Source organism: Hyperolius riggenbachi, chromosome 12 (genome assembly GCF_040937935.1).
Source record: "Hyperolius riggenbachi isolate aHypRig1 chromosome 12, aHypRig1.pri, whole genome shotgun sequence".
NCBI lineage: Eukaryota > Metazoa > Chordata > Amphibia > Anura > Hyperoliidae > Hyperolius > Hyperolius riggenbachi.
The window spans coordinates 71,943,180-72,087,358 of NC_090657.1; the positions used below are offsets into that span (position 1 = coordinate 71,943,180).

Genomic DNA, 144,179 nt, shown 5'->3' on the forward strand with positions numbered 1-144,179 from the left:
AAATGTAGCTGCATGCATGTATTGCTGTGTTCTTTTGCTTGTGTGTGTCGAATTTAGCATTCAGTATGGAGGCAGTGTTGGTGGGTTTTCTGGATGTGAGAGGTCCAGAGCCTGGGTGTGAGAGGTCCAGGCCCACCTACACTCCCCTCCAGGTATCGCGCATTGGCCTTGGGGCCCCGGCCAGTGAGAGAGGTCCGGGGCCCCTGGCCATTGTGCGAACCAATCGTGTGTTTTTAAACGTTTTTTTTTTCAGCTCTAGGACATGGCAGACAGGTGAGCGGTTAGGGAGGGACCCCTGTGGGAGGGATGCCTGCACGGGGCGGTCCTGCTAGCGACGCAATCTTGCGATTTGCGTCCAACTGAAGCCTCCCACCTGAATGCTAATGGCTGCTAGATGTGGTATGGCAGGTAAAGGGTGTATGACAGTGCATCCTGAGTGGCTGACGAGCACCTGCTGACGACTTAAATGTAGCTGCATGCATGTATTGCTCTGTTCTATTGCTTGTGTGTGTCGAATTTAGCATTCAGTATGGAGGCAGTGTTGGTGGGTTTTCTGGATGTGAGAGGTCCAGAGCCTGGGTGTGAGAGGTCCAGGCCCACCTACACTCCCCTCCAGGTATCGCGCATTGGCCTTGGGGCCCCGGCCAGTGAGAGAGGTCCGGGGCCCCTGGCCATCGTGCGAACCAATCGTGTGTTTTTAAACGTTTTTTTTTCAGCTCTAGGACATGGCAGACAGGTGAGCGGTTAGGGAGGGACCTCTGTGGGAGGGATGCCTGCACGGGGCGGTCCTGCTAGCGACGCAATCTTGCGATTTGCGTCCAACTGAAGCCTCCCACCTGAATGCTAATGGCTGCTAGATGTGGTATGGCAGGTAAAGGGTGTATGACAGTGCATCCTGATTGGCTGACGAGCACCTGCTGACGACTTAAATGTAGCTGCATGCATGTATTGCTGTGTTCTTTTGCTTGTGTGTGTCGAATTTAGCATTCAGTATGGAGGCAGTGTTGGTGGGTTTTCTGGATGTGAGAGGTCCAGAGCCTGGGTGTGAGAGGTCCAGGCCCACCTACACTCCCCTCCAGGTATCGCGCATTGGCCTTGGGGCCCCGGCCAGTGAGAGAGGTCCGGGGCCCCTGGCCATTGTGCGAACCAATCGTGTGTTTTTAAACGTTTTTTTTTTCAGCTCTAGGACATGGCAGACAGGTGAGCGGTTAGGGAGGGACCCCTGTGGGAGGGATGCCTGCACGGGGCGGTCCTGCTAGCGACGCAATCTTGCGATTTGCGTCCAACTGAAGCCTCCCACCTGAATGCTAATGGCTGCTAGATGTGGTATGGCAGGTAAAGGGTGTATGACAGTGCATCCTGAGTGGCTGACGAGCACCTGCTGACGACTTAAATGTAGCTGCATGCATGTATTGCTCTGTTCTATTGCTTGTGTGTGTCGAATTTAGCATTCAGTATGGAGGCAGTGTTGGTGGGTTTTCTGGATGTGAGAGGTCCAGAGCCTGGGTGTGAGAGGTCCAGGCCCACCTACACTCCCCTCCAGGTATCGCGCATTGGCCTTGGGGCCCCGGCCAGTGAGAGAGGTCCGGGGCCCCTGGCCATCGTGCGAACCAATCGTGTGTTTTTAAACGTTTTTTTTTCAGCTCTAGGACATGGCAGACAGGTGAGCGGTTAGGGAGGGACCTCTGTGGGAGGGATGCCTGCACGGGGCGGTCCTGCTAGCGACGCAATCTTGCGATTTGCGTCCAACTGAAGCCTCCCACCTGAATGCTAATGGCTGCTAGATGTGGTATGGCAGGTAAAGGGTGTATGACAGTGCATCCTGATTGGCTGACGAGCACCTGCTGACGACTTAAATGTAGCTGCATGCATGTATTGCTGTGTTCTATTGCTTGTGTGTGTCGAATTTAGCATTCAGTATGGAGGCAGTGTTGGTGGGTTTTCTGGATGTGAGAGGTCCAGAGCCTGGGTGTGAGAGGTCCAGGCCCACCTACACTCCCCTCCAGGTATCGCGCATTGGCCTTGGGGCCCCGGCCAGTGAGAGAGGTCCGGGGCCCCTGGCCATCGTGCGAACCAATCGTGTGTTTTTAAACGTTTTTTTTTTTCAGCTCTAGGACATGGCAGACAGGTGAGCGGTTAGGGAGGGACCCCTGTGGGAGGGATGCCTGCACGGGGCGGTCCTGCTAGCGACGCAATCTTGCGATTTGCGTCCAACTGAAGCCTCCCACCTGAATGCTAATGGCTGCTAGATGTGGTATGGCAGGTAAAGGGTGTATGACAGTGCATCCTGATTGGCTGACGAGCACCTGCTGACGACTTAAATGTAGCTGTATGCATGTATTGCTGTGTTCTATTGCTTGTGTGTGTCGAATTTAGCATTCAGTATGGAGGCAGTGTTGGTGGGTTTTCTGGATGTGAGAGGTCCAGAGCCTGGGTGTGAGAGGTCCAGGCCCACCTACACTCCCCTCCAGGTATCGCGCATCGGCCTTGGGGCCCCGGCCAGTGAGAGAGGTCCGGGGCCCCTGGCCATCGTGCGAACCAATCGTGTGTTTTTAAACGTTTTTTTTTTTCAGCTCTAGGACATGGCAGACAGGTGAGCGGTTAGGGAGGGACCCCTGTGGGAGGGATGCCTGCACGGGGCGGTCCTGCTAGCGACGCAATCTTGCGATTTGCGTCCAACTGAAGCCTCCCACCTGAATGCTAATGGCTGCTAGATGTGGTATGGCAGGTAAAGGGTGTATGACAGTGCATCCTGAGTGGCTGACGAGCACCTGCTGACGACTTAAATGTAGCTGCATGCATGTATTGCTGTGTTCTATTGCTTGTGTGTGTCGAATTTAGCATTCAGTATGGAGGCAGTGTTGGTGGGTTTTCTGGATGTGAGAGGTCCAGAGCCTGGGTGTGAGAGGTCCAGGCCCACCTACACTCCCCTCCAGGTATCGCGCATTGGCCTTGGGGCCCCGGCCAGTGAGAGAGGTCCGGGGCCCCTGGCCATCGTGCGAACCAATCGTGTGTTTTTAAACGTTTTTTTTTCAGCTCTAGGACATGGCAGACAGGTGAGCGGTTAGGGAGGGACCCCTGTGGGAGGGATGCCTGCACGGGGAGGTCCTGCTAGCGACGCAATCTTGCGATTTGCGTCCAACTGAAGCCTCCCACCTGAATGCTAATGGCTGCTAGATGTGGTATGGCAGGTAAAGGGTGTATGACAGTGCATCCTGAGTGGCTGACGAGCACCTGCTGACGACTTAAATGTAGCTGCATGCATGTATTGCTGTGTTCTATTGCTTGTGTGTGTCGAATTTAGCATTCAGTATGGAGGCAGTGTTGGTGGGTTTTCTGGATGTGAGAGGTCCAGAGCCTGGGTGTGAGAGGTCCAGGCCCACCTACACTCCCCTCCAGGTATCGCGCATTGGCCTTGGGGCCCCGGCCAGTGAGAGAGGTCCGGGGCCCCTGGCCATTGTGCGAACCAATCGTGTGTTTTTAAACGTTTTTTTTCAGCTCTAGGACATGGCAGACAGGTGAGCGGTTAGGGAGGGACCCCTGTGGGAGGGATGCCTGCACGGGGCGGTCCTGCTAGCGACGCAATCTTGCGATTTGCGTCCAACTGAAGCCTCCCACCTGAATGCTAATGGCTGCTAGATGTGGTATGGCAGGTAAAGGGTGTATGACAGTGCATCCTGAGTGGCTGACGAGCACCTGCTGACGACTTAAATGTAGCTGCATGCATGTATTGCTGTGTTCTATTGCTTGTGTGTGTCGAATTTAGCATTCAGTATGGAGGCAGTGTTGGTGGGTTTTCTGGATGTGAGAGGTCCAGAGCCTGGGTGTGAGAGGTCCAGGCCCACCTACACTCCCCTCCAGGTATCGCGCATTGGCCAGGGGCCCCGGCCAGTGAGAGAGGTCCGGGGCCCCTGGCCATCGTGCGAACCAATCGTGTGTTTTTAAACGTTTTTTTTTCAGCTCTAGGACATGGCAGACAGGTGAGCGGTTAGGGAGGGACCCCTGTGGGAGGGATGCCTGCACGGGGCGGTCCTGCTAGCGACGCAATCTTGCGATTTGCGTCCAACTGAAGCCTCCCACCTGAATGCTAATGGCTGCTAGATGTGGTATGGCAGGTAAAGGGTGTATGACAGTGCATCCTGAGTGGCTGACGAGCACCTGCTGACGACTTAAATGTAGCTGCATGCATGTATTGCTGTGTTCTATTGCTTGTGTGTGTCGAATTTAGCATTCAGTATGGAGGCAGTGTTGGTGGGTTTTCTGGATGTGAGAGGTCCAGAGCCTGGGTGTGAGAGGTCCAGGCCCACCTACACTCCCCTCCAGGTATCGCGCATTGGCCAGGGGCCCCGGCCAGTGAGAGAGGTCCGGGGCCCCTGGCCATCGTGCGAACCAATCGTGTGTTTTTAAACGTTTTTTTTTTCAGCTCTAGGACATGGCAGACAGGTGAGCGGTTAGGGAGGGACCCCTGTGGGAGGGATGCCTGCACGGGGCGGTCCTGCTAGCGACGCAATCTTGCGATTTGCGTCCAACTGAAGCCTCCCACCTGAATGCTAATGGCTGCTAGATGTGGTATGGCAGGTAAAGGGTGTATGACAGTGCATCCTGATTGGCTGACGAGCACCTGCTGACGACTTAAATGTAGCTGCATGCATGTATTGCTGTGTTCTATTGCTTGTGTGTGTCGAATTTAGCATTCAGTATGGAGGCAGTGTTGGTGGGTTTTCTGGATGTGAGAGTTCCAGAGCCTGGGTGTGAGAGGTCCAGGCCCACCTACACTCCCCTCCAGGTATCGCGCATTGGCCTTGGGGCCCCGGCCAGTGAGAGAGGTCCGGGGCCCCTGGCCATCGTGCGAACCAATCGTGTGTTTTTAAACGTTTTTTTTTCAGCTCTAGGACATGGCAGACAGGTGAGCGGTTAGGGAGGGACCCCTGTGGGAGGGATGCCTGCACGGGGCGGTCCTGCTAGCGACGCAATCTTGCGATTTGCGTCCAACTGAAGCCTCCCACCTGAATGCTAATGGCTGCTAGATGTGGTATGGCAGGTAAAGGGTGTATGACAGTGCATCCTGATTGGCTGACGAGCACCTGCTGACGACTTAAATGTAGCTGCATGCATGTATTGCTGTGTTCTATTGCTTGTGTGTGTCGAATTTAGCATTCAGTATGGAGGCAGTGTTGGTGGGTTTTCTGGATGTGAGAGGTCCAGAGCCTGGGTGTGAGAGGTCCAGGCCCACCTACACTCCCCTCCAGGTATCGCGCATTGGCCTTGGGGCCCCGGCCAGTGAGAGAGGTCCGGGGCCCCTGGCCATCGTGCGAACCAATCGTGTGTTTTTAAACGTTTTTTTTTCAGCTCTAGGACATGGCAGACAGGTGAGCGGTTAGGGAGGGACCCCTGTGGGAGGGATGCCTGCACGGGGCGGTCCTGCTAGTGACGCAATCTTGCGATTTGCGTCCAACTGAAGCCTCCCACCTGAATGCTAATGGCTGCTAGATGTGGTATGGCAGGTAAAGGGTGTATGACAGTGCATCCTGATTGGCTGACGAGCACCTGCTGACGACTTAAATGTAGCTGCATGCATGTATTGCTGTGTTCTTTTGCTTGTGTGTGTCGAATTTAGCATTCAGTATGGAGGCAGTGTTGGTGGGTTTTCTGGATGTGAGAGGTCCAGAGCCTGGGTGTGAGAGGTCCAGGCCCACCTACACTCCCCTCCAGGTATCGCGCATTGGCCTTGGGGCCCCGGCCAGTGAGAGAGGTCCGGGGCCCCTGGCCATTGTGCGAACCAATCGTGTGTTTTTAAACGTTTTTTTTTTCAGCTCTAGGACATGGCAGACAGGTGAGCGGTTAGGGAGGGACCCCTGTGGGAGGGATGCCTGCACGGGGCGGTCCTGCTAGCGACGCAATCTTGCGATTTGCGTCCAACTGAAGCCTCCCACCTGAATGCTAATGGCTGCTAGATGTGGTATGGCAGGTAAAGGGTGTATGACAGTGCATCCTGAGTGGCTGACGAGCACCTGCTGACGACTTAAATGTAGCTGCATGCATGTATTGCTCTGTTCTATTGCTTGTGTGTGTCGAATTTAGCATTCAGTATGGAGGCAGTGTTGGTGGGTTTTCTGGATGTGAGAGGTCCAGAGCCTGGGTGTGAGAGGTCCAGGCCCACCTACACTCCCCTCCAGGTATCGCGCATTGGCCTTGGGGCCCCGGCCAGTGAGAGAGGTCCGGGGCCCCTGGCCATCGTGCGAACCAATCGTGTGTTTTTAAACGTTTTTTTTTCAGCTCTAGGACATGGCAGACAGGTGAGCGGTTAGGGAGGGACCTCTGTGGGAGGGATGCCTGCACGGGGCGGTCCTGCTAGCGACGCAATCTTGCGATTTGCGTCCAACTGAAGCCTCCCACCTGAATGCTAATGGCTGCTAGATGTGGTATGGCAGGTAAAGGGTGTATGACAGTGCATCCTGATTGGCTGACGAGCACCTGCTGACGACTTAAATGTAGCTGCATGCATGTATTGCTGTGTTCTTTTGCTTGTGTGTGTCGAATTTAGCATTCAGTATGGAGGCAGTGTTGGTGGGTTTTCTGGATGTGAGAGGTCCAGAGCCTGGGTGTGAGAGGTCCAGGCCCACCTACACTCCCCTCCAGGTATCGCGCATTGGCCTTGGGGCCCCGGCCAGTGAGAGAGGTCCGGGGCCCCTGGCCATTGTGCGAACCAATCGTGTGTTTTTAAACGTTTTTTTTTTCAGCTCTAGGACATGGCAGACAGGTGAGCGGTTAGGGAGGGACCCCTGTGGGAGGGATGCCTGCACGGGGCGGTCCTGCTAGCGACGCAATCTTGCGATTTGCGTCCAACTGAAGCCTCCCACCTGAATGCTAATGGCTGCTAGATGTGGTATGGCAGGTAAAGGGTGTATGACAGTGCATCCTGAGTGGCTGACGAGCACCTGCTGACGACTTAAATGTAGCTGCATGCATGTATTGCTCTGTTCTATTGCTTGTGTGTGTCGAATTTAGCATTCAGTATGGAGGCAGTGTTGGTGGGTTTTCTGGATGTGAGAGGTCCAGAGCCTGGGTGTGAGAGGTCCAGGCCCACCTACACTCCCCTCCAGGTATCGCGCATTGGCCTTGGGGCCCCGGCCAGTGAGAGAGGTCCGGGGCCCCTGGCCATCGTGCGAACCAATCGTGTGTTTTTAAACGTTTTTTTTTCAGCTCTAGGACATGGCAGACAGGTGAGCGGTTAGGGAGGGACCTCTGTGGGAGGGATGCCTGCACGGGGCGGTCCTGCTAGCGACGCAATCTTGCGATTTGCGTCCAACTGAAGCCTCCCACCTGAATGCTAATGGCTGCTAGATGTGGTATGGCAGGTAAAGGGTGTATGACAGTGCATCCTGATTGGCTGACGAGCACCTGCTGACGACTTAAATGTAGCTGCATGCATGTATTGCTGTGTTCTATTGCTTGTGTGTGTCGAATTTAGCATTCAGTATGGAGGCAGTGTTGGTGGGTTTTCTGGATGTGAGAGGTCCAGAGCCTGGGTGTGAGAGGTCCAGGCCCACCTACACTCCCCTCCAGGTATCGCGCATTGGCCTTGGGGCCCCGGCCAGTGAGAGAGGTCCGGGGCCCCTGGCCATCGTGCGAACCAATCGTGTGTTTTTAAACGTTTTTTTTTTTCAGCTCTAGGACATGGCAGACAGGTGAGCGGTTAGGGAGGGACCCCTGTGGGAGGGATGCCTGCACGGGGCGGTCCTGCTAGCGACGCAATCTTGCGATTTGCGTCCAACTGAAGCCTCCCACCTGAATGCTAATGGCTGCTAGATGTGGTATGGCAGGTAAAGGGTGTATGACAGTGCATCCTGATTGGCTGACGAGCACCTGCTGACGACTTAAATGTAGCTGTATGCATGTATTGCTGTGTTCTATTGCTTGTGTGTGTCGAATTTAGCATTCAGTATGGAGGCAGTGTTGGTGGGTTTTCTGGATGTGAGAGGTCCAGAGCCTGGGTGTGAGAGGTCCAGGCCCACCTACACTCCCCTCCAGGTATCGCGCATCGGCCTTGGGGCCCCGGCCAGTGAGAGAGGTCCGGGGCCCCTGGCCATCGTGCGAACCAATCGTGTGTTTTTAAACGTTTTTTTTTTTCAGCTCTAGGACATGGCAGACAGGTGAGCGGTTAGGGAGGGACCCCTGTGGGAGGGATGCCTGCACGGGGCGGTCCTGCTAGCGACGCAATCTTGCGATTTGCGTCCAACTGAAGCCTCCCACCTGAATGCTAATGGCTGCTAGATGTGGTATGGCAGGTAAAGGGTGTATGACAGTGCATCCTGATTGGCTGACGAGCACCTGCTGACGACTTAAATGTAGCTGCATGCATGTATTGCTGTGTTCTATTGCTTGTGTGTGTCGAATTTAGCATTCAGTATGGAGGCAGTGTTGGTGGGTTTTCTGGATGTGAGAGGTCCAGAGCCTGGGTGTGAGAGGTCCAGGCCCACCTACACTCCCCTCCAGGTATCGCGCATTGGCCTTGGGGCCCCGGCCAGTGAGAGAGGTCCGGGGCCTATGGCCATCGTGCGAACCAATCGTGTGTTTTTAAACGGTTTTTTTTCAGCTCTAGGACATGGCAGACAGGTGAGCGGTTAGGGAGGGACCCCTGTGGGAGGGATGCCTGCACGGGGCGGTCCTGCTAGCGACGCAATCTTGCGATTTGCGTCCAACTGAAGCCTCCCACCTGAATGCTAATGGCTGCTAGATGTGGTATGGCAGGTAAAGGGTGTATGACAGTGCATCCTGATTGGCTGACGAGCACCTGCTGACGACTTAAATGTAGCTGCATGCATGTATTGCTGTGTTCTATTGCTTGTGTGTGTCGAATTTAGCATTCAGTATGGAGGCAGTGTTGGTGGGTTTTCTGGATGTGAGAGGTCCAGAGCCTGGGTGTGAGAGGTCCAGAGCCTGGGTGTGAGAGGTCCAGGCCCACCTACACTCCCCTCCAGGTATCGCGCATTGGCCTTGGGGCCCCGGCCAGTGAGAGAGGTCCGGGGCCCCTGGCCATCGTGCGAACCAATCGTGTGTTTTTAAACTTTTTTTTTTCAGCTCTAGGACATGGCAGACAGGTGAGCGGTTAGGGAGGGACCCCTGTGGGAGGGATGCCTGCACGGGGCGGTCCTGCTAGCGACGCAATCTTGCGATTTGCGTCCAACTGAAGCCTCCCACCTGAATGCTAATGGCTGCTAGATGTGGTATGGCAGGTAAAGGGTGTATGACAGTGCATCCTGATTGGCTGACGAGCACCTGCTGACGACTTAAATGTAGCTGCATGCATGTATTGCTGTGTTCTATTGCTTGTGTGTGTCGAATTTAGCATTCAGTATGGAGGCAGTGTTGGTGGGTTTTCTGGATGTGAGAGGTCCAGAGCCTGGGTGTGAGAGGTCCAGGCCCACCTACACTCCCCTCCAGGTATCGCGCATTGGCCTTGGGGCCCCGGCCAGTGAGAGAGGTCCGGGGCCCCTGGCCATCGTGCGAACCAATCGTGTGTTTTTAAACGGTTTTTTTCAGCTCTAGGACATGGCAGACAGGTGAGCGGTTAGGGAGGGACCCCTGTGGGAGGGATGCCTGCACGGGGCGGTCCTGCTAGCGACGCAATCTTGCGATTTGCGTCCAACTGAAGCCTCCCACCTGAATGCTAATGGCTGCTAAATGTGGTATGGCAGGTAAAGGGTGTATGACAGTGCATCCTGATTGGCTGACGAGCACCTGCCGATGACTTAAAATGTAGCTGCATGCATGTATTGCTGTGTTCTATTGCTTGTGTGTGTCAAATTTAGCATTCAGTATGGAGGCAGTGTTGGTGGGTTTTCTGGATGTGAGAGGTCCAGAGCCTGGGTGTGAGAGGTCCAGGCCCACCTACACTCCCCTCCAGGTATCGCGCATTGGCCTTGGGGCCCCGGCCAGTGAGAGAGGTCCGGGGCCCCTGGCCATCGTGCGAACCAATCGTGTGTTTTTAAACGTTTTTTTTTCAGCTCTAGGACATGGCAGACAGGTGAGCGGTTAGGGAGGGACCCCTGTGGGAGGGATGCCTGCACGGGGCGGTCCTGCTAGCGACGCAATCTTGCGATTTGCGTCCAACTGAAGCCTCCCACCTGAATGCTAATGGCTGCTAGATGTGGTATGGCAGGTAAAGGGTGTATGACAGTGCATCCTGATTGGCTGACGAGCACCTGCTGACGACTTAAATGTAGCTGCATGCATGTATTGCTGTGTTCTATTGCTTGTGTGTGTCGAATTTAGCATTCAGTATGGAGGCAGTGTTGGTGGGTTTTCTGGATGTGAGAGGTCCAGAGCCTGGGTGTGAGAGGTCCAGGCCCACCTACACTCCCCTCCAGGTATCGCGCATTGGCCTTGGGGCCCCGGCCAGTGAGAGAGGTCCGGGGCCCCTGGCCATCGTGCGAACCAATCGTGTGTTTTTAAACGTTTTTTTTTTTCAGCTCTAGGACATGGCAGACAGGTGAGCGGTTAGGGAGGGACCCCTGTGGGAGGGATGCCTGCACGGGGCGGTCCTGCTAGCGACGCAATCTTGCGATTTGCGTCCAACTGAAGCCTCCCACCTGAATGCTAATGGCTGCTAAATGTGGTATGGCAGGTAAAGGGTGTATGACAGTGCATCCTGATTGGCTGACGAGCACCTGCTGACGACTTAAATGTAGCTGCATGCATGTATTGCTGTGTTCTATTGCTTGTGTGTGTCAAATTTAGCATTCAGTATGGAGGCAGTGTTGGTGGGTTTTCTGGATGTGAGAGGTCCAGAGCCTGGGTGTGAGAGGTCCAGGCCCACCTACACTCCCCTCCAGGTATCGCGCATTGGCCTTGGGGCCCCGGCCAGTGAGAGAGGTCCGGGGCCCCTGGCCATCGTGCGAACCAATCGTGTGTTTTTAAACGTTTTTTTTTTTCAGCTCTAGGACATGGCAGACAGGTGAGCGGTTAGGGAGGGACCCCTGTGGGAGGGATGCCTGCACGGGGCGGTCCTGCTAGTGACGCAATCTTGCGATTTGCGTCCAACTAAAGCCTCCCACCTGAATGCTAATGGCTGCTAGATGTGGTATGGCAGGTAAAGGGTGTATGACAGTGCATCCTGATTGGCTGACGAGCACCTGCTGACGACTTAAATGTAGCTGCATGCATGTATTGCTGTGTTCTATTGCTTGTGTGTGTCGAATTTAGCATTCAGTATGGAGGCAGTGTTGGTGGGTTTTCTGGATGTGAGAGGTCCAGAGCCTGGGTGTGAGAGCTCCAGGCCCACCTACACTCCCCTCCAGGTATCGCGCATTGGCCTTGGGGCCCCGGCCAGTGAGAGAGGTCCGGGGCCCCTGGCCATTGTGCGAACCAATCGTGTGTTTTTAAACGTTTTTTTTTCAGCTCTAGGACATGGCAGACAGGTGAGCGGTTAGGGAGGGACCCCTGTGGGAGGGATGCCTGCACGGGGCGGTCCTGCTAGCGACGCAATCTTGCGATTTGCGTCCAACTGAAGCCTCCCACCTGAATGCTAATGGCTGCTAGATGTGGTATGGCAGGTAAAGGGTGTATGACAGTGCATCCTGATTGGCTGACGAGCACCTGCTGACGACTTAAATGTAGCTGCATGCATGTATTGCTGTGTTCTATTGCTTGTGTGTGTCGAATTTAGCATTCAGTATGGAGGCAGTGTTGGTGGGTTTTCTGGATGTGAGAGGTCCAGAGCCTGGGTGTGAGAGGTCCAGGCCCACCTACACTCCCCTCCAGGTATCGCGCATTGGCCTTGGGGCCCCGGCCAGTGAGAGAGGTCCGGGGCCCCTGGCCATTGTGCGAACCAATCGTGTGTTTTTAAACGTTTTTTTTTCAGCTCTAGGACATGGCAGACAGGTGAGCGGTTAGGGAGGGACCCCTGTGGGAGGGATGCCTGCACGGGGCGGTCCTGCTAGCGACGCAATCTTGCGATTTGCGTCCAACTGAAGCCTCCCACCTGAATGCTAATGGCTGCTAGATGTGGTATGGCAGGTAAAGGGTGTATGACAGTGCATCCTGATTGGCTGACGAGCACCTGCTGACGACTTAAATGTAGCTGCATGCATGTATTGCTGTGTTCTATTGCTTGTGTGTGTCGAATTTAGCATTCAGTATGGAGGCAGTGTTGGTGGGTTTTCTGGATGTGAGAGGTCCAGAGCCTGGGTGTGAGAGGTCCAGGCCCACCTACACTCCCCTCCAGGTATCGCGCATTGGCCTTGGGGCCCCGGCCAGTGAGAGAGGTCCGGGGCCCCTGGCCATCGTGCGAACCAATCGTGTGTTTTTAAACGTTTTTTTTTTTCAGCTCTAGGACATGGCAGACAGGTGAGCGGTTAGGGAGGGACCCCTGTGGGAGGGATGCCTGCACGGGGCGGTCCTGCTAGCGACGCAATCTTGCGATTTGCGTCCAACTGAAGCCTCCCACCTGAATGCTAATGGCTGCTAGATGTGGTATGGCAGGTAAAGGGTGTATGACAGTGCATCCTGATTGGCTGACGAGCACCTGCTGACGACTTAAATGTAGCTGCATGCATGTATTGCTGTGTTCTATTGCTTGTGTGTGTCGAATTTAGCATTCAGTATGGAGGCAGTGTTGGTGGGTTTTCTGGATGTGAGAGGTCCAGAGCCTGGGTGTGAGAGGTCCAGGCCCACCTACACTCCCCTCCAGGTATCGCGCATTGGCCTTGGGGCCCCGGCCAGTGAGAGAGGTCCGGGGCCCCTGGCCATCGTGCGAACCAATCGTGTGTTTTTAAACATTTTTTTTTTCAGCTCTAGGACATGGCAGACAGGTGAGCGGTTAGGGAGGGACCCCTGTGGGAGGGATGCCTGCACGGGGCGGTCCTGCTAGCGACGCAATCTTGCGATTTGCGTCCAACTGAAGCCTCCCACCTGAATGCTAATGGCTGCTAGATGTGGTATGGCAGGTAAAGGGTGTATGACAGTGCATCCTGATTGGCTGACGAGCACCTGCTGACGACTTAAATGTAGCTGCATGCATGTATTGCTGTGTTCTATTGCTTGTGTGTGTCGAATTTAGCATTCAGTATGGAGGCAGTGTTGGTGGGTTTTCTGGATGTGAGAGGTCCAGAGCCTGGGTGTGAGAGGTCCAGGCCCACCTACACTCCCCTCCAGGTATCGCGCATTGGCCTTGGGGCCCCGGCCAGTGAGAGAGGTCCGGGGCCCCTGGCCATCGTGCGAACCAATCGTGTGTTTTTAAAGGTAGACTCTTAGGGCAGGTTGGGGGAAGGGAGTGAGTGAGGCATAGGGGATGGCAGTTTTGAAGGGGGATAAGAGGGATAGGTGGTCATTATGAGTACCACTCTTACACCCTCAAGTGTAAAGTATGGAAACACAACGACCACCTGATAAATAATTCGGACCCAGGTGATCCCCCTTAGGCCTGGTTTAACATTGGGATCTCAAAAGGCAAATCACAATCGCCTATGGAGTGTGATTGAGTTTTTACCAAGCAATTGTGGCTCCATGTTGCAGTGATTGCGTTTTTTGAGTCTCATTCCAGAGAATGAGAATGGCATTCTAACTGCCACCGAAATGTTGCACGCAGTACACCTTTGCGACATATGCACACCGCAGGCACTGCAAGGATTTACCACATTTATTTGCTGAATACCGGCTATCAGCAAAGAGCAGAAATGCTCCCCACCAAAAGCACACCAAGTGTGAACTGGCCCTTAAGAGAATTTTATTGGTGATTACAAATTGTTGCAGCCTGCAGTGTAGAACTCAGGGGCATATTTAAAATGATTTAAATATACCCCCAAGTTCTACGTATGGCCTCCTCCTTCCCACAGCCATACCAACCCTCACCAAAAAGTTATAAAGCATAGAAGCGCAAACAAAACAAAAAAGATGCAGGCCGACAATCGTAGTTATTGAAAATTCCAATTGCACTAGCAAAAACCAGGCAATGCAATTTACATGTTCATCGCCGTGCTGTTGCTATTGGCAAAATGGGCACGATACCATTTTTTAATTGTAACGTGCCTAATACAAAAGGGCTCTAATTAGTTGATCTCCCTCTCAGATGGTTTATTATATTCTTTTTGGCAGAGTACTTTGGCTAATCCAATTGGCTAAAAGTAAATCACATTTTGGCCAATAGGATTGTAAGCCGGCCCACCATGGCAAGGTAGACTCTTAGGGCAGGTTGGGGGAAGGGAGTGAGTGAGGCATAAGGGATGGCAGTTTTGAAGGGGGATAAGGGGGATAGGTGGTCATCATGAGTACCACTCTTACAACCTCAAGTGTAAAGTCTGGAACCCATGACAACCACCTGATAAATAATTGGGACCCAGTTGGTCCCCCTTAGGCCTGGTTTAACATTGAGATCGCAAAAGGAAAATCACAATCGCCTATGGAGTGTGATTGCGTTTTTACCAAGCAATTGTGGCTCCATGTTGCAGTGATTGCGTTTTTCGAGTCTCATTCCAGAGAATGAGAATGGCATTCTAACTGCCACCGAAATGTTGCACGCAGTGCACCTTTGTGACATATGCACACCGCAGGCACTGCAAGGATTTACCACATTGCTTTGCTGAAAAACGGCTATCAGCAAAGAGCAGAAATGCTCCCCACCAAAAGCACACCAAGTGTGAACTGGCCCTTAAGAGAATTTGATTGGTGATTACAAATTGTTGCAGCCTGCAGTGTAGAACTCAGGGGCATATTTAAAATGATTTAAATATACCCCCAAGTTCTACGTATGGCCTCCTCCTCCCCACAGCCATACCAACCTTCACCAAAAAGTTACAAAGCATAGAAGCGCAAACAAAACAAAAAAGATGCAGGCCGTCAATTGTAATTATTGAAAATACCAATTGCACTAGCAAAAACCAGGCAATGCAATTTACATGTTCATCGCCGTGCTGTTGCTATTGGCAAAATGGGCACGATACCATTTTTTTATTGTAACGTGCCTAATACAAAAGGGCTCTAATTAGTTGATCTCCCTCTCAGATGGTTTATTATATTCTTTTTTGGCAGAGTACTTTGGCTAATCCAATTGGCTAAAAGTAAATCACATTATGGCCAATAGGATTGTAAGCCGGCCCACCATGGCAAGGTAGACTCTTAGGGCAGGATGGGGGAAGGGAGTGAGTGAGGCATAGGGGATGGCAGTTTTGAAGGGGGATAAGGGGGATAGGTGGTCATCATGGGTACCACTCTTACACCTTCAAGTGTAAAGTCTGGAACCCATGACAACCACCTGATAAATAATTGGGACCCAGTTGGTCCCCCTTAGGCCTGGTTCAACATTGGGATCGCAAAAGGAAAATCACAATCGCCTATGGAGTGTGATTGCGTTTTTACCAAGCAATTGTGGCTCCATGTTGCAGTGATTGCGTTTTTCGAGTCTCATTCCAGAGAATGAGAATGGCATTCTAACTGCCACCAAAATGTTGCACGCAGTGCACCTTTGTGACATATGCACACCGCAGGCACTGCAAGGATTTACCACATTGCTTTGCTGAATACCGGCTATCAGCAAAGAGCAGAAATGCTCCCCACCAAAACCACACCAAGTGTGAACTGGCTCTTAAGAGAATTTGATTGGCGATTACAAATTGTTGCAGCCTGCAGTGTAGAACTCAGGGCATATTTAAAATGATTTAAATATACCCCCAAGTTCTACGTATGGCCTCCTCCTCCCCACAGCCATACCAACCCTCACCAAAAAGTTACAAAGCATAGAAGCGCAAACAAAACAAAAAAGATGCAGGCCGACAATCGTAATTATTGTTAATATTAATTGCACTAGCAAAAACCAGGCAATGCAATTTACATGTTCATCGCCGTGCTGTTGCTATTGGCAAAATGGGCACGATACCATTTTTTAATTGTAACGTGCCTAATACAAAAGGGCTCTAATTAGTTGATCTCCCTCTCAGATGGTTTATTATATTCTTTTTTGGCAGAGTACTTTGGCTAATCCAATTGGCTAAAAGTAAATCACATTATGGCCAATAGGATTGTAAGCCGGCCCACCATGGCAAGGTAGACTCTTAGGGCAGGTTGGGGGAAGGGAGTGAGTGAGGCATAGGGGATGACAGTTTTGAAGGGGGATAAGGGGGATAGGTGGTCATCATGGGTACCACTCTTACACCCTCAAGTGTAAAGTCTGGAACCCATGACAACCACCTGATAAATAATTGGGACCCAGTTGGTCCCCCTTAGGCCTGGTTTAACATTGGGATCGCAAAAGGAAAATCACAATCGCCTATGGAGTGTGATTGCGTTTTTACCAAGCAATTGTGGCTCCATGTTGCAGTGATTGCGTTTTTCGAGTCTCATTCCAGAGAATGAGAATGGCATTCTAACTGCCACCGAAATGTTGCACGCAGTGCACCTGTGCGACATATGCACACCGCAGGCACTGCAAGGATTTACCACATTGCTTTGCTGAATACCGGCTATCAGCAAAGAGCAGAAACGCTCCCCACCAAAAGCACTCCAAACACCAATAAATTACTGTGCGCGGTACAAAGTAAGTAAAAATATGGGGTGTACTGTAATATAGAAAAATTTATATGTTACGGCCAGAACCCGAAGTTTCAGGTTCTGGTCGGCCAATGTGCGAAGTGGCCACTGCGCTGCGGCCAGTGTTAGAAATGAAATGTTTCCTGATAGATGAATGTATTTTCTGGCCGTCTCGCTGCGGCCGAATGTATGAAAAGTTAATTAATTTAATGAAATTAAGACGGCAGCAATGTAGCCGCCGGCTTCCTCTCTGCCTCTCTCTCCTCCCCCCTGCCTCTCTCTCTCTCCTACTGGCAGCCGGGGGGGGACACGCGTGTCCCCGAGAGTCGTTCGTCGCAGCAGGGAATCCTGCCGTTCTTGCAGAGCGGGTGTTGGCACAAGCAATGTCTGCAGCCTTCCCCGCTATGCTTCCCTGGTGTGACGAACGACTCTCGGGGACACGCGTGTCCCCCCCGGCTGCCAGTAGGAGAGAGAGGCAGGGGAAGGAGAGAGAGGCAGAGCTGAAGCCAGCGGCTTCATCTGCTACATTTGCCGCCGGCTTAATTTCATTAACATTAACTAACTTTTCATACATTCAGCGAGACAGCCAGAAAATACATTCATCTTTCAGGAATCATTTCATTTCTAACACTGGCCGCAGCGCAGCAGCCACATTGGCCGGCCAGAACCCGAAGTGGCCAGCCAGAACGCGAAGTGGCCAAACTTCAGGTTCTGGCCGTAACATATACACCAAATATAAACACACTGGCTCAAAATTCAGACTTGGTAGAAAAAGTAATTACAGTGACAAATGTTACATGATGAATAAAATGTATAACACATTTCAAGACACAACATGTTGAGAGAGCCTTGTCCTTGTGAGTTTACTATCTATGGGAATTCGGGGGATGGGGTAGTAAACAACATGTATACCAAGAGGTGATGTGTTTTTAGGTTTGCTAGTGAGGAGCACAACTTGGCCAGAGGCTGATGTGGGAGTGGCGTAAGTTGTAGTGTGTATACTTGTTGGAAAATGTAGCTATCAAGTGTGATGCTTTTTTCAGGACCATATACTAGCACAGAGTAATAATTCATAGCAGCAATTCATAGCTGTTGCATGAAATAACTGGAGAATTGTTGCCACCCTGTCATCCTATAAATTGTAACACCAGATTACTATCAAGTGTGACCATGTTTCAGGGCCGTATACAGTCACGCTCTGTCAGTCAGTTGTAAATGGTGGTGAGAAATGACTTTGCGGTACCTCTCCCATTTGTAGAGCTGCAGGACTGTCTTACAGGATGTATACTCTGCAGAATCTGGCACCTGGCCTCCAGTACTGCAGAGTGACCAGGATCTGCTTTCCTTTCCGTCCTCTTCCCCAATGTGCATGCATACTAGAACAGCAGTGAAAAGCACCACCTGAGAGGGCGTGGACCAGAGGTTCCCAGCATCCTCTATCTATACCCAGCTGAGTATTGTGAGGTCATCAGGTAATCCTGACCAGGGCAGTTTCTAGGCAAAAATACACTCAGGGCGAGGGTGTGAAAAGTGCACCCCCTCCACGTGGAGCCAGGTATAGGGGCCTGCAGTATAGGTTAGCAAGGTCTAGTTGCACTAAGTATAGGTAGCCAACTATAAGTCCCCTCAGTATAGGTAGCTAGGCATAGGTGCCCCAGTATAGGTAGCCAGCTATAGGTCCCCACAGTATAGGTTAGCCAGGTAGGTGCCTCCAGTATAGGTATGCAGTATTGTTGTCCCGGCATAGGTTAGATAGGCAGGTGTCACCGCTATAGGTTAGATAGGTAGGTGCCCCCAGTACAGGTTAGCTAGGTGGGTGTCTCCAATATAAGTAGCCAGAATAGTTGCCCCAGTATAGGCTAGCTAGGTAGGTGCCCCCAGTATAGGCTAGCTAGGTAGGTGCCCGCAGTATAGGCTAGATAGGTAGGTTCCCCCAGTATAGGTTAGATAGGTAGATGCCCCCAATATAGGTTAGATAGGTAGCTGCCCCCAGTAAAGGCTAGATAGGTAGGTGCCCCCAGTACAGGTTAGATAGGTAGGTGCCCCCAGTATAGGCTAGATAGGTAGGTGCCTCCAGTATAGGCTAGATAGGTAGGTGCCTCCAGTATAGGCTAGATAGGTAGGTGCCTCCAGTATAGGATAGATAGGTAGCTGCCCCCCGTATAGGTTAGATAGGTAGGTATGACAAAAAAGGGAGCCTCATATACAACGTATCAAAAATATTTTTTATTCAAAAAGCATAGTGTGAATAACCCCCCCTGCCCAATTTAAAACCATAAAAATGGCTGCGGTTCCCATAGAGGATGGTAGGCCTAGCGCTAGATGAATTTGGAGTGCACTTCTATTATTCAAGCATAAGCAACAGTTACCAATAGCGTATTTCTTCTGGATCCCCTTTATGTACACTCAGGATGCTAACAATCCTTGTGATGTTCTCTATAGGTATCCAGGTCATGTGCCATATGTCATGGATAGCATATGATGAATAGACTTCAGCCTCTTACTTTAGCTCCCCTTTTTATATGCAGAACATCCACAGCAATTTTTCTAAGCAGACCGGCACTTGCCGGGACTCACCTGTCCTTTTGTATAAGTGTATTACGCTATAATGGCGGGTACTTCCGGCACTAGCAACGTCCATATGCCAGGTTCCCTTGCGTGCCACTCGTCTGCCGCCGTCCGTTTATGTGCACCGGCTACTTCAGCTGTTCGGGCGTTTTGAAGCAGGAACCAGGATGCTGGGAGGAGAGAGCGAGGCCGTACACCGAGATCCGTCACATGACCGTAGCCTCACGTGACGCATTTCACCCGGCGTCGGGTTTCTTCAGACAGGTAGGTACCTGCAATATAGGTTAGATAGGCAGCTGCCCCCAGTATAGGTTAGATAGGTAGGTACCAGCAATATAGGTTAGATAGGTAGCTGCCCCCAGTATAGGTTAGATAGGTAGGTACCAGCAATATAGGTTAGATAGGCAGCTGCCCCCAGTATAGGTTAGATAGGCAGGTACTTCCAGTATAGGTTAGATAGGTAGGTGCCCCCCAGTATAGGCTAGACGGGTAGGTGCCCCTAGTATAGGTTAGATAGGTAGGTACCCCTGTATTGGTTAGATAGGTAGGTGCCCCCAGTATAGGTTAGATAGGTAGGTACCTGCAATATAGGTTAGATAGGTAGGTGCCCCCAGTATAGGTTAGATAGGTAGGTACCTGCAATATAGGTTAGATAGGTAGCTGCCCCCAGTATAGGTTAGATAGGTAGGTACCAGCAATATAGGTTAGATAGGCAGCTGCCCCCAGTATAGGTTAGATAGGCAGCTGCCCCCAGTATAGGTTAGATAGGTAGGTACCTGCAATATAGGTTAGATAGGTAGGTGCCCCCAGTATAGGTTAGATAGGTAGGTACCTGCAATATAGGTTAGATAGGTAGCTGCCCCCAGTATAGGTTAGATAGGTAGCTGCCCCCAGTATAGGTTAGATAGGTAGATGCCCCACAGTATAGGCTAGATAGGTAGGTGCCCCCAGTATAGGTTAGATAGGTAGGTGCCCCCAGTATAGGTTAGATAGGTAGGTACCCCCAGTATAGGCTAGATAGGAGGCTGCCCCCGTATAGGTTAGATAGGTAGTTTTTCCCCGGATAGGCTAGATAGGTAGGTGCCCCCAGTATAAGTTAGATAGGTAGGTACCTCCAGTATAGGCTAGATAGGTAGGTGCCCCCAGTATTGGTTAGATAGGTAGGTGCCCCCAGTATAGGTTAGATAGGTAGCTACCCCCAGTATAGGCTAGATAGGAGGCTGCCCCCGTATAGGTTAGATAGGTAGTTTTTCCCCGGATAGGCTAGATAGGTAGGTGCCCCCAGTATAAGTTAGATAGGTAGGTACCTCCAGTATAGGCTCGATAGGTAGGTGCCCCCAGTATAGGTTAGATAGGTAGGTACCCCCAGTATAGGTTAGATAGGTAGCTGCCCCTAGTATCAGCTAGATAGGTAGGTACCCTCCTCCCCATCATGGAGGGGGGAGTCAGCCGAGGGGAGAGCGACCCAACCTCTCCCTTCCTTCCTCTCCCGGGCTGCCCTCCGTGCTCCCCCTTTGATGCAGAGTAAAGCGCAGCAGGAAGCAATGTAGAGAGCAACAGGAAGCAATGTAGAGCGCATCTGCCTGTGTTCCAATCGCCGGTCACTAGCCGCTGGTCTCCTCCTCTGCATAGCCGCTTATACACACACTATACTTCCTGCTAAACCAGTACCCCCAAACAAGAAGTATAGTGTGTATAAGCAGCTATGCAGAGGAGGAGACCAGCGGCTAGTTACCGGCGATTGGAACTCAGGCAGGTGAGTTGCTCTCTACATTTTCAATTTCACCGTGATGTTGCGCTCAGTCCTCAAGCTCCTGTGTGGCTGCTGACTATGCACAGAGACAAGTCCCAGTGAAACAAATCCAATCAATTAGACGTGCCAATGGTCCACACACGCCCAATTCAGATTGTGTTTTTATTTTTAAGGTCTCACAGACAAGAGGGTCTCCTCATAGTGAGTATTGCCTCAATACAGTACACCCTAGTGCCAACACACACTGCGTGAGGGTAATAGCTATCACCAAAAGGCAGGAGATCACCCCCCCTCTCAATCCCCACTCACCGGATGGCTTCTTTTAATAATTACACATCAAACATTTCATTCCGGCTGCACATGAAGATCTGAAGAGATGCACACCCCGCTGAAGGTCTAATGAAGATGTGCCCAGGCTGCTCGATCACCACTCGAGTACATATAGCAAAGAAGTAAAGCCGGCACCATCAAAGCTCTTTTACTTTTTATTAAAGACTGTCATACATAACAGCGACGTTTCGGAGCAGATGTTATGCTCCTTTATCAAGCTATGGCAGTCTCAAAGTGTAAGTTTTCAACAGTAGTTTATATAACACACCCACATTTTAAATTCACCAATTGTAGGCTATCAAAACATAATAGACCAATCCCCTGTCTCCACACAAGGGAGGACCTGATGGGGAACTATGCACGAAAATGTAGGAGCCAATGGAGAAAAGGAGAACTCACCTGCGTCATATGCAATCACACTCCACATCCGCATCACGCCAGGTCTGCCCCACAGCTCGGCGTCACAGTGATGGAACCACTCCCACCAGTCGCACGGACCAGATGGGAAACTGAGCGTCGAGTAGGCGGTGCTACAACGTCACATGGACGTTGTCAGGGGAACAGTGAAGACGCCACGGAGAGAGCCCCGTGCGTCTATCAAACCAGTGGATGACGTCACTGTGGTCCTGGCCAATCAGGTGGCTCCATGGTCCACCAATTGGCCGGCACGCTGTTACACCACATGGCTACGTGTAGACCAGCTTACACGTTGCCATAGCGATGTACACGCCGGGGCAGAGATGCGGATGTAGAGAGGAACACACAGAGCATAAACAGCCCAGAATAGCCACCGCGCAGCAGCAGTCACCGGGTCTCATCCAAACACAGCACATCACTTGATCTCTATAGTCCAGATTAGGAATAAAAATCAAACCACAGACATTAAGGGGAAGAATGCCCAGAAAAAATAAAAGAAAAAAGATAAAAAAGGATATGATCTTAAGATGAGATCAGTTGTAAAAAAATCTATTGTTGCAAAAAATTACAAGGAATCACAAAAGGGGCAATAGATCGTATTCACGATTCATGCCCCGTGGTTCCAAAGTGTCAAGAACACGTATCCAGTGAGCCTCGCGGCGTAACAGTAGCCTGTGTCTATCGCCACCCCGTTTTAAAGGAGGCACGCTGTCAATAATTTGACAGCGTAACTGACTAACAGAATGGTTAACTTGGGCGAAGTGACAGGCCACTGGTTGCTCCACCAGGCGTTCCCGGATAGCATGTTTATGAGCAGACAGTCTAATCTTGAATTTTTGAGTAGTCTCCCCCACATAGAGAAGGCCACAAGGGCACTTCAATATGTATATCACATATTGGGAATCACAGTTATAGATACTCCTAATCTCAAACTTGGTACCCAATCTAGGATGAGTGAAAAAGTTGCTCCTGATAACTGAGTTGCAGTGCACACAATTAAGGCACGGATACATGCCTCTCCTAGAGCCCCCACATTTTTTGTCAGAAGGTTTAATTTCAGCGTGTACAAGTTTATCCCTGAGTGTAGGGGCCCTTTTGTAAGAGAATAAAGGCGGATTCTGGAACTCAGGGACAGCGGGGAGCGACTGCGAAAGAGCACCCCAATGTTGCTTAATAATTCTCCCAACTCTTCCGGCTGCACATAAAATAAACTGGTATGTTTGCATATCACAATACCCATCCGCCGACACCGGTCACCTCACACATGCCCAGGCCGCGTCTGGTTCAGTATTCAGTTTGTGTGCGTCCTCCAAGCTCCGCCCTACGCATTTCGTCAGGATTGTGACTCAGTCAGGAGGACGCACGCAAACTGAATACTGAACCAGACGCGGCCTGGGCATGTGAGAGGTGACCGGTGTCGGCGGACGGGTGTTGTGATATGTAAACATACCAGTGTATTTTATGTGCAGCCGGAATGAAATGTTTGATGTGTAATTATTGAAAGAAGCCATCCGGTGAGCGGCGATTGAGGGGGGGGTGATCCCCTGCCTTTTGGTGATAGCTATTACCCTCACGCAATGTGTGTTGGCAGTAGGGTGTACTGTATTGAGGCAATACTCACTATGAGGAGACCCGCTTGTCTGTGTTTTTATTTTTAAGGTATCACAATCTTAATTGGGCATGTGTGGACCATTGGCGCCACTAATTGATTGGATTTGCTCTCTACATTGCTTCCTGTTACTCTCTACATTGCTTCCTGCTGCGCTTTACTCTGCATCAGAGAGGGAGCATGGAGGGCGGCCCGGGAGAGGAAGGGAGAGAGAGGTCGGGCCACTCTCCCCACAGCTGCAGCTCCCCCTCCATCACTGCGCCCCCCTCAGGGTGGCCACACGGCCCTACAAAACGGGCCTGATCCTGACTCTATGGAAGGAGTTAATAAGCCTGAGGTAGAGAATATAACCTTGTGAGCCAATCATAACCATAAAGAAAAAGTAATATTAATAAGCAGAGATAAGATGGAACTGTGCCCCATTGTAGAATGGAATCTCCACTTTCACACATATCATACTTGATCAGATATCAGATACTTGACTCAGATGCTTCCAGCTAGTTGTTATGCCTGGTACATACACACCATGCAATTTCCCATCTGATAGACGGGTCCAGTGGCGTAGCTAAGGAGCTGTGGGCCCCGATGCAAGTTTTACAATGGGGCCCCCCAAGCACTCTATACATAACAATTGATACGGCGGGACAAAACCTGCCAATGGCAACTACAGTGTCAGAGATGCAAGAAGAGGATGGGGAATAGCTTGTTAATGATCACCACTGTTCAAAGTATCTATAGAAGTGATTATTATGAGCACAGGACCAATAGAGAGCTAATACTGTAATTGAGGGTGGGCCCTTCGGGGCCCCTCTGCCCCAAGGGCCCCGATGCGGTCGCTACCTCTGCACCCCCTATTGCTACGCCCCTGGACGGGTCCAAACGATGATTTCTGACAGGTCCAATCTGATCTGATTTCTGATCATGTTTCTGATGCATTTTTTGTAGAAGTTTTTGGAAAGTTTAATTGGAAAAACGATCTGAAATCAGATCTAATCTGTTGGAAATTATCAATTCGATCCGTCCATCTGAAGGAAATTGCATGGTGTGACCCAGGCATAACACCTATAGGATGTAGTCTTCCCAGTGAGTAAATCCTGGTACACACTTTCAATTATGATTGGCCAATCACTAACTAACCTTACCAAAATGCACTATGGGAGCCAACAGATATTGGATTTAATGAGCAGATTGTGCAGGTAAACAATCACACTACATATAGCTAGGTTCACACTTGGTCCGTTAACATATCTGTGGCTCTGTTTTTCAGGCCGGATCAAAACTGGAGCTACGGATACCAGTGTTAAAGATGGCAGTTCTCTTCACCCATAAAAAAAAACGGATCTGTCTGCGTTCAGGGGGACCCGTTTTTAAAACCTGAACGTATTTGCAACATTTTCAAGGACCCCAACTAGCTGGAGGGAGAGCGGGGACGGGGGACCCAGGTGAGGGGGGAATGACCCCCCTCCCCACTGACGTTTCCACGGACTGGAAACGTCACCTGTGGCTTTACCCTAGCCTCCGTTTTGTTTAGAGAAAAAAATAAAAAAGGACCCTTTTAAAACGGATTTGATCCTGAACTGACAAGTGTGGACCTAGCCATAGGTGGTAATTGGTAAGTTATTGGCCAATCATAATTGAAAGTGTGTACCAGGCTACTAAACATGTCAAACGTTCCATCGTTCTGCCATGATTGGCCTGCTTGGTGTTAGTAGTTTTCAGATCATCAAATCATTATATTTGTGATCTGTTTATATAACTTTCTATTTGGCTACTAATTACCATAATTTCTGTGAACAGATCACAAATATGATTTGATGATCTGAAAACTACTAACACCAAACTGGCCAATCAGGAATCCACAGTTATGGTTTCTAATGCACTTAAGGGGCCCATACAGTGGTTGATTTCAGCGATCGATCGATCAGAAATCGATTCTATCAAATTCCCCATTCGATCGATTTGCGGCCAAGTTCGATCGATTTGATCTATCTGACAGGATCGACCTAAATTTTCCATCCTGTCAGATAGATCAAATCGATCGAAAATTGGCCGACAAATCGATCGAATGGGGAATTTGATAGAATCAATTTCTGATCGATGACCCATAGAGTTGCATTGGCTCTAATGGTCCAATAATGAGTGAGTTTACTATCTATGGGAATTCGGGGGATGGGGTAGTAAACAACATGTATACCAAGAGGTGATGTGTTTTTAGGTTTGCTAGTGAGGAGCACAACTTGGCCAGAGGCTGATGTGGGAGTGGCGTAAGTTGTAGTGTGTATACCTTGCATTGGATTTAATGGTTCAATAATGCATTTAGATTGATTTTCAATAGATTTCAGGAAATCTGTTCCTATTGTGTGGCACATCAGATAGATTCCTGTCAGATTGGACTTGACAGGCATCTGCCATAAATCTATCTGATGGTCAAATCTGCTGCAAATCTATAAGTGTATGGCAACCTTTACACTCAGCTCATACTCAGTGCTTAAAACTGACTGAGGCTGGGTGCACACATAACAGAGTGTGAAAGGTTGCGTTTTCTGTCATGTGTGGGGTTTTTTGTGTGTGTTTTTAGTACGTTTGCGGTTTTTCCTTGCAGATGCGTTTTTCAAGCGTTTGTGTGCATTTTTATGCATTTGTGTTTGGTATATACAAAACCCATATGTGTTTTGTATGCGCTTTTCAATTGCGTTTTATGCTAATCCCTAGGAAGACAACAGGAAGCGGAAATACATAAGAAAACAATTTTTTAAAATAAAAACGCATATAAAAGCGCATGTAAAATGCAAACATAAAACATAAAAAATGCATACCATTGCGTTCCCATTGACTTTCATTATGTGTGTTTTTTAATATTATGCAACAAAACCTGAATTTTAAAAACGCATGTTTGAAAACGCATATGCGTTTTTATATGCATTTTTCCTGCGGCCCATTGACTTCCGTTCTGCAACGTTAGCGTTTCTGCTAAGTGTGCACCTAGCCTGTATGTTCTCTATTCCATATACTTATTCTTCCTACATGCATCCTCTATGTATAACCAGCTGAGTACTGTGAGGTCATCAGGTAATCCCAGCATTCTCTATACCCAGCCGAGTTTATTGTGAGGTCATCAGGTAATCCCAGCATCCTCTATACCCAGCCGAGTATTGTGAGGTCATCAGGTAATCCCAGCATCCTCTATACCCAGCCGAGTATTGTGAGGTCATCAGGTAATCCCAGCATCCTCTATACCCAGCTGAGTATTGTGAGGCCATCACGTAATCCCAGCATCCTCTATACCCAGCTGAGTATTGTGAGGTCATCAGGTAATCCAAGCATCCTCTATCTGTACCCAGCTGAGTATTGTGAGGTCATCAGGTGGGAAAAAACAGCTATAACTGATCAGTCAAGTTTTCATCTGGAAAGACAATTTACAGCATGTCAGGACTGTTTGCATGTAAATGATAATGTATTCTGTACTAGGGATTTGATTATATTTTCTTTTCATAATTCACGCTGATGTAATGCTTCCTGAGTGAGGTTTGTTGACTTTTTTGTATATATGGACTTTGCTTACCTTTTCAATAAAACGTTTAAACAAAAAATACACACACATATATACATATATATATATATATATATATATATATATATATATATATATATATATATATATATATATATATATATATATAGCCATCATTTCTTATGTCATTTGGTATATCTGCTTACATCGCTTTTTCTCTGGCTGCTATATATATATATATATATATAACGCTTTCATTAATATATTTGCTGTATTAAAATCCTTATGTGACTCTATGATTGATGTTTAAATAATAAAAAGAATAATTACTAAAACATTCCTTCCTTCCGTTGCAGCATTGGAGCTGCGATCAGCGGCAGAGGTGCCCCTCGGCTCGGCGGTCTCTAGGCGAATGCCTCGCTCCCGCAGCGGAGCTTTATACAGCCACAGAGCGGACCACGTTGAGAACACACACAGCCACCGCGTGCCGCTGCGCCACATTTGTGTTTCTTCTCCCGCCTCTTCGCGCGGTTTTCAGGCGATCGGTGACCCCCAAACCCGGGACCACCCGCATGTCTCCATCTCCGGACTCCGCCCCGAAGACCCGAACAGGAATCCCGGAGGAATGCCGCCGCTTTCATGTGGAAATCATACGATCCATGGGCGCCCCCTGGCGGTCACAGCGCCAGCGGTGTGAAGACGGCTGTTCGGGGGCAGATTGCGGGGGTGAGAGGGGGCAGAGAGGAGAGATCGCTGCTGGGGGTGGAGGAGGGCTCTCTGATAGACAGGTGTAATGCTGTTTGGGGCCTCCAGGGGGCGGTGATGGGGAGTTATGAGCAGTTTAGTGTGATTGGAGAAGCACAAAGCCTGTCACGTGACCCCGGAGCTGTCGGCACTGGAAGCACAGATGCGGCTCCGTCACGTGCAGAGGGGAGGGGCTCTGGCACATCCCCCCCGACCCCCACATGCCTTTTTTTACATACAACAAAGGTGGCTGCAAGAAGCCACGCCCCCGCCGCGAGAAGCTCCGCCCCCCGCCGCGAGAAGCTCCGCCCCCCTATCCAGGACACTTTGGAGAGGCAGGCAGCCCTGACAGGAATTTGGGATCAGGTGAGAATGTGCATCCCCCATTGCAGCACCCTCACTGAGCTCCACCCCCTTCCAACTAACTTCTCCTTTATCCACACACCGACACTGACCCCTCCCCCCACCTGCACCCACAGTACTTTCTCCCTCAAGAACCCCCCCCCCCACACACACACACACACACTGACCCCTCCTTCCACCAATCAACACCCACTGATCCCTCACACCCCACCCCACCCCACCCCCAAAACCCACAGTAACTTCTTCCTCATCCAACACACACACCCCCTACACCCACACTGGCCTCTCCCTCCACCAATCACCTACACTGACCCATCACCCCCCCCTAGAACCCACAGTAACTTCATACCCCCCACACACACACACACACTGACCTCACCCTCCACCCACACTAACCTCTCCATCATCCACACTGACCTCTCCCACCCCCCACAATCCACTCTAACTTCTCCCTTCCCTGACAATCATACTGACCTCTCCCTTCCCCGACAATCACAATGACCTCTACCTTCCCCCACCCCCTACACTAACCTGTCCCAACCCCCGGAACCCACACTAACCTCTCCCTTTCCCGACAACCACACTGACCTCTCCCTTCCTCGACAATCACACTGACCTCTCCCTTCCCCCACCCCCTACACTAACCTCTCCCACCCCCCAGAACCCACACTAACTTCTCCCTTCCCCAACAACCACACTGACCTGTCCCTCCCCCGACACCCACACTGACCCCCGCCCAGCACCCATCCTGACCTCTTCCTCCTCCCAGCACCTACACTGAGTTCTCCCTCCTCCAGCACAAGTGGCATAGGAATCTCCATAGGAGCCATAGTAGCTGCTATGGCGGCCTTAGCCAAGGGTCCTATTCTCTTTACCGGCGATAGGGGGGTCTGCTGCGAGCCTCATGGAGACCCATGGCGGTCTACCTGAAGTGTACAGCTAGCAAAGGGGGGACATTTCACCCTGGGCCGGCTGCACTAATGCAATAGAAAATACAGCTGTAACACCGCGACCACTCGATTAGCTCCGCCCCCTCCTCTGTACCTTTCCACCTGGCTGTCATGCCTCTTTGTTGCTTTCTGTGTTGGGTGCCAGGGATGTGATGCTCCTGTCATGCTCCTGCTATTTGCTGCTGTAGTGCTGTGCTCCGCCCCTCCGTCCTGGAACTTTCAATCTGGAAACCGTGGCGCAAGTGCCACATGTAACATTGCTGAATTTTCCCTATGGGCTAAAGTGCTGTATTTTCCCTATGGTCTAAAGTGCTATATTTTCCCTATGGGCTAAAGTGCTGCATTTTCCATATGGTCTAATGTGCTGCATTTTATATATTGGCTAACATGCTGCATTTTATATATGGGCCAATATGCTGCATTTTATATATATACTAACATGCTGCATTTTATATATGGGTCAATATGCTGCATTTTATATATGGACTAACATGCTGCATTTTATATATGGGTCAATATGCTGCATTTTGTTTATTGGCTAACGTGCTGCATTTTGTATACGGGCTAACGTGCTGCGTTTTATATATGGGCTAACGTGCTGCATTTTGTATACGGGCTAACGTGCTGCATTTTGTATACGGGCTAACGTGCTGCATTTTGTATACGGGCTAACGTGCTGCATTTTGTATACGGGCTAACGTGCTGCGTGTTGTATATGGGCTAACGTGCTGCGTTTTGTATACGGGCTAACGTGCTGCGTTCATTATACGGGCTAACGTGCTGCGTTTTGTATACGGTCTAACGTGCTGCGTTTTGTATACGGTCTAACGTGCTGCGTTTTGTATACGGGCTACCGTGCTGCGTTTTGTATACGGGCTAACGTGCTGCGTGTTGTATACGGGCTAACGTGCTGCGTTTTGTATACGGGCTAACGTACTGCATTTTGTATACGGGCTAACGTACTGAATTTTGTATACGGACTAACGTGCTGCATTTTGTATTCGGGCTAACATGCTGCGTTTTGTATTCGGGCTAACGTGCTGCGTTTTGTATTCGGGTTAACGTGCTGCGTTTTATATACGGGCTAACGTGCTGCGTTTTGTATACGGGCTAACGTGCTGCGTTTTGTATACAGGCTAACGTGCTGCGTTTTGTATACGGTCTAACGTGCTGCGTTTTGTAATCGGGCTAACGTGCTGCATTTTGTATTCGGGCTAACGTGCTGCATTTTGTATTCGGGTTAACGTGCTGCGTTTTGTATATGGGCTAACATGCTGCGTTTTGTATACGGGCTAACGTGCTGCGTTTTATATATGGGCTAACGTGCTGCGTTTTGTATTCGGGTTAACGTGCTGCGTTTTATATATGGGCTAACGTGCTGCGTTTTGTATACGGGCTAACGTGCTGCGTTTTGTATACGGGCTAACGTGCTGCGTTTTGTATACGGTCTAACGTGCTGCGTTTTGTAATCGGGCTAACGTGCTGCGTTTTGTATTCGGGCTAACGTGCTGCGTTTTGTATTCGGGTTAACGTGCTGCGTTTTGTATTCGGGCTAACGTGCTGCGTTTTGTATTCGGGTTAACGTGCTGCGTTTTGTATATGGGCTAACATGCTGCGTTTTGTATACGGGCTAACGTGCTGCGTTTTGTATACGGGCTAACGGGCTGCATTTTGTATACGGGCTAATGTGCTGATTTTTGTATACGGGCTAATGTGCTGCGTTTTGTATACGGTCTAACGGGCTGCATTTTGTATACGGGCTAACGTGCTGATTTTTGTATTCGGGTTAACGTGCTGCGTTTTGTATACGGGCTAACGTGCTGCGTTTTTTATACGGGCTAACGTGCTGCGTTTTGTATACGGGCTAACGTGCTGCATTTTGTATATGGGCTAATGTGCTGCATTTTGTATATGGGCTAACGTGCTGCATTTTGTATATGGGCTAACGTGCTGCATTTTGTATATGGGCTAACGTGCTGCATTTTGTATATGGGCTAACGTGCTGCATTTGTATATGGGCTAATGTCCTGTGTTTTGTATATGGGCTAACATGCTGCATTTTCTGTATGGGCTAACATGCTGCATTTTATATATGGTTTAAGATGCTGCATTTTCTATGTGGGCAAACATGCTTCTTTTTGTATATGGACTGCATTTTCTATATGGGCTAACATGCTCATTTTATTTTTGGGCTAGCCAACTTATTTTCTATATAGGCAAATGTGCTGCATTTTCCGTATGGTCTAACGTGCTGCATTTTATATATGGGCTTACGTGCTACATTCTCTATATGTGCTAACATGCTGCATTTTCTATATGAGCTAACATGCTGCATTTTATATAAGGGCTTACATGCTGATGACCTGGCGTTACCCGGGTATGTATTTGGCTGGTGTTGGCTCTGCCCACTTTTTCTAACCCTAACACACAATTACTCAATGACCAAGTTTGTGAGCTTTGTGGTCTTTGGCATCAATAATTTGCATTGAAATGAAACAAATCTGATTGGCGGTGGCTCCACCCCTTTTCTGAATTTGATCCCCAGTCACCCAATGACCAACTGTACCAGGTTTGAGGTTTGCGTCATTAACAGTGCAAGAATGGCAGCAATTAAATATTCCCTGTGAAAATCAATAGGTGAATTCTGATTGGCTTTTGTAGGCTCCACCCACTTTTCTGAATATTAATCCCAGTCACCCAGTGGCCAACTGTGCAAAGTTTGAGAACCCTGCTATTACCAGTGTAAGAATGGCTGCAGTTTACATTTTCCCAGTGAAATTTGTATTTGTCTCCGCCCACTTTTTGGTTATGGGGATAAAAAGTATCCTATATGTTATTTCAGGTAATATACTATGTGTGTGCCAAATTTCATTCAAATTCCTTCAGCCATTTTTGCGTGATCGAGTAGCAAACATCCGAACTTCCCCTTTTATAATATTAGTAGGATATGCTGCATTTTATAGATGGTCTACATTTTCTGTCTGGGCTAATATGCTCATTTTATGTGTGGCCTAATCTTTTTAACTTCTATATGGGCTAATGTGCTTCATTTTCTGTATGGGCTAATGTGCTGCAATTCATATATAGGCTGCTGTTTCTATATGGATTAACCTGCTTATTTTCTATATGGGCTAACATGCTTCATTTTATTAATGGGCTGCATTTTGTTTATGGGCTAATGTGCTGCTTTTTATATATGGACTGCATTATGTATATGGGCTAACGTGCTGTATTTTCCATATGGGCTAATGTGCTGCATTTTCCATATGGGCTAAAGTGCTGCATTTTCCATATGGGCTAACGTGCTGCATTTTCCATATGGGCTAAAGTGCTGCATTTTCCATATGGGCTAAAGTGCTGCATTTTCCATATGGGCTGGTAAAAAGAGTGGCACTCATATAAAGCAGGGATATGGGTGCCAAAGCCTCAAAGGATCCTCACACCTCTGGATCCAATTCGTGTAGTAGAAGTATTGGAGGCTGACACTTCCAAACGTGAAAAAAGCTCTTTATTGAAGCATTAAAATTAGTGGTAATACAGCTGTATTACCACAAATTTTAATGTTTCAATAAAGAGCTTTTTTCACGTTTGGAAGTGCCAGCCTCCAATACTTCTACTCTTCCATATGGGCTAACGTGCTGCATTTTGTATATGGGCTAACGTGCTGCATTTTGTATATGGGCTAACGTGCTGCATTTTCCATATGGGCTAAAGTGCTGCATTTTCCATATGGGCTAAAGTGCTGCATTTTCCATATGGACTAAAGTGCTACATTTTCCATATGGGCCAATGTGATACATTTTATATATGGGCTGCATTCGGAGAAGTGATTTTTAGCACTGCTAGATTTGAGCGCAGCCGGCGCCACCATAGACTATTATAGGAATCACATCACACAGCGCTCAGTGAGTAACGTTGGCGCTGTCAGAAGACAGAGCCGAAGTTGCTTAAATCACACAATAAATCGGCCTCCAGCAATCGCTGGAAGCCAAATTATATCATTCCCCCCTATCCATGGCGGCCTGGAGGAGGAATAGTAATTAACACGGCCCGGACTTGTGCAGAAGCAGGATCAGCCAGGGCCGGCCCGCTCATGAGGCGGGGTGAAACTTTTACCTCAGGCGGCAAATTTCTAGGGGCGGCATCCGCCCGTCGGAGGGTGCGGGGAGCCGGCCGCCCAGCTGGAGGGGTAGCGGGCAGGACGGGGGTATTGGGCCTAGCGGCGGGGAGGGGGGTCGGACCCCCCCTCCATCGCCTGGGTCCCCGTCCTCCGCTCCCCTCCAGCCTTAAATACATCAGAACTAGCGCAACTCGTAAGAGGCAGTGGGCGGGGAGGACTCACCTCTTCCTCGCTCGATCCAGCGTGCGCTCCACTGACGTCACTTCCTGCACGCCGCCCACTGTATTGTAAATGGACGGCGCTGCAGGAAGGGACGTCAGTGGAGCGCACGCTGGATCGAGCGAGGAAGAGGTGAGTCCTCCCCGCCCACTGCCTCTTACGAGTTGCGCTAGTTCTGATGTATTTAAGGCTGGAGGGGAGCGGAGGACGGGGACCCAGGCGAGGGGGGGGGGGGGGTCCGACCCCCCTCCCCGCCGCTAGGCACAATACCCCCGCCCTGCCCGCTACCCCTCCAGCTCGGCGGCGGCAGCAATAATTTTTTTTTAAATTTGCCTCAGGCGGCAAAAAGTCTCGGGCCGGCCCTGGGATCAGCTATATACCTGCTGTGTCCTGTGCCCAAGTGTACCGGGCTGATTTCACATGTATGCACTACATTTTCTATACTGGCTAATGTGCTGCATTTTATGATATGTGAGATGGGCCCCTGTATTGGAGGGGGGGGGGGAGGTTAGAAGCTGTGCCCCCACAGCTCTGGAACCCCCTGCAGTCACTGGGGCTGCTCTCTGTGGTTACACCTCTGGTATAGATATTGTGGGGACTGCTTGAGTGTCCTGAACGTAACTGCACAACACTTATAAAGCATATACAGTATATTAGAATCTTGCTGCTCAAATAAATTGTTCAAGTAGTCTGAAGTGTGTGTCCAGGTGCCCCCAATGTTCCTGGCATTCCCTTCAGCCATTGCACACTTTAGGTCAGCATTGTCTGACAGTTATCTTCTATTGTTTTTCCTACACCTCCAGCTCACCCCTTTTCCCCTCCCCTTTCCATACAACAGAACAGGCTACTCAGCAGATAGCCCGCTAGCATGCCTATACAGAGATCATTCCTAAATTACCACCTTGAAGTAATGTTTTTTATGTGAATGGAGTCATTCATATTTTAATAATATTAATCAACGTTTATAACAGTATTGATAAATTAAATGTTTTGTTTCCATAACCTTCTCAAGCCCTTGTCGAATAAGTTCTGGATCGGTGGGATCAAGGAGGATTGAGAAGACTCTGAACTCTCCAGAGGCTTCCCACTACTGAGGTAAGTGTTCAATTATCTTTTTTTCACTTCAGGTACCCTTGAAAGGATGCACGAGGTGACATGATGACATAGACATGTGTATGTACAGCGCCAAGCATACAAATAACTATGCTGTGTTCCTTTTTTTCTTTCCCTGCCTGAAAGAGTTAAACATCAGGCATGCAAGTGACTGGCTTGGGACTGGGTGGGACCACAGCGTAACCCTCACTGATAAGGAATTCCAGCTATAATACAGAAAATGGCTTCTGAGAGCAGAAAATAGATTAAAAAGGGTCAACAGTTCATAGATTGTAGCTCTGGCATACTTCAATAAAGGGCTATTGAGCAGAGACAATGAAACAGTAAAAACTTAAAAAGTAGATTTAAATATTAAATAAAACTGGGATATCTAAAAAAACAACAACACATTTTTAGGAGGAGGATCAGGGCATAGGGGCCAAGGTCGCAGCAGTTGCCTGTGCAACCGGGCCCCTGAGGGGCCCGCTTGTTCCTACCACAGTGCTGTCATTGAGGGAGTCATCAGATACTAACTTCGCCACGATCCACGCTCTGCAGCTACAAACTTCTTCCTGTTCTTGTGCTCCATCTCACATTAAGAGTGCTCCCTAGGGGCGCTCTTGCTGTGAGCTGGAACATAGGACAGGAAGAATTTTGTAGCTGCAGAGCGTGGATCTTGGCCGAAGTGACTATCCGATGACAGCTGAGCCACTGCTGCTGCATACCCCCTCCGCCTGGCTACCTATATAGAGGCATCTGATTCTGACTATCTATACAGAGCCATCTAATCCTGGCTACCTATAAAGAAGCATCTAATCCTGGCTATACAGAGGCATCTAATCCTGACTACCTAACCAAAGGCATCTAATCCTGACTATCTGCACAGAGGCATCTAATACTGACTATCTATACAGAGGCATCTAATCCTGGCTATACAGATGCATCTAATCCTGACTACCTATACAGAGGCATCTAATCCTGACTATCTATACAGAGGCATTGAATCCTGACTGTATAGTAGTCAGGATTCGATGCCTCTGTATAGTCAGGATTAGATGTCTCTGTATAGTAGTCAGGATTCGATGCCTCTGTATAGAGACATCTAATCCTGACTATACAGAGGCATCGAATCTTGACTACCTATACACAGCCATCTAATACTGACTACCTATACAGAGGCATCTGATCCTGACTACCTATACAGAGGCATCTAATCCTGTCTACCTATACTGCGGCATCTAATCCTGACTACCTATACAGAGGCATCTAATCCTGACTACCTATACAGAAGTATCTAATCCTGGCTACCTATACAGAGGCATCTAATCCTGACTACCTATACAGAAGCATCTAATCCTGGCTACCTATACAGAGGCATCTAATCCTGACTATCTATACAGAAGCATCTAATCCTGGCTACCTATACAGAGGCATATAATCCTGACTTCCTATACAGAAGCATCTAATCCTGGCTACCTATACAGAGGCATCTAATCCTGACTATCTATACAGAGGCATCTAATCCTGACTACTTCTACAAAAGCATCTAATCCTGGCTACCTATACATAAGCGTTTCCTTCCGGGTACCACTTAACAATGCCGCCCATGCCCCCTGCATCAGCGTGTAGCTGCATACGGAGGTCCACCAAGTTTGTAGCTGCAGAGAGTGGATCCTGGCCGAAGTGACTATCCGATGACAGCTGAGCCTCTGCTGCTGTGTCCCCCCTCCGCATGGCTACCTATATAGAGGCATCTAATACTGACTATCTATACAGAGCCATCTAATCCTGGCTACCTATAAAGAAGCATCTAATCCTGGCTATACAGAGGCATCTAATCCTGACTACCTATACAGAGGCATCTAATCCTGGCTACCTATACAGAGGCATCTAATACTGACTATCTATACAGAGGCATCTAATCCTGACTACCTATACACAGCCATCTAATACTGACTATCTATACAGAGGCATCTAATCCTGACTACCTACACAGAGGCATCTAATCCTGACTATCTATACAGAGGCATCGAATCCTGACTATACAGAGGCATTGAATCCTGACTATACAGAGGCATCGAATCCTGACTACCTATACAGAGCCATCTAATCCTGACTACCTATACAGAGCCATCTAATCCTGACTATCTATGCAGAGGCATCTAATACTGACTATCTATACAGAGACATCTAATCCTGACTATACAGAGGCATCTAATCTTGACTACCTATACACAGCCATCTAATACTGACTACCTATACAGAAACATCTAATCCTGACTACCTACACAGAGGCATCTAATCCTGACTATCTATACAGAGGCATCTAATCCTGACTACCTATACAGAGGCATCTAATCCTGACTACCTATACAGAGGCATCTAATCCTGACTACCTATACAGAAGCATCTAATCCTGGCTACCTATACAGAGGCATCTAATCCTGGCTACCTATACAGAGGCATCTAATACTGACTATCTATACAGAGGAATCTAATCCTGACTACCTATACACAGCCATCTAATACTGACTATCTATACAGAGGCATCTAATCCTGACTACCTACACAGAGGCATCTAATCCTGACTATCTATACAGAGGCATCGAATCCTGACTATACAGAGGCATTGAATCCTGACTACCTATACAGAGCCATCTAATCTTGACTATCTATGCAGAGGCATCTAATCCTGACTGTATAGTCAGGATTAGATGCCTCTGTATAGATAGTCAGGATTAGATGCCTCTGCATAGATAGTCAAGATTAGATGGCTCTGTATAGGTAGTCAGGATTCAATGCCTCTGTATAGTCAGGATTCGATGCCTCTGTATAGATAGTCAGGATTAGATGCCTCTGTGTAGGTAGTCAGGATTAGATGCCTCTGTATAGATAGTCAGTATTAGATGGCTGTGTATAGGTAGTCAGGATTAGATTCCTCTGTATAGATAGTCAGTATTAGATGCCTCTGTATAGGTAGCCAGGATTAGATGCCTCTGTATAGGTAGCCAGGATTAGATGCTTCTGTATAGGTAGTCAGGATTAGATGCCTCTGTATAGGTAGTCAGAATTAGATGCCTCTGTATAGGTAGTCAGGATTAGATGCCTCTGTATAGATAGTCAGGATTAGATGCCTCTGTGTAGGTAGTCAGGATTAGATGTTTCTGTATAGGTAGTCAGTATTAGATGGCTGTGTATAGGTAGTCAAGATTAGATGCCTCTGTATAGTCAGGATTAGATGCCTCTGTATAGATAGTCAGTATTAGATGCCTCTGCATAGATAGTCAGGATTAGATGGCTCTGTATAGGTAGTCAGGATTAGATGGCTCTGTATAGGTAGTCAGGATTCGATGCCTCTGTATAGTCAGGATTCAATGCCTCTGTATAGTCAGGATTCGATGCCTCTGTATAGATAGTCAGGATTAGATGCCTCTGTGTAGGTAGCCAGGATTAGATGCTTCTGTATAGATAGTCAGGATTAGATGCCTCTGTATAGGTAGCCAGGATTAGATGCTTCTGTATAGGTAGTCAGGATTAGATGCCTCTGTATAGGTAGCCAGGATTAGATACTTCTGTATAGGTAGTCAGGATTAGATGCCTCTGTATAGGTAGTCAGGATTAGATGCCGCAGTATAGGTAGACAGGATTAGATGCCTCTGTATAGGTAGTCAAGATCAGATGCCTCTGTATAGGTAGTCAGTATTAGATGGCTGTGTATAGGTAGTCAAGATTAGATGCCTCTGTATAGTCAGGATTAGATGCCTCTGTATAGATAGAGGCATCTAATCTTGACTACCTATACACAGCCATCTAATACTGACTACCTATACAGAAGCATCTAATCCTGACTACCTACACAGAGGCATCTAATCCTGACTACCTATACAGAGGCATCTAATCCTAACTACCTATACAGAGGCATCTAATCCTGACTACCTATACAGAAGCATCTAATACTGGCTACCTATACAGGGGCATCTAATCCTGACTACCTATACAGAAGCATCTAATCCTGGCTACCTATACAGAGGCATCTAATCCTGACTATCTATACAGAAGCATCTAATCCTGGCTACCTATACAGAGGCATATAATCCTGACTTCCTATACAGAAGCATCTAATCCTGGCTACCTATACAGAGGCATCTAATCCTGACTATACAGAGGCATCTAATCTTGACTACCTATACACAGCCATCTAATACTGACTACCTATACAGAAACATCTAATCCTGACTACCTACACAGAGGCATCTAATCCTGACTATCTATACAGAGGCATCTAATCCTGACTACCTATACAGAGGCATCTAATCCTGACTACCTATACAGAGGCATCTAATCCTGACTACCTATACAGAAGCATCTAATCCTGGCTACCTATACAGAGGCATCTAATCCTGGCTACCTATACAGAGGCATCTAATACTGACTATCTATACAGAGGAATCTAATCCTGACTACCTATACACAGCCATCTAATACTGACTATCTATACAGAGGCATCTAATCCTGACTACCTACACAGAGGCATCTAATCCTGACTATCTATACAGAGGCATCGAATCCTGACTATACAGAGGCATTGAATCCTGACTACCTATACAGAGCCATCTAATCTTGACTATCTATGCAGAGGCATCTAATCCTGACTGTATAGTCAGGATTAGATGCCTCTGTATAGATAGTCAGGATTAGATGCCTCTGCATAGATAGTCAAGATTAGATGGCTCTGTATAGGTAGTCAGGATTCAATGCCTCTGTATAGTCAGGATTCGATGCCTCTGTATAGATAGTCAGGATTAGATGCCTCTGTGTAGGTAGTCAGGATTAGATGCCTCTGTATAGATAGTCAGTATTAGATGGCTGTGTATAGGTAGTCAGGATTAGATTCCTCTGTATAGATAGTCAGTATTAGATGCCTCTGTATAGGTAGCCAGGATTAGATGCCTCTGTATAGGTAGCCAGGATTAGATGCTTCTGTATAGGTAGTCAGGATTAGATGCCTCTGTATAGGTAGTCAGAATTAGATGCCTCTGTATAGGTAGTCAGGATTAGATGCCTCTGTATAGATAGTCAGGATTAGATGCCTCTGTGTAGGTAGTCAGGATTAGATGTTTCTGTATAGGTAGTCAGTATTAGATGGCTGTGTATAGGTAGTCAAGATTAGATGCCTCTGTATAGTCAGGATTAGATGCCTCTGTATAGATAGTCAGTATTAGATGCCTCTGCATAGATAGTCAGGATTAGATGGCTCTGTATAGGTAGTCAGGATTAGATGGCTCTGTATAGGTAGTCAGGATTCGATGCCTCTGTATAGTCAGGATTCAATGCCTCTGTATAGTCAGGATTCGATGCCTCTGTATAGATAGTCAGGATTAGATGCCTCTGTGTAGGTAGCCAGGATTAGATGCTTCTGTATAGATAGTCAGGATTAGATGCCTCTGTATAGGTAGCCAGGATTAGATGCTTCTGTATAGGTAGTCAGGATTAGATGCCTCTGTATAGGTAGCCAGGATTAGATACTTCTGTATAGGTAGTCAGGATTAGATGCCTCTGTATAGGTAGTCAGGATTAGATGCCGCAGTATAGGTAGACAGGATTAGATGCCTCTGTATAGGTAGTCAAGATCAGATGCCTCTGTATAGGTAGTCAGTATTAGATGGCTGTGTATAGGTAGTCAAGATTAGATGCCTCTGTATAGTCAGGATTAGATGCCTCTGTATAGATAGAGGCATCTAATCTTGACTACCTATACACAGCCATCTAATACTGACTACCTATACAGAAGCATCTAATCCTGACTACCTACACAGAGGCATCTAATCCTGACTACCTATACAGAGGCATCTAATCCTAACTACCTATACAGAGGCATCTAATCCTGACTACCTATACAGAAGCATCTAATACTGGCTACCTATACAGGGGCATCTAATCCTGACTACCTATACAGAAGCATCTAATCCTGGCTACCTATACAGAGGCATCTAATCCTGACTATCTATACAGAAGCATCTAATCCTGGCTACCTATACAGAGGCATATAATCCTGACTTCCTATACAGAAGCATCTAATCCTGGCTACCTATACAGAGGCATCTAATCCTGACTATACAGAGGCATCTAATCTTGACTACCTATACACAGCCATCTAATACTGACTACCTATACAGAAGCATCTAATCCTGACTACCTACACAGAGGCATCTAATCCTGACTATCTATATAGAGGCATCTAATCCTGACTACCTATACAGAGGCATCTAATCCTGACTACCTATACAGAGGCATCTAATCCTGACTACCTATACAGAAGCATCTAATACTGGCTACCTATACAGGGGCATCTAATCCTGACTACCTATACAGAAGCATCTAATCCTGGCTACCTATACAGAGGCATCTAATCCTGACTATCTATACAGAAGCATCTAATCCTGGCTACCTATACAGAGGCATATAATCCTGACTTCCTATACAGAAGCATCTAATCCTGGCTACCTATACAGAGGCATCTAATCCTGACTATACAGAGGCATCTAATCTTGACTACCTATACACAGCCATCTAATACTGACTACCTATACAGAAGCATCTAATCCTGACTACCTACACAGAGGCATCTAATCCTGACTATCTATACAGAGGCATCTAATCCTGACTACCTATACAGAGGCATCTAATCCTGACTACCTATACAGAGGCATCTAATCCTGACTACCTATACAGAAGCATCTAATACTGGCTACCTATACAGGGGCATCTAATCCTGACTACCTATACAGAAGCATCTAATCCTGGCTACCTATACAGAGGCATCTAATCCTGACTATCTATACAGAAGCATCTAATCCTGACTACCTATACAGAAGCATCTAATCCTGACTACCTACACAGAGGCATCTAATCCTGACTATCTATATAGAGGCATCTAATCCTGACTACCTATACAGAGGCATCTAATCCTGACTACCTATACAGAGGCATCTAATCCTGACTACCTATACAGAGGCATCTAATCCTGACTACCTATACAGAAGCATCTAATACTGGCTACCTATACAGGGGCATCTAATCCTGACTACCTATACAGAGGCATCTAATCCTGACTATCTATACAGAAGCATCTAATCCTGGCTACCTATACAGAGGCATCTAATCCTTGCTACCTATACAGAGCCATCTAATCCTGACTACCTTTACAGAGGCATCTAATCCTGACTATCTATACAGAGGCATCTAATCCTGGCTATCTATACAGAGGCATCTAATCCGGACTACTTCTACAGAGGCATCTAATCCTGGCTATCTATACAGAGGCATCTAATCCGGACTATCTATACAGAGGCATCTAATCCTGATTACTTCTACAGAGGCATCTAATCCTGACTACTACAGAGGCATCTAATCCTGGCTACCTATACAGAAGCGTTTCCTTCCGGGTACCACATAACAACGCCACCCATGCCCACTGCATCAGCGTGTAGCTGCATACGGAGGTCCACCGTGTGTCATCCACCCAGCACTCTGAAGCCCTGTGTTATGGACTTAGCAGCATCTTGAGACCAGATAGGAAGCAGTTGTCCAATGGATTGAATAGAGATTTCTGCTTTACAACAGTAGCTTCGTTTGTCTCTGGGCGGCAATGTCTTGTGCTTCCACATGCTGCATCGCTTGCTTTTGTACACGCTTCATGGTGCCATATTCCATACTCAAGAGTGCTAACTGATTCAATAACTACGATTGAGTTGTGATCTGGACACTCTGCTGGAATAGTGTGGACACTGCCGGAATTATTGCGTTGGCAATTGTTTGAGGAATGAGAGCATCAGCTTAAGGTGCCAAGCATTATTGCTTTTTCATCATGAATTGTGCTTGATGCTATTAACATGCAAATAAATATCTGGGGATTGCGACCAGAGATACCTGCTCTCTGAAATGTTGCTTATAGCTAGTAGGTGTAGTCCAGCGGACCATTTCTGGCAGGTAGTTGTAGGTGGTGTATGAATGACATTACAACGTTGGCCGGCCATACTGTTTTTAATATTTTGACAGATCTGTCAGATATTTTACAAGATGTTTGTCTGAGTATGCACTTTAACTTTTTCTAATGCACTAATAAAGTGACAACACAGTGGGTTTGTTGGACATACACGCTCATTAGTGTTTTATTTTTTGGGCAACTTTTAAGAAGAAAATAAACGCAGTGGGCAGCATTTCAGCAGAAAATAAACGCAGTGGGCAACATTTCAGCAGAAAATAAACGCAGTGGGCCACATTTCAGCAGAAAATAAACGCAGTGGGCAACATTTCAGCAGGAAATAACGCAGTGGGCAACATTTCAGCAGAAAATTAACGCAGTGGGCAACATTTCAGCAGAAAATAAACGCAGTGGGCAACATTTCAGCAGAAAATAATGCAGTGGGCCACATTTCAGCAGAAAATAACACAATGTGGGCAACATTTCAGCAGAAAATAAACGCAGTGGGCAACATTTCAGCAGAAAATAAACGCAATGAGGGCAGCTTTTCACCAGAAAATAAACACAGTGAGTGCAGCTTTTCACCTGAAAATAAACGCAATGATGGCAGCATTTCACCAGAAAATAAACACAATGAGGGCAGCTTTTCACCAGAAAATAAACACAGTGAGTGCAGCTTTTCACCAGAAAATAAACGCAATGATGGCGGCATTTCACCAGAAAATAAACGCAATGAGGGCAGCTTTTCACCAGAAAATAAACGCAATGATGGCAGCTTTTCACCAAAAATAAACGCAAAGATGGCAGCATTTCACCTGCAAAGAAAAAAAAATTTACTCACCTGACAGAAGTCTCCTCTCCCGGCGGTCTCTGGTGTGCAGTTCCCCAGATGATGCTCCTGCAGTCTCCCGCGCTGACAGGCAGAATGCAGGGCTACAAGAAGATGGCGCCCGAAGCCCTGTACTGGAGACACAAATAGTCTCCAGTGCAGGGCTTCGGGCGTCATCTTCCCGTAGCCCTGCAGACTGGAGCGGGGCTGCGGGCTATGAACTGTTAAATCCGGGACATAGCGCAGCAGCGATGGCGTGTCTGCAGATGAGGCTATGCGTGCTGGGTCTAGCACGCGTGCCATAGGTTCGCCATAGCTGATCTATACTAAGGTACCTATTCCTGACTACCTATAAAGAGGCATCTAATCCTGACTATCTATACTGAGGTACCTATTCCTGACTGTAGAGAGGCATTTAATCCTGGCTATCTATACTGAGGTACCTATTCCTGACTATATACAGAGGCATATAATCCTGGTGTATACTGAGGTAACTATTCCTGACTATCTATACAGAGGCATCTAATCTTGGCTATTTATACTGAGGTACCTATTCCTGACTATCTATACAGAGGCATCTAATCCTGACTATCTATACTGAGGCATCTAATCCTGGCTACCTATAAAGAGGCATCTAATCCTGACTATCTATAGAGAGGCATCTAATCCTGGCTACCTATACTGAGGCCTCTAATCCTGACTATACAGAGGCATCTAATCCTGGCTATCTATACTGAGGCATCTAATCCTGACTATACAGAGGCATCTAATCCTGGCTATCTATACTGAGGTACCTATTCCTGACTATGTATACAGAGGCATCTAATCCTGACTATACTGAGGCATCTAATCCTGGCTACCTATACTGAGGTACCTATTCCTGACTATAGAGAGGCATCTAATCCTGGCTACCTATACTGAGGTACCTATTCCTGACTATGTATACAGAGGCATCTAATCCTGACTATACTGAGGCATCTAATCCTGGCTACCTATACTGAGGTACCTATTCCTGACTATAGAGAGGCATCTAATCCTGGCTACCTATACTGAGGTACCTGTTCCTGACTATCTATACAGAGGCATCTAATCCTGACTACCTATACAGAGGCATCGAATCCTGACTACCTATACAGAGGCATCTAATCCTGGCTACCTATACTACGGCATCTAATCCTGACTACCTATACAGAGGCATCTAATCCTGACTACCTATACAGAAGCATCTAATCCTGGCTACCTATACAGGGGCATCTAATACTGACTACCTATACAGAAGCATCTAATCCTGGCTACCTATACAGAGGCATCTAATCCTGACTATCTATACAGAAGCATCTAATCCTGGCTACCTATACAGAGGCATATAATCCTGACTTCCTATACAGAAGCATCTAATCCTGGCTACCTATACAGAGGCATCTAATCCTGACTACTTCTACTACAAAAGCATCTAATCCTGGCTACCTATACATAAGCGTTTCCTTCCGGGTACCACGTAACAATGCCGCCTATGCCCCCTGCATCAGCGTGTAGCTGCATACGGAGGTCCACCAAGTTTGTAGCTGCAGAGAGTGGATCCTCGCCGAAGTGACTATCCGATGACAGCTGAGCCTCTGCTGCTGTGTCCCCCCTCCGCATGGCTACCTATATAGAGGCATCTAATCCTGACTATACAGAGGCATCGAATCCTGACTATACAGAGGCATTGAATCCTGACTATACAGAGGCATCGAATCCTGACTACCTATACAGAGCCATCGAATCCTGACTACCTATACAGAGCCATCTAATCCTGACTATCTATGCAGAGGCATCTAATACTGACTATCTATACAGAGGCATCTAATCCTGACTATACAGAGGCATCTAATCCTGACTACCTATACAGAGCCATCTAATACTGACTACCTATACAGAAGCATCTAATCCTGGCTACCTATACAGAGGCATCTAATCCTGACTGTATAGATAGTCAGTATTAGATGCCTCTGTATAGATAGTCAGGATTAGATGCCTCTGTATAGATAGTCAGGATTAGATGCCTCTGTATAGGTAGCCAGGATTAGATGCTTCTGTATAGATAGTCAGGATTAGATGCCTCTGTATAGGTAGCCAGGATTAGATGCTTCTGTATAGGTAGTCAGTATTAGATGGCTCTGTATAGGTAGTCAGGATTAGATGCCTCTGTATAGATAGTCAGTATTAGATGCCTCTGTATAGATAGAGGCATCTAATCCTGACTACCTATACAGAGCCATCTAATACTGACTACCTATACAGAAGCATCTAATCCTGGCTACCTATACAGAGGCATCTAATCCTGACTATCTATACAGAAGCATCTAATCCTGGCTACCTATACAGAGGCATCTAATCCTGACTACCTATACAGAAGCATCTAATACTGGCTACCTATACAGGGGCATCTAATCCTGACTACCTATACAGAAGCATCTAATCCTGGCTACCTATACAGAGGCATCTAATCCTGACTATCTATACAGAAGCATCTAATCCTGGCTACCTATACAGAGGCATATAATCCTGACTTCCTATACAGAAGCATCTAATCCTGGCTACCTATACAGAGGCATCTAATCCTGACTATACAGAGGCATCTAATCTTGACTACCTATACACAGCCATCTAATACTGACTACCTATACAGAAGCATCTAATCCTGACTACCTACACAGAGGCATCTAATCCTGACTATCTATATAGAGGCATCTAATCCTGACTACCTATACAGAGGCATCTAATCCTGACTACCTATACAGAGGCATCTAATCCTGACTACCTATACAGAAGCATCTAATACTGGCTACCTATACAGGGGCATCTAATCCTGACTACCTATACAGAAGCATCTAATCCTGGCTACCTATACAGAGGCATCTAATCCTGACTATCTATACAGAAGCATCTAATCCTGGCTACCTATACAGAGGCATATAATCCTGACTTCCTATACAGAAGCATCTAATCCTGGCTACCTATACAGAGGCATCTAATCCTGACTATACAGAGGCATCTAATCTTGACTACCTATACACAGCCATCTAATACTGACTACCTATACAGAAGCATCTAATCCTGACTACCTACACAGAGGCATCTAATCCTGACTATCTATACAGAGGCATCTAATCCTGACTACCTATACAGAGGCATCTAATCCTGACTACCTATACAGAGGCATCTAATCCTGACTACCTATACAGAAGCATCTAATACTGGCTACCTATACAGGGGCATCTAATCCTGACTACCTATACAGAAGCATCTAATCCTGGCTACCTATACAGAGGCATCTAATCCTGACTATCTATACAGAAGCATCTAATCCTGACTACCTATACAGAAGCATCTAATCCTGACTACCTACACAGAGGCATCTAATCCTGACTATCTATATAGAGGCATCTAATCCTGACTACCTATACAGAGGCATCTAATCCTGACTACCTATACAGAGGCATCTAATCCTGACTACCTATACAGAGGCATCTAATCCTGACTACCTATACAGAAGCATCTAATACTGGCTACCTATACAGGGGCATCTAATCCTGACTACCTATACAGAGGCATCTAATCCTGACTATCTATACAGAAGCATCTAATCCTGGCTACCTATACAGAGGCATCTAATCCTTGCTACCTATACAGAGCCATCTAATCCTGACTACCTTTACAGAGGCATCTAATCCTGACTATCTATACAGAGGCATCTAATCCTGGCTATCTATACAGAGGCATCTAATCCGGACTACTTCTACAGAGGCATCTAATCCTGGCTATCTATACAGAGGCATCTAATCCGGACTATCTATACAGAGGCATCTAATCCTGATTACTTCTACAGAGGCATCTAATCCTGACTACTACAGAGGCATCTAATCCTGGCTACCTATACAGAAGCGTTTCCTTCCGGGTACCACATAACAACGCCACCCATGCCCACTGCATCAGCGTGTAGCTGCATACGGAGGTCCACCGTGTGTCATCCACCCAGCACTCTGAAGCCCTGTGTTATGGACTTAGCAGCATCTTGAGACCAGATAGGAAGCAGTTGTCCAATGGATTGAATAGAGATTTCTGCTTTACAACAGTAGCTTCGTTTGTCTCTGGGCGGCAATGTCTTGTGCTTCCACATGCTGCATCGCTTGCTTTTGTACACGCTTCATGGTGCCATATTCCATACTCAAGAGTGCTAACTGATTCAATAACTACGATTGAGTTGTGATCTGGACACTCTGCTGGAATAGTGTGGACACTGCCGGAATTATTGCGTTGGCAATTGTTTGAGGAATGAGAGCATCAGCTTAAGGTGCCAAGCATTATTGCTTTTTCATCATGAATTGTGCTTGATGCTATTAACATGCAAATAAATATCTGGGGATTGCGACCAGAGATACCTGCTCTCTGAAATGTTGCTTATAGCTAGTAGGTGTAGTCCAGCGGACCATTTCTGGCAGGTAGTTGTAGGTGGTGTATGAATGACATTACAACGTTGGCCGGCCATACTGTTTTTAATATTTTGACAGATCTGTCAGATATTTTACAAGATGTTTGTCTGAGTATGCACTTTAACTTTTTCTAATGCACTAATAAAGTGACAACACAGTGGGTTTGTTGGACATACACGCTCATTAGTGTTTTATTTTTTGGGCAACTTTTAAGAAGAAAATAAACGCAGTGGGCAGCATTTCAGCAGAAAATAAACGCAGTGGGCAACATTTCAGCAGAAAATAAACGCAGTGGGCCACATTTCAGCAGAAAATAAACGCAGTGGGCAACATTTCAGCAGGAAATAACGCAGTGGGCAACATTTCAGCAGAAAATTAACGCAGTGGGCAACATTTCAGCAGAAAATAAACGCAGTGGGCAACATTTCAGCAGAAAATAATGCAGTGGGCCACATTTCAGCAGAAAATAACACAATGTGGGCAACATTTCAGCAGAAAATAAACGCAGTGGGCAACATTTCAGCAGAAAATAAACGCAATGAGGGCAGCTTTTCACCAGAAAATAAACACAGTGAGTGCAGCTTTTCACCTGAAAATAAACGCAATGATGGCAGCATTTCACCAGAAAATAAACACAATGAGGGCAGCTTTTCACCAGAAAATAAACACAGTGAGTGCAGCTTTTCACCAGAAAATAAACGCAATGATGGCGGCATTTCACCAGAAAATAAACGCAATGAGGGCAGCTTTTCACCAGAAAATAAACGCAATGATGGCAGCTTTTCACCAAAAATAAACGCAAAGATGGCAGCATTTCACCTGCAAAGAAAAAAAAATTTACTCACCTGACAGAAGTCTCCTCTCCCGGCGGTCTCTGGTGTGCAGTTCCCCAGATGATGCTCCTGCAGTCTCCCGCGCTGACAGGCAGAATGCAGGGCTACAAGAAGATGGCGCCCGAAGCCCTGTACTGGAGACACAAATAGTCTCCAGTGCAGGGCTTCGGGCGTCATCTTCCCGTAGCCCTGCAGACTGGAGCGGGGCTGCGGGCTATGAACTGTTAAATCCGGGACATAGCGCAGCAGCGATGGCGTGTCTGCAGATGAGGCTATGCGTGCTGGGTCTAGCACGCGTGCCATAGGTTCGCCATAGCTGATCTATACTAAGGTACCTATTCCTGACTACCTATAAAGAGGCATCTAATCCTGACTATCTATACTGAGGTACCTATTCCTGACTGTAGAGAGGCATTTAATCCTGGCTATCTATACTGAGGTACCTATTCCTGACTATATACAGAGGCATATAATCCTGGTGTATACTGAGGTAACTATTCCTGACTATCTATACAGAGGCATCTAATCTTGGCTATTTATACTGAGGTACCTATTCCTGACTATCTATACAGAGGCATCTAATCCTGACTATCTATACTGAGGCATCTAATCCTGGCTACCTATAAAGAGGCATCTAATCCTGACTATCTATAGAGAGGCATCTAATCCTGGCTACCTATACTGAGGCCTCTAATCCTGACTATACAGAGGCATCTAATCCTGGCTATCTATACTGAGGCATCTAATCCTGACTATACAGAGGCATCTAATCCTGGCTATCTATACTGAGGTACCTATTCCTGACTATGTATACAGAGGCATCTAATCCTGACTATACTGAGGCATCTAATCCTGGCTACCTATACTGAGGTACCTATTCCTGACTATAGAGAGGCATCTAATCCTGGCTACCTATACTGAGGTACCTATTCCTGACTATGTATACAGAGGCATCTAATCCTGACTATACTGAGGCATCTAATCCTGGCTACCTATACTGAGGTACCTATTCCTGACTATAGAGAGGCATCTAATCCTGGCTACCTATACTGAGGTACCTGTTCCTGACTATCTATACAGAGGCATCTAATCCTGACTACCTATACAGAGGCATCGAATCCTGACTACCTATACAGAGGCATCTAATCCTGGCTACCTATACTACGGCATCTAATCCTGACTACCTATACAGAGGCATCTAATCCTGACTACCTATACAGAAGCATCTAATCCTGGCTACCTATACAGGGGCATCTAATACTGACTACCTATACAGAAGCATCTAATCCTGGCTACCTATACAGAGGCATCTAATCCTGACTATCTATACAGAAGCATCTAATCCTGGCTACCTATACAGAGGCATATAATCCTGACTTCCTATACAGAAGCATCTAATCCTGGCTACCTATACAGAGGCATCTAATCCTGACTACTTCTACTACAAAAGCATCTAATCCTGGCTACCTATACATAAGCGTTTCCTTCCGGGTACCACGTAACAATGCCGCCTATGCCCCCTGCATCAGCGTGTAGCTGCATACGGAGGTCCACCAAGTTTGTAGCTGCAGAGAGTGGATCCTCGCCGAAGTGACTATCCGATGACAGCTGAGCCTCTGCTGCTGTGTCCCCCCTCCGCATGGCTACCTATATAGAGGCATCTAATCCTGACTATACAGAGGCATCGAATCCTGACTATACAGAGGCATTGAATCCTGACTATACAGAGGCATCGAATCCTGACTACCTATACAGAGCCATCGAATCCTGACTACCTATACAGAGCCATCTAATCCTGACTATCTATGCAGAGGCATCTAATACTGACTATCTATACAGAGGCATCTAATCCTGACTATACAGAGGCATCTAATCCTGACTACCTATACAGAGCCATCTAATACTGACTACCTATACAGAAGCATCTAATCCTGGCTACCTATACAGAGGCATCTAATCCTGACTGTATAGATAGTCAGTATTAGATGCCTCTGTATAGATAGTCAGGATTAGATGCCTCTGTATAGATAGTCAGGATTAGATGCCTCTGTATAGGTAGCCAGGATTAGATGCTTCTGTATAGATAGTCAGGATTAGATGCCTCTGTATAGGTAGCCAGGATTAGATGCTTCTGTATAGGTAGTCAGTATTAGATGGCTCTGTATAGGTAGTCAGGATTAGATGCCTCTGTATAGATAGTCAGTATTAGATGCCTCTGTATAGATAGAGGCATCTAATCCTGACTACCTATACAGAGCCATCTAATACTGACTACCTATACAGAAGCATCTAATCCTGGCTACCTATACAGAGGCATCTAATCCTGACTATCTATACAGAAGCATCTAATCCTGGCTACCTATACAGAGGCATCTAATCCTGACTATCTATACAGAAGCATCTAATCCTGGCTACCTATACAGAGGCATCTAATCCTGGCTACCTATACAGAGGCATCTAATCCTGACTATCTATACAGAAGCATCTAATCCTGGCTACCTATACAGAGGCATCTAATCCTGACTATCTATACAGAAGCATCTAATCCTGACTATCTATACAGAGGCATCCAATCCTGGCTACCTATACAGAGCTATCCAATTCTGGCTACCTATACAGAGCCATCTAATCCTGGCTACCTACACAGAGCTATCTAATCCTTGCTACCTATACAGAGCCATCTAATCCTGACTACCTTTACAGAGGCATCTAATCCTGACTATCTATACAGAGGCATCTAATCCTGGCTATCTATACAGAGGCATCTAATCCGGACTACTTCTACAGAGGCATCTAATCCTGGCTATCTATACAGAGGCATCTAATCCGGACTATCTATACAGAGGCATCTAATCCTGATTACTTCTACAGAGGCATCTAATCCTGACTACTACAGAGGCATCTAATCCTGGCTACCTATACAGAAGCGTTTCCTTCCGGGTACCACGTAACAACGCCACCCATGCCCACTGCATCAGCGTGTAGCTGCATACGGAGGTCCACCGTGTGTCATCCACCCAGCACTCTGAAAGCCCTGTGTTATGGACTTAGCAGCATCTTGAGACCAGATAGGAAGCAGTTGTCCAATGGATTGAATAGAGATTTCTGCTTTACAACAGTAGCTTCGTTTGTCTCTGGGCGGCAATGTCTTGTGCTTACACATGCTGCATCGCTTGCTTTTGTACACGCTTCATGGTGCCATATTCCATACTCAAGAGTGCTAACTGATTCAATAACTACGATTGAGTTGTGATCTGGACACTCTGCTGCAATAGTGTGGACACTGCCGGAATTATTGCGTTGGCAATTGTTTGAGGAATAAGAGCATCAGCTTAAGGTGCCAAGCATTATTGCTTTTTCATCATGAATTGTGCTTGATGCTATTAACATGCAAATAAATATCTGGGGATTGTGACCAGAGATACCTGCTCTCTGAAATGTTGCTCATAGCTAGTAGGTGTAGTCCAGCGGACCATTCCTGGCAGGTAGTTGTAGGTGGTGTGTGAATGGCATTACAACGTTGGCCGGCCATACTGTTTTTAATAGTTTGACAGATCTGTCAGATATTTTACAAGATGTTTGTCTGAGTATGCACTTTAACTTTTTCTAATGCACTAATAAAGTGACAACACAGTGGGTTTGTTGGACATACACGCTCATTAGTGTTTTATTTTTTGGGCAACATTTAAGAAGAAAATAAACGCAGTGGGCAGCATTTCAGCAGAAAATAAACGCAGTGGGCAACATTTCAGCAGAAAATAAACGCAGTGGGCCACATTTCAGCAGAAAATAAACGCAGTGGGCAACATTTCAGCAGGAAATAACGCAGTGGGCAACATTTCAGCAGAAAATAAACGCAGTGGGCAACATTTCAGCAGAAAATAATGCAGTGGGCCACATTTCAGCAGAAAATAACACAATGTGGGCAACATTTCAGCAGAAAATAAACGCAGTGGGCAACATTTCAGCAGAAAATAAACGCAATGAGGGCAGCTTTTCACCAGAAAATAAACACAGTGAGTGCAGCTTTTCACCTGAAAATAAACGCAATGATGGCAGCATTTCACCAGAAAATAAACAAAATGAGGGCAGCTTTTCACCAGAAAATAAACACAGTGAGTGCAGCTTTTCACCAGAAAATAAACGCAATGATGGCAGCATTTCACCAGAAAATAAACGCAATGAGGGCAGCTTTTCACCAGAAAATAAACACAGTGAGTGCCGCTTTTCACCAGAAAATAAACGCAATAATGGCAGCTTTTCACCAGAAAATAAACGCAATGATGGCAGCTTTACACCAAAAATAAACGCAAAGATGGCAGCATTTCACCTGCAAAGAAAAAAAATGTACTCACCTGACAGAAGTCTCCTCTCCCGGCGGTCTCTGGTGTGCAGTTCCCCAGATGATGCTCCTGCAGTCTCCCGCGCTGACAGGCAGAATGCAGGGCTACAAGAAGATGGCACCCGAAGCCCTGTACTGGACACAAATAGTCTCCAGTGCAGGGCTTCGGGCGTCATCTTCCCGTAGCCCTGCAGACTGGAGCGGGGCTGCAGGCTATGAACTGTTAAATCCGGGACATAGCGCAGCAGCGATGGCGTGTCTGCAGATGAGGCTATGCGTGCTGGGTCTAGCACGCGTGCCATAGGTTCGCCATAGCTGATCTATACTAAGGTACCTATTCTTGACTACCTATAAAGAGGCATCTAATCCTGACTATCTATACTGAGGTACCTATTCCTGACTGTAGAGAGGCATTTAATCCTGGCTATCTATACTGAGGTACCTATTCCTGACTATATACAGAGGCATATAATCCTGGTGTATACTGAGGTAACTATTCCTGACTATCTATACAGAGGCATCTAATCTTGGCTATTTATACTGAGGTACCTATTCCTGACTATCTATACAGAGGCATCGAATCCTGACTATCTATACAGAGGCATCTAATCTTGGCTATTTATACTGAGGTACCTATTCCTGACTATCTATACAGAGGCATCGAATCCTGACTATCTATACTGAGGCATCTAATCCTGGCTACCTATAAAGAGGCATCTAATCCTGACTATCTATAGAGAGGCATCTAATCCTGGCTACCTATACTGAGGCCTCTAATCCTGACTATACAGAGGCATCTAATCCTGACTATACAGAGGCATCTAATCCTGGCTATCTATACTGAGGTACCTATTCCTGACTATGTATACAGAGGCATCTAATCCTGACTATACTGAGGCATCTAATCCTGGCTACCTATACTGAGGTGTAATAAAAAGGAGTTTGAAGTGCAAAGCGTGATTAAACCAATACTTGACAAGGGATTAAATGGTATGAAAAATCATCGCTTTATTGTATCAAAAAAGGGTAAAATGCAATATTGGATGTCAGAAGCCCGATGCCTGTCCAACCCACCCACCAATAAAAACCCAAATGTCCGTGGAGCGAGGATCACCCAAGTGTTGGAAGCCAACACTGGGAAAATGCAGCCAAAGAAATATAAATTCACTGCCAGTTCAATAATGACACGGAAGGTAAATGGCACTCCAGATAGCTGTCACAAACTGGGTCTAGCACGCGTGCCATAGGTTCGCCATAGCTGATCTATACTAAGGTACCTATTCTTGACTACCTATAAAGAGGCATCTAATCCTGACTATCTATACTGAGGTACCTATTCCTGACTGTAGAGAGGCATTTAATCCTGGCTATCTATACTGAGGTACCTATTCCTGACTATATACAGAGGCATATAATCCTGGTGTATACTGAGGTAACTATTCCTGACTATACAGAGGCATCTAATCTTGGCTATTTATACTGAGGTACCTATTCCTGACTATCTATACAGAGGCATCTAATCCTGACTATCTATACTGAGGCATCTAATCCTGGCTACCTATAAAGAGGCATCTAATCCTGACTATCTATAGAGAGGCATCTAATCCTGGCTACCTATACTGAGGCCTCTAATCCTGACTATACAGAGGCATCTAATCCTGGCTATCTATACAGAGGCATCTAATCCTGGCTATCTATACTGAGGTACCTATTCCTGACTATGTATACAGAGGCATCTAATCCTGACTATACTGAGGCATCTAATCCTGGCTACCTATACTGAGGTACCTGTTCCTGACTATCTATACAGAGGCATCTAATCCTGGCTATGTATACTGAGGTACCTATTCCTGACTATAGAGAGGCATCTAATCCTGGCTACCTATACTGAGGTACCTATTCCTGACTATCTATACAGAGGCATCTAATCCTGGCTACCTATACTGAGGTACCTATTCCTGACTATCTATACAGAGGCATCTAATCCTGACTATGTATACTGAGGTACCTATTCCTGGATATCTATACAGAGACATCTAATCCTGGCTATGTATACTGAGGTACCTATTCTGGACTATACAGACTATGTATCCTGAGGTACCTATTCCTGACTATCTATACAGAGGCATCTAATCCTGGCTACCTATACTGAGGTACCTGTTCCTGACTATACAGAGGAATCTAATCTTGGCTATCTATCTGAGGCATCTAATCCTGACTACCTATAAAGAGGCATCTAATCCTGACTATACTGAGGTACCTATTCCTGACTATCTAGACCAGTGGGCCTCAAACTAAGGCCTGCGGGCCGAATGTGGCCCCCAGAGGCATTTTTACCGGCCCCCCACACACAAAATGTATTACTTAAAGATGCGATCAGCTACATCTTTAAATATTGGTGGTCCGCATATAAAATAGCAGTGCTGGCACCACCCATCCACATGGAAGCCAGAAAGCAGTAATTCGCTGCATTCCAATTATATAGGTAGAAAAAAACAACGTTTTGTAAAAAATAATACCTTTTAATGGCTAACTAATAGAGTTAAATGATGCAAGCTTTCTGGGATCTAGTCCCCTTCTTCAGGCATATTTCCAGATGTATATTTCCAACTTTTTTGCTGCTTTCCATTCAAATTCCACATCAGATGACACTGCTGTCCAATTGGACTGCAGGTTGTTACCTGGGTATGCTTTACTGTCTGGCCCGCAGACTTCTACATCATTTTATATATACTCCGGGCCCCCAGCTGTCTGAAGTATGTTGACCCGGCCCTCGACCCAAAACATTTGGGGACCCCTGATCTAGACAGAGGCATCTAATCCTGGCTATCTATACTGAGGTACCTATTTCCTGACTATCTATACAGAGGAATCTAATCCTGGCTATGTATACTGAGGTACCTATTCCTGACTATCTATACAGAGGCATCTAATCCTGGCTATGTATACTGAAGTACCTATTCCTGACTATCTAGACAGAGATAACAATGAAGCAACGACCTTATTATCTTCTTGTATGTAGGTAGGCATAGGTAGGAGTCCCAGTATAGGTAGGTAGTCCCAGTAGTTAGCTAGGCATAGGTAGGAGTCCCAGTATAGGCATGTAGGCATAGGTAGGTGCCCCAGTAGTCAGCTAGGCATAGGTAGGAGTCCCAGTATAGCTAGGTAGGTAGACATCTAATCCTGGCTATCTATACTGAGGTACCTATTCCTGACTATCTATACAGAGTCATCTAATCCTGACTATACTGAGGCATCTAATCCTGTCTATCTATACTGAGGCATCTAATCCTGGCTACCTATAAAGAGGAATCTAATCCTGACTATACTGAGGTACCTATTCCTGACTATCTAGACAGGCATCTAATCCTGGATATCTATACTGAGGTACCGATTTCCTGACTATACAGAGGCATCTAATCCTGGCTACCTATACAGAGGCGTTTCCTACCGGGTACCACGTTGCAACACCGTCCATGCCACCTGCATCAGCGTGCCATCAGTGTGTAGCTGCATACGGAGGTCCGCCGTGTGTCATCCACCCAGCGCTCTGTGCAGCGCGGCTCTGAGCTGAAGCCCTGTGTTATGGACTTAGCAGCATCTTGAGACCAGATAGAAAGTGGTTGTCCAGCGCATGGGTGAGAGACTTCTGCTTTACAACGGTAGCTTCGTTTGTCTCTGAGCCGCAATGCCTTGTGTTTTTACACATGCTGCATTGCTTGCTTTTGTACACGCTTCATGGTGGCATAATCCTGACTGAGGTACCTATTCCTGGCTACCTATAAAGAGGCATCTAATCCTGACTATCTATACTGAGGTACCTATTCCTGACTATCTAGACAGAGGCATCTAATCCTGACTATCTATACTGTGGTACCTATTCCTGGCTATCTATACAGAGGTATCTAATCCTGCCTATCTATACTGAGGTACCTATTCCTGACTATCTATACAGAGGTATCTAATCCTGACTATCTATACTGAGGTACCTATTCCTGGCTATCTATACAGAGGCATCTAATCCTGACTATCTATACTGAGGTACATATTCCTGGCTATCTATACAGAGGTATCTAATCCTGCCTATCTATACTGAGGTACCTATTCCTGGCTATCTATACAGAGGTATCTAATCCTGACTATCTATACTGAGGTACATATTCCTGGCTATCTATACAGAGGTATCTAATCCTGCCTATCTATACTGAGGTACCTATTCCTGACTATCTATACAGAGGCATCTAATCCTGTCTACTGTATGTATAATGAGGTACCTATTCCTGACTATCTATACAGAGGCATCTATTCCTGGCTATCTATACTGAGGTACCTATTCCTGTCTATCTATACAGAGGCACCTATGGTACCTATACTGAGGTACCTATTCCTGACTATACAGAGGCATCTAATCTTGGCTATGTATACTGAGGTACCTATTCCTAACTATCTAAACAGAGATAACAATGAAGCAACTACCTTATTATCTTCTTGTATGTAGGTAGGCATAGGTAGGAATCCCAGTATAGGTAGGTAGGCATAGGTAGGTGTCCCAGTAGTTAGCTAGGCATAGGTAGGAATCCCAGTATAGGTAGGTAGGCATAGGTAGGTGTCCCAGTATAGGTAGATAGGCATAGGTAGGTGCCTCAGTAGTTAGCTAGGCATAGGTAGGAGACCCAGTATAGGTAGGTAGGCATAGGTAGGTGCCCCAGTAGTTAGCTAGGCATAGGTAGGAGTCCCAGTATAGGTAGGTAGGCATAGGTAGGTGTCCCAGTATAGGTAGATAGCCATAGGTAGGTGCCTCAGTAGTTAGCTAGGCATAAGTAGGAGACCCAGTATAGGTAGGTAGGCATAGGTAGGTGCCCCAGTAGTTAGCTAGGCATAGGTAGGTGTCCCCGTATAGGTAGGTAGGCATGGGTAGGTGTCCCAGTATAGGTAGATAGGCATAGGTAGGTGCCTCAGTAGTTAGCTAGGCATAGGTAGGAGACCCAGTATAGGTAGGTAGGCATAGGTAGGTGTCCCAGTATAGGTAGGTAGGCATAGGTAGGAGTCACAGTATAGGTAGGTAGGCATAGGTAGGAGTCACAGTATAGGTAAGTAGGCATAGGTAGGTCCCCTAATGTAGGTAGGTAGGCATAGGTAGGTGTCCCCGTAAAGGTAAGTAGGTGCCCCAGTAGTTAAGAAGGCATAGGTAGGTGTCCCAGTATAGATAGTTAGGCAGGGCCTGGCTGGCACAGTAATAACAATTACCAAGGTCCAGCTGCAACAGATAGGGCTGTATAATGTCAGTGTCAGTGAGCAACACAAAAAAAAAACACATCAGGAGAATATTAGCTCTCAAAAGAGCTGTTGGTTGGTACTATTTTAGCAATAACAATCAGCCAGGAGCAAGCTAACAAGCCAAGAGCCTAACTAATCTTTCCCTAGGAGAAACAGTCTGAAGCAGCTCACCCTACTCTCACTATTGCAGGCACACGAGTGAGTGTAATGGCCAGCGGAGCCTGCCTTATATAAGGGGGGAGTGGCTCCAGGACTGAGTGTAGCCTGATTGGCTACAATGTGCCTGCTGACTGTGATGTAGAGGGTCAAAGTTGACACTAATGGAGCATTATGGGGTGAATCGAACTTCCAGGAAAGTTCGCCGGCGAAGGCGAACCACCCAAAGTTCGCCTCGAACCATTCGGGCCATTTCTAATTGGCAATTGTTTGAGGAATGACAGCATCAGCTTAAGGCGCCAAGCATCATTGCTTTTTCATCATGAATTGTGCTTGATGCTATTAATAAATGAATATCTGGGGATTGCGACCAGAGATACCTGCTCTCTGAACTGTTGCTCATAGCTAGTAGGTGTAGTCCAGCGGACCATTCCTGGCAGGTAGTTGTAGGTGGTGTGTGAATTGCATTACAGCATGGGCCGGCCATATTGTTTTTTTATATTTTGACAGATCTGTCAGATATTTTACAAGATGTTTGTCTGAGTATGCACTTTAACTTTTTCTAATGCACTAATAAAGTGACCACACAGTGGGTTTGTTGGACATACACGCTCATTAGATTGTTATTTTTTCCCCTTACCTTTTTGAATTACCTATACAGAGGCATCTAATCCTGACTATCTATACAGAGGCATCTAATACTGGCTACCTATACTGTGGTACCTATTCCTGACTATCTATACAGAGGCATCTAATCCTGGCTATGTATACTGAGGTACCTATTCCTGACTATCTATACAGAGGCATCTAATCCTGACTACCTATACTGAGGTACCTATTCCTGACTATCTATACAGAGGCATCTAATCCTCCTGGCTATGTATACTGAGGTACCTATTCCTGACTATCTATACAGAGGCATCTAATCCTCCTGGCTATGTATACTGTGGTAGCTATTCCTGACTATACAGAGGCATCTAATCCTGGCTATGTATACTGAGGTACCTGTTCCTGACTATCTATACAGAGGCATCTAATCCTGGCTATGTATGCTGAGGTACCTATTCCTGACTTGGTATCAGCGAATAATTGCGCACAGCGCCTATGCATAAAATTGGCGCCGCATTAAAAAGATACGCTTATCGCTATTTATCGTTAGTACTGCATAATAATGGCGCACAGGGAAAAAAGAAGAAAAACGGCACACAGTAACGTTATTTATCAATAGTGCTGTTCATATGCCAAACAGCAGACGTTATTGTGCACAGTAACATTATTTATCAATAGCGCCCTACATAAGCCAAACTGCAGAAGTTATTTAACTGCAAAACAGTGAATGGATTTAATGTAACACTGTCAAGGTTAGGCACCACCAGGGGAGATTTAGGGTTAGGCATCACCATGGAGGTCTTAGGGTTAGGCACCACCAGGGGAGTGGTTAGGGTTAGGCACTACCAAGGGGGTGGTTAGGGTTAGGCATCACCAGGAGGGTGGTTAGGGTTAGGCACCACCAAGGGGGTGGTTAGGATTAGGCACCGCCAGGGGGGTGGTTAGGGTTAGGCACCACTGGGAGGTCTTAGGCTTAGGCACCACCATGGAGGTGCTTAGGGTTAGGCACCACCAGGGGAGTGGTTAGGGTTAGGCACCACCAAGGGGGTGGTTAGGGTTAGGCACCATCAGGGGGGTGGTTAGGGTTATGCACCACCATGGGGGTGGTTAGGGTTAGGCACCACCAGGGGGGTGGTTAGGGTTAGGCACCACCAGGGGGGGGTTAGGGATAGGTACAGAGAGGGTTCTGTGTGTTAACGCTAAATAACAATAAGGCTTTAACGTTAAATAGCGATAAGGCTTTAACGTTAAATAGCGATAAGCGTCAAACGGATTAGCAACAACACCGTGCGCCATTATTCGCAGGTGCCATTTTCAGATGGACCCTTACCCGGGGCTTCCTTAAGCCCCTTGTGGCCACTCGGCCCCTCTACAACTCCCCTGGTGGCTCCTGCTGCACGGGGCGATAGCCTGGCCAAGTCACGTTTTGTCGAGTATGTGTGGGCTGGCTGCAAGCATGCCCCCGTCGCTGGGAGCGTCCTGAGCCTGCTGGAGCATGACTGGGGCAAGTGTGCAGCCGGGCCGTAAACGCGCGACAAAGCACAACGCAGCCAGGCTATCGGTAGTGGCGTGGCTAAGGAGCAATGGGCCCTGGTGCAAGTTTTACATTGGGGCTCCCCAAGCACTCTATACACAACAATTGATAGGGCGCACCGAATCCTGCCAAGGAGAACCACAGTGTCAGAGGTGCAAGAAGGAGATGGGGACAGTGTGCTAATAATTACTATTACTATTCAAGGCATCTATAGAAGTGATTATTACAAGCACAGGACCAATAGAGAGCTAATACTGTGGTTGAGGTAGGGCCCCTCTGGCCCAAGGGCACTGATGCGGTTGCAATCTCTGCACCCCCTATTGCTACGCCACAGTTAGTACAAAACACCTATTGGGCTATTGTAATATACTACTTTTTGGACCACCAACTACCAGACAGGCTCCCCTTTAATCTGCACTGAACATGGCTGAAATTGAAAACGTCAGCGATTTTCAATTTTGTGGGCAAATGTTTTTCCTCTGCCAGCGCTTGGGGGGGGGGGGGGGGGGAGCTGCGTTTTTTATCCGCTTTTGCAGAGCGATTTGTTTTTTCACTACCTGACGTCAGTCAGGAAGTGAACTCTTTGAACCGGAAAATAATTAATACAATGGGCTTGATTCATAAAAGCGTGATAACTCAGTTATCACGCCTAAAAACTTAGTTATCACGCCTAAAAGCTTTGCACGTGCAAACTAGGGTGCTGAGTAGTTTGCACCCTAGTTTGCAAGTGCAAAGCTTTTAGGCGTGATAACTCAGTTATCACCCTTTTGTGAATCAAGCCCATTGTATTTATTCTTAAAAGCGCCTGGGAAATCGCTAAGCAAAGCGCTTTTTCAAGGGTTGTGTGATTCCCCTATACTTTCCATTGAGGCATACTATACTTTTCCATTGAGCGGATCGGAAATGAGAAGCTCAAATGTGAACACTCTCATAGGGAATCATTGCACAAGCACTTTGAAGGGGATTTTCAAAATCGCCGGTGCTTGAAAAAAAACGCAAAACGCCCTAGGAGTGAACAAGCCCTTAACCCTAACCTACAAAGCTCTCTACAATCTCTCTCCCCTCTACAGGTAGCCATACACTGGTTGATTTGCCATCAGATCCGACCAACAGATAGATCCCTCTCTGATCGAATCTGATCAGAGAGGGATCGTATGGCTGGCTTTACTGCAAACAGATTGTGAATCGATTTCAGCATGAAACCGATCACAATCTGTGGTGGTGGTGCTGCCGCGGCCCCCTCCCCTTGCATACATTACCTGCTCTGGCCGGCGCATGTCCCCTGGTCTCCGTTGTCCCTTCTCTGTGCTCGGCTCCTCCAGCTTCACTGAACTTCCTGCCGGGGAAGTTTAAACAGTAGAGGGCGCTCTACTGTTTAAAGTTCCTGCCGGGACACTAAGTTCATTGAAGGTGGAGGAGCAGAGCACAGAGAAGTGACAGCGGAGACCAGGGGACATGCCCCGGCCGGAACAGGTAATGTATTGCAGCTAGCGTCGGTCGTCGGGCATTCGAACGCCGCTATAGCTGTGTAGATACATGACGTCATAATTATTGGTTTATTAACATGATCATCACCTGATCATTGCTGATAGTGCCGGCTTTGGCTACTTATGGCCACCCAGCACATACCTTACTGGAATCTTTAAAACACTGTATTGTTTGCTATCAAATGGCGATCACCTGCCATCTATAGGTCGCTTGGAAGTGAAAGCAAATAAATGAGCTTTGCCTTAGGTCTTGCCATGTTTTCATTTCACACCGGTAATCACCGATAGAATCAATACAGCGCTGCACGTTAAGCATGAAGATGCCCTCGCGTCGTATCAGCTTGTGTTTGTTGAATAACATCATTTCTGATTACCGCACTGCTCACTTGCAGGTAAACAGCTGAAGTGGGTCAGAAGCTATTAGTGCTACACATAGACAAAACTTATAGTCAATACAAGAGACTGCCTCTTCCGCACCTATTCTCCAAGCTCTCTAATGCAGATGTGAATATTTATTTCCGATGTCAGTGACTCAGTCACAGGGTACAAGTTACTTACAGACAGCAGATGTTTGCCAACTGACAGTATTTGAAAGAAAGGAATAAATAAAATAAATTCCAGTATTTGTATAGTGCTTTTCTCCTGTCGGACTCAAAGCGCCTTGCGAGGCAGCCACTGGAGCGCACTCATTAGAACGGTGTAGTGTTAGGGTGTCTCACCCAAGGTCTCCTTACTGAATAGGTGCAACTTACTGAACAGGAAGAGTAGAGATTTGAACCCAGGTCTCGTGTCAGAGGTAAAGTCCTTGACCATTACACTTTCTAGCCAAAGGAAGGATCTGAGACTAATTGATTACAGGTTTGTTATCACTATCTGCCGCGCGTGGCAGCACTTCCTGTTCTGCGAGGACACAGATGAATCCCAGAAGCTGTGCCATGCACAGCTATGGTATTAGAAATATCATCCAATATCAATGGAATAGAAATATCATCATTGAGCAGTAATTTGGGTGCTCCCAGTGCCCAATTAATAACGGGCACTGCATCGGCTATTTATTGGGCAATCAAATCACAGCTCAATGCCAATATTCCTATAGGTGCCTACGGCGGCGCCCAAGCTTTCAGCATTAGCGGGGAACCCAAATTGCCTGCTTCACCCCTCCATCCCACTCTAACCTTGGGAGAAAAAACAAATATGGAAATATTTAAAGGACCACTGCTGTGAAAATCTTTACTTTAAAATACATGTAAACACATACAGATAAGAAGCAGATAAGAAGTTTCTTCCAGAGTAAGACGAGCCATACATTACTTTTCTCCTGTGTTGCTGTCACTTACAGTAAGTAGTGGAAATCTGACATTACTGACAGGTTTTGGGCTAGTCCATCTCTCCATAGGGGATTTTCAGCATGGCCTTTATTCTTTATAAAAACACTCCTTGGAAAAGATTTATAAAAAGATGCTGGCCAGCCTGCCTGCTCGCTGCACACTTTCTTGGCAGTTGGGCGGAGCAACTGCCATTAACTAAGTGCTTTTCAAAATAAAGAAAACCCATGAGGAGATGAGCTAGTCCAAAACGTGTCGGTTCTGTCAGTTTTCTACTACTTACTGTAAGTGACAGCAACATAAGAGAAAAGTAATTTATAGTTCATTTTACTCTGGAAGAAAAGTACTGTACTTCTTATCTGTATATGTTTACATCGATTTAAAATTTTAAGATTTTCGCAACAGAGGTCCTTTAAGTAATTGCTATAATATCTCCAAATCGGATGGCAAATTTTCCCCAAATTTCCTTGAATACAATTGCTCTGGGATTGCGGCAAAAATGGTGCAGGCAGCAGCTGTGGAATCACCTTCCCAGGGTTCTACTGCTGCAGCGCTTTTCTGACCGCAGCTGATCGCAAAGTGCCGGGATCCCAGCCCTTACTCTTAGGTCACAGATACATTCTATCATCCTGAATGGCTTCTTTGTGCAACTCGAGGTCCCAGTTTTTGCTGAAACAGAAGCTCGACTCTGCAGATGACAATAATTGGTGGTCAAATATATTTTATTGATTTTCCTGTAACCATAACACACACAGCTGAAGCACAGGTATAAAAGCATCACCTAGAGTAGATAAACAGTTCATACATGACAGATGTAAGAAATATTAGGTAATATGGATTTCATTTTACATCATGAGTCCTATGGGAGAAAAGTGCTAAAGAAATGTTATTGGTATTGTTGTTATCACTTCATAGCTATAATGCAGTACAATATAATTTTTGTTTGTTTGAAAAACACAGACAATAACGTCAGCATAAAAGAAACGCAATAACATCATACTGAACAAGAGCAAAGAGCAACACCTATCAGCGTTAGGACAGCACCCAAACAACAAATAAACAGTCTTAGTGATTTACTGCAGTAGTGTAGTTGGCATGGCTTGTCCTATACAGAGCACTTGGCAATAACAAACATAGCCTGGCTGTCCACCAAGCTGCGCTCTAAACTCAATATTTTACTAACGTGATTGTAGTTGTCAAAAGCGAGAGACTTGCCTGGATATTGTGGATTTACCTTTCTTTGATTAGGTAAGAAGGGGAATAGGGTTCATAAAAGTTGCCAGGGCCGAGGCAGAGGCGAGAGAGGCTCCATCCTCAGGGCGCAGTGTAGGAGGCGGCGCACAACTCATTCAGCTATCAATACCCTATTGTGTCTGAAGCAGAGAGAAATAAGAAAAGGGGATACATGGCAGTGACTGCAAGCCAGATTACTAGAGATTAAGGTGGTGGTGGGGCAGGGGGGGGGGGGGGGGGGTTTCTAGTAATCAAATAGCAACCAGAGTGTAAAGACTGTGGTAGGGGTGATGGAGGGCACCCTTTGGTGTCTCAGTCTTGGGTGCTGGAGGACCTTGTCCCGGCTCTGGTTGCCAGCCAGGCCCCTGAACACGGATTAGGCTCTAGGCACCTGCCTTGGGTGGCCTTGTGAATGATACAGCTTTGGTGTGATGTGTGAAGTACAGAGATAGGCAATAAGATGTCTATAATTCCAGTTTACGTGCACATTGTATGCAGCTAGAAACTGAGTTAATCAAAACGGGTAGGAACTGATTACATAGCTTCAACTGTCCCTTTCAAAAACTGCAAGCAGTTGTGCTTTTGTGTCTAATGACTTGAAGAAGCATCACCAGATTTGAAAGGAGTTGTCATGGTAGATCTGGTACATTTGATGCTTTAATGTGATTTTAAGAAGATTAAATAAAGTGGCTTTAACTGAATGGTGCGGATCCTTATGTGAAGAGATTCAACGCAATTCCCTTTAAACTCCAGGGGACAGATCTTGCACACCAATACAGGGGCTGGACAAAATAATGGAAACACCTTTTGGCATCATAATCTTTGAACATGTTTTAAGCAATCAAAACTTGACATATGTTAATTTTTATTATTTTTGTCATTTGATGTTTAATGAAAATAATAGTTTTTTACAGATATTTAAACAAAAGTTGGTTATCTATATATATAAAATCGTATGTATGTATGTATATGTGTGTGCATGTATGTATGTGTGTATGTATGTGTGTGTGCCGCGATCACGCGAAAACAGCTCGACCGATTTGAACTAAACTTGAACCAGGAGGACCTGGGAATTCACACTGAGCCAGATTACTTGTGTTTATTCTGTTATACTTCAGACTAGTTTCAGGGTGTAGAGACCACAGATCCCTTACTACCTGGGATGATATGTTCTGGGGGTCTCGCGGCACCCCTGCACACCTGGGCGGAGCTACAAACAGCCAATCAGATTTCACCCATTCAAGTCAATGGAAAAAATGTAAAAGGCTGTGTGAGAAAACGCGGAAAAGCCGCCGCGTGTACTAGCAGCAAGGTGGCTGATTCCGCGTCCAATGCGGCGGTCTGCACGCGGAAGCGTGCATCTAGTGACATGGCAGAACGCGGAAAAGCTGTCGCATGTATTGATAGCGAGGCGGCTGGTTCAGCGTCCAGCGTGGCGGTTTGCACGCAGCAGCGTGCAGCCGGGGTGGCTGAGCCTGTTAGTTCACATAGGTTTAGGAATACACGCGCGCGCGCTGAAAAGCAGAACTTTTATGATGGCCAAGGGGGGATCAGCTGACCAGGCTGGTCAGCTGACCTCAGAGCTGGTAACCATTGGTTGATCATTTTAGGGCGGCGCCAGTGAGCACTGCTCTATATATGGTTACTGCTGGCCACTCTCAAATTGTCTGCCATTGCGATCACTACGTGGAAGCACTCAGACCTTAGTCAGATCCTACAGTGTGTTTGAACCAGGAGGACCTGGGAATTCACACTGAGCCAGATTACTTGTGTTTATTCTGTTATACTTCAGACTAGTTTCAGGGTGTAGAGACCACAGACCTCACACCCAAGACTAGGGAACTTGTGTTATCATTCTGTTATACATCAGACTAGTTCCAGGGTGTAGAGACCACGGATCTCACACCCAAGACTAGGCATTGTTTGATATTTGTTATGACCTGTTACTTTCCTGACTATCCCTCTGCTCTCTGAATCGGTACCACCCATATCTGATATACCGTTGCCAAACCCTGCCTGCCCTGGATACCGAATCAGCCTTCTGTCTTTTGTACTTTGTCTGTCCGTGTGTTGCCGACCTGGCTTGTCCGACCTCGAGAGCTATCTCTCTCCACTTAAGAGATAGTCTCCAGATCTGTCAGTGACATCCACCTCCAGGTGTCACTCACTCTCTGGTCCTTCCTACCTTCAGCCTGATTCCACCCCTTGGAGAGTCTCAAGCTGCTGGAAGGTTTCTGTACTCTCTATAGCAGTACTTCCTGTACTGCCTAGGGCCACCTGCTCTTCAGGTGGGTTACTCAAAGTTATACTGTTACACCAAACACTCACTATATACTTTAAGAGGTGTCCAGAGGTTAGCACTATATCTGTATTGTTGGTGATTCTGCAGATCATCCATAACCAGGTATAGATCTGTATTCTTGGTGATACTGCAGATCACCAATAATCAGATTCTCTCTGCGAGCTGACACCGATCGTTACAGGCTGCCATTCTCACAGTAATCAAGCCAGAGTCCCCACACTTGGCACAGTTGGTCACTTGGTGACTGAGGTTACAAATCCAGGAAAAGTGGGAGGAGCATAACACAGCCAATCAAATTTCAGCCATTCATTTTAAATGGAAACATGTAAATGCCATTCTTAGACTGGGTTCTCATACTTGCCACAGTTCGTCACTGGGTGAATGTGATTAAGATTCAAGAAAGTGGGTGGAGCCTACAACAGCCAATCAAAATTCACCTATTGATTTTCAAGGGGAATATTAAAACTGCTGCCATGCTTACACTGTTAGCGGCAGAGGCTTCAAACCTGGTACAGTTGGTCATTGGGTGACTGGGGTCCAAATTCACTAAAGGGGCGGGGCCACAAACAGCCAATCAGATTTCCTTGCTGGATAAACTGCTTCCATTCAGACATTTTTGATGCCAGGAACCTGAAAGCTCACAAACTTGGTCATTGAGTGACTGTGTGTCAAGGTTACAAAAAGTGGGCGGAGCCAAAAATAAAGTTCACTAGGAAAATATAAACTGCAGCCATTCTTACACTGTTTCTGGCAGGGGTCTCAAACTTTGCACAGTTGGTCAATGGGTGAATAGGATGAATATTCAAGAGAGTGGGTGGAGCCTACAACAGCCAATTCAAATTCACCTGTTGATTTTCAAAGGGAATATTTACATTGCTGCCATTCTTACACTGTTAATGGCAGATGCTTCAAACCTGGTACTGTTAGTCACTGGGTGACTGGGGTTCAAATTCAGAAAGGGGGCGGAGCCACAAACAGCCAATCAGATTTATTTAATTTCAATGGGAATACACAAATAATTGATACCAAAAGCCCAAAGCTCATAAACTTGATCATTGAGTGACTGTATGTTAAGGTTAGAAAAAGTGGGCAGAGCCAACAACTATATTTTATTCCAGGGGAAAATATAAACTGCAGCCATTTTTACACTGTTAATGGCGGGGTTCCCAAACTTGACACAGTGGGCCACTGGGATTAATATTCAGAAATGTGGGTGGAGCCAACAGCCAATCAAATTTCACCTATTGATTTTCAAGGGGAATATTTACATTGCTACCATTCTTACACTGTTAATGGCAGAGGCCTCTTAGCTGATAGGTGACTGGGGTCCAAATTCACTTAAGGGATGGAGCCACAAACAGCTAATCAGATTTGTTAGATTGATTTCAGCCATTCTGTTATTGGCAGGGTTCTCAAACGTGACACAGTTGGTCAATGGATGAATGGGATTAATATTCAGGAAAGTGGGTGAAACCTACAACAGCCAATCAAAATTCACCTATTGATTTTTAAGGGAAATATTGAAACTGCTGCCACTCTTACACTAATAATGGCAGAAGCCTCAAACCAGCTACAGTCGGTAATGAAGTGGCTGGGGTTCAAATGCACTAAAGGGGTGGAGCCACAAACAGCCAATCAGATTACTTTACTGGATAAACTGCTTCCATTCACACAATTTTGATGGCAGAAACCCAAAAGCTTAAAACTTGGTCACTGGGATTTTCCGGGATTAATATTCAAAAAAGTGGGTGGAGCCTAAAAAGAAAATCAAAATTCACCTGTTGATTTTCAAGGGGAATATTTAAATTGCTGCCATTCTTGCACTGCTAATGGCACAAGCCTCAAACCTGGTACAGTTGGTCATTGGGTCACTGGGGTTCAAATTCAGAAAAGGGGTGGAGCTACAAACAGCCAATCAGATTTGTTTCATCTCACTGGTAAATTACAAATTAATGATGCCAAGGACCCCAGAGCTCACAAACTTGGTCATTGAGTGACTGTGTGTCAAGGTTACAAAAATTGGGCAGAGCCAAAAACAAATTTCAATAGGAAAATATAAACTGCAGCCATTCTTACACTGTTAATGGCAAGGGTTCTCAAACTGTGCCCAGATGGTCACTGGGTGACTGAGATTAATATTATGGGAAGTGGGTGGAGCCTATAATAGCCAATCAAAATTCACCTGTTTATTTTCAAGGGGAATATTTAAATTGCTTCCATTTTTGCTCTATTAATAGCAGATGCCTCAAACCTGCTACAGTTGGTCATTGGGTGACTGGGGTTCAAATGCAGAGCCACAAACAGCCAATCTGATTTGCTCAATTTCTATGGGAATATACAATTTATTTATTTTTAACAGAGAATTTTTATTGTTTTTTTTTAAAGCAGTACAATAAAAACATAAAATAGAGAAAGAAAAAAAGAAAAACATTCCAGCGTACATACGAATATTGGCACAGATCAATGATTTGATTATAATCAGCAGTTGGTCATAAACATTAATATTTTAGACAAACTTTGATTTCTCACAGGGTGCATGTATTATTGACATTCGTTGTGGTGAAGGTGGCATTGATGCCCATAAATGTGTCTGCAAACATCTTTTTTAAACCCATTGTAGGTCTTGAACAGCTACGCTTATATCGAGATTAGGGATTGTAGTTTCCGTAGCATCTACCCATCTATACCAGATTTTATCGAATTTTTTGAATTGGTTTCGTGACTGGTAGGTGATTTTGTAAAGTGGGAGCGCTGAATTTACCAGTTTTTTCCAGTCTCTTATTGAGGGAATTGTAGGTAGTTTCCATTTTAAGGCTACAGCTTTTCTGGCATAATGTAGAAGAATTTTAACTAGGATAGACTGATATTTGCTACAGGGTATGTCTCCCAGGATCCCTAACAAGCACAGCTGTATATCTAGCATCACCGGTAGTTGTAGAGTATCTCGTAGAAAATGTATGACAGATTTCCAGTAGTTATTGACTAAAGGACAGCTCCATACGCAGTGGAGGAAGTCAGCGTGGGGGGCTTTGCACTTAAAGCAACAATCATCATAAGAGGAACTCATTTTAGCTAATCTTAGTGGTGTATAGTAAACTTGGTGAAACCATTTAATATTTGTAATTTTGTCATATGAGGCAATGATATTCTTATTAAAGCCTTCCGCATGTTCTGACCATTTCTCTTGGGATAAATTTGGATCGATAGCCGACCATCGGTTTCTCGAAACCAGGATTCTCCTGTTATTTCCGTGGGTGCTTAAAAAATTGGATAAGGTGGATAGTTGTTTTGTGTGATCTTTTTTGAGGAGAAGTTTTTCTAGTTCCGAGGGTTCAAGGGTTACCCCTGTTAGCCCAATTTGTGCTTTTAAGGCGTGTCGTAATTGAAAATACCGAAATAGAGCATGTTTGGGTAGACCAAATTCTAAGCGTAGAGTATTAAAGTCTTTAAAAGTGCCACTGTCATGCAGTTGGGATATATACTTGACATTATGTGTATGCCAGAAGATAATATCAGGCAGTGTATGTAATTCAGGGAGCTTGGGGTTGCCCCATAAGGGAGAACTAAGGGAGACATATCTCAGGGGTTCATCTAGTAGTTTTCGCGCTTTTTTGTACATTCGTATGGTGTTACAAATGAGGGATGTTCCCTCTAGACCTCCAGAGACTTTATATCGATAGACCGCACCGCATAATGATTCATAGGAGCCTGCAATGTCCGCTTCCACCGCTAAGCTGGAATTTGATCTGTCATCACTCAGCCAACTTTGAATGGGAATTAGTTGTGCCGCCATGTGATATAGCATAAAATTAGGTAAGGCCAGGCCTTCTAAAGCTGGGGGGAGTTGGAGTGTAGCTAATGATATGCACGTTGGGGAGCCGGACCAAATGAATGAAAGTATCATAGAGTTGATACGTTTAAAAAAGGATTGTTGGATCCAAACTGGGGACATCTGCATAATATATAGTATTTTGGGGGCTATTACCATTTTAATAATACATATTCTACCAGCTAGATTTAGGGGCAAAGAGGCCCACTTTCGTAGTTTTAATTCAACCTGTGTCATAACAGGGTCGAGATTTGTCTCTATGAAGGATTTTAGATGGCGTCTTACCCATATTCCTAGGTATTTAAATTCCTCCACTACCTGTAGTTGAGAGAGTTTGGAAATTCTCTGGTGGTCAAAGGTATCCAGAGGAAATAAGATTGATTTGGACCAATTGATAGAGAGTCCCGATATTTTATAAAAGGCATTATATATATTTAAAGTGGCCTCTAAAGAGGGACCTGGATCTGCCAAATATACCAGCATGTCATCGGCATATAGGGAGATGCGTTCTTCAACATTGTGTATTTTGAGGCCTTGAATTAAAGGGCTGTGACGGATAGCTTGGGCAAGGGGTTCAATAGCAATGGCAAAAAGAAGAGGTGAAAGTGGGCATCCCTGCCTCGTACCTCTAGAAATAGAAAAAAGAGGGGAAATCAAAGAGTTAATTCTTATCTTGGCTTTTGGTTTGTTATATAAAATCTGGAACCAATTTTGAAAGACTGGACCAAAGCCGAAGGCTTTGAGAACTGCTCTTACATATATCCATTCGATTGAGTCAAGCGCTTTATTAGCGTCGAGTGATAAGATTACTCTTGAACCAGAATTTTTGTGTGGAAATTGTAAGTTTGAAAAAAGTCTCCTTATATTAAGCCTGGTAGAGCGATTGGGGATAAAGCCCGTTTGGTCTTGGTGTATAATGGAGGTAATGCAGTTATTGAGTCTAGAGGCCAGAATTTTAGTGAGAATTTTTATATCAGTGTTAATAAGTGATATTGGACGATATGAATCACACGAGGTGGGGTCTTTGTTAGGTTTAAGAATTAACGTAATTAAAGCTTCATACATAGTATCAGGGAGAGAGCCAGTGTCATATATGTGTTGAAATAAAGATACTAGGTGGGGAATTATAGAGGACTTATTTTTTGCATACCATTCGATAGGTATACCATCCGGGCCTGGGGCTTTGTTATGTTTAAAGGAGGAGATGGTTATACTTATTTCCTGGGGTGTTATGGGAGCATCAAGGGTTTTAATTGCCTCTTCTGATAGAGTTGGCAGATCCAGATCTCGAAGAAACACCTCGATTTCTGTGTCTATATTTCCAACTTTAGTGGAGTATAGGTCTGTATAGAAATTAGTGAAGGCATGAGCAATGTCAGGAGATTTATTACATACAGTGCCAGCGGGGGACTTGATGTTGGGAATTGCCATAGACTCTGACGTAGATTTTAATAGATATGTTAGCAATTTGCTACACTTATTCCCATATTCAAAATACCGCTGAGACTGAATGATGTCCTTGCGTTTGGTTCTTTGTAAATTGATTAATTCAAGCTTTCTGCGGGCTATTTGCCATCTGGTATAGTTGTCATCCGAGGGGTTATTAATTAAAGCGGTTTGGGCGTCATTGGTGGCTTCTTCATGATATTCCTGCGATGCGGTTTCGTTTTGTCTAATTCGTGAGAGAGATGCACGAAAGTGGCCTCTAAGCACCGCCTTGCCTGCATCCCAGCATATGTTCTCCCCAGCTGTCCCTGTGTTAATGCGCCAGAAGTCATCCATACCCCTCTGACATTCCTGAAGAACCATCTCGTCTTCTAGCCAACATGGATTCATTCGCCACAATGTTTGGGAGGTCAGGGTAGGGAGCCGTAGTTTGCAAAGCAGGGGGAAATGATCTGATATACCATGTGGTAAATAGTTAATAGAGTCTATTAGTGGTAGGGTATCTGAGGAGCCTAGGCACATATCAATTCTAGACATAGTTTTATATGGGTCTGAGAAACAGGAAAATACTTTAGAGTCAGGGAATTTCCATCTCCATATGTCCTGTAAATTGTATGTGTCTAGCCAGTTTAGTAATGTTGGAAAGGATCTCCCCCCTGTTTTTAGTCTATCTATGTCTGGGTCTAGAACTGCATTAAAATCTCCGATTATGATTAATGGACCGTCTAGCAGGGAATGTGTCTTGGACATCAGTGCTGATAATACAGATATGTCAAAAGGAGGTGGCTATATATATGGATGCAAATATAAATGAGCGCCCTTCTATTAGGCATTTAATTATTACGAAATTTCCCTTGGGATCCACCCTGACCTCCGAGACACTACCCTGGAATGTTCTAGTGACCAAAATGGCCGTGCCCCTCGAGTAGGAAGAATAGTGTGCCAAGTAATATTTGGCTACCCAGGGTTTTTTAAGGAGAAATGCTCTGGCTCCTAATAGGTGGGTTTCTTGCAGGCAGATTATTTGTGGGGCTAATTTACGGATATGGTTGAACACTAGTTTACGTTTAATAGGATTATTCATTCCCCTGACGTTCCACGACAGTATTGGAATCAGAGCCATAGATATATTGTTTCATATGTCTTAAAGAATGGGTTATTCACTATTATTCCTTCTCTAATGACACTGTGAGACAAAAGTTGTCTATCACATTTTGCTGGAATGGAGTAAAAGAAGAAAAGGGAAAAAGAAAAGGGAAGAGAAAAATAACCAAAAATCCCTAGGAGGACGTCTCGTCATTACGAGATTACCTACCTAAAACAAACTCAAACACCCTACTCCCTGTTCCAACTACAGAGAGTCTTGTGCCCTAAACTAACGAAAGGAGTAAGCAACAAAGGGTCGACTATGTCCAACTCACCATCAGAAAAAATGTTTTTCTCCCATTATTTGAGATAGAATAGTACCTTCATGTTTAGAGAAAACAAACTCAATGACATTAGTGTCTTAGCAGTCTCAGGTTAAGGGGGGGGGGGGGGGGGAGGTTGAGGGGAGGAGGGTACAGGGGGGAGGGGAGCATATATTGCTAGAATAACAACATACATGGATAAAAACATATAAGTGTCAATGTAACATTTCAGCCTGCTACCATAATAGTTAACTAAAAGAGATTATTCTGTGTAGATAGTTAAAGATTATTATGTTATCCGGTGTCCAATACAGCAAGAGGTAGTATGCGGTTGGATATTTGAAATCAGAGAACCATTTGGAGTATGAGAAAGCAGCTGAGAAAAACATTTAAACCATTAATTCAAAAGCATGCCAGTAGGTGTCGCTGTTGTATTACAAATGGTTATATGGTGCTGATAAACTTATATTCAATTGAAAGTTGAAAGTGGGAACCTGTGGAAAAAAAACAAAATAGGGAAGTCATCCCAGGAGGAAAGTTATCTTGGTATGCTGTTATTGGTTGGGGAAGAGAGTCAGTAAACTGATTTGAATTATTACACAGTTAGTTTGTAATTTAAGGAAAACCAGCACACATCTATGCTATGAACATTGGAGCATGAGAAAAAAAAAAGGATCTAGTGGGCTGGTGTATTGATCCAGTGTCAAATTTTCCAAGGACCTAAATTCCAGACCTGTAAATCAGTGTATATAAGTAGATAGGTTGCTGCATTACTGTTCAGCGTTTTGGCTTGTTGGAGATGATTGGAATTGGAATATCCTGTTCCTCCATCCAAGCAGCTGCTTCAGCAGAAGTTGTAAAGAAGAGTGCTTTGCCTTTAAACAGGATCTTCAGCTTGGCTGGAAAAAGCATACTGTAATTAATCTGTTTGTCCCTGAGGCCTGCTTTAACAGCTTGGAATGTGGCCCTGAGTTTTTGTATTTCAGCAGAGAAATCTTGATAGATGGAGATTTTTTTGCCGTTATATTCCATTTGAGGAGCCAGCCTGGCTTTCTGCAGAATCTCGGTTTTGTCTCTGTAATTTAGCAATTTAGCAATCATAGGTCTCAGGGGTTTGCCTGGTGTTGGGTTCCCACCTGGGATTCTGTGCGCCCTTTCTATTGAAAAGGAGTGTGTGAGAACTAAGTTTGCATACCCCCCAACCGTCCCGTTTTCGTCGGGATTCTCCCGATTTGGGGGGGCCCTCCCGCTATCCCGGGCCCCCCCTCTCGAATCCCGACGGCTGGCAGAGAATAGAGGCGGAAAAACTGATCGAGGCTCCAGCCGCGGTACTGAGGGATGCGGGAGCCCGGCTTCAATACTTCCTCCCTCCCTCCCTCTGTGAATGCCCCCTAATGTATGTCCGTGTGCCCCCCTCTCCTCCCCTCCCTATAGGCAGAGTGAGCGCAGCGGAGCGGGCAGTCGGGTCCTCTTACCGCTGGCTGATGCACGCGTACTGTCTCTGGCATCGGACTTCCATGTGCTTCCTGTTTACTATGACGTCACAGGAAGCACATGGAGGTCGGATGCCAGAGACAGTACGCGTGCATCAGCCAGCGGTAAGAGGACCCGACTGCCCGCTCCGCTGCGCTCACTCTGCCTATAGGGAGGGGAGGAGAGGGGGGCACACGGACATACATTAGGGGGCATTCACAGAGGGAGGGAGGGAGGAAGTATTGAAGCCGGGCTCCCGCATCCCTCAGTACCGCGGCTGGAGCCTCGATCAGTTTTTCCGCCTCCATTCTCTGCCCAGGCGCCCCCCCCACCTAAAAGTGGCACCCTCCTCCCCACCCACGGTGACGGGCATTCTCCCCCCCTCCACTGACAACCCCCCTAATTAATCACATAATGGGACACTGGGGGCACATTAGGAGGGAGGGAGGGAGAAGCTTAATAGCGTCCATGCGGCATCCATGCCGCATACGCATCCCCGGGCTGGTGCCTCGATCGGGTTTTCTTTTCCCCCCCTCGGCCACCCTCACCACCCTCCTCCCCCTCCCACTGGCACCCTCCCTTTCGGGAGTAATTAATTACATTTTTTTAATAAAAAATAAATTAAAAAAAATAACATAAAATAGTGGGCGTGACTAGGGGGTTGGGGGCGTGGTCTAAGTGTCCCACTTTCGACACTTAAAATGTTGGGAGGTATGACGTTTGGAATGGTGGACTTCAGCCATTGTTCTAGAAAGTTCTCTGGGGCGGTTCCCTCTGACTTTTCAGGGAATCCCACAAACCGTAAATTGGATCTCCTTGATCTATTCTCTAGGTCATCTAATTTCAGAGCGTGTGAGGCTGAAGTTTTTATCATGGTATACTGTGCTGCTTGCATGGGTTTTATAGCATCTTCAATGTCACTGATTCTTCTATCTGATGCTGCAGCCTTTCCCTTAGTTTTCTCAAATCATCTTTTACCAGAGATAAGTCAGATTGTACTGTATCGAGTTTGGCTGTCACATTAACTTGTAATGCTCTTATTGCTTCTAGAAGCTCGGCTCTGGATGGCTCCCTCTCCCCCTTGTCTGATTCCCCATCACTAGATGTTTGTGCCCGCTTTTTTTTCCTGCTGGATTCCCCTTCATGAATCTTGGGGCTGGGGCATCTACTCACAGTTTGAGAGGTTGTGTGTTCTGTCTCCCCCTCCTGTTCCATGTCTGTGTCGTCGCTCGAGAGAGTGTCAGCTTGTATGACGGGCGGGTTGGCTGGGAACGGAGCGGCGCCATCTTGGCTGGCCCTGTGCGCATATTTAGCCAGCTTCTCTGCCGCCTCCTCGGCTCTGGCTTGCGCGGATTTCGGCATGTCGGGGCTCAATTGGGAGCTGAGGTGATCCGCCGTCACTGGGGCAAGGTTGCGTGGCAGTTGGGCTGCTGGGAGAATCAGGATACCGCAGGATTAGAGGTGAGGTGGAGGAGCCGCGGGAGATCGCGTCTTCACTCCTGCATAGCCGGCCACGCCCCCGGGAATATACAAATTTTTGATGACAAAGACTCCAAAGCTCACAAACTTGGTCATTGAGTATTTGTGTGTTAGGGTTAGAAAAAGTGGCCGGAGCTAACACCAGCCAAATACATACCCGGGCAACGCCGATTCATCAGCTATTATTCATAAAAGTGGATGGAGCCTACAAAAGCCAATCAAAATTAATCTATTGATTTTTTTCAAGGGAAGTATTTCATTACTGCCATTCTTGCACTGTTGATGGCACAAGCCCCAAACTGGGTACAGTTATTTATTGGGTGACTGGGGTTCAAATGCAGAAAAGGGGTGGAGACACAAACAGCCCAAGACTGCAAAGCTCACAAATTTGGTCACTGAGTAATTAAGTAATTGTCTGTTACTATTAAAAAAGTGGGCATAGCCATCACCAGCCTAATACATACCCAGGCAATGCTGGGTCATCAGTGGGCGGAGACAAATAGAAATGTCACCGGGAAAATGTAAACTACAGCCATTCTTACACTGTTAACGGTAGAGTTCTCAAACTTTGCACAGTTGGTCACTGGGTTACTGGGATTAATATTCATAAAAGAGGGTGGAGCCTACAAAAGCCAATCCAAATTCATTTATTGCTTTTCAAGGGGAATATTCAATTGCTGCCATTCTTGCACTGTTAAGGACACAAGCTTAAAACCTGGTACAGTTGGTCATTTGGTGACTGGGGTTCAAAATCAGAAAAGAGGGTGGAGCCACAGCCAATCAGATTTGTTTCATTTCAATGCAAATTATTGATGCCAAACAATGCAAAGCTCACAAACTAGGCCATTGAGTCATTGTGTGTTTGGGTTAGAAAAGTGGGCGGAGCCAACACCAACCAAATACATACCCGGGCAATGCCGGGCAATCAGCTAGTAATTTATAAAAATGGCAGATCTCTCAGACTTTCAAAGAGGCCAAATTGTTGGTGCTCGTATGGCAGGCGCTACTGTAACAAAAACTGCCCGAATGCTTGGATATTTCAAGAGGTACTGTCTCAAAAGAAAGGACTGCCTTTGAGAGAGAAGGAAAAACGTCCTCAGCAAAGCACAGGTGTGGCCGAAAGTCGAAGTTGTCTGAGAGAGACCGTCGGACTCTAAATCGAATTGTTACAAAAGCTCGCAAGACCACGGCTCCTAAAATCACTGCAGAGCTGAATGAACACCTGCAGAACCCAGTTTCCACAAAAACTGTTCATTGGGAGCTGCACAAATCTGGATTCCACGGAAGAACTGCAATTAGAAAACCTCTGCTCTCAATGACAAATGTTTCAAAGCGTGTGAGAAGAGTGGTGTAGAAACCACCAGAATTGGTCCCTCGAGCAGTGGAAAAATTAGATTTTCTCTGACGAATCATCGCTTACCTTATTTCTGGCCGAGTGTACGTTTGGAGACAGCCGAAAGAAGCATTTCATCCAGACTGCCTTCTCCGAACCATAAAACATGGCGGGGTTCTGTGATGATCTGGGGTGCTATTTCTTGGAAATCCGCCAGGCAAATGATTTCCCTTTTGTAACGATGGGTGTCAACACGCAGAGAGAATCTGATTACTGGTGATCTGCAGAATCACCCGCAATGCAGATATACACCAGATTATGGATGATCTGCAGTATCACCAATAATCCGGGTATGTCTAACCTCTGGACACCAGTATAATGTGAGTGTTTGGTGTAACAGTACAACTCTGAGTATAGACCACCAGGGACCCCGGTGGCCTGAGTGACTTGAGGAATACTCCCCTGACTGTGGGGAATATTCCTGTAGCCTGAGGACTCCCTAGGAGAGGGACCCAGGCTGGGTTGCAGGAAGCCCTGCTGCTAATATGAACAAACTGGCCCTAACTAGGTGTGAGGGCCTATTCTCTATGCCCTGGAACCGGGCTAAGGCAAATACACATACAATACAATCCTAGCTCTGGGTGTGAGGTCCGTGATCACAACACCCTGGAACTAGCCTACCGAATACCCTAGTCTTGGGTGTGAGGTCCGTGATCACAACACCCCGGAACTAGTCTAGAGCATAACATAGAACTGACACAATATCCTAGTCTTGGGTGTGAGGTCCATAGTCACAACACCCCGGAACTGGGCTAAAGCATAACATAGAACTGACACAGTATCCTAGTCTTGGGTGTAAGGTCCGTAGACACAACACCCTGGAACTGGTCTAAAGCATAACATAGAACTGACACAGTATCCTAGTCTTGGGTGTGAGGTCCGTAGTCACAACACCCTGGAACTGGTCTAAAGCATAACATAGAACTGACACAGTATCCTAGTCTTGGGTGTGAGGTCTGTAGTCACAACACCCTGGAACTGGTCTAAAGCATAACACAGAACTGACACAGTATCCTAGTCTTGGGTGTGAAGTCCGTAGTCACAACACCCTGGAACTGGTCTAAAGCATAACATAGAACTGACACAGTATCCTAGTCTTGGGTGTGATGTCCGTAGTCACAACACCCTGGAACTGGTCTAAAGCATAACATAGAGCTGACACAGTATCCAAGTCATGGGTGTGAGGTCCGTAGTCACAACACCCTGGAACTGGTCTAAAGCATAACATAGCCACAAGAGTAATCTAGCTCAGTGTGAATCCCTAGGTCCACCTGGCTCTTAACACACTGTAGGATCTGACTGTGGTCTGTGTGCCAACACATAAGCATTCGCAACGGCAGACAACGTGAGACTGAAGGACAAGCAGCTATATAGTGCAGCGCAGATCAGCGCCGCCCAGTCCCTTTCAGCCAACCGCCGTTCGTTCTGGGATCAGCTGACCAGTAGAGTCAGCTGACCCCTTTCTGCTTCCCATAAAGCTTCTGCCTCTCAGCGCGCGCGTGCGTATTCCTCAGCCTATGTGCACAGGAAGGCTGAACCACATCAGACACATGTCGCCGCGCAGAAACCGCCGGGCTGAACGCGGAACCAGCTGCCGCGCAGTCAGAGCACGCGGCGGCTTTTCCACAATCCTTCACAGTACCCCCCCCCCCCCCCGAGGAGTGGACTCCGAACACTTCCCGCCAGGCTTCCCAGGATGTAAGTCATGGAACTCTTTCCTTAACTCCTCTGCGTGCATGCGACATTCTGGCACCCGAGTCCTATCCTCCACATCATAACCTTTCCAGTGCACCAGATACTGCACGGAGTTCTGCACTAGCCGTGAGTCCAGAATCTTTTCAACCTCATACTCAGGTTGATCATCAATCAACACAGGGGGGGGGGGAGCAGAATCCACCTGTACTGCCGGCTTGAGCAATGACACGTGGAAAGATCTTACACCTCGCATACTGGTAGGAAGATCTACAGCATAAGTGACAGCATTAATCTTTTTGGTCACTGGAAAAGGCCCAACAAACCTAGGCCCCAATTTGGGTGACAGTTGTTTCAGTGCCAGGTGTCGCGTAGACACCCAGACCAAATCTCCTGGTGAAAAGTCCCATTCAGTAGACCGCCTTTTGTCCGCCTGTTTTTTCTGAGACTTGAATGCCTACTCCAAATTTGTTTTCACCATAGCCCAAATCTGTTTTAACGCCCCCTGCCAATCCTCTAATGCTGGGAAAGGACTAGATGTCACTGGCAAAGGAGCAAACTTAGGTGACCTTCCTGACACCACCTGAAATAGGGAAAACCCAGAGGAAGAACTTCTCAGATTGTTGTGCGCAAACTCTGCAAAAGGCAAAAACTTAACCCAGTCGGTTTGCGCATCAGCCACATAACATCTGAGAAACTGTTCCATGGATTGGTTGACTCTTTCTGTCTGGCCATTGGTCTGCGGGTGGTAGCCTGATGAAAACGAAAGATCCATGCCCATTAGATGACAAAATGCCCTCCAGAACTTAGAAACGAATTGGACTCCCCTATCTGACACCACATTCTCCGGAATGCCGCGCAGCCGGAAAATGTGCTGGATGAAGAGATTAGCCAGCTCCTGGGCTGAGGGGAGTCCTTTCAGAGGGACAAAATGGGCCATCTTGCTGAATCTGTCTACTACCACCCAAATGACAGACATGCCTTCTGACCTGGGGAGTTCACCCACAAAATCCATGGACAGATGAGTCCACGGTTCATTTGGCACCGGCAAAGGCTGCAAAGTTCCCACTGGTGCCTGATGGGAAGGTTTACTCCTAGCACACACAGCACACTCTCTCACAAACTCCTTACAGTCCGTGGCTAAAGATGGCCACCATGCACACCTGGCAAGGAGATCCTGTGTCCTGGTGGCCCCTGGATGACCAGCATTCTTATGAGAATGAAATAACTGTAAGAGCTGTAGGCGAAAAGGCAGGGGCACAAACAACACTCCCTCAGGCTTTCCTTCAGGAACATCCTGCTGATATGGGGCCAGTGTGGCAGCCCAATCCTTCCAGGTATCTGTGGCTGCCAAAACCACCTTCCAAGGCAGAATAGTCTCGGGTGCTGAGGGCTGTGCCGTCTCGGGCTCGAAACACCTGGACAAGGCATCAACCTTAACGTTTTTACTACCAGGAGTGTATGTAATTACAAAATTGAATCTGGAAAAGAACAGTGACCACCGGGCCTGTCGGGGACTGAGTCTCTTAGCGTTTTCTATGTACTCTAAATTTTTATGGTCCGTGTTAACCATAAAATAATGATAATGTGTTCTGCTCCCTCTAGCCAATGCCGCCATTCCTCAAAGGCTAACTTGATGGCCAGGAGTTCTCAGTTACCTATATCGTAGTTTCTCTCTGCTGGGGAAAACCTACGAGAGAAGTAGGCACATGGGTGAAGCTTACCCTGCAAACCAGAACGCTGAGACAGCACAGCCCCCACCCTCACCTCTGAGGCATCGACCTCCAGTATAAAAGGGAAGGTGACATCAACGTGTCTCAAAATTGGTGCAGAACAAAACAGTTTCTTCAGTGTGTCAAACGCCATAAGAGCCTCCTCGGACCAGTGGTAAGTATCAGCCCCCTTCTTGGTAAGACTGGTGAGGGGCGCGACCACTGTAGAGTACTCCTTTATAAATCTCCTGTAGTAATTTGCAAAAACCCAGGAATCTCTGGATGGCCTTCAAACCCAGAGGCTGCGGGCAGTCCAGCATTGCAGAGACCTTCCCAGGATCCATAGATAGGCCCGAGGTGGATATTAAATACCCCAAGAAAGCAACAGAGGTCACCTCAAAAATACACTTTTCCAGTTTGGCATACAATTGATTTTGTCTTAGTCTTCCCAGCACGAACTTGACATGTCTCCGATGCTCTGAAAGAGTAGCTGAAAAGATCAGTATATCATCGAGATATAGCAAGGCAAATTTGCCCAAAATCGGTCTAAAGACCTCGTTAATCAGCTCTTGGAAGACGGCAGGAGCGTTGCACAACCCGAAGGGCATCACCAGATACTCGTAATGCCCATCGGGTGTATTAAAGAATGTCTTCAACTCATCACCGTCCCTGATACGTACAAGGTTGTATGCACCCCTTAAGTCCAATTTCGAGAAAATTTTAGCATTTGTGATCTGAGAAAATAAATCATCAATCATAGGCAGGGGGTAACGATTTTTTACTGTGATCTTGTTTACGCCCCGATAGTCAATGCAGGGACGTAGGCCCCCATCTTTTTTCTTGCCAAAAAAGAACCCGGCCCCCGCAGGTGACCGAGAGGGGCGGATAAAACCCTTGGCTACATTTTCTTTGATGTATTCTTGCATTGCCAATTTCTCTGGCCCGGACAAGTTATATAGATGACCCCTAGGGGGCATACAACCAGATCTTAAGTCAACTGGACAATCAAAGGGACGGTGAGGAGGCAGTCTATCTGCTCAACAAAAGTTAGATGGCGCTGCCTGAATAAAGCTAAAAAGATCCTGATACTGCCCACCTGCTGCTTCCCAGATGAGGTGGGTATCCCCCTCCTCCCACCTTAAAAAACACTACTTTCAAATCCTAATTATGGGTGCGCAGGTGCTGAATAATATGGATGGAGAATTAATCGATAATAAATGGATCAATATTTTATTATAAAAGTCAAAATTACATGCATAATCCACATGCATTACCCTCAATCACACTGTATCCACACATGCATGGGAGTCATATGGTGTCCATTAAAAAATGTGTAAATTACATATATACTTAGAGACTCCGCAGGGTTTTTCTTTAAAAATACTAAAAGACTGAAAGAGTATCTCTAATCAATCCCACAGTTCCGTGGCTGTTATCAGCTTTCCCTGTATATGTTTATGTCCCAAACAAATTGTTGTCCACAAATATGCACTATATATACTGTTTGGTGGGTTTTGAAAAAAAAAGGTTGATGTCACCTGACACTGTGGTATTCCTGATGCTTAGTTCGTTTTGAACTCCCGACCTGGGTAGCGGCGAGCTACGCTTTGATCTCCGTGGCTCCACGTAGGTACTGGACGGTGTCACCGGCCGAGTTCTCCTATAGTCTCGTGGGAACTCGCCGGACTCTCCAGTCATACAACTCAGAGCGCTCCTGCGCGGTGACGTCACGTCTTTTCCCAGTGGTATGGAGCTGCGTATTGGTCCGCTCTATTTTGTGTTAAGCTCCGGGTTTTCACCTTGCTGTTTTGCGTTCCACGGCGCTTCCTGGATTGGATGCGTTCCACAGCGCTTCCTGGATTGCAAGAGTTGAAATAAACAGCAGATTTTTTAGCATCAACTTCAGATGTCAGTCAAACCTCCTAGTGCTCGGTACTTCAGCAGTCAATGGGGCGCCCCTACAGACTGACTTTGATTGACATGTTTCGACAATAACTATTGTCTTCCTCAGAATCAGTACTGATTCTGAGGAAGACAATAGTTATTGTCGAAACATGTCAATCAAAGTCAGTCTGTAGGGGCGCCCCATTGACTGCTGAAGTACCGAGCACTAGGAGGTTTGACTGACATCTGAAGTTGATGCTAAAAAATCTGCTGTTTATTTCAACTCTTGCAATCCAGGAAGCGCTGTGGAACGCATCCAATCCAGGAAGCGCCGTGGAACGCAAAACAGCAAGGTGAAAACCCGGAGCTTAACACAAAATAGAGCGGACCAATACGCAGCTCCATACCACTGGGAAAAGACGTGACGTCACCGCGCAGGAGCGCTCTGAGTTGTATGACTGGAGAGTCCGGCGAGTTCCCACGAGACTATAGGAGAACTCGGCCGGTGACACCGTCCAGTACCTACGTGGAGCCACAGAGATCAAAGCGTAGCTCGCCGCTACCCAGGTCGGGAGTTCAAAACGAACTAAGCATCAGGAATACCACAGTGTCAGGTGACATCAACCTTTTTTTTTTCAAAACCCACCAAACAGTATATATAGTGCATATTTGTGGACAACAATTTGTTTGGGACATAAACATATACAGGGAAAGCTGATAACAGCCACGGAACTGTGGGATTGATTAGAGATACTCTTTCAGTCTTTTAGTATTTTTAAAGAAAAACCCTGCGGAGTCTCTAAGTATATATGTAATTTACACATTTTTTAATGGACACCATATGACTCCCATGCATGTGTGGATACAGTGTGATTGAGGGTAATGCATGTGGATTATGCATGTAATTTTGACTTTTATAATAAAATATTGATCCATTTATTATCGATTAATTCTCCATCCATATTATTCAGCACCTGTGCACCCATAATTAGGATTTGAAAGTAGTCTATCTGCTGCCTTAGGACAAAATACATCAGCAAATTCTTTATACTGCTCTGGCAATCCTTACACCTGAATTCTGGTGTTACCCATGGTTACCTTCGCCAAACAATGATGATGGCAGTGGGTAGACCAGTTTGTTAGCTGACCAGAGGCCCAATTAATCTGAGGGGCGTGAAGTCGTAACCACGGCAGGCCAAGGATAACCGTGGAAGTTGCCATCCGTAACACAAAAAACTGCAGACTCTCTCTATGTAAAACCCCTATGGTGACCCCCAACTCTGGAGTCTGAGACAGAGGGTATTTACTCTGCAGAGGAGAGTCATCCACCGCAGTAGCCAACACTTTATGATCTAATGGGAGAATAGGAATTCCCAATTTTCTGGCAAATTCGTAGTCGATAAAATTGGCCGCAGAGCCAGAGTCAAGAAAGGCCTCAGTAGAAACTGTCTGACCTTCCCATGAAATTATACATGGGAGAAGCAACCGATCATCATGAAGAGATAAATTCTGCACGCCTAGGGTATTACCTCTGACTACTCCTAGGCGGCAGTGTTTCCCGACTTCTTGGGACAGTTCTGCCCTTTATGACCCTCCTCTGCACAGTACAAACAGAGCTGCTCGGCTTTCCTGCGACTCTGCTCGACCCGAGACAATTTTGACCTACCAATCTGCATGGGTTCAGGAGGAGGTGACGTAGGTGGAGACGAGGCATAGGAAACATATATCACACTATTCCTGCCCCGAGTCTGCCTCTGATATCGTAAGCGACGATCCACTCTGACTGCTAGTGTAATGGCCTCATCAATGGACTTTGGTTCAGGATAGCCTAACATCAGACTAGAAACTGCATCTGATAATCCTGACAAGAAGCAGTCTAACAGTGCGAATGAGCCCCATCTAGCCGACACCGCCCACTTCCTGAACTCAGCTGCATAAATCTCTACCGAATCCTTGCCCTGCCGCAGAGTCTTGAGATTCCGCTCAGCGGTCGAAGCAATATCCGGATCATCGTAAATTATAGCCATAGCTTTAAAAATTCCTCCACCGAGGTCAGGGCCTTATCCCCTGGTTGCAGACCATATGCCCAGGTCTGAGAATCCCCTGTCAACAGAGTCTTAATAAAGATAATTCTCTGTGCGACAGTACCAGATGAATTAGGTCTTAACCCAAAGTATGATAACACTCGATCTTTAAAGTTTCGAAAGTCAGATCTGTGACCAGAAAACTTCTCGGGCACCGGCATGCGTAAATCGGTAACAAGAGGGGACCGCACTGCATTAACAGTCGTCTGAAGGGCTTGTATAGACCCAGACAAAGCATCGATCTGGGTCTGATGACTATCCAGCACGCTGATGCAATTCTCCACCGAGGTGGTGAATGCAAGCAGACGACTGTCAAGTGCGTCCATATTGTTTTGGTCTGCCGTTCTGTATCGATGGGTGTCAACACGCAGAGAGAATCTGATTACTGGTGATCTGCAGAATCACCCGCAATGCAGATATACACCAGATTATGGATGATCTGCAGTATCACCAATAATCCGGGAATGTCTAACCTCTGGACACCAGTATAATGTGAGTGTTTGGTGTAACAGTACAACTGTAAAGTATAGACCACCAGGGACCCCGGTGGCCTGAGTGACTTGAGGAATACTCCCCTGACTGTGGGGAATATTCCTGTAGCCTGAGGACTCCCTAGGAGAGGGACCCAGGCTGGGTTGCAGGAAGCCCTGCTGCTAATATGAACAGACTGGCCCTAATTAGGTGTGAGGGCCTATTATCTATGCCCTGGAACTGGGCTAAGGCAAATACACATACAATACAATCCTAGCTCTGGGTGTGAGGTCCGTGATCACATCACCCTGGAACTAGCCTACCGAATTACCCTAGTTCTGGGGTGTGAGGTCCGTGATCACAACACCCCAGAACTAGTCTAGAGCATAACATAGAACTGACACAGTATCCTAGTCTTGGGTGTGAGGTCCGTAGTCACAACACCCCGGAACTGGTCTAAAGCATAACATAGAACTGACACAGTATGCTAGTCTTGGGTGTGAGGTCCGTAGACACAACACCCCGGAACTGGTGTAAAGCATAACATAGAACTGACACAGTATCCTAGTCTTGGGTGTGAGGTCCGTAGTCACAACTAGTGTTGGGCGAACAGTGTTCGCCACTGTTCGGGTTCTGCAGAACATCACCCTGTTCGGGTGATGTTCGAGTTCGGCCGAACACCTGATGGTGTTCGGCCAAACCGTTCGGCCGCATGGCCGAACTAAGAGCGCATGGCCGAACGTTCCCCGAACGTTCGGCTAGCGCTGTGATTGGCCGAACGGGTCACGTGGTTCGGACCCGAACGCGCTCTGATTGGCCGAACTGTCACGTGGTTCGGGTAAATAAATACCCGAACCACGTCATATTTCCGCCATTTGTCTGTGGGTTTAGCTTTGGGTAGGCAGGCAGGGTAGTTCGCACTCCAGCCACGCTAGCCAGGGTCCCCCCAGTCATTGTGTCGCTGCTGGGAATAGTAGTACACCGCTCGCTCAGCATTGTGTTTACTGCCACTGTGTACCTCGCTCAGCCACACTATATAGCATTCTGTTTACTGTTCTGTGTCTGCTGGGAATAGTAGTACACCGCTCGCTCAGCCACACTATATAGCATTCTGTTTACTGCCACTCTGTCTTCTGGGAATAGTGGTACACCGCTCACCCGCCACTGTATAGCATTGTGCTCTGTGTTGCTGCTGGGAATAGTGGTACACCGCTCACCCGCCACTGTATAGCATTGTGCTCTGTGTCGCTGCTGGGAATAGTGGTACACCGCTCACCCGCCACTGTATAGCATTGTGCTCTGTATCGCTGCTGGGAATAGTGGTACACCGCTCAGCCACACTATATAGCATTCTGTTTACTGTTCTGTGTCTGCTGGGAATAGTAGTACACCGCTCGCTCAGCCACACTATATAGCATTCTGTTTACTGCCACTCTGTGTACCTCGCTCAGCCACACTATATAGCATTCTGTTTACTGTTCTGTGTCTGCTGGGAATAGTAGTACACCGCTCGCTCAGCCACACTATATAGCATTCTGTTTACTGCCACTCTGTGTACCTCGCTCAGCCACACTATATAGCATTCTGTTTACTGTTCTGTGTCTGCTGGGAATAGTAGTACACCGCTCGCTCAGCCACACTATATAGCATTCTGTTTACTGCCACTCTGTGTACCTCGCTCAGCCACACTATATAGCATTCTGTTTACTGTTCTGTGTCTGCTGGGAATAGTAGTACACCGCTCGCTCAGCCACACTATATAGCATTCTGTTTACTGCCACTCTGTGTACCTCGCTCAGCCACACTATATAGCATTCTGTTTACTGTTCTGTGTCTGCTGGGAATAGTAGTACACCGCTCGCTCAGCCACACTATATAGCATTCTGTTTACTGTTCTGTGTCTGCTGGGAATAGTAGTACACCGCTCGCTCAGCCACACTATATAGCATTATGTTTACTGCCACTCTGTGTACCTCGCTCAGCCACACTATATAGCATTCTGTTTACTGTTCTGTGTCTGCTGGGAATAGTAGTACACCGCTCGCTCAGCCACACTATATAGCATTCTGTTTACTGCCACTCTGTGTACCTCGCTCAGCCACACTATATAGCATTCTGTTTACTGTTCTGTGTCTGCTGGGAATAGTAGTACACCGCTCGCTCAGCCACACTATATAGCATTCTGTTTACTGCCACTCTGTGTACCTCGCTCAGCCACACTATATAGCATTCTGTTTACTGTTTTGTGCCTGCTGGGAATAGTAGTACACCGCTCGCTCAGCCACACTATATAGCATTCTGTTTACTGCCACTCTGTGTACCTCGCTCAGCCACACTATATAGCATTCTGTTTACTGTTCTGTGTCTGCTGGGAATAGTAGTACACCGCTCGCTCAGCCACACTATATAGCATTCTGTTTACTGTTCTGTGTCTGCTGGGAATAGTAGTACACCGCTCGCTCAGCCACACTATATAGCATTCTGTTTACTGCCACTCTGTGTACCTCGCTCAGCCACACTATATAGCATTCTGTTTACTGTTCTGTGTCTGCTGGGAATAGTAGTACACCGCTCGCTCAGCCACACTATATAGCATTCTGTTTACTGTTCTGTGTCTGCTGGGAATAGTAGTACACCGCTCGCTCAGCCACACTATATAGCATTCTGTTTACTGCCACTCTGTGTACCTCGCTCAGCCACACTATATAGCATTCTGTTTACTGTTCTGTGTCTGCTGGGAATAGTAGTACACCGCTCGCTCAGCCACACTATATAGCATTCTGTTTACTGCCACTCTGTGTACACCGCTCAGCCAGACTATATAGCATTGCGTACTCTGCCAGTCAGTGTGTATATTGCTGGGATCAGTAATACTCCACTCACCGCCAACCACTATATGAGCTCACCATGAGTTCCTCAGAGACCTCCGCTGTGAGCAGCACTCCCAACAACAGCAACAGCCAACGCCCCACGCAAGCTATAAACTCCACCCCAGCAGCCAGTGGTCAGCAGCAGCCCTCCCCGGAGGAGAACGTTGTGTCCATCGGTCCGTCGCCAGAGCGATTAATGAGGGCTGCCATTGAGGAGATGATGGGGCCTGATGTGGAGGAGGAGGTCTGGCTCAGGCCAGCATCCCAAGTTAATGTTGAGGACGATGAGGGGTCTGTGTCTGGGGATGTTGGGGTGGCAGAGGTGGTGGGTGGGTCAGACTCAGGAGAAGAGTTGTATGATGATCGGGACCATCTGTATGTGCCTCAGAGTCCGACCCCGGAAAACATGTTGTATCGTGTGTTTAGGTACTAAAATCTGCGTTCCCACTTCCCAGCACTATCAAACTGTGGTACTATGAGTGAGTTGCCATGGTCCTTCTGTGCTGCCTGTCACACTCACCGTCTGTCTGCAGATGGATTGTTCAACACAGCTACGCCATCTGACATGTAGTCCTGGACCTTGACCATCTTCTCCAGGCGATTGGTGTTGGAGGACGTGGAACTGCCCGATTGCTGTTCTGTGGGCTGCTGCATGGGTGTCAGAAAATGTTCCCACTCCAAGGACACTGCCAATACCATTCCCTTTTCGGCACTAGCAGCAGCTTGTGTTCTTTGCTGCCCTCCTGGTCCTCCTGGGTTTGCTGAAGTCAGTCTGTCGGCGTACAACTGGCTAGAGAAGGAGGAGGATGTCAATCTCCTCTCTAAAGTCTCCATCCTCAAGGGCCTGCTGGAATTGTTCCATTTTTGACCTGTCTGACACTTTCTTCAATCAGTTTTTTAACATTGTGTTTGTATAAACTGGGTATAAACCCAGTAATTGGTGTTGTCCAGATTCCAGAATAATGAATAATAATGAATAGTGAATAATGCGCGGGCCGCGTTCAATGCAGTCTAGCATGAATTGAGCCATGTGTGCCAGAGAGTCCTGCCAGACTCCTCTGTCTTCATGTTCTTGTGAGCGTTGTGATTGTTGTGATGCACCATATTCGCCACCAGCATCACTTTCTTCCTCTTCTGCTGTCCATTCCCGCTAAATTGTGGAAGTCCAACGTGCACCGCTCTGTCCCTCGGCAGTGGGGGCATCCAATTCCTGCTCCAACTCCAGCTGTTCCTCGTCCTGTTCTTTGTCATAGCTGGGACCAGCGTTTCCTGAGGCAGGTTGCCTGATGTTGGTATCATCACGCTGATCGTTTTCATCTTCAGAATCCCCCACTTGCATCATGCCAGCGGTTTCCATCTTCAACATTGATTTCTTCAGTAAACACAGCAGTGGTATTGTAATGCTGACTGTAGAGTTGTCACTGCTCAGTCACGCAACGTGGATTGCTCAAAATTTTGGAGGACTTGGCAGAGATCTAACATGGTGGCCCAATCAGATCCACAGAAGCTTGGTAGCTAGCTGCTGGAATGCGCCTCGGCACTGCGCAAAAGCGTGCTAGCATGTGCAGCGTAGAATTCCAGCGCGTAGGGAGGGACATCACCCAGCGAGCGATGAAGCATCTCCTGCATCTCTTGGTGAGTCCTTCAGAAGCGGTACTGGACTTTTAACAATGTTTTTTTTTTTTTCCTTCAACAGAAGATCTGCCACGTTGGAGTGAGGAGGACGCCGCCGACCCCGACACCAAGCTGAACCCCGGCGAACTCCAAGCAGAGGATCTTCAGGAACCCTCAAGGCTTTGAGCAAGCTGAGGAGGATCAGCAGTCCCGACGAGACCTCTCCTCATATGCGACTGAGTGCAGTGGAGCTCCCCAGAACAACCTCTCAGTTGTCACTTTGTCACTGGTCACTTTGTCATTTTGTCACTTGTCATTTTGTCACTTTGTCACTTGTCACTTTGTCACTTGTCACTTTGTCATTTTGTCACTTTGTCACTGGTCACTTTGTCACTTGGTCACTTGTCACTTGGTCACTTGTCCAGATGATCTCGGTACACCTCCTGCGATTCAAATTCCTGCACACATTGCTCTGGGATTTGAGTGTGATGAATGATGCATCTAACTGGCCACCGGAGGCAATTAAGGCCTTCAAAACATTGAAAGCAGCTTTCTGTTCCGCCCCCATTTTGCGTCATGTTGAGTTGTTGACGTCATGTTCATCCTCGGCCTCGCCTTGCATTTCAGTGCGAGGTGCATTTTCCACAGAAAAAGGTTGTGAATCCAGGCACAACATTTGTGGCTGTTCCATTGACCTTTCACAGGTAGAAGATTGTGGGGGTGGGAATAGCTCCTCCGAATAGCCCATTGTGTCCTGAAAACTACTCATTGCATTGCTTTGCGCACACATTTTTTTGTCCTCATGCAAGGCCTGAGTTGCACCTGAAAGCGTGGCCTTCTCCTCCTGCGCCTCCTCCTGTTCCATCACGTCTGCTGCTGCTGCTGGGTTAGCGTTGACGCCCGGTCCCCGTTTATTGAACCTCTTATCTTTATTACATTTATGACTGCATGGCGTTAAAAAGCATGCTATCCGCACGCTTCTTGTCCTCATGCAAGGCCTGGGTTGTTGTGTCTCAAAAAGCATGGCCTTCTCCTCCTGCGCCTGCTCCTGTTCCATCACATGTGCTGCTGCTGCTGGGTTAGCGTTACCGGTCCCTTTTCCTGGAACCTCTTCTCTGTATTACATTTATGACTGCATGGCGACAAAAAGCATGTTACCTGTGCAAAGAAACATGACATTTTCCACATTTAAAAGACAGTTTTTCCTTTGAAACTTTACAATCAATTTTCTCAAAAACTATAAGCTCTTTTTCAAATATTTTTTTTCCTCTTGTACCCACTCCCAAGGTGCACATACCCTGCTAATTTGGGGTATGTAGCATGTAAGGAAGCTTTACAAAGCACGAAAGTTCGGGTCCCCATTGACTTCCATTATGTTCGGAGTTCGGCGCGAACACCCGAACATCGCGGCGATGTTCGGCGAACGTTCGCGAACCCGAACATCTAGGTGTTCGCCCAACACTAGTCACAACACCCTGGAACTGGTCTAAAGCATAACATAGAACTGACACAGTGTCCTAGTCTTGGGTGTGAGGTCCATAGTCACAACACCCTGGAACTGGTCTAAAGCACAACATAGCCACAAGAGTAATCTAGCTCAGTGTGAATCCCCAGGTCCACCTGGCTCTTAACACACTGTAGGATCTGACTGTGGTCTGTGTGCCAACACATAAGCATTCGCAACGGCAGACAACGTGAGACTGAAGGACAAGCAGCTACATAGTGCAGCGCAGATCAGCGCCGCCCAGTCCCCTTCAGCTAACCGCCATTCGTTCTGGGATCAGTTGACCAGTAGAGTCAGCTGACCCCTTTCTGCTTCCCATAAAGCTTCTGCCTCTCGGCGTGCGCATTCCTCAGCCTATGTGCACAGGAAGGCTGAACCACATCAGACACATGTCGCCGCGCAGAAACCGCCAGGCTGAACGCGGAACCAGCCGCCGCGCCGTCAGAGCACACGGCGGCTTTTCCGCAATCCTTCACACCTTCATGGAAGAATTAACAGCAGAGACTATTTAGGAATTTTGGGTGACCAAGTTCATCCTATGGTTCAAGAACGGTTTCCGGAGGGGAATGTCATCTTTCAAGATGATAATGCCCCAATCCATACAGCTAGAATAGTTAAAGAATGGCACGGGGAACATTCTAATGAAGTTGAGCATCTCATCTGGCCACCACAATCCCCAGACCTTAACATTAATGAGCATTTACAGACGTTTTTAGAGATTTTAGTTACATAGTTGTTTAGGTTGAAAAAAGACATACGTCCAACGAGTTCAACCAGAGAACAAAGTACAACACCAGCCTGCTCCCTCACATATTTATCCAGAGGAAGGCGAAAAACCCTTACAAGGCATGGTCCAATTAGCCCCAAAAGGTAAAAAAATTCCTTCCTGACTCCAAATGGCAATCAGATAATATCCCTGGATCAACATCACTGGGCATTACCTAGTAATTGTAGCCATGGATGTCTTTCAACGAAAGGAAAGCATCTAAGTCCCCTTTAAATGCAGATATAGAATTTGCCATAACTACTTTCTGTGGCAATGCATTCCACATCTTAATCACTCTTACTGTAAGGAACCCTTATCTAAATAAATGGCTTAAATGTTTTTCCTCCATGCGCAGATCATGTCCGCTAGTCCTTTGAGAAGGCCTAGGGACAAAAAGCTCATCCACCAATCTTTTATATTGCACTCTGATGTATTTATACATGTTAATTAGATCCCCTCTAAGGCGTCTTTTCTCTAGACTAAATAAACCCAGTTTATCTAACCTTTCTTGGTAAGTGAGACCTTCCGTCCCTCATATCAATTTTGTTTCTCATCTCTGCACCTGCTCTAAAACTGCAATATCTTTCCTGTAATGTGGTGCCCAGAACTGAATTCCATATTCCAGATGTGGCCTTACTAGAGAGTTAAATAGGGGCAATATTATGCTAGCATCTCAAGTTTATATTTCCCTTTTAATGCATCCCAAAATTTTATTAGCTTTAGCTGCAGCGGCTTGGCATTGAATACGATTATTTAACTTCCTTGCCTTCCTCTGGATCAACAGGGACATGTGAGGGAGTAGGCTGATGTTGTACTTTGTTCTCTGGTTGAACTCGATGGACGTATGTCTTTTTTCAACCAAAATAACTATGTAACTTGCTGTCGATGAGTACTCCTAAGTCCTTCTCCAAGTTTGATGTCCCCAACTGTATCCCATTTATTTTATATGGTGCTAGGCCATTGGTATGACCAAAATGCATGACTTTACATTTTTCAACATTGAATTTCATCTGCCATTTATGTGTCCATATAGCCATCCTTTCCAGATCCTGTTGCAATATGTCACTATATTCCTGAGAGTTGATGATCTACTGCATCTACTAGGTCATTAATAAATAAATTGAAGAGCACTGGACCCAGTACAGATCCCTGTGGGACCCCACTGCTAACAGTCTCCCATTTTGAGTATGATCCATTGACCACAACTCTTTGTTTTCTGTCCATTAGCCAGTTCCCTATCCATGCACACAGACTCTTCCCCAGTCCTTGCATCCTCAACTTTTGCACCAGTGGGGAACAGGTTCGAAGGCCTTAGCAAAGTCCAAGTATATCACAACTACAGCATTCCCAATATCCACATTAGCGTTCACTACCTCATAAAAGCTGAGCATGTTAGTCAAACAGGACCTGTCTTTAGTAAACCCATGCTGATGCTCAGAAATAAGATTATTTTCTACTATGAAGTCCTGCATAGTATCTCTTAGTAACCCTTCAAATAGTTTACATACAACTTATATACGCTTACAGGTCTATAATTTCCTGGATCTGATTGTTTGCCCTTCTTAAATAATGGGAAAATGTGGGCTGTACGCCAATCCACTGGGACTCTGCCAGTTGAAAGAGACTCACAAAAAAGATAAGATAAAGGGGTTTATCTCTAACTGAACTTAATTCCCTTAGGACCCGAGGATTTATGCCATCCGGGCCAGGTGCCTTGTCTATTTTTTATTTATTTAGTCTTGCCTTCACTTCTTCCTGAGTTAAGTATTTTAATATTACAAGTGAAAGATTGAGACTCTTCTGCATCTGTAATTTGCAACAGTGATGTTTCCCTTGTGAACAGGGGTGCTTCTACCAAAATGCAGTACAAGCAACTGCTTGAGGTGCTGTGTGGGGAAAAGGCGCCCCTCCCCCACCGCTACTACCATTATGCTGACCGGCTGCCATGTATTTTGTTTATAGCCTAGCAGTCCAAGCCTACAGCAGCACTCGCACGCTCCTACCACATGTGAGGAAGTACTTCAGCCTGGATACACACTATGCCCTCCATCCCCGGCAACATGGTGTGCAGAGTGCATTGCTCAAGACTACCTATGTCCCCTGGCTTGTGGAGTTGAGCGTGCAAGCAATTTATTTGCAGTGCAATGATCGGGGATGCTTCCTGTGCAGCAATGGCTGTATCTCAAATCTATGACACCATCTAGTTGCTTCTTGAGACACTGCTGCATCATCCTTGGGGCACCTTTAGCTATGGGGAGGGGGCTGACTTGTACCGGGGGCACATCTGGCTATTCTGGAGGGGGCTATACTGGAAAAGGGGCATGTATGCGAGTCAATCATTTTTTTCCTGGTTTCCTTTGCATGTCGCTCGCCTGTTCTCCTTTCTGCCCCCCACATTATGCCTAAATGTCCCCCAGATCCCTCTTCCGGGTCGCCAGAGTCGGGCTTTACTGAGCAGGTGCTGGACGGGCTGTACGCGTCCTACAGTGATGTCACTACGTCATGCGAATTAAGTCATATGCATGTGCAGAGCTCTCCCAGCCACAGGCGTGCGCTGTAGGATGCGCACAGCCTGGCCAGCATCTGAGCAGTAAAGCCTGACTCCGGCAACCTGGAAGAGGGTCCCGGGGGGCATTTAGGCATAATGCGGGGGGCAGAAAAGAGAATGGGGGGAGCGACAGGCATCAGGACAGGTAAGACTATATGCCTGCTCCCTCCGTTTCTATTACTATTTTCACATCTGGTACCCTTTAAGTTTAAAGATTGCCAATAAAGTGTGTCATATGTAATTAAAATAAGAACAATATGCAGCTGGGGGCCTCAGATCTCTTTAAAGTGATTTAAAACCCTGACATAATATTCAATAAAAACATGTTTTCCTACTTTTTATATGCCATACAGTTATCATATTTGCATATGTGCATAAGTATTATTATTCATTTAGAAGTTATAGGTTTCCAAAAGTACAGTTTTTTGCTTTGTGAGCTGACTTTGCATTGTATTAATAACTGTTTTTATTCATTATGTATTAAAGGCAGACATGCTTTGAGTCTCTGTGTTGAGCTGCTTCTCCGCAGTCAGAGAATGTGTCACATTCCTCACTTGATACATTTAAGTAAACACAAGATAACATAATCTAAATCTTCGGATGTGTCCACATTTCACTGCACTGAACTTTCAAGCTCTGTGTGTAACCCTTCGAATAAAAAAAATATGCTGATTTCATATAATATGCTGTAAACAATGTTTTAGAGCAAATATGAAATGCTGGGTTATATTCTGCTTTAAGGGAGTAAAGAGTCATAATTAGTTACATGAATAATCTGGGGACAATTTAGAGTTAACCCCATATCTTCATCATAAGTACACTTAATACTATAAGACAACAGAACTAAAGTGCAAAACAGTAACAGTTTCTGAATAGAAAATCTTGCTATTGGTCACCCAGTATTAGCTGATAGTAGCTCCTCCCCTCTGCGGTGCACACTCCACCAGCCTGGAGTTTATTTTCGTGAAGCAAGGTGTTTACGAGTGAAGCTATTTACACTGCCAGTGTTTCAGCACTGTCTCTAGAACTGGTATGTTGACACTCGGTGCTGCCAAGAAATGTCCCCACCTTATAAATACCACATTATGTAAGCTGATCTCTGAAGCTGGTAAACATTAGTATTTTGGCATGTGTGCAAGCGAGCGCAGGCTGCTTTACTGATGAAGGTAGGAGATAAGATAAGCCAATACTTGTGTCAGTGATGTGACGTCCTACAGAATGGGGCTGCTGTCAACCAAGTTCGTGAAGTGCAGATGTCATAACCCTAAGATGAAGTTGACGTAAAAGTCACAGATACGGCAGGTACAAGGCTTTGGATGGGGCCCTCCCACCCCCCTCGCTTTCTGCACAGGAAAACTGAGGACCTGTAACGATTGGTGTCAGCACACAGAGAGAATCTGATTATTGATGATCTGCAGAATCATCAACAATACAGATGTATACCTGATTATGGATGATCTGCAGAATCACCAATAATACAAGTATGACTAACCTCTGGACACCTAATGAAGTATAAGTGTTAAGTGTAACTGTAGGCTATCTCCCGTGAGGCGGGAGATACAGGCAGCTCGGCCAGGAACCACCTGAGGGGCAGGTGGCCCTGGACTGTGCAGGGACTATCTCCTAGAGAGAGGAGATAGTGATAATCTGGCAGCCAGTGATTCCTTTGTAAACTGGAAATCAGACTGTACTGCAGCCAAGGGACTCCAATGGGATAGAGGCCACTGGCTGTGTTGCAGGAAGGACTCTCGGATGAGCAAGAGGTCCTTGCAGCTAACTGACACTTGGTGGAATAGTGTCACGGGTAGTACAGACAGACTGAACGCTCAAGGGATGAGTGACAGCCAGAAGGGTCGGCCAGGCCAGGTCGGCAAAACACGAGCAAATGGTCATAACAGATATAAATCACAATCCTAGTCTGGGGTGTGAGGACCTTGGTCTAGACACCCAGGAATTAGTCTAAAGAATAACACAGTATCCTATGCTTGGGTGTGAGGTCCTTGGTCTCAACACCCTGGAACTGCTGGAACTGGTCTAGAGTATAACACAGTAATGACACAGTAATCCTAAGCTTGGGTGTGAGGTCCTTGGTCACAACACCCTGGAACTGGTCTAAAGTATAACACAGTAATGACACAGTAATCCTAAACTTGGGTGTGAGGTCCTTGGTCACAACACCCTGGAACTGGTCTAAAGTATAACACAGCATATAACAATAGCGTAATCTGGCTAAGTGTGAATTCCCAGGTCCACCTGGTTCTAACACACTGTAGGATCTGACTGAGGTCTGAGTGGTCACACGTAAGTATTCGCAACGGCAGACAAGCAGCAACTGACAAGCAAGATCTATATATACTTGCAGTGTTGTGCAGCTCCGCCCGAGCCACTCAGCCAATCCAGAGTCCAGCTGGGATCAGCTGATCGGCCTGATCAACTGATTCCCCTTCTGCTGATATAACTGTCCTGTCGCCTGGCGCGCGGCGTAGCTCTCCATCTGTGTGAACTAGAAGGTCCAGCCAAGCCAGACGTGTGTCGCTGCGCGGAAACCGCCGGTTTGACCGCGGAGATAGCCGCCCTGTCACTAGACCATGCGGCGGCATCTCCGCTGTTCCTACAGGACCAATGTGTTTTCCCCATGCTGATAAAAACACTTAGACTTAAAGGAAACGTCAGGCAATCTATGCTACCCCTAGATCTACTTACCCGGGGCTTCCTCCAGCCCCTTGCAGCCGACAAGTCCCTTGTCGAAGCTCTGCTCCCACTACATACATACACACACAGCCGTATTATCTTACTACATGAGAGCACATGCTATATGGAGGAACAACAATGGCATGCTGAACATAAGAAGATATAGTATTTACTGTAACTTTGGCAAAACATTCAAAATGTCACTGATTGATACTGTTATTACAGGATCTTGGACTCCATGTGAGACAACAAGCTCTCAAAAAGGCAGCAACAGTCAGACATCAATCTCCACTCCACTGTGTTGTAAATGTAATCAGAGCCATAAGGTCATTAGCCTGTGTGTGATAAGAATCTAGGAATCCTTTCGGAGTGATTGCTGAAAAGGGAAAGTCTTCAACTTTTTTTCAAAACGTGACTACTTTGTAAGGTTGTACATGAAGTCATCAGAACTTTGCAGCAGTTAGAGACAGATGTTTTTTTATGAACCCTAAGGAGCAGGGACAGTGTATGAGTCCTTATCTGTGTCATATGCAGTCAATATAACAATGGTGCGAGAGCAGAATACGTTTTTTCTCTCCATGTCCTTAGCTGTCAGACACTCAAACTGTTCCCCCCACGGGCCCCCTGTGGCTTCTGGGCCCCCTGCGGAGGCATCCCTTGCATGGTCTATTGTTACGACCCTGAATTTGAAATAAAGGTGTATTTTTTCTGTTTTGAGTTTTTCTCAGGGGACAGGACAGGCTGTGGAGTATCTGGTTTTTTTTATAATTCCAACAGAGGGGCAGAACACTGGGCATGTCTAGTGCACCACATGTGCCATGCCATAAACAAGCCAGCCAGTCTCACCAAGTCCAGTAGAGAGGCCCATGGAGACAACAAGTAACATGGTCCTACAGTGCCCATGTGCCACCACAAGCTGATCTGCCCCATTTGTCTGCAGAGTGCAGATGCCTGGGGTATGTGCATCACTCATGTCCAAGGCATGCAATTGTTTTTGCCAGCTGAATGTGTTAGGAATTAACTGGTAAGCTTCACAACAGCAAGAAATACAACAAACTATAAAACACAGATCAGCAGAATGCACAATAACAGCATCAAACATAAAAGTGTACCTGATGTGTTAACCTCCCTGGCGGTAAGCCCGTGCTGAGCACGGGCTATGCCGCCGGGAGGCACCGCTCAGGCCCCGCTGGGCCGATTTGCATAATTTTTTTTTGCTACACGCAGCTAGCACTTTGCTAGCTGCGTGTAGCATCTGATCGCCGCCGCTACCCGCCGATCCGCCGCAATTCCTCTCGCCGCGGCCGCCCCCCCCAGACCCCGTGCGCTGCCTGGCCAATCAGTGCCAGGCAGCGCTATGGGGCAGATCGGAGTCCCCTCTGACGTCGGTGACGTCATCCCGCCCGTCGCCATGGCGACGGGGGAAGCCCTCCAGGAGATCCCGTTCTTTGAACGGGATCTCCTGATCTCCGATCGCCGGAGGCGATCGGAGGGGCTGGGGGGATGCCGCTGAGCAGCGGCTATCATGTAGCGAGACTTTGTCTCGCTACATGAAAAAAAAAAAAAATTAAAAAAAAAGATTTGCTGCCCCCTGGCGGATTTTTTGCAAACCGCCAGGGGGGTTAATATAGTGACTCTACACAACCCTCTAAGATGGAGTGATGGCTGGATGAAAGAAGTAGCCTGGAGCTGTCTGATTAGTCTCTCAAACACCAACGTTAAGTATATATTAACAATTTTTCACCTCTGGTTTACTTTAACAAACTAACATTATACAGTATAGCATATTGACAGAATGAATTAAAGGACAACTGTAACGAGAGGGATATAGAGGCAGCCATATTTATTGACTTTTTAAAAAAAAATACCAGTTGCCTGGCAGCCCTGCTGATTCTCTGTCTCTAATACTTGTAGCCATAGACCCTGAACAATCATATGCAGATCAGGTGTTTCTGATAATTGTAACGATTGGTGTCAGCACACAGAAAGAATCCGATTATTGATGATCTGCAGAATCACCAATAATACAAGTATGACTAACCTCTGGACACCTGATAAATTGTAAGTGTTTTGGTGCAACAGTAGGCTGTCTTCCGTGGGGCGGGAGACGCAGATAACAATGAGCATGGACCACCTGAGGAGCAGGAGGCCCCTGGCTGTGTGTGAACTATCTCCTAGGAAAGGGGATAGAGATAACCTTCGAGCCAGTGATTCCCTGCAATACTGGGAATCAGACTATACTGCAGCCAAAGGAATCCTAAGGGATAGAGCCCCTGACTGGACTGCCGAGAGGCCTCTCTGAGGAACAGGAGGTCTCTGCAGCTACCTGACACTTGGCGGGGTAGTGTCACAGGTAGTACAGACAGACTGAACACTCAAGGTATGAGTGACAGCCAGAAGGGTCGGCCAGGCCAGGTTGGCAACACACAAACAGATAAGGTACAGAGACAGAAGGCTGATTCGGTAACCAGGTACAGGCAGAGTTTGCAACAGGTAGGCAGATATGCATAGGTACCGAATCAGAAAGCAGGAGAGAGGTCGAGAGAGCAATTGGTCATAACAGATAAAGCAGAGGCCTAGTCTAGAGTGTGAGGTCCGTGGTCTCAACACCCAGGAACTAGTCTAAAGTATAACACAGCAATGACACAGTATTCCTAAGCTTGGGTGTGAGGTCCTTGGTCACAACACCCTGGAACTGGTCTAAAGTATAACACAGCAATGACACAGTATTCCTAAGCTTGGGTGTGAGGTCCTTGGTCACAACACCCTGGAACTGGTCTAAAGTATAACACAGTAATGACACAAGCGTAATCTGGCTAAGTGTGAATTCCCAGGTCCACCTGGTTCTAACACACTGTGGGATCTGACTATGGTCTGAGTGCTCACACGTATGTATTCGCAACGGCAGACAACCTGAGACTGACCAGCGAGATTTATATATAGTGCCGCGCTCCTCAGTGCCACCCAGCGCTACTCAGCCAATGACAGTCTGCGCTGGGATCAGCTGACAAACCTGATCAGCTGATCCCTCTCCTCCTGGCATAAAGGTCCTGCCTCTCAGCGCGCGCGCGTAGCTCTCCATCTGTGTGCACTAGAAGGCTCAGACAAACCAGACGCATGCTGCTGTGCGGAAACCGCCGGTCTGAACGCGTAGACAGCCGGCATCTCCGCAATCCTTTACAGTACCCCCCCCCCCCCCCCCCCCCCCCGAGGAGTGGACTCCGGACACTTCCCACCAGGCTTCCCAGGATGTGAGTCATGAAACTCTTTCTTTAATTCTTCCGCATGCATGCGACAATCTGGCACCCAAGTTCTTTCCTCTACACCATATCCCTTCCAATGAACCAGATACTGCACGGAATTCTGCACTAACCGAGAGTCTAGAATCTTTTCAATCTCATATTCCGGTTGGTCATCAACCAACACAAGGGGGGGGGGGAGGAATCCACGTGCACTGCCGGCTTCAACAGAGACACATGGAATGATCTCACACCTCGCATGCTGGCTGGGAGATCAATAGCATAAGTGACGTTATTGATTTTTCTGGTCACTGGAAAAGGTCCTATAAATCTAGGACCCAGTTTGGGTGACAGTTGCTTCAAGGCCAAATGCCGAGTGGACACCCACATCAAGTCCCCTGGAGAGAATTTCCACTCTGCGGACCGCCTTTTGTCCACCTGCTTTCTCTGGGTCTGGAAGGCTTTCCCCAAGTTTCTCTTAACCATTCACCAAATCTCCTTCAAAGCCCTCTGCCAGTCCTCCAGGGCCGGGAATGGTGTAGAAGCCACTGGCAATGGGGCAAACTTGGGCGATCTTCCCGACACTATCTGAAATGGGGAAAACCCTGAAGAGGAACTCTTCAGGTTGTTGTGTGCAAATTCTGCAAACGGCAAAAATTTTACCCAATCGGATTGCGCATCTGCAACATAACATCTAAGAAATTATTCCAGGGACTGGTTAACTCTCTCGGTCTGGCCATTGGTCTGTGGGTGGTAGCCTGATGAGAATGCAAGATCCATGTCCAGCTGATGGCAAAAAGCTCTCCAAAACTTAGATACAAATTGGACTCCCCGATCTGACACTACATTTTCCGGAATGCCATGCAGCCGGAAAATGTGCTGGATGAAGAGATCGGCCAATTCCTGGGCTGAGGGGAGTCCTTTCAAGGGGAAAAAGTGAGCCATCTTACTGAATCTGTCTACTACCACCCAAATGACCGTCTTGCCCTCAGACCTGGGGAGTTCTCCCACAAAATCCATGGACAAGTGAGTCCAAGATTCACTCTGGACTGGTAAAGGTTGTAAAGTACCAACAGGAGCCTGACGAGAAGGTTTACTCCTAGCACACACTGCACACTCTCTTACAAACTCCTTACAGTCTGTTGCTAATGTAGGCCACCAAGCACATCTGGCCAGCAAATCCTAAGTTCTGGTGGCATGACCAGCATTTTTGTGAGAATGGAACAGCTGTAACAGTTGTAGACGGAAAGGTAGTGGCACAAACATAACCCCGTCAGGCTTCCCCTCTGGAACATCCTGTTGGTAAGGGATCAGAGTGACTGTCCAATCTTTCCAGGTCTCAGTGGCTGCCAAAACCACCTTCTGAGGTAGAATGGTCTCAGGGGCTGAGGGCTGTACCGTCTCGGGCTCGAAACACCTGGACAAGGCGTCGGCCTTGACGTTTTTACTACCAGGGGTATACGTAATTACAAATCTAAATCTCGAGAAGAACAAAGACCATCGGGCCTGACGGGGGCTAAGTCTCTTGGCACCCTCTATGTACTCCAAATTTTTATGATCTGTATAAACTGTGATAGTGTGTTCTGCACCTTCTTGCCAATGTCGCCATTCCTCAAAGGCTAACTTGATAGCCAAAAGCTCCCGGTTGCCTATATCGTAGTTTTTCTCTGTGGGTGAAAACCTACGAGAGAAGTAGGCGCATGGGTGGAGTTTACCCTGTAAACCCGAACGCTGAGACAATACAGCCCCCACCCCTACCTCTGAAGCATCCACCTCCACGATGAAGGGGAAGGTGACATCCACATGTCTCAATATGGGTGCAGAATAGAACAGTTTTTTCAGTGTGGAAAAAGCAGTATGTGCCTCTGCTGACCAGTGGTAAGTATCAGCCCCCTTTTTGGTGAGACTGGTGAGGGGCGAGACTTCTGTAGAGTACCCCTTTATAAACCTCCTGTAGTAGTTGGCAAAGCCCAAAAACCTTTGGAGCGCCTTCAGTCCCACAGGCTGAGGCCACTCCAAGACAGCAGAAACCTTACCAGGATCCATAGAGAGGCCAGACGTAGAGATAATCTACCCCAGGAAGGCAACAGAGGTCACTTCGAAAAGACATTTCTCAAGTTTAGCGTAAAGCAGATTCTGTCTTAACTTCCATAGGACAAACTTGACATGCTTTCGGTGTTCCGAGAGATTAGACGAAAAGATCAGAATATCGTCCAGATATACTAGGACAAACTTCCCCAACACCTCCCTGAACACCTCATTAATCAACTCCTGGAAGACGGCCGGGGCGTTACACAACCCGAAGGGCATCACCAGGTACTCGTAGTGTCCGTCGGGTGTGTTGAAGGCCGTCTTCCATTCGTCACCATCCCTGATACGAACTAGGTTGTATGCACCTCTCAAATCTAATTTCGAGAAAATCTTGGCGTTAGTAACCTGAGTGAACAAATGGTCAATCAAGGGCAGAGGATAACGATTTTTCACTGTAATCTTGTTTAAACCTCGGTAATCAATGCAAGGACGAAGGCCTCCATCTTTTTTCTCAAAAAAGAATCCTGCCCCTGCTGGTGAACGAGAGGGGCGGATGAACCCTTTAGCCAAATTTTCTTTGATATACTCCTGCATTGCCAGTTTCTCAGGCCCAGATAGATTATAGAGGTGACCTCTGGGAGGCATACAACCAGATCTTAAATCGATGGGACAGTCAAAGGTACGGTGGGGGGGGAAGTTTATCAGCTGATTTGGAACAAAACACGTCTGCAAATTCTGCGTATTGGCTTGGCACACCTTTAACCTGAATCTTGGTGTTACCCACGGTTACTTTCGCTAAACAGTGATGATAACAATGGGTAGACTAGCTTGTTAGCTGACCTGAAACCCAGTCTATCTGAGGTGAGTGAAGCTGTAACCATGGCATACCAAGAATAACGGTGGAGGTTGCCATACGCAAGACCAGAAACTGTAGACTCTCTTTATGTAGTACCCCAACACTGAACCCCAACTCCGGGGTCCGAGACAGGGGATGTCTACTTTGCATAGGAGAGTCATCTACTGCAGTGACCAAAAACCTACAGGTCCAATGGAAGTATGGGAATCCCCAACTTTTTTGCAAACTCGTAATCCATAAAGTTGGCCGCTGAGCCAGAGTCTAAGAAAGCTTCAGTGGAAACAGTCTGACCTTCCCATGTGACAGAACAGGGAAGGAGCAAGCGATTATCGTTTAGAGGTAAAGACTGCGCGCCTAGGGTATTACATCTGACTACACCTAGGCGGCAGCGTTTCCCGACTTCTTGGGACAATTCTGTACCTTATGACCCTCCTCTGCACAGTATAAACAGAGCTGTTCTGTTTTCCTGCGATTCTTTTCCACCCGTGTCAATTTTGACTGCCCAATTTGCATTGGCTCTGGTGGAGGTGACACAGGTGGAGGAGAGGCGTAGGAGACATATCTCACAGTGTTCTTACCCCGGGTCTGTTTCTGATAGCGTAAACGCTGATCAACCCGTACTGCTAAGGCGATTGCCTCATCGATAGACTTAGGTTCAGGGTGTCCCAACATCAAATCTGAGACTGCGTCTGACAACCCTGATAAAAAACAGTCTAACAATGCAAATGTCCCCCACCTAGCTGACACAGACCACTTCCTGAACTCAGCTGCGTAGACTTCTACCGGATCCTTGCCTTGACGCAAAGTTTTGAGCTTCCGCTCAGCAGTGGAGGCAATGTCCGGATAATCATAAATTATGGCCATGGCCTTAAAAAATTCCTCGACTGACGTCAAAGCCTCATTCCCTGTCTGAAGGCTATATGCCCATGTTTGAGAATCCCCTGACAGCAGGGTCTTAATAAATGTAATTCTCTGTGTGTCAGTTCCTGACAAGTTGGGTCTCAACTCAAAATATGACATTACTCGATTTTTAAAATTCTGAAAGTCAGATCTATGACCAGAAAACCTTTCGGGTACAGACATACGTAAGTCTGTAACTGGAGGGGATCGCACTGAATTCACAGCCGTCTGAAGGACTTGTATGGACCCAGACAAGGCAGTGATCTGGGTCTGATGACCGTCCAGCACTCTGATGAAATTCTCCACCGAGGTGGTGAGTGCATCAAGATGGCTGTGGAGTGCATCCATTTTGTTTTTTGGGTCTGCCGTTCTGTAACGATTGGTGTCAGCACACAGAGAGAATTTGATTATTGGTGATCTGCAGTATCACCAACAATACAGATATATACCCGGTTATTGATGATCTGCAGAATCACCAATAATACAAGTATGACTAACCTCTGGACACCTGATAAATTGTAAGTGTTTTGGTGCAACAGTAGGCTGCCTCCCGTGGGGCGGGAGATGCAGATAACAACGAGCATGGACCACCTGAGGAGCAGGAGGCCCCTGGCTGTGTGTGAACTATCTCCTAGGAAAGGGGATAGAGATAACCTGCGAGCCAGTGATTCCCTGCAATACTGGGAATCAGACTATACTGCAGCCAAAGGAATCCTAAGGGATAGAGCCCCTGACTGGACTGCCGTGAGGCCTATCTGAGGAACAGGAGGTCTCTGCAGCTACCTGACACTTGGCGGGGTAGTGTCACAGGTAGTACAGACAGACTGAACACTCAAGGCATGAGTGACAGCCAGAAGGGTCGGCCAGGCTAGGTTGGCAACACACGAGCAGATAAGGTACAGAGACAGAAGGCTGATTCGGTAACCAGGTACAGGCAGGGTATGGCAACAGGTAGGCAGATATGCATAGGTACCGAATCAGAAAGCAGGAGAGAGGTCGAGAGAGCAATTGGTCATAACAGATAAAGCAGAGGCCTAGTCTAGAGTGTGAGGTCCGTGGTCTCAACACCCAGGAACTAGTCTAAAGTATAAAACAGCAATGACACAGTATTCCTAAGCTTGGGTGTGAGGTCCTTGGTCACAACACCCTGGAACTGGTCTAAAGTATAACACAGCAATGACACAGTATTCCTAAGCTTGGGTGTGAGGTCCTTGGTCACAAAACCCTGGAACTAGTCTAAAGTATAACACAGCAATGACACAGTATTCCTAAGCTTGGGTGTGAGGTCCTTGGTCACAACACCCTGGAACTGGTCTAAAGTATAACACAGCAATGACACAGTATTCCTAAGCTTGGGTGTGAGGTCCTTGGTCACAAAACCCTGTAACTGGTCTAAAGTATAACACAGCAATGACACAGTATTCCTAAGCTTGGGTGTGAGGTCCTTGGTCACAACACTCTGGAACTGGTCTAAAGTATAACACAGTAATGACACAAGCGTAATCTGGCTAAGTGTGAATTCCCAGGTCCACCTGGTTCTAACACACTGTGAGATCTGACTATGTTCTGAGTGCTCACACGTATGTATTCGCAACGGCAGACAACCTGAGACTGACCAGCGAGATCTATATATATAGTGCCGCGCTCCTCAGCGCTACCCAGCCAATGACAGTCTGCGCTGGGATCAGCTGACCAACCTGATCAGCTGATCCCTCTCCTCCTGGCATAAAGGTCGTGCCTCCCAGCGCGCGCGTAGCTCTCCATCTGTGTGCACTAGAAGGCTCAGACAAACCAGACGCATGCTGCTGTGCGGAAACCGCCGGTCTGAACGCGGAGAGAGCCGCCCCCCCGCCAGACTGCGCGGCGGCATCACCGCAATCCTTTAAAATAATATTGTCAGATTTGACAAGATTAGCTGCATGCTTGTTTCTGGTGTGATTCAGACACTACTGCAGCCAAACAGACCAGCAGGGCTGCCAGGCACCTGGTATTGTTTAAAAGGAAATAAATATGTCCGCCTCCATGTCCCTCTCGTTACAGTTTTCCTTCAAGGCTCGTACCCACGTCGTGATTTTGTAGGTTATTCTTCCAGCCACCAGCGATTTTATGAGCAACAAGCGATTGTTTCCATGATCTCGCGATGTGAGTATGAGCGTGCTATTAGAGGAACAATGTTTTGTAGCACGCATCGATTATGACTGTCATGGCGGAACAGATTGTTAAGATCCCGGATGACTCCCGCAGAAAGTGCGGCGATGGTTTGAACTCTCCTTTGCGCCCGACGTGTGCCATAACGTGACATTGCATGTTCCCACGGGCAGGACGATGGGTGGGGGAATGCTCTTAGTCTGGTGTTCTCATTGTGATCCATCTTCCTGTGTCTTCAGGTGAGTATTCAGAATTTAGCATTTCACTGCCATCAAAACTAACAATACTTAATATTGCTAAATGCTGCCATCTTGTGGTAAACAATAAAAATGCACTCAATGCTAGAAACAATACTGATAATCTAGACTGAGATCAAAGAAATCACAAAAACATCCATATATTACCGGGATGTTAGAAAGCTGGAGGCAATATTGGTCGATTTTAATAAAAAAGGAGAATGATAACCCACCTTCTAATCACATCCAGGGAGGCAGCATCCCTTCTAAACAGGAGGCTCAAACTGATGACTTCCACTACTGATATGCTGCTGGGAATAAAGAGAAATAAATAATGGATTCATGAGAATAAAAATGTATTGTAAATATTATAAGGAAAAAAATAAAACTGTAAGAAAAATGTATTGATTGATCTGTCCTAAATATGGATATGGGATAGGCAAAGTGAACAATGTTAAAGTAAACCTGAGATGAACGGGACAAAGAGATGCTTACTTCCCTGAGGCTTCCCTTTAGTCCAGTGGTCCTCAAACTAAGGCCCGCGGGCCGAATATGGCCCCCTGAGGCTTTTTTTACCGGCCCCCAAACACAAAATGTATAACTTATAGATGCGGTCAGCTACATCTTTAAATATTGGTGGTCTGCATATAGAATAGCAGTGCTGGCCACCCATTCACATCCAATCAAATTCCACATCCGGTGACACTGCTGTCCAATTGGACTGCAGTTTGTTACTTGGGTATGCTTCACTGTCTGGCCCGCAAAGACTTCTACATCATTTTATGTATATTCCGGCCCCCCAGCAGTCTGAAGTATGTTGACCCGGCCCTCGACCGAAAACCTTTGGGGAACCTGCTTAAGTCTGTCAATGCCCTCCCAGTCCGATCCGCTATGCCACTGTCAGCGATGGGGGCGGCTATGGCTGGCTAAGCTATACTGGCAACAATACCTTTGGCTGGCTAACCTATACTGGGGGTTCCTATGGCTGGCTAACCTTTTACGGCTGCACCTATGGCTGACTAACCTATACTGTGGGCACCTATGACTGGCTAACCTATACTGGGGGCACCTATGGCTGGCTAACCATTACTGGGGGCACCTATGGCTGGCTAACCTTTACATGGGGGCACCTATGGCTGGCTAACCTATACTGGGGGCACCTTTGGCTGGCTAACCTTTACTAGGGGCACCTATGGCTGGCTAACCCTACACTGGCGGCACCTATGGCTGGCTAACCTTTTACGGCAGCACCTACGGTTGGCTAACCTATACTGGGGGCACCTATGGCTGGCTAACCCTACACTGGCGGTACCTATGGCTGGCTAACCTTTACTGGGGTCACCAATGGCTGGCTAACCTATACTGGGCCACCTATGGCTAACTAACCTTTACTGGGGCACCTATGGCTGGATAACCTACTATGGGGCGCCTATAGCTGGCTACCTATACTTGGGGGCTAATTATCGCATCGTAATTACCATTCTCAAGCCCACGGGGGAGGGGGGTACAATATTAAAACCCTTGCCCCCATCATGCTGTGGTGCCCAGGAGTGTTCTGCAAATGGGAACTTCATTAAGATTGTAACTGCGCCTGAGCAGAACGCCCCCGGTCACGGGAGAACGATCGAGGTGGTGTGCGCCCAGAACAGCGCATGCACAGTAACCCGCAACCCAGATGGATCACAGACTTCATAGCAGCACAGCAGATCGGACCGGGAGGACATTGAGGGAACTAATAGACTACAGGGGGCTGGAGGAAGCCCCAGGTAAGTACAAATCATCTCAGGTTTATTTTAAGGGCAACGAACAGAAAATTGTGTAAATAAGACCAAACACTTACCAAGTGTGTAAATAAGACCCAACACATTGTATTTATTCATGACTTTCAGGGCAGCAGCCCTTGCAGCCTCCCCCCTTAGTCTTTTAAATGTATCGGCTCCCTTCATGTCCCCTCCATTGTGCCACTGCCCCCCTCAGAAAGATCTACAACCATTTTTTGTTGGGGGTTGCTGCGCATGCGTGGTCCTATCCGTGTGCCTGCTTGATTGCGCTCAAGTCTCTTGGATCATTTTGTGCACTTTCCTTTAGGCTGCTTACACACCAAGACGTTACAGGCGCACGTTAGTGCGCCTGTAACGCTCCCCCAACGCACAGCAATGTAACACAAGTGGGCTGTTCACACAGCCCACGTTGCGTTACATGTAACGCTGCACGTTCTCCGCAAAGTGCAGCATGCTACGGCGTTGGAGCGGCTATAGCCGTGTTAGACTGTTTGCACATGCGCAGTGGGGGGCGGAGAGGAGGCGGGAAGAGCCAGCTACAGTAGCCGCGCACATGGCTACTTAATATTCACTGCACTGGCGGGCGCTGATTGGCCGGCGGGACCACGTGATGCGGAGTGTCTCGCTCCGCATCACGTGGACCCACTGGCCAATCAGCGCCACTGGCCAATCAGCGCCCTGGGAGACATTATAGGAATCGAGCCGCCTAACGCGGCTCACTCTACCGTCGGCTCTTGCAGCACCGTACGTTGTGTTAGGTGCACGTTATGCGACCTTAACGTAGCACCTAACGCAACGTCTTGGTGTGCAAGTAGCCTTAGGGCTTGTTCACACTATGAGTTTTTGCTGAATTTTTTAAGCGCTGGCAATTTTGCAAATCGCTCTAAAAGCGTTTGTGCAATAACTTCCTATGAGAATGTTCACATTTGAGCGTTTGGATTTTTTTTATAAATGCTAACGCACTACCTGTACCATTGTCGGAGCATTTTGGCTCAATGGAAGGTATAGGGAAATCGCAAAGCTTTTGAAAAAGCCCTTTGTATAGCGATTTCACAAGCGATTTTAAGAATAAATACATTGTATTTATTCATTTCTGGGTTAAAGAATTCACTGATGTCAGGAAGTAAAAAAACATTCGCTCCGCCGAAATCGCTCTGAAAGCTCCTGTAAAAGCGCTTTCAAAATCCCCCCATAAATCGCCAGCGCTTGCGATAGCGCTGGCGATTTATAATGTGAACAAGGCCTTAAAGTGGACCTGAACTCTTGCACAGGGAAGAAGGAAAACATCTCATCTGTGTCCAATCACAAGTTGTAATTTGAACTCTCCCACGTCTGCCACGGTAGATAAGCTCATTTGAAAGCACGGGATATTAACAATATGTCTGCTTCCATGAAAACAGGAAGTAGACACACTGCAGATTTATTGTAGGATTTGTATCAGCTGTAACAAAGACATGTTTTTCTTTAAAGGTTATTATCCTGTTGGGTATCTTTTAGAGCAGAGAAGAAGTTCTGAATTCAAGTCCACATTAAATGCCTTTTTTCTATTCCATCTTTCACTATTTACTTTCTATAATTAAAAGGGTTAATCTCACTTCTGTTTACACTAAACTTTTCACCTTGAGGTTGTGCCTATATCCCAGTTAGTTAATACATATAGCTTGGATCACACCTGCTAAAATAGTGTGTGTACCACTTTAAGTCAGATAATAAAATAGTGTACAGGGCACTCAACAAGAAACTGATAATAACATCAGCATCTGTGTAAAACACTTCACGTAATGTCCTTTCAGATTAGCATTTAATACAAAAGAGTCCTCATAAGCTTCCCTCAATGCTGATTGTCACAGACGGTTGCGTGGCCGCAAACGCGTCAAAGAACCGCCTGTGAAGAAAATGCGAACGCAATCGATTCTCTGCATCGATTGCGATTCAGATCAATAGGATCTGGATTGGTTGTGTAGGGGCTACCTGTAGCAACCTGGAGTTTCTCTTTCTCCCAGCTGTCACGGAAAAGCCGGGAGGAACGATTTTTCCAAATTCTTGGTCAGATTTGCCAGTCGTGCAAGCGATCAGAAAATTACTTCTTTGTGTTTTTTTTTTAAAAACACGATTGGTTCACACAATGGCCAGGGGCCCCGGACCTCTCTCATTGGCCGGGGCCCCAAGGCCAACACGTGATACCTGGAGGGGAGTGCAGGTGGGCCTGGACCTCTCACACCCAGGCTCTGGACCTCTCACATCCAGAAAACCCACCAACACTGCCTCCATACTGAATGCTAAATTCAACACACACAAGCAATAGAACACAGCAGTACATGCATCCAGCTACATTTGAAATTGGTCAGCAGGTGCTCGTCAGCCAATCAGGATGCACTGTCATACACCCTTTACCTGCCATATCATATCTAGCAGCCATTAGCATTCAGGTGGGAGGCTTCAGTTGGACGCCATCGCAAGATTGCGTCGCTAGCAGGACCGCCCCGTGCAGGCATCCCTCCCACAGGGGTCCCTCCCTAACCGCTCACCTGTCCGCCATGTCCTAGAGCTGAAAGAAGACGTTTAAAAACACACGATTGGTTCACACGATGGCCAGGGGCCCCGGACCTCTCTCACTGGCCGGGGTCCCAAGGCCAACACGTGATTCCTGGAGGGGAGTGCAGGTGGGCCTGGACCTCTCACACCCAGGCTCTGGACCTCTCACATCCAGAAAACCCACCAACACTGCCTCCATACTGAATGCTAAATTCAACACACACAAGCAATAGAACACAGCAGTACATGCATCCAGCTACATTTGAAATTGGTCAGCAGGTGCTCGTCAGCCAATGAGGATGCACTGTCATACACCCTTTACCTGCCATACCATATCTAGCAGCCATTAGCATTCAGGTGGGAGGCTTCAGTTGGACGCCATCGCAAGATTGCGTCACTAGCAGGACCGCCCCGTGCAGGCATCCCTCCCACAGGGGTCCCTCCCTAACTGCTCACCTGTCCACCATGTCCTAGAGCTGTTTCAGGACATGGTGGACAGGTGAGCAGTTAGGGAGGGACCCCTGTGGGAGGGATGCCTGCACGGGGCGGTCCTGCTAGCGACGCAATCTTGCGATGGCGTCCAACTGAAGCCTCCCACCTGAATGCTAATGGCTGCTAGATATGGTATGGCAGGTAAAGGGTGTATGACAGTGCATCCTGATTGGCTGACGAGCACCTGCTGACCAATTTCAAATGTAGCTGGATGCATGTACTGCTGTGTTCTATTGCTTGTGTGTGTTGAATTTAGCATTCAGTATGGAGGCAGTGTTGGTGGGTTTTCTGGATGTGAGAGGTCCAGAGCCTGGGTGTGAGAGGTCTAGGACATGGCGGACAGGTGAGCGGTTAGGGAGGGACCCCTGTGGGAGGGATGCCTGCACGGGGCGGTCCTGCTAGCGACGCAATCTTGCGATGGCGTCCAACTGAAGCCTCCCACCTGAATGCTAATGGCTGCTAGATATGATATGGCAGGTAAAGGGTGTATGACAGTGCATCCTGATTGGCTGACGAGCACCTGCTGACCAATTTCAAATGTAGCTGGATGCATGTACTGCTGTGTTCTATTGCTTGTGTGTGTTGTTGTTTTTTTTAAACCAGAGATCTGTCCCCCTGTGAGCAAAGCATTCCCCTCACCCCTCAGGAATGTCGCACGTGGCCAGATTCCCTGCAGGGACCAGCTCATTCCCCCCACAGCCAAATGGCTCCATGAAAAGAGCCAGGAAGCTGGCTTCCCAGGGGGGCCCCGAGAAAGCCAGCCGGGGCGGCACCGATAGTGACAGATATGAATGCATGTGATGTATGGTTTCTTACCTATTATATGGAGACCGTATATCGCACAGCTATAGTCTTATTCGTTAAAGTCTGCCCAACGCGCTGATATAACATTCATGGCAACATCTCGTCCAGTTATTGCGGTATGAATCTTCTCAGGAACCTGACCCGCTGCCTTAGTCATGTCTGATGTCATATTAATCAGTATTTTCTGACAATTAGGAATCTGCTATCCACCTAAATATGACATGTATCGTCCACGAGTTACGGCATTTTATAAGTTTAAACCTCAAATCTCTCTCAGAGAGAATGAACTGTCATTGGTTGGTAATTCAGAGAGGACGGGCATTGCCACACCCCCGAGCCAGCTTCATCAAAAGCACGGTGCCAGCAGGCGGACTTCAGTCCTCCAAATTCCATCTTTATGAGAGCCTGTCTGCTGCTAGCCAGAGGATACATGGTTAGCGGCCATCCTGTTTGGACTTTGCTCTGAGCTGAAACTAAAGAACTTTGCTGAAATTGAAACCAAGGACTTTATGATTTTCCCACAAAAGGACATCTCTCCATGAACTTTAAGTATCCGTGTTTTTCTCCCTTTTATTTTCATACTGTGTTATCTCATGTCTCAATAATTGTTGATTTTAATAATTTTCTGTATATATTAATTATTTATATTGCATATTTTATTAAAGGACGTTCAAACGTCCTTTGTTTATTCAGCTACCCTATTATTCAGCTATACACAGAAACTGAACCCAGACTTCTGAGGAGACGCTACTTTCGTTGCTAGCTAGACAGAATAGAGTGTGTTTTATTTGCAGGTCTAGAAATAGCTAGTCAGTGGGTGCTTCTGGCCCAGGAAAGCAGAAGTGGTGGCAGTTCAGTGGCGGACATACGGCCGTGCAGGCCGTGCCGCCGCACGAGGGCCCCTGAAGTTCCGTTTTCTTCAGGGGCCCATTAAGTATTTTTTTTAAATTTTTTTTTAATTATTTTATTCCCCGGGGGGCCCCCCGATTCCTATCCTCCCTCCCTCCCTCACCTCGGGGGGCCCCCCTCCCGATATGCGCGGCGGGAGAGCGAGCGAGCGAGCGGCAAATGCAGGAAGTCTTCAGGGCTCTCCAGGCATCCGCTAGAGGCCCAGCCGCTTAGTCTCCAATATGTCTCCAGTTGGAGACATATTGGAGACTCAGCGGCTGGGCCTCTAGCGGATGCCTGGAGAGCCCTGAAGACTTCCTGCATTTGCCGCTCGCTCTCCCACCGCGCATATCGGGAGGGGGCCCCCGAGGTGAGGAAGGAAGGGAGGGAGGGAGGATAGGAGTCGGGCCCCCCACCCGGATAGCTACCCACCCGGCTACCTAACCACCTACCCACCCGGCTACCTATCTACCCACCCACCAGGCTTCCTACCTACCCACCCGACTACCTAACCACCCACCAGGCTTCCTACCTACCTACCCACCCGGCTACCTACCCACCCACCAGGCTTCCTACCTAACCACCCACCTAACTACCTAACCACCCACCCGGCTACCTACCCACCCACCAGGCTTCCTACCTAACCACCCACCCGGCTACCTACCCACCCGGCTACCTACCCACCCGGCTACCTACCTACCTACCCACCCGGCTACCTACCTAACCACCCACCCGGCTACCTACCTAACCACCCACCCGGCTACCTACCGGGCTAGTTACCAACCCACCCACCAGGCTACCTACCCACCCACCAGGCTACCTACCTACCTACCCACCCACCCACCAGGCTACCTACCCACCCACCAGGCTTCCTACCTACCCACCCGGCTACCTACCTACCCACCCACCCGGCTACCCACCCACCAGGCTTCCTACCTACCTACCCACCCGGCTACCTACCTAACCACCCACCCGGCTACCTACCGGGCTAGTTACCAACCCACCCACCAGGCTACCTACCCACCCACCAGGCTACCCACCCACCCACCAGGCTACCTACCTAACCACCCACCCGGCTACCTACCTAACCACCCACCCGGCTACCTACCGGGCTAGTTACCAACCCACCCACCAGGCTACCTACCTAACCACCCACCCGGCTACCTACCGGGCTAGTTACCAACCCACCCACCAGGCTACCTACCCACCCACCAGGCTACCTACCTAACCACCCACCCACCAGGCTACCTACCTAACCACCCACCCACCAGGCTACCTACCTAACCACCCACCCACCAGGCTACCTACCTAACCACCCACCCGGCTACCTACCGGGCTAGTTACCAACCCACCCACCAGGCTACCTACCTACCCACCCACCAGGCTACCTACCTAACCACCCACCCGGCTACCTACCGGGCTAGTTACCAACCCACCCACCAGGCTACCTACCTACCCACCCACCGGGCTACCTACCCACCCACCCACTCACTCACCCACTCACTCACCCACCCACTAACCCACCCACTAGGCTACCTATCCACCCAACCACCCATGGGAGCTGCGCGCCGGATGGAGGCTGGGACAGGAGGTCTGCTGCTGCAGGTGAGTAAATGTTTTTGTTTTATTTATATTAGCAGGTGTATGTTCTGGGCAGGTCTGCCACATGATTGCATGTATTTTCTGGGCATATCTGCCGACATGATTGCACGTATTTTCTGGGCATATCTGCCGACTTGTTTGCACGTATTTTCTGGGCATATCTGCCGACTTGATTGCATGTATTTTCTGGGCATATCTGCCGACTTGTTTGCACGTATTTTCTGGGCATATCTGCCGACTTGATTGCATGTATTTTCTGGGCATATCTGCCGACTTGATTGCACGTATTTTCTGGGCATATCTGCCGACATGATTGCACGTATTTTCTGGGCATATCTGCCGACATGATTGCACGTATTTTCTGGGCATATCTGCCGACATGATTGCACGTATTTTCTGGGCATATATGTGTATTTTCTTGAGAAAACCTGCACAATTATGTGAATTTTCTGGGGAAAGGGTCACCAAAACTTGGGCCCACTGTCTTTGCGTTGCACTTTTCAAGGGAACCTGAGGTGAGAATAATATTGAGGCTGACATATTTCTCTCCTTTTAAGCAATACCAGTTGCCTGGCTGCCGTGCTGGTCCTCTGCCTCTTATTCTTTCAACCATAGACCCTGAACAAGCATGCAGCAGGTCAGGGGTTTCTGACAATATTGTCAGAACTGAGAAGATTAGCTGCATGCTTGTTGCTGGTGTAATTCAGTTTATTACTGCAGCCAAATAGATCAGCAGGGCCGCCAGGCAACTAGTATTGTTTAAAAGGAAATAAACCCTCACCCCGGGTTCGCTTTAAGTTACAGTTAGCTCCGCCCTCATCCGGTCATTGCCACGCCCATTTTTTGCCGCGGCTCTATCCACTATTTTTTGCCGCGGCGCGCTTAGCGCGCCGCAGGTTGTAGCCACGCCCATATTTTGCCGCGGCGCGCTACTCGCGCCGCAGGTCATAGGGGGACCACAATTACAATTTTGCACAGGGGCCCACTGCTGGCTGTGTCCGCCACTGTGGCAGTTATACCCTGAAATATGTGTAAGTTGTAATTACCGTACCTCACTGGCTCCCTTCTGGTCGGGCTGCTGCAAAAATTCTGTCGATTTCTGCCCAGTGATCGCGACCACAGCTTGCATGGTCTGTGTACTGAAACCGATTGGAAGGCAATTTGTGGTCTGGCCACCAGGGGCTCTGTGACACTGATGACCCTTGAGGTTTAACGATCACTCCCTCCAATATAGGATTTCCTAAGCCTCAAACAGGCTGGATATAGTGTAACTCCGATTTTATTAAAATATTTAAAAAAGTAGTGCACTGCGGAGCCAAAGGAGCGAAGCAGAAACTAGATGAGCCCGGGATAATTTGATCTGATATGCACATTTTAAAGTGGAAATTTGTAAGTGCACTACTTTTTTTTAAATATTTTAATAAAAACGGAGTTACACTATATCCAGCCTGTTTGAGGCTTAGGAAATCCTATATTGGAGGGAGTGATCGTTACACGCTTTCAAGCTCTGACTGCTGATCTGTGCTGGGTCGGCCAGCATTTCTGGTGAGAGGCTTAAGTTTCTAGCTCGGTGGTGGAACACTGGGTGCTTGAGTTCTGCTAAGGAACACTGGTGGTGTTGTGGTAGCTTGGAAAAGCCATACAGTGAGTGTTGCACTATTGTGTTGTTATTTGTTGTTACATGCATGGAGCCATGAAGATCGGAGGTGGAGTACATGTGGCATATCTGTGAACTGGCAAGGCCAGAGGCATGTGTTGCTGATCCTAGATTGGACAGCCATATTATCTGGTGAGCGTATACTTGTACTATTGGTGAAGGAGCTGCCTAGGGAAGAGTTTAAACCTCAAGGGTCATCAGCATTGAGGGAAGCTTATGAGGACTCTTTTGTATTCATTACGTGAAGTGTTTTACGCAGATGCTAATGTTATTATTATCAATTTCTTGTTGAGCGCCCTGTACACTGTTTTACTTTCTATAATTGTCCTATCAGATCTGTGGTATAGCTGTAAGATATTTGCATTCTGTCCTTTGTCACAAGAGCCAACAACTAAGCAAGCTTTTTGTGTGACCTCAATGTGCTGCTATATAATGATGTCTCAAGGATGCACTTGAATTTAGTATTTACTGAACTCCAATAAAGTTAGTTAGGGCTGGTTCAGATGTACAGCAACTGTCCCTGACGTTTAACGCTAGGAATCCACCGCGCTGTAATTAAGATGAGTGGGAGCGTTCATATCCTTTACTGTCGTTTGCTGCAGGTTGATTTTTCTGGAGTCGATTATGTTCGCAGCTACATAACTCCCTTGGGCTCTTAAAGGGAAACTTAAGTCAGTCTAAAAAATGAAGTATAGTACTCAAGGATGCTCTGGTCCCCTGCCGCAGATCTGTTTAGCTTTTGGCGACAAAAGGCCACTGAGCCTGGGCTGCGTGCACCCTCGTACTCGCTCCCGGTGCCTGGAGTGTCCTGCGCAGGCGCAGTAGAGATTTTCTCATACTGCACCTGCGTAGGAAGATCCCAGTGACGGGAGCGCGAATGAGGACACGCACAGCCAGGGTCATGCAGGTGCTGTGGCCAGCCACAGACTCAGTCGCCAAAATCGAAACGGAGCCGTAGCAGGGGATTGCAGCATCCTACAGTACAGGCCGACTGCAAGGGGTCGGTAGAAGCCCCAGGTAAGAAATATTGAATTTTTTATCCCTTTAAAGCAAATCTGTATCTGTAAGAAAGGGAAAAGTTAGACACTTACATGGGTAGATGGCCAGGTTCCAGAGGCTTCCCACAACCTCCTTGAGACCACCACTGGACCCCGGGACCCTCTGGACGTTCGCAGGCACTCTCCCGTTGATGAACAAGCACAGCTGCATTGCACAGGTGCTGAACACCTCGTGCCTGCGCAGTGGTCACTCCGGCTTGGCTGTTTCTGCCGATCCCCTGCAGAATCCTGCACCTGCGCAGTGTGGCTGAGCTCGTTCAGAGACTGGAGGGTAGTAGGGCACTCTTCAGCAAGCCCTTGTCAAAGACATTTGTGGGCTCCCTGCACTGGATCAGTGGAAGCGAAGGGGATGGGGGAAGTCTCTGGATTATCCGGTGAATTACCTTTACTAAGGTAAGTACCTATTTAGGGCACATTTTAACCCTTCAGGTTTCCTTGAGGCACACCTGCACTGCAAGTGAGTGTTGTGTTGTGTTACCGTCTTTTACTGCAATGCAATTCAATGGAGCTTAGCACACTTACCGCATCACGCCAGAAGTGCACAATCCGGCACCACAAAGCCAACAGCGCGTTACCGCTGGACTTTCGCTACGGTGGAAGTAATGTAAGGCAATGGATAATGCATAGCTTTTAAATGGTTGGCACCAGCGTTGCGGCGCACAACAATGAGAATACGATGGGGATCCCCTGGAGTCCCTTTAACATACTTCCTGTCCAGCAGGGAGTATGTCACTGAGTGAGGGGCAGTGAGGGGAGCACCTGTGATTTTGTGCGTTGTGGTTCGATGCAGCGGGGGTGGGGCATCACACTGCAAACACACGCCTCAAGTGTAAAACCGGCCTTAGAAAGAAACTGTAACCAAAATAACATAACGGACAAATTTGTTTATTCTTTTACAATATTCATAGCTGGTCAACCAGAAAGCGCTGGGGGAAGAATTCCGCATAATAAACAGCCTAGGCTAAGCGTCACTGGGAGGGCGGAGCTACACGCCAGTATACAGATACAGGAAGTGTTTCTGATGCTGAAACCAGGAAAATTAGAGAAAAACTGGGTATCCTGAATAATTTACTGCATGCTACTCTATGTCATTACAGTTCCTTTTTTTAATGATGACAAACAAACTAAGTCTGTCCTTCTGGACCGGCCCTTTTAATGTTATATCTTTGCTGGCATGTCATTTGGCAACAGAGTATCGTATCAGAAGAGATCATAATGTTTGATAATAGTCTGCATTACACAATGTGACAGCTTTATAGACACTAATAGAAGAAAAAAATAACGGCTTTTCCAAACGCGCCTGATATATCATTGTTTGTTATACAGTCAGTGCAGCAGTAGCTGCTGCTCACACAGAGGGATAAGGACACAGGAGAGGTGAGACTGGTCATTATCATAGCATCTTATAAAAGCTAGAACGCAGCGGCCTAACTAAGGAGCTTGGGGCCCTGGTTGCGAGTTTTACAAGGGGCCCCAAGCACTATCAGTATGGAGAGCTGCAGTGTCAGAGAGGTGTAATCAGAGTAAGACAATAGCTTTTTAGGGATTATTACTATTCAATGCATATATAGAGGTGTTAATTAGCAGCATAGCACCAATAGAAAGTGAATAAGATGACTGAAGGAGTTACCCTAGCAGGCCCCTCTGGCCCAAGGGCCCAGGTGTGGTCTCTACCTCTGCACCCCCTATTGCTACGCCACTCCTGATATGCTTGTTTCCTGTTCATTATTGTGGCTGGGGCAAGAAATATAGTATCAGTAAAAATATATTCTTTTAGTTCAGCTGTTTAAAGCAAATCTGAAGAGAAAAAAAAATTATGATATAATGAATATTATGTGCACTATGGATAATGACTACAACATTAGTAGTGAAGAAAAGAGTCCCGTATTTTTATTTTCCGTTATATAGCCTTTTTTTTTGTATAACATTGCATCATACTGTCCCAGTTTCCATTATAAAACCACGCTGTCTTTTAAGCTAAAAAAAACAAAGCAGAGATAATGACACTTTAAAGGGGAACTGAAGTAAGAGGTATACGGAGGCTGACATATTTATTTCCTTTTAATCAATACCAGTTGCCTGGAAGCCCTGCTGGTCTATTTCTCTGCAGTAGTATCTGAATAACACCAGAACCAAGCATGCAGCTAGTCTTGTCAGATCTGACTTTAAAGTCTGAAACACCTGATCTGCTGCATGCTTGTTCAGGGGCTATGGCTAATAGTATTAGAGGCAGAGGATCAACAGGGCTGCAAGGCAACTGGTATTGATTAAAAGGAAATAAATATGGCAGCCTCCGTATAACTCTTACTTCAGTTCCCAGTTGGTCCCCCTTAGGCCTGGTTCAACATTGGGATCGCAAAAGGCAAATCACAATCGCCTATAGAGTGCATTTTTACTAAGCAAATGTGGCTCCATGTTGCAGTGATTGCGTTTTTCGAGTCTCATTCCAGAGAATGAGAATGGCATTCTAACTGCCACCGAAATGTTGCACGCAGTGCACCTTTGCGACATATGCACACCGCAGGCACTGCAAGTATTTACCACATTGCTTTGCTGAATACCGGCTATCAGCAAAGAGCAGAAACGCTCCCCACCAAAAGCATACCAAGTGTGAACTGGCCCTTGAGAGAACTTGATTGGTGATTACAAATTGTTGTAACCTACAGTCTAGAACTCAGGGGCATCTTTAAAATGATTGAAATATACCCCCAAGTTCTACTTATGGCCTCCTCCTCCCCACAGCCATACCAATCCTCACCAAAAAGTTACAAAGCATAGAAGCACAACCAAAACAAAAAAGATGCAGGCCGGCAATCGTAGTTCTGGAAAATACCAATTCTTTTTTATTACTTTACTTTATTCTTTTTTGGCAGAGTACTTTGGCTAATCCAATTGGCTAAAAGTAAATCACATTTTGGCCAATAGGATTTTAAGCCGGCCCACCATGGCAAAGTACACTCTTAGGGCAGGTTGGAGAAAGGAAGTGAGAGAGGTATAGGGGATGGCAGTTTTGAAGAGGGATAAGAGGGATAGGTGGTCATCATGGGTACCACTCTTACACCCTCAAGTGTAAAGTTTGGAAACACGACGACCACCTGATAAATAATTGGGATCCAGTTGGTCCCCCTTAGGCCTGGTTCAACCTTGGGATTGCAAAAGGCAAATCACAATCGCCTATAGAGTGTGATTGCATTTTTACCAAGCAAATGTGGCTCCATGTTGCAGTGATTGCGTTTTTCGAGTCTCATTCCAGAGAATGAGAATGGCATTCTAACTGCCACCGAAATGTTGCACGCAGTGCACCTTTGCGACATATGCACACCGCAGGCACTGCAAGGATTTACCACATTGCTTTGCTGAATACCGGCTATCAGCAAAGAGCAGAAATGCTCCCCATCAAAAGCACACCAAGTGTGAACTGGCCCTTAAGAGAATTTGATTGGTGATTACAAATTGTTGCAGCCTGCAGTGTAGAACTCAGAGGCATATTTAAAATGATTGAAATATACCCCCAAGTTCTACTTATGGCCTCCTCCTCCCCACAGCCATACCAATCCTCACCAAAAAGTTACAAAGCATAGAAGCACAACCAAAACAAAAAAGATGCAGGCCGGCAATCGTAGTTCTGGAAAATACCAATTCTTTTTTATTACTTTACTTTATTCTTTTTTGGCAGAGTACTTTGGCTAATCCAATTGGCTAAAAGTAAATCACATTTTGGCCAATAGGATTGTAAGCCGGCCCACCATGGCAAAGTACACTCTTAGGGCAGGTTGGAGAAAGGAAGTGAGAGAGGTATAGGGGATGGCAGTTTTGAAGAGGGATAAGAGGGATAGGTGGTCATCATGGGTACCACTCTTACACCCTCAAGTGTAAAGTCTGGAAACACAACGACCACCTGATAAATAATTGGGACCCAGTTGGTCCCCCTTATGCCTGGTTCAACATTGGGATCGCAAAAGGAAAATCACAATCGCTTATGGAGTGTCATTGCGTTTTTACCAAGCAATTGTGGCTCCATGTTGCAGTGATTGCGTTTTTCGAGTCTCATTCCAGAGAATGAGAATGGCATTCTAACTGCCACCGAAATGTTGCACGCAGTGCACCTTTGCGACATATGCACACCGCAGGCACTGCAAGGATTTACCACATTGCTTTGCTGAATACCGGCTATCAGCAAAGAGCAGAAATGCTCCCCACCAAAAGCACACCAAGTGTGAACTGGCCCTTAAGAGAATTTGATTGGTGATTACAAATTGTTGCAGCCTGCAGTGTAGAACTCAGGGGCATATTTAAAATGATTTAAATAAACCCCCAAGTTCTACGTATGGCCTCCTCCTCCCCACAGCCATACCAATCCTCACCAAAAAGTTACAAAGCATAGAAGCGCAAACAAAACAAAAAAGATGCAGGCCGACAATCGTAATTATTGAAAATACCAATTGCACTAGCAAAAACCAGGCAATGCAATTTACATGTTCATCGCCGTGCTGTTGCTATTGGCAAAATGGGCACGATACCATTTTTTAACTGTAACGTGCCTAATACAAAAGGGCTCTAATTAGTTGATCTCCCTCTCAGATGGTTTATTATATTCTTTTTTGGCAGAGTACTTTGGCTAATCCAATTGGCTAAAAGTAAATCACATTTTGGCCAATAGGATTGTAAGCCGGCCCACCATGGCAAGGTAGACTCTTAGGGCAGGTTGGAGAAAGGAAGTGAGAGAGGTATAGGGGATGGCAGTTTTGAAGAGGGATAAGAGGGATAGGTGGTAATCATGGGTACCACCCTTACACCCTCAAGTGTAAAGTCTGGAAACACAACGACCACCTGATAAATAATTCGGACCCAGTTGGTCCCCCTTAGGGCTGGTTTAACATTGGGATCTCAAAAGGCAAATCACAATCGCCTATGGAGTGTGATTGCATTTTTACCAAGCAATTGTGGCTCTATGCTGCATCGATTGCCTTTTTCGAATCTCATTCCAGAGAATGAGAATGGCATTCTAACTGCCACCGAAATGTTGCACGCAGTGCACCTGTGCGACATATGCACACCTCAGGCACTGCAAGGATTTACCACAGTGCTTTGCTGAATACCGGCTATCAGCAAAGAGCAGAAACGCCCTCCACCAAAAGCACACCAAGTGTGAACTGGTCTTGAGAGAATTTGATTGGTGATTACAAATTGTTGCAGCCTGCAGTGTAGAACTCAGGGGCATATTTAAAATGATTTAAATATACCCCCAAGTTCTACGTATGGCCTCCTCCTCCCCACAGCCATACCAATCCTCACCAAAAAGTTACAAAGCATAGAAATGCAAACAAAACAAAAAAGATGCAGGCCGACAATCGTAATTATTGAAAATACCAATTGCACTAGCAAAAACCAGGCAATGCAATTTACATGTTCATCGCCGTGCTGTTGCTATTGGCAAAATGGGCACGATACCATTTTTTTATTGTAACGTGCCTAATACAAAAGGGCTCTAATTAGTTGATCTCCCTCTCAGATGGTTTATTATATTCTTTTTTGGCAGAGTACTTTGGCTAATCCAATTGGCTAAAAGTAGATCACATTTTGGCCAATAGGATTGTAAGCCGGCCCACCATGGCAAGGTAGACTCTTAGGGCAGGTTGGAGAAAGGAAGTGAGAGAGGTATAGGGGATGGCAGTTTTGAAGAGGGATAAGAGGGATAGGTGGTAATCATGGGTACCATCTTACACCCTCAAGTGTAAAGTCTGGAAACACAACGACCACCTGATAAATAATTCGGACCCAGTTGGTCCCCCTTAGGCCTGGTTTAACATTGGGATCTCAAAAGGCAAATCACAATCGCCTATGGAGTGTGATTGGATTTTTACCAAGCAATTGTGGCTCTATGCTGCATCGATTGCGTTTTTCAAATCTCATTCCAGAGAATGAGAATGGCATTCTAACTGCCACTGAAATGTTGCACGCAGTGCACCTGTGCGACATATGCACACCTCAGGCACTGCAAGGATTTACCACAGTGCTTTGCTGAATACCGGCTATTAGCAAAGAGCAGAAACGCACTACACCAAAAGCACACCAAGTGTGAACTGGCCCTTGATAGAATTTGATTAGTGATTACAAATTGTTGCAGCCTGCAGTGTAGAACTCAGGGGCATATTTAAAATGATTTAAATATACCCCCAAGTTCTACGTATGGCCTCCTCCTCCCCACAGCCATACCAATCCTCACCAAAAAGTTACAAAGCATAGAAATGCAAACAAAACAAAAAAGATGCAGGCCGACAATCGTAATTATTGAAAATACCAATTGCACTAGCAAAAACCAGGCAATGCAATTTACATGTTCATCGCCGTGCTGTTGCTATTGGCAAAATGGGCACGATACCATTTTTTTATTGTAACGTGCCTAATACAAAAGGGGTCTAATTAGTTGATCTCCCTCTCAGATGGTTTATTATATTCTTTTTTGGCAGAGTACTTTGGCTAATCCAATTGGCTAAAAGTAAATCACATTATGGCCAATAGGATTGTAAGCCGGCCCACCATGGCAAGGTAGACTCTTAGGGCAGGTTGGGGGAAGGGAGTGAGTGAGGCATAGGGGATGGCAGTTTTGAAGGGGGATAAGGGGGATAGGTGGTCATCATGAGTACCACTCTTACACCCTCAAGTGTAAAGTCTGGAACCCATGGCAACCACCTGATAAATAATTGGGACCCAGTTGGTCCCCCTTAGGCCTGGTTCAACATTGGGATCGCAAAAGGAAAATCACAATCGCCTATGGAGTGTGATTGCAATTTTACCAAGCAATTGTGGCTCCATGTTGCAGTGATTGCGTTTTTCGAGTCTCATTCCAGAGAATGAGAATGGCATTCTAACTGCCACCGAAATGTTGCACGCAGTGCACCTTTGTGACATATGCACACCGCAGGCACTGCAAGGATTTACCACATTGCTTTGCTGAATACCGGCTATCAGCAAAGAGCAGAAATGCTCCCCACCAAAAGCACACCAAGTGTGAACTGGCCCTTAAGAGAATTTGATTGGTGATTACAAATTGTTGCAGCCTGCAGTGTAGAACTCTGGGGCATATTTAAAATGATTTAAATATACCCCCAAGTTCTACGTATGGCCTCCTCCTCCCCACAGCCATACCAACCCTCACCAAAAAGTTACAAAGCAAACAAAACAAAAAAGATGCAGGCCGACAATCGTAATTATTGAAAATACCAGTTGCACTAGCAAAAACCAGGCAATGCAATTTACATGTTCATCGCCGTGCTGTTGCTATTGGTAAAATGGGCACGATACCATCTTTTAATTGTAACGTGCCTAATACAAAAGGGCTCTAATTAGTTGATCTCCCTCTCAGATGGTTTATTATATTCTTTTTTGGCAGAGTACTTTGGCTAATCCAATTGGCTAAAAGTAAATCACATTATGGCCAATAGGATTGTAAGCCGGCCCACCATGGCAAGGTAGACTCTTAGGGCAGGTTGGGGGAGGGGAGTGAGTTAGGCATAGGGAATGGCAGTTTTGAAGGGGGATAAGGGGGATAGGTGGTCATCATGGGTACCACTCTTACACCCTCAAGTGTAAAGTCTGGAACCCATGACAACCACCTGATAAATAATTGGGACCCAGTTGGTCCCCCTTAGGCGTGGTTCAACATTGAGATCGCAAAAGGAAAATCACAATCGCTTATGGAGTGTGATTGCGTTTTTACCAAGCAATTGTGGCTCCATGTTGCAGTGATTGCGTTTTTCGAGTCTCATTCCAGAGAATGAGAATGGCATTCTAACTGCCACCGAAATGTTGCACGCAGTGCACCTTTGCAACATATGCACACCGCAGGCACTGCAAGGATTTACCACATTGCTTTGCTGAATACCGGCAATCAGCAAAGAGCAGAAATGCTCCCCACCAAAAGCACACCAAGTGTGAACTGGCCCTTAAGAGAATTTGATTGGTGATTACAAATTGTTGCAGCCTGCAGTGTAGAACTCTGGGGCATATTTAAAATGATTTAAATATACCCCCAAGTTCTACGTATGGCCTCCTCCTCCCCACAGCCATACCAACCCTCACCAAAAAGTTACAAAGCAAACAAAACAAAAAAGATGCAGGCCGACAATCGTAATTATTGAAAATACCAGTTGCACTAGCAAAAACCAGGCAATGCAATTTACATGTTCATCGCCGTGCTGTTGCTATTGGTAAAATGGGCACGATACCATCTTTTAATTGTAACGTGCCTAATACAAAAGGGCTCTAATTAGTTGATCTCCCTCTCAGATGGTTTATTATATTCTTTTTTGGCAGAGTACTTTGGCTAATCCAATTGGCTAAAAGTAAATCACATTTTGGCCAATAGGATTGTAAGCCGGCCCACCATGGCAAGGTAGACTCTTAGGGCAGGTTGGGGGAAGGGAGTGAGTTAGGCATAGGGGATGGCAGTTTTGAAGGGGGATAAGGGGGATAGGTGGTCATCATGGGTACCACTCTTACACCCTCAAGTGTAAAGTCTGGAACCCATGACAACCACCTGATAAATAATTCGGACCCAGTTGGTCCCCCTTATGCCTGGTTCAACATTGGGATCGCAAAAGGAAAATCACAATCGCTTATGGAGTGTGATTGCGTTTTTACCAAGCAATTGTGGCTCCATGTTGCAGTGATTGCGTTTTTCGAGTCTCATTCCAGAGAATGAGAATGGCATTCTAACTGCCACCGAAATGTTGCACGCAGTGCACCTTTGCGACATATGCACACCGCAGGCACTGCAAGGATTTACCACATTGCCTTGCTGAATACCGGCTATCAGCAAAGAGCAGAAATGCTCCCCACCAAAAGCACACCAAGTGTGAACTGGCCCTTAAGAGAATTTGATTGGTGATTACAAATTGTTGCAGCCTGCAGTGTAGAACTCAGGGGCATATTTAAAATGATTTAAATATACCCCCAAGTTCTACGTATGGCCTCCTCCTCCCCACAGCCATACCAACCCTCACCAAAAAGTTACAAAGCAAACAAAACAAAAAAGATGCAGGCCGACAATGGTAATTATTGAAAATACCAATTGCACTAGCAAAAACCAGGCAATGCAATTTACATGTTCATCGCCGTGCTGTTGCTATTGGTAAAATGGGCACGATACCATTTTTTAATTGTAACGTGCCTAATACAAAAGGGCTCTAATTAGTTGATCTCCCTCTCAGATGGTTTATTATATTCTTTTTTGGCAGAGTACTTTGGCTAATCCAATTGACTAAAAGTAAATCAAATTTTGGCCAATAGGATTGTAAGCCGGCCCACCATGGCAAGGTAGACTCTTAGGGCAGGTTGGGGGAAGGGAGTGAGTTAGGCATAGGGGATGACAGTTTTGAAGGGGGATAAGGGGGATAGGTGGTCATCATGGGTACCACTCTTACACCCTCAAGTGTAAAGTCTGGAACCCATGACAACCACCTGATAAATAATTGGGACCCAGTTGGTCCCCCTTATGCCTGGTTCAACATTGGGATCGCAAAAGGAAAATCACAATCGCTTATGGAGTGTGATTGCGTTTTTACCAAGCAATTGTGGCTCCATGTTGCAGTGATTGCGTTTTTCGAGTCTCATTCCAGAGAATGAGAATGGCATTCTAACTGCCACCGAAATGTTGCACGCAGTGCACCTTTGCGACATATGCACACCGCAGGCACTGCAAGGATTTACCACATTGCTTTGCTGAATACCGGCTATCAGCAAAGAGCAGAAATGCTCCCCACCAAAAGCACACCAAGTGTGAACTGGCCCTTAAGAGAATTTGATTGGTGATTACAAATTGTTGCAGCCTGTAGTGTAGAACTCAGGGGCATATTTAAAATGATTTAAATATACCCCCAAGTTCTACGTATGGCCTCCTCCTCCCCACAGCCATACCAATCCTCACCAAAAAGTTACAAAGCATAGAAGCGCAAACAAAACAAAAAAGATGCAGGCCGACAATCGTAATTATTGAAAATACCAATTGCACTAGCAAAAACCAGGCAATGCAATTTACATGTTCATCGCCGTGCTGTTGCTATTGGCAAAATGGGCACGATACCTTTTTTTTTAATTGTAACGTGCCTAATACAAAGGGCTCTAATTAGTTGATCTCCCTCTCAGATGGTTTATTATATTCTTTTTTGGCAGAGTACTTTGGCTAATCCAATTGACTAAAAGTAAATCAAATTTTGGCCAATAGGATTGTAAGCCGGCCCACCATGGCAAGGTAGACTCTTAGGGCAGGTTGGGGGAAGGGAGTGAGTTAGGCATAGGGGATGACAGTTTTGAAGGGGGATAAGGGGGATAGGTGGTCATCATGGGTACCACTCTTACACCCTCAAGTGTAAAGTCTGGAACCCATGACAACCACCTGATAAATAATTGGGACCCAGTTGGTCCCCCTTATGCCTGGTTCAACATTGGGATCGCAAAAGGAAAATCACAATCGCTTATGGAGTGTGATTGCGTTTTTACCAAGCAATTGTGGCTCCATGTTGCAGTGATTGCGTTTTTCGAGTCTCATTCCAGAGAATGAGAATGGCATTCTAACTGCCACCGAAATGTTGCACGCAGTGCACCTTTGCGACATATGCACACCGCAGGCACTGCAAGGATTTACCACATTGCTTTGCTGAATACCGGCAATCAGCAAAGAGCAGAATTGCTCCCCACCAAAAGCACACCAAGTGTGAACTGGCCCTTAAGAGAATTTGATTGGTGATTACAAATTGTTGCAGCCTGTAGTGTAGAACTCAGGGGCATATTTAAAATGATTTAAATATACCCCCAAGTTCTACGTATGGCCTCCTCCTCCCCACAGCCATACCAACCCTCACCAAAAAGTTACAAAGCAAACAAAACAAAAAAGATGCAGGCCGACAATCGTAATTATTGAAAATACCAGTTGCACTAGCAAAAACCAGGCAATGCAATTTACATGTTCATCGCCGTGCTGTTGCTATTGGTAAAATGGGCACGATACCATCTTTTAATTGTAACGTGCCTAATACAAAAGGGCTCTAATTAGTTGATCTCCCTCTCAGATGGTTTATTATATTCTTTTTTGGCAGAGTACTTTGGCTAATCCAATTGGCTAAAAGTAAATCACATTTTGGCCAATAGGATTGTAAGCCGGCCCACCATGGCAAGGTAGACTCTTAGGGCAGGTTGGGGGAAGGGAGTGAGTTAGGCATAGGGGATGGCAGTTTTGAAGGGGGATAAGGGGGATAGGTGGTCATCATGGGTACCACTCTTACACCCTCAAGTGTAAAGTCTGGAACCCATGACAACCACCTGATAAATAATTGGGACCCAGTTGGTCCCCCTTATGCCTGGTTCAACATTGGGATCGCAAAAGGAAAATCACAATCGCTTATGGAGTGTGATTGCGTTTTTACCAAGCAATTGTGGCTCCATGTTGCAGTGATTGCGTTTTTTGAGTCTCATTCCAGAGAATGAGAATGGCATTCTAACTGCCACCGAAATCTTGCACGCAGTGCACCTTTGCGACATATGCACACCGCAGGCACTGCAAGGATTTACCACATTGCTTTGCTGAATACCGGCAATCAGCAAAGAGCAGAATTGCTCCCCACCAAAAGCACACCAAGTGTGAACTGGCCCTTAAGAGAATTTGATTGGTGATTACAAATTGTTGCAGCCTGCAGTGTAGAACTTAGGGGCATATTTAAAATGATTTAAATATACCCCCAAGTTCTACGTATGGCCTCCTCCTCCCCACAGCCATACCAACCCTCACCAAAAAGTTACAAAGCAAACAAAACAAAAAAGATGCAGGCCGACAATCGTAATTATTGAAAATACCAATTGCACTAGCAAAAACCAGGCAATGCAATTTACATGTTCATCGCCGTGCTGTTGCTATTGGCAAAATGGGCACGATACCATTTTTTTATTGTAACGTGCCTAATACAAAAGGGCTCTAATTAGTTGATCTCCCTCTCAGATGGTTTATTATATTCTTTTTTGGCAGAGTATTTTGGCTAATCCAATTGGCTAAAAGTAAATCACATTATGGCCAATAGGATTGTAAGCCGGCCCACCATGGCAAGGTAGACTCTTAGGGCAGGTTGGGGGAAGGGAGTGAGTTAGGCATAGGGGATGGCAGTTTTGAAGGGGGATAAGGGGGATAGGTGGTCATCATGGGTACCACTCTTACACCCTCAAGTGTAAAGTCTGGAATCCATGACAACCACCTGATAAATAATTGGGACCCAGTTGGTCCCCCTTATGCCTGGTTCAACATTGGGATCGCAAAAGGAAAATCACAATCGCTTATGGAGTGTGATTGCGTTTTTACCAAGCAATTGTGGCTCCATGTTGCAGTGATTGCGTTTTTCGAGTCTCATTCCAGAGAATGAGAATGGCATTCTAACTGCCACCGAAATGTTGCACGCAGTGCACCTTTGCGACATATGCACACCGCAGGCACTGCAAGGATTTACCACATTGCTTTGCTGAATACCGGCTATCAGCAAAGAGCAGAAATGCTCCCCACCAAAAGCACACCAAGTGTGAACTGGCCCTTTAGAGAATTTGATTGGTGATTACAAATTGTTGCAGCCTGCAGTGTAGAACTCAGGGGCATATTTAAAATGATTTAAATAAACCCCCAAGTTCTACGTATGGCCTCCTCCTCCCCACAGCCATACCAACCCTCACCAAAAAGTTACAAAGCATAGAAGCGCAAACAAAACAAAAAAGATGCAGGCCGACAATGGTAATTATTGAAAATACCAATTGCACTAGCAAATACCAGGCAATGCAATTTACATGTTCATCGCCGTGCTGTTGCTATTGGCAAAATGGGCACGATACCATTTTTTAATTGTAACGTGCCTAATACAAAAGGGCTCTAATTAGTTGATCTCCCTCTCAGATGGTTTATTATATTCTTTTTTGGCAGAGTACTTTGGCTAATCCAATTGGCTAAAAGTAGATCACATTTTGGCCAATAGGATTGTAAGCCGGCCCACCATGGCAAGGTAGACTCTTAGGGCAGGTTGGAGAAAGGAAGTGAGAGAGGTATAGGGGATGGCAGTTTTGAAGAGGGATAAGAGGGATAGGTGGTAATCATGGGTACCATCTTACACCCTCAAGTGTAAAGTCTGGAAACACAACGACCACTTGATAAATAATTCGGACCCAGTTGGTCCCCCTTAGGCCTGGTTTAACATTGGGATCTCAAAAGGCAAATCACAATCGCCTATGGAGTGTGATTGCATTTTTACCAAGCAATTGTGGCTCCATGCTGCATTGATTGCGTTTTTCGAATCGCATTCCAGAGAATGAGAATGGCATTCTAACTGCCACCGAAATGTTGCACGCAGTGCACCTGTGCGACATATGCACACCTCAGGCACTGCAAGGATTTACCACAGTGCTTTGCTGAATACCGGCTATCAGCAAAGAGCAGAAACGCCCTCCACCAAAAGCACACCAAGTGTGAACTGGCCCTTGAGAGAATTTAATTGGTGATTACAAATTGTTGCAGCCTGCAGTGTAGAACTCAGGGGCATATTTAAAATGATTTAAATATACCCCCAAGTTCTACGTATGGCCTCCTCCTCCCCACAGCCATACCAATCCTCACCAAAAAGTTACAAAGCATAGAAGCGCAAACAAAACAAAAAAGATGCAGGCCGACAATCGTAATTATTGAAAATACCAATTGCACTAGCAAAAACCAGGCAATGCAATTTACATGTTCATCGCCGTGCTGTTGCTATTGGCAAAATGGGCACGATACCATTTTTTTATTGTAACGTGCCTAATACAAAAGGGCTCTAATTAGTTGATCTCCCTCTCAGATGGTTTATTATATTCTTTTTTGGCAGAGTACTTTGGCTAATCCAATTGGCTAAAAGTAGATCACATTTTGGCCAATAGGATTGTAAGCCGGCCCACCATGGCAAGGTAGACTCTTAGGGCAGGTTGGAGAAAGGAAGTGAGAGAGGTATAGGGGATGGCAGTTTTGAAGAGGGATAAGAGGGATAGGTGGTAATCATGGGTACCATCTTACACCCTCAAGTGTAAAGTCTGGAAACACAACGACCACCTGATAAATAATTCGGACCCAGTTGGTCCCCCTTAGGCCTGGTTTAACATTGGGATCTCAAAAGGCAAATCACAATCGCCTATGGAGTGTGATTGCATTTTTACCAAGCAATTGTGGCTCCATGCTGCATTGATTGCGTTTTTCGAATCGCATTCCAGAGAATGAGAATGGCATTCTAACTGCCACCGAAATGTTGCACGCAGTGCACCTGTGCGACATATGCACACCTCAGGCACTGCAAGGATTTACCACAGTGCTTTGCTGAATACCGGCTATCAGCAAAGAGCAGAAACGCCCTCCACCAAAAGCACACCAAGTGTGAACTGGCCCTTGAGAGAATTTAATTGGTGATTACAAATTGTTGCAGCCTGCAGTGTAGAACTCAGGGGCATATTGAAAATGATTTAAATATACCCCCCAAGTTCTACGTATGGCCTCCTCCTCCCCACAGCCATACCAATCCTCACCAAAAAGTTACAAAGCATAGAAGCGCAAACAAAACAAAAAAGATGCAGGCCGACAATCGTAATTATTGAAAATACCAATTGCACTAGCAAAAACCAGGCAATGCAATTTACATGTTCATCGCCGTGCTGTTGCTATTGGCAAAATGGGCACGATACCATTTTTTAACTGTAACGTGCCTAATACAAAAGGGCTCTAATTAGTTGATCTCCCTCTCAGATGGTTTATTATATTCTTTTTTGGCAGAGTACTTTGGCTAATCCAATTGGCTAAAAGTAAATCACATTTTGGCCAATAGGATTGTAAGCCGGCCCACCATGGCAAGGTAGACTCTTAGGGCAGGTTGGAGAAAGGAAGTGAGAGAGGTATAGGGGATGGCAGTTTTGAAGAGGGATAAGAGGGATAGGTGGTAATCATGGGTACCACCCTTACACCCTCAAGTGTAAAGTCTGGAAACACAACGACCACCTGATAAATAATTCGGACCCAGTTGGTCCCCCTTAGGGCTGGTTTAACATTGGGATCTCAAAAGGCAAATCACAATCGCCTATGGAGTGTGATTGCATTTTTACCAAGCAATTGTGGCTCTATGCTGCATCGATTGCGTTTTTCGAATCTCATTCCAGAGAATGAGAATGGCATTCTAACTGCCACCGAAATGTTGCACGCAGTGCACCTGTGCGACATATGCACACCTCAGGCACTGCAAGGATTTACCACAGTGCTTTGCTGAATACCGGCTATCAGCAAAGAGCAGAAACGCCCTCCACCAAAAGCACACCAAGTGTGAACTGGTCCTTGATAGAATTTGATTAGTGATTACAAATTGTTGCAGCCTGCAGTGTAGAACTCAGGGGCATATTTAAAATGATTTAAATATACCCCCAAGTTCTACGTATGGCCTCCTCCTCCCCACAGCCATACCAATCCTCACCAAAAAGTTACAAAGCATAGAAATGCAAACAAAACAAAAAAGATGCAGGCCGACAATCGTAATTATTGAAAATACCAATTGCACTAGCAAAAACCAGGCAATGCAATTTACATGTTCATCGCCGTGCTGTTGCTATTGGCAAAATGGGCACGATACCATTTTTTTATTGTAACGTGCCTAATACAAAAGGGCTCTAATTAGTTGATCTCCCTCTCAGATGGTTTATTATATTCTTTTTTGGCAGAGTACTTTGGCTAATCCAATTGGCTAAAAGTAAATCACATTATGGCCAATAGGATTGTAAGCCGGCCCACCATGGCAAGGTAGACTCTTAGGGCAGGTTGGGGGAAGGGAGTGAGTGAGGCATAGGGGATGGCAGTTTTGAAGGGGGATAAGGGGGATAGGTGGTCATCATGAGTACCACTCTTACACCCTCAAGTGTAAAGTCTGGAACCCATGGCAACCACCTGATAAATAATTGGGACCCAGTTGGTCCCCCTTAGGCCTGGTTCAACATTGGGATCGCAAAAGGAAAATCACAATCGCCTATGGAGTGTGATTGCAATTTTACCAAGCAATTGTGGCTCCATGTTGCAGTGATTGCGTTTTTCGAGTCTCATTCCAGAGAATGAGAATGGCATTCTAACTGCCACCGAAATGTTGCACGCAGTGCACCTTTGTGACATATGCACACCGCAGGCACTGCAAGGATTTACCACATTGCTTTGCTGAATACCGGCTATCAGCAAAGAGCAGAAATGCTCCCCACCAAAAGCACACCAAGTGTGAACTGGCCCTTAAGAGAATTTGATTGGTGATTACAAATTGTTGCAGCCTGCAGTGTAGAACTCTGGGGCATATTTAAAATGATTTAAATATACCCCCAAGTTCTACGTATGGCCTCCTCCTCCCCACAGCCATACCAACCCTCACCAAAAAGTTACAAAGCAAACAAAACAAAAAAGATGCAGGCCGACAATCGTAATTATTGAAAATACCAGTTGCACTAGCAAAAACCAGGCAATGCAATTTACATGTTCATCGCCGTGCTGTTGCTATTGGTAAAATGGGCACGATACCATCTTTTAATTGTAACGTGCCTAATACAAAAGGGCTCTAATTAGTTGATCTCCCTCTCAGATGGTTTATTATATTCTTTTTTGGCAGAGTACTTTGGCTAATCCAATTGGCTAAAAGTAAATCACATTTTGGCCAATAGGATTGTAAGCCGGCCCACCATGGCAAGGTAGACTCTTAGGGCAGGTTGGGGGAAGGGAGTGAGTTAGGCATAGGGGATGGCAGTTTTGAAGGGGGATAAGGGGGATAGGTGGTCATCATGGGTACCACTCTTACACCCTCAAGTGTAAAGTCTGGAACCCATGACAACCACCTGATAAATAATTGGGACCCAGTTGGTCCCCCTTATGCCTGGTTCAACATTGGGATCGCAAAAGGAAAATCACAATCGCTTATGGAGTGTGATTGCGTTTTTACCAAGCAATTGTGGCTCCATGTTGCAGTGATTGCGTTTTTTGAGTCTCATTCCAGAGAATGAGAATGGCATTCTAACTGCCACCGAAATGTTGCACGCAGTGCACCTTTGCGACATATGCACACCGCAGGCACTGCAAGGATTTACCACAGTGCTTTGCTGAATACCGGCTATCAGCAAAGAGCAGAAACGCCCTCCACCAAAAGCACACCAAGTGTGAACTGGCCCTTGAGAGAATTTAATTGGTGATTACAAATTGTTGCAGCCTGCAGTGTAGAACTCAGGGGCATATTTAAAATGATTTAAATATACCCCCAAGTTCTACGTATGGCCTCCTCCTCCCCACAGCCATACCAATCCTCACCAAAAAAGTTACAAAGCATAGAAATGCAAACAAAACAAAAAAGATGCAGGCCGACAATCGTAATTATTGAAAATACCAATTGCACTAGCAAAAACCAGGCAATGCAATTTACATGTTCATCGCCGTGCTGTTGCTATTGGCAAAATGGGCACGATACCATTTTTTTTTATTGTAACGTGCCTAATACAAAAGGGCTCTAATTAGTTGATCTCCCTCTCAGATGGTTTATTATATTCTTTTTTGGCAGAGTACTTTGGCTTATCCAATTGGCTAAAAGTAAATCACATTTTGGCCAATAGGATTGTAAGCCGGCCCACCATGGCAAGGTAGACTCTTAGGGCAGGTTGGAGAAAGGAAGTGAGAGAGGTATAGGGGATGGCAGTTTTGAAGAGGGATAAGAGGGATAGGTGGTAATCATGGGTACCACCCTTACACCCTCAAGTGTAAAGTCTGGAAAAACAACGACCACCTGATAAATAATTCGGACCCAGTTGGTCCCCCTTAGGGCTGGTTTAACATTGGGATCTCAAAAGGCAAATCACAATCGCCTATGGAGTGTGATTGCATTTTTACCAAGCAATTGTGGCTCTATGCTGCATCGATTGCGTTTTTCGAATCTCATTCCAGAGAATGAGAATGGCATTCTAACTGCCACCGAAATGTTGCACGCAGTGCACCTGTGCGACATATGCACACCTCAGGCACTGCAAGGATTTACCACAGTGCTTTGCTGAATACCGGCTATCAGCAAAGAGCAGAAACGCCCTCCACCAAAAGCACACCAAGTGTGAACTGACCCTTGATAGAGTTTGATTAGTGATTACAAATTGTTGCAGCCTGCAGTGTAGAACTCAGGGGCATATTTAAAATGATTTAAATATACCCCCAAGTTCTACGTATGGCCTCCTCCTCCCCACAGCCATACCAATCCTCACCAAAAAGTTACAAAGCATAGAAATGCAAACAAAACAAAAAAGATGCAGGCCGACAATCGTAATTATTGAAAATACCAATTGCACTAGCAAAAACCAGGCAATGCAATTTACATGTTCATCGCCGTGCTGTTGCTATTGGCAAAATGGGCACGATACCATTTTTTTATTGTAACGTGCCTAATACAAAAGGGCTCTAATTAGTTGATCTCCCTCTCAGATGGTTTATTATATTCTTTTTGGCAGAGTACTTTGGCTAATCCAATTGGCTAAAAGTAAATCACATTATGGCCAATAGGATTGTAAGCCGGCCCACCATGGCAAGGTAGACTCTTAGGGCAGGTTGGGGGAAGGGAGTGAGTGAGGCATAGGGGATGGCAGTTTTGAAGGGGGATAAGGGGGATAGGTGGTCATCATGGGTACCACTCTTACACCCTCAAGTGTAAAGTCTGGAACCCATGACAACCACCTGATAAATAATTGGGACCCAGTTGGTCCCCCTTATGCCTGGTTCAACATTGGGATCGCAAAAGGAAAATCACAATCGCTTATGGAGTGTGATTGCGTTTTTACCAAGCAATTGTGGCTCCATGTTGCAGTGATTGCGTTTTTCGAGTCTCATTCCAGAGAATGAGAATGGCATTCTAACTGCCACCGAAATGTTGCACGCAGTGCACCTTTGCGACATATGCACACCGCAGGCACTGCAAGGATTTACCACATTGCCTTGCTGAATACCGGCTATCAGCAAAGAGCAGAAATGCTCCCCACCAAAAGCACACCAAGTGTGAACTGGCCCTTAAGAGAATTTGATTGGTGATTACAAATTGTTGCAGCCTGCAGTGTAGAACTCAGGGGCATATTTAAAATGATTTAAATATACCCCCAAGTTCTACGTATGGCCTCCTCCTCCCCACAGCCATACCAACCCTCACCAAAAAGTTACAAAGCAAACAAAACAAAAAAGATGCAGGCCGACAATGGTAATTATTGAAAATACCAATTGCACTAGCAAAAACCAGGCAATGCAATTTACATGTTCATCGCCGTGCTGTTGCTATTGGTAAAATGGGCACGATACCATTTTTTAATTGTAACGTGCCTAATACAAAAGGGCTCTAATTAGTTGATCTCCCTCTCAGATGGTTTATTATATTCTTTTTTGGCAGAGTACTTTGGCTAATCCAATTGACTAAAAGTAAATCACATTTTGGCCAATAGGATTGTAAGCCGGCCCACCATGGCAAGGTAGACTCTTAGGGCAGGTTGGGGGAAGGGAGTGAGTTAGGCATAGGGGATGACTGTTTTGAAGGGGGATAAGGGGGATAGGTGGTCATCATGGGTACCACTCTTACACCCTCAAGTGTAAAGTCTGGAACCCATGACAACCACCTGATAAATAATTGGGACCCAGTTGGTCCCCCTTATGCCTGGTTCAACATTGGGATCGCAAAAGGAAAATCACAATCGCTTATGGAGTGTGATTGCGTTTTTACCAAGCAATTGTGGCTCCATGTTGCAGTGATTGCGTTTTTCGAGTCTCATTCCAGAGAATGAGAATGGCATTCTAACTGCCACCGAAATGTTGCACGCAGTGCACCTTTGCGACATATGCACACCGCAGGCACTGCAAGGATTTACCACATTGCTTTGCTGAATACCGGCTATCAGCAAAGAGCAGAAATGCTCCCCACCAAAAGCACACCAAGTGTGAACTGGCCCTTAAGAGAATTTGATTGGTGATTACAAATTGTTGCAGCCTGTAGTGTAGAACTCAGGGGCATATTTAAAATGATTTAAATATACCCCCAAGTTCTACGTATGGCCTCCTCCTCCACACAGCCATACCAATCCTCACCAAAAAGTTACAAAGCATAGAAGCGCAAACAAAACAAAAAAGATGCAGGCCGACAATCGTAATTATTGAAAATACCAATTGCACTAGCAAAAACCAGGCAATGCAATTTACATGTTCATCGCCGTGCTGTTGCTATTGGCAAAATGGGCACAATACCTTTTTTTTAATTGTAACGTGCCTAATACAAAGGGCTGTAATTAGTTGATCTCCCTCTCAGATGGTTTATTATATTCTTTTTTGGCAGAGTACTTTGGCTAATCCAATAGGCTAAAAGTAAATCACATTTTGGCCAATAGGATTGTAAGCCGGCCCACCATGGCAAGGTAGACTCTTAGGGCAGGTTGGAGAAAGGAAGTGAGAGAGGTATAGGGGATGGCAGTTTTGAAGAGGGATAAGAGGGATAGGTGGTAATCATGGGTACCACCCTTACACCCTCAAGTGTAAAGTCTGGAAACACAACGACCACCTGATAAATAATTCGGACCCAGTTGGTCCCCCTTAGGCCTGGTTTAACATTGGGATCTCAAAAGGCAAATCACAATCGCCTATGGAGTGTGAATGCATTTTTACCAAGCAATTGTGGCTCCATGCTGCATTGATTGCGTTTTTCGAATCTCATTCCAGAGAATGAGAATGGCATTCTAACTGCCACTGAAATGTTGCACGCAGTGCACCTTTGCGACATATGCACACCGCAGGCACTGCAAGGATTTACCACATTGCTTTGTTGAATACCGGCTATCAGCAAAGAGCAGAAATGCTCCCCACCAAAAGCACACCAAGTGTGAACTGGCCCTTAAGAGAATTTGATTGGTGATTACAAATTGTTGCAGCCTGCAGTGTAGAACTCAGGGGCATATGTAAAATGATTTAAATATACCCCCAAGTTCTACGTATGGCCTCCTCCTCCCCACAGCCATACCAACCCTCACCAAAAAGTTACAAAGCAAACAAAACAAAAAAGATGCAGGCCGACAATCGTAATTATTGAAAATACCAGTTGCACTAGCAAAAACCAGGCAATGCAATTTACATGTTCATCGCCGTGCTGTTGCTATTGGCAAAATGGGCACGATACCATTTTTTAATTGTAACGTGCCTAATACAAAAGGGCTCTAATTAGTTGATCTCCCTCTCAGATGGTTTATTATATTCTTTTTGGCAGAGTACTTTGGCTAATCCAATTGACTAAAAGTAAATCACATTATGGCCAATAGGATTGTAAGCCGGCCCACCATGGCAAGGTAGACTCTTAGGGCAGGTCGGGGGAAGGGAGTGAGTTAGGCATAGGGGATGGCAGTTTTGAAGGGGGATAAGGGGGATAGGTGGTCATCATGGGTACCACTCTTACACCCTCAAGTGTAAAGTCTGGTACCCATGACAACCACCTGATAAATAATTGGAACCCAGTTGGTCCCCCTTATGCCTGGTTCAACATTGGGATCGCAAAATGAAAATCACAATCGCTTATGGAGTGTGATTGCGTTTTTAACAAGCAATTGTGGCTCCATGTTGCAGTGATTGCGTTTTTCGAGTCTCATTCCAGAGAATGAGAATGGCATTCTAACTGCCACCGAAATGTTGCACGCAGTGCACCTTTGCGACATATGCACACCGCAGGCACTGCAAGGATTTACCACATTGCTTTGCTGAATACCGGCTATCAGCAAAGAGCAGAAATGCTCCCCACCAAAAGCACACCAAGTGTGAACTGGCCCTTAAGAGAATTTGATTGGTGATTACAAATTGTTGCAGCCTGCAGTGTAGAACTCAGGGGCATATTTAAAATGATTTAAATATACCCCCAAGTTCTACGTATGGCCTCCTCCTCCCCACAGCCATACCAACCCTCACCAAAAAGTTACAAAGCAAACAAAACAAAAAAGATGCAGGCCGACAATCGTAATTATTGAAAATACCAATTGCACTAGCAAAAACCAGACAATGCAATTTACATGAGGAGAGAGAACCGAGAGCCCAATATGGTGTAGTAGGTTTTGGCAATTGGTATAATGTGAAAGAGTAAAAATTATATTCACAAACCAGGGTTACCTCCAGGCAACCACTGTATAAGCAGGTGAGGAGTTTGACCTGTCCCCACTCAGGATTAAAAAGTCGCTCTCTGTAGATGAGAAAAAGGGTATCCCCCTCCACCAAGGGTGGATATAAAGTGCAAAATAAGTAGAACAGAGGCGCCAACAGGATAAAAACAGTAATTAAAATGTTAAAATTCGCTGAGGAGGCTATGGTGGTTCCACCCCCTCCAAGCAAACACAGAAAACTGTGTAATGTAATCAGAACAAATTTATTGGTACACTCCAGGGTATAGATATACAACGCGTTTCGCGGGTATGAGCCCGCTTCTTCAGGCAGTAGAAGTAGGAGTACACAGCAATCTGTCAGCAACACACCTGGCGCCAAAGTGTGTTGCTGACAGATTGCTGTGTACTCCTACTTCTACTGCCTGAAGAAGCGGGCTCATACCCGCGAAACGCGTTGTATATCTATACCCTGGAGTGTACCAATAAATTTGTTCTGATTACATTACACAGTTTTCTGTGTTTGCTTGGAGGGGGTGGAACCACCATAGCCTCCTCAGCCTCCTGTTGGCGCCTCTGTTCTACTTATTTTGCAATGCAATTTACATGTTCATCGCCGTGCTGTTGCTATTGGCAAAATGGGCACGATACCATTTTTTAATTGTAACGTGCCTAATACAAAAGGGCTATAATTAGTTGATCTCCCTCTCAGATGGTTTATTATATTCTTTTTGGCAGAGTACTTTGGCTAATCCAATTGACTAAAAGTAAATCACATTTTGGCCAATAGGATTGTAAGCCGGCCCACCATGACAAGGTAGACTCTTAGGGCAGGTTGGGGGAAGGGAGTGAGTTAGGCATAGGGGATGGCAGTTTTGAAGGGGGATAAGGGGGATAGGTGGTCATCATGGGTACCACTCTTACACCCTCAAGTGTAAAGTCTGGAACCCATGACAAGCACCTGATAAATAATTGGGACCCAGTTGGTCCCCCTTATGCCTGGTTCAACATTGGGATCGCAAAAGGAAAATCACAATCGCTTATGGAGTGTGATTGCGTTTTTACCAAGCATTTGTGGCTCCATGTTGCAGTGATTGCGTTTTTCGAGTCTCATTCCAGAGAATGAGAATGGCATTCTAACTGCCACCGAAATGTTGCACGCAGTGCACCTTTGCGACATATGCACACCGCAGGCACTGCAAGGATTTACCACATTGCTTTGCTGAATACCGGCTATCAGCAGAGAGCAGAAATGCTCCCCACCAAAAGCACACCGAGTGTGAACTGGCCCTTAAGAGAATTTGATTGGTGATTACAAATTGTTGCAGCCTGCAGTGTAGAACTCAGGGGCATATTTAAAATGATTTAAATATACCCCCAAGTTCTACGTATGGCCTCCTCCTCCCCACAGCCATACCAATCCTCACCAAAAAGTTACAAAGCATAGAAGCGCAAACAAAACAAAAAAGATGCAGGCCGACAATCGTAATTATTGAAAATACCAATTGCACTAGCAAAAACCAGGCAATGCAATTTACATGTTCATCGCCGTGCTGTTGCTATTGGCAAAATGGGCACGATACCTTTTTTTTAATTGTAACGTGCCTAATATAAAAGGGCTGTAATTAGTTGATCTCCCTCTCAGATGGTTTATTATATTCTTTTTTGGCAGAGTACTTTGGCTAATCCAATTGGCTAAAAGTAAATCACATTATGGCCAATAGGATTGTAAGCCGGCCCACCATGGCAAGGTAGACTCTTAGGGCAGGTTGGGGGAAGGGAGTGAGTTAGGCATAGGGGATGGCAGTTTTGAAGGGGGATAAGGGGGATAGGTGGTCATCATGGGTACCACTCTTACACCCTCAAGTGTAAAGTCTGGAACCCATGACAACCACCTGATAAATAATTGGGACCCAGTTGGTCCCCCTTATGCCTGGTTCAACATTGGGATCGCAAAAGGAAAATCACAATCGCTTATGGATTGTGATTGCGTTTTTACCAAGCAATTGTGGCTCCATGTTGCAGTGATTGCGTTTTTCGAGTCTCATTCCAAAAAATGAGAATGGCATTCTAACTGCCACCGAAATGTTGCACGCAGTGCACCTTTGCGACATATGCACACCGCAGGCACTGCAAGGATTTACCACATTGCTTTGCTGAATATCGGCTATCAGCAAAGAGCAGAAATGCTCCCCACCAAAAGCACACCAAGTGTGAACTGGCCCTTAAGAGAATTTGATTGGTGATTACAAATTGTTGCAGCCTGCAGTGTAGAACTCAGGGGCATATTTAAAATGATTTAAATATACCCCCAAGTTCTACGTATGGCCTCCTCCTCCCCACAGCCATACCAACCCTCACCAAAAAGTTACAAAGCAAACAAAACAAAAAAGATGCAGGCCGACAATCGTAATTATTGAAAATACCAATTGCACTAGCAAGAACCAGGCAATGCAATTTACATGTTCATCGCCGTGCTGTTGCTATTGGCAAAATGGGCACGATACCATTTTTTAATTGTAACGTGCCTAATACAAAAGGGCTATAATTAGTTGATCTCCCTCTCAGATGGTTTATTATATTCTTTTTGGCAGAGTACTTTGGCTAATCCAATTGAATAAAAGTAAATCACATTTTGGCCAATAGGATTGCAAGCCGGCCCACCATGGCAAGGTAGACTCTTAGGGCAGGTTGGGGGAAGGAAGTGAGTTAGGCATAGGGGATGGCAGTTTTGAAGGGGGATAAGTGGTCATCATGGGTACCACTCTTACACCCTCAAGTGTAAAGTCTGGAACCCATGACAAGCACCTGATAAATAATTGGGACCCAGTTGGTCCCCCTTATGCCTGGTTCAACATTGGGATCGCAAAAGGAAAATCACAATCGCTTATGGAGTGTGATTGCATTTTTACCAAGCAATTGTGGCTCCATGTTGCAGTGATTGCGTTTTTCGAGTCTCATTCCAGAGAATGAGAATGGCATTCTAACTGCCACCGAAATGTTGCACGCAGTGCACCTTTGCGACATATGCACACCGCAGGCACTGCAAGGATTTACCACATTGCTTTGTTGAATACCGGCTATCAGCAAAGAGCAGAAATGCTCCCCACCAAAAGCACACCAAGTGTGAACTGGCCCTTAAGAGAATTTGATTGGTGATTACAAATTGTTGCAGCCTGCAGTGTAGAACTCAGGGGCATATGTAAAATGATTTAAATATACCCCCAAGTTCTACGTATGGCCTCCTCCTCCCCACAGCCATACCAACCCTCACCAAAAAGTTACAAAGCAAACAAAACAAAAAAGATGCAGGCCGACAATCGTAAATATTGAAAATACCAATTGCACTAGCAAAAACCAGGCAATGCAATTTACATGTTCATCGCCGTGCTGTTGCTATTGGCAAAATGGGCATGATACCATTTTTTAATTGTAACGTGCCTAATACAAAAGGGCTATAATTAGTTGATCTCCCTCTCAGATGGTTTATTATATTCTTTTTTGGCAGAGTACTTTGGCTAATCCAATTGGCTAAAAGTAAATCACATTTTGGCCAATAGGATTGTAAGCTGGCCCACCATGGCAAGGTAGACTCTTAGGGCAGGTTGGGGGAAGGGAGTGAGTGAGGCATAGGGGATGGCAGTTTTGAAGGGGGATAAGGGGGATAGGTGGTCATCATGAGTACCACTCTTACACCCTCAAGTGTAAAGTCTGGAACCCATGACAACCACCTGATAAATAATTGGGACCCAGTTGGTCCCCCTTAGGCCTGGTTCAACATTGGGATCGCAAAAGGAAAATCACAATCGCCTATGGAGTGTGATTGCGTTTTTACCAAGCAATTGTGGCTCCATGTTGCAGTGATTGCGTTTTTCGAGTCTCATTCCAGAGAATGAGAATGGCATTCTAACTGCCACCGAAATGTTGCATGCAGTGCACCTTTGCGACATATGCACACCGCAGGCACTGCAAGGATTTACCACATTGCTTTGCTGAATACCGGCTATCAGCAAAGAGCAGAAACGCCCTCCACCAAAAGCACACCAAGTGTGAACTGGCCCTTGAGAGAATTTGATTGGTGATTACAAATTGTTGCAGCCTGCAGTGTAGAACTCGGGGGCATATTTAAAATGATTTAAATATACCCCCAAGTTCTACGTATGGCCTCCTCCTCCCCACAGCCATACCAACCCTCACCAAAAAGTTACAAAGCAAACAAAACAAAAAAGATGCAGGCCGACAATGGTAATTATTGAAAATACCAATTGCACTAGCAAAAACCAGGCAATGCAATTTACATGTTCATCGCCGTGCTG

At 46.4% G+C, this 144,179-nt stretch overlaps 1 long non-coding RNA gene across 1 annotated transcript; it reads left to right on the top strand.

Annotated features, from left to right (window-relative positions):
- Positions 1-27,675: 27,675 nt before the first annotated feature.
- LOC137541266 (uncharacterized) lies at positions 27,676-98,157 on the top strand. The gene is made up of 3 exons (XR_011025115.1): positions 27,676-27,819; positions 34,118-34,200; positions 97,674-98,157. It is a non-coding gene; the product is annotated as an uncharacterized lncRNA (long non-coding RNA).
- Positions 98,158-144,179: the final 46,022 nt, after the last annotated feature.